Raw genomic sequence first — 126,907 nt, forward strand, 5'->3', positions numbered from 1 at the left:
TTCTGAATTTTGGATTTATTAATATTTTATTAACCATTTGGACAACCACTTCACTTTTTAGCTCATGTCTTTGTCAAATGTAATTTTAAAAAGTTAAAAACATGACTTTCATAGACATACAAAATGAACAGAGGTAAAAATTTTATTCGCCTCATTAATTAATGAAGGAAACATTAAGATGATAAAGCTGGTTTAAAAATATTTGAGGAGCCCTGGCTGGGTAGCTCAGTTGGTTAGAGTGTCTTCCCAAAACACTAAGGCTGCAGGTTCGATCTCTGGTCACGGCACATGCAAGAACTCAACCAATGAATGCATAAAGAAGTGGGACAACAAATCAGTGTTTCTCTCTCTGTGTCTCTCTCTCAAATCAATAAATTAAAAAATTAAAAATATTTGAGGAACTGAGGCTTGAGCATTAAGAACTATATACTTTATAAGCAGACAAAATGGTTTTCCCCACTTTTGCCAGATACATGTTTAACAAATATTGAAAGAATACATGTTTGCATTGTTGCCAAATTATGAGCCCACATGTCTCATTCTAGCTCAGCTGATTGGTTCCAGTTCTAACATCTGGAGCCATGCAAAGTAAGCTTAATCCAGTTTCCGTCTGACTGACCTTGGGAACAGTTCCCCAATCCTCCAGCAATCTTCTCTTTCAGATTCATTGGGAATGGCTTCAACATTTGTCATTTTCATGATTACCTTCCTGTGGACGTTTCTAGTTTGTCAGTGTGTCCAAGTGTGACTCCCAGGATCAAAATGATGCCACATTTATATTAGGCAGTCGTCTTGCTCAACCTGTTTTGCCAACTCTGTGTTAAATAACAAAGGAAGTTAAAGGAAAGTAAACATCCCACATCCCACATCCCTTTAATGGAGTGCCTTAGTCTCTTAAGCTTCCTGGAACATTTCAGAATTCTCAAGTGAGCTCAGGGGCACTCAGTCAAGAGACAGAAATCACACCAATTACTTGAAGGGAGGAGATTTAATATAAAGAACTGTTAGCAAGGTAGAGAGTTGTTTCCTGGGTAACTGAAAGGGTAAAGAGGAATGCTAAAGCATCATAGAGCAGTCACTGTAGGAAGCGGCCACTGTCCTGCTGGCCTGCCTCGAGTTCAATACTAAGACAGGGTGCAACCTGCAAGGATTTCTTTAGGGGAAATGCCTGTGTGAAAGGAAACCCAGAGGGAGGCAGGAGCCTGGGAGAGTTGTCAGGTATAACCTGGGTGAAGGAGAAAGGGATCATATTTGCTAAGGAAGTTTCTGCCAAGCCATAGGCAGGTCACTGAGCCAAAGGTGCAGGTCAGAAGAGCCCCTTGTCTCCCAGGTCTGCTCCACGGTCCTGGCAGGCTCAGTTGTCATGCAGAACTAGAGAAAAATACCCCTTTCCTTTTCCTCTGGCCCTTTCCAGGTTCCTGGCTGGGGCCCTGTAACAAAAGACAGATTCATAAGAAGCCATACAACTTATTTAATACGAATTTTACCTGACACAGAGGAAATGAAGCCCGGGAGATGGGATTAAACCTGAATGTTTCTATGCCAGGTTGGATGAAGAGTAGAAAGCTGTGTGTGTGTGGCGGGGGAATGTGACAGGACAAAGGGCATAAACTATGGGTGGCAAACTAGAGGACAATTTAGGAAAGCCTGTGCCTTCAAATTCCTCCCAGTGACTCTGCAGATGAAGATGCTCCTCCTCTCTGGGTGCAGGGAGGGCTCCTCTCGGGTCAGGGTCCCATGACCTGCCTCGGGAGGAGGTCAGAGAATTCTTCCTGCTGTTTCTCAAATCCCTTCAGCTTAAGGTATTCAACATGCCACGGTGCCATATCTGGGCTAGCGTGTCCCAGGCCCCATTACCATCAACCCTGACATTTGTACATTGGTCATCATGTTGAAATCATAGGGGGCAGGTAACTACTCCTTTCTCTGCATTTCATTAATTGGGTGTCATCTCCTGTCGTCTCCTACATTGTGCCAGTCATTAATGTTTTTACCTTCAACCCCAAACCAGATCCTTGATGTTCTGCTCTGAGTTTCTGCTCTGCCAGTGGCTCCCTGTGGGGCTCTGCCAATAGGGGGCGCTGACAGGGACTGGGGGCTGGAGGAAGGAGAAGAGACTTGTTTCTTCAGGGTTGTTTCCCCTCTGCTTCCCGGCCTCCCGCCTGCCTGCGGTCCTGCCCAGCAGCGCCCCTCGTTTCCCAAGCAGCGGTTCCTTCCCACGGCAGCAGTTGAATCTGCTTTGTGGTTTCCCCGCAGCTGTGGCAGGAGTTCCGTCCCCTCCCTGACGCTAGCAGCAGCTGGTGGGGACCCTTTCCTTAGAGGGGACCCTTTCCTTGTCTGAGTTCCAGCTTCTCAGGATGCTCTTCTAAGTTTTGAAGTTTCAGTAATTCCAACCTCTTGCCTTTGTTCCCCTCGCCCTGAGAATGCCCTTCACAGACCTTCAGCTATAGGGAGTATACTTAGGGTTGCTAGATTTCACAAGGAAAAATACAGGACGGATGCCAGTTAAATCTGAACAACAAATAACTTCTTAATGTAAGTATATTCTGTGCACTGTTTGGGATATACTAAGCAGTGCACAGAATATTAAAATTTTTATTCATTGTTTATTTGAAATTCAAATTGGATGTCCTATATTTTTATCTCCCTATGTTTTTTACAGAAAGATGCTGGCCACCAGCTCCCACCCATTGTTTCAGTTGGGTTATATTAACAGCCAGTGTGACTAGAGATGGCTGTGGCTTTGTGTTTTTTTTAAAATATATCTTTATTGATTTCAGAGAGAGAAAGAGAGATAGAAACTTCAATGATGAGAGAGTCATCATTGATCAGCTGCCTCCTGCAGGACCCTGACTGGGGATCGAGCCCCCAACCCGGGCATGTGCCCTGACCGGGAATAGAACCTCGATCTCCTGGATCCTAGGTGATGCTCAACTGCTGAGCCACACCCAGCAGGGCAGTGCCTTTGCTTTTGAAATTTCCTTCCTTGAATAAAACAAATGAGTTAGGGTCCCCAAGTGCAGGATGAAGACTGGCAGAGGGATAGGGAAGAATACACAGTCCTGTGTAATGTAGAAAATAACAATAAACCCCAAAGACTCCACTAAACCTTATCACCGAGAAAAACAGGTATCACTAACCCCAGGTTGCTGGTGGACTCCAGTCCCTTAGGAAATGGAAAACCTTACGAGGGGTCACAGAGCATTAAGGATATGTCCTGCTTCCACAGGCCCACAGTTTATAAAGCATTCTCCCAGAATGCTTTATTGTCTTATTTTGAGCCCTGTATGTAACCACACACGTGTAGTGGGGGAGCTGATGAGTGACCTCAATGCAGATTATAATGAGTAATCTTTGAAAGTTTTTGAGTGAAAAGGTGAGATAGTCAGATCTGTGCCTTAGAAGAGAATCTTGCCAGGGGCAAAAAATGAAGATTTATCAGTAATTCACTCAAGAGGTAATGAGGCCCTAAACTCAGCTCGTACCTTCGAGCTAACACCAATCCAAAAATGAAGCATTTTCTCCACGACAGAAAGGATTTCAGAGGAGATAAAGGGTGTGAGATATTTATTGAGTAAGAGGGGACTTGCATCTAGCTTTCCGTTTTCTTAACCCTTTTTGGCATTCCTGTTCCATTCGCTTCTATGTATCCACATGCAAATAACGCATATCAACCTTTCAAATGTGAACAGATAGAAAGAAAAGTAGAGATTCAGAACATTTTTGGGGGGAGATTTATGGGATCCAAATGAATGAGAATAAAATGTAAATAGCTGGGGGGGGGGGGAATTATCTGGTTGTACAATAATTGGTATTTTCATTTCAAGGGTTTCAAGATTAGAACAGTATCCTCTGCTAATTGCTTCCCGTATTAGTTATCTATTATCATATAACAAATTTCCCCAAAGCTTAGTAGCTTAAACAACAATAAACTTTTATCATCTCTGGCAGTGTCTGTGGACCAGGAAGTCTGGAGCAGCTTGAGGTCTCTCCTGAGGCTGCAGTGTCTGAAGGCTTGATGGGGCTGGAGGGTCCCCTTTCAGGGCTCACACATGTGACTTGGCTGTGGGGAAGGGCTCAGGTCTTCTCCACGTAAACCTCTCCCGAAGGGGCTCCAGTGTTCTCATGACCTGGAGGCTGGTTCCCTCAGCAAGTGATCCAAGAACATGAGAGCCAAGCTAAAGCAACCCTTTCTGATGACTGAGCCTTGGATGCCACATAGCATCACTTCTACTACATTCTGTCCATCAGAAAGAGTTCAAGTCCAGTCCCCATTCAAGGGGAGGGGAATTAGGTTCTGTCTTTGAAAAGGACGTGTGTTAAAGATTTTGTGAACACTTTTTATTTTATTTTTATTTTTTAAAATATATCTTTATTGATTTCAAAGAGAGGAAGGGAGAGGGAGAGAGAGAAAGAGAGAAACATCAATGATGAGAGAGTTGTCATTGATCGGCTGCCTCCTGCATACCCCCTGCTGGGGACTGAGCCTGCAACCAGGCATGTGCCCTGACGGGAATTGAACTGGGATCTCCTGGATCCTAGGTTAATGCTCAACTGCTGAGCCACGCCCGGCCTGGCTGTGAACACTTTAAACACAAACACACACATACATCTTTAACTTAAAGCAGGTTTTTGTGTTTGGTGCTCCAAGTAAAATTGCCAACTTATTGAACAGTTTCACAAAGGCGAGACCTGGGAATCAATGTCTCCAGTTCTTTGGCGAACAGCAGCCTGTTGATTTGCTCTGAGATGCCTAAGAGTTGTGTAGTCATAGATGAGAACAGCGTAAATTTAGAATCCAAAGAAGAAAAATACCCCAAACCACAGTGGTGTCATCATTTGAATTATTTTGTTTGAATTCCCATAAAAGGGGCAGTTTTTGAAATTCAAGCTTCAGTGTCAGAGGAAGGCAAAGCCCTAACTGGTTCCTATGAGTACAGGCTGTTAGTGATGGAATTTCGACCATTGGAGGCTTATTAGGAATCAGGAAGAATGCCCCTGCTTGGAGAACTGAGACATCATTACAGCCAAACGAGAAACATTTCTGCATTTATGTCTTAGTCTATTTGTCACCATCACAAAATATCAAACACTGGGTGGCTTATAAACAACAAACGTTTATTTCTCATGGTCCTGGAGGCTGGGAAATCTAAGATCGAGTCATCGGCAGATTCCCTGTCTGGTGAGAGTCTGCTTCCTAGACAGCTGTCTTCACTGTACCCTCACAAGGCAGAAGGGGCTGGGGGATCTCTCTGGGGTCCCTTTATAAGGGCACTAATCTCATTTATGAGAGTTCCACCCTCATGACCTAATCAACTCCCAAAGGCTCCACCTCCAAACGCTATCACCTTGGGGTTCAGCATTTCAACCTATGAATCTGGGGGACAGGAATTCAGTCCATGGCAATTTAGCCAAGTGAGACAAAGACTCCTCGGGATTTTGAGAATGCTGTGTGGGAGAAGTGTGAAAAACCGGTGCCCTGATGGCTCTGGGTGCTTTCCTCTTTAGTGACGTGTCTGTCAGCTGAACTTGGAGCCCTGACCTGTTTTGCTTGTTAGCATTTTCCCTTTGGAAGTTCTGCAACGGCAGCTATTAGAGCCGAAAGATAAGTAACCCTTATCTTCTGCCTCTTGGTTTGATTCTTGGCTTGTCAGAATTTCTTTGCATCTCCAGAAAACAAACCCCAGGGAGGAAGGCAAGTCTAGTTAAAAAGCAAAATAGTACTTCGCCTAGAGCAGCAATGTTAACAAGGGCTCTCTCAAACGGGTATTGCTTCCTTCCCTCAGGAGTAAGGGGAGACAAAATTCATGGCTATTGCTCTCTTAAGAGAAGGAAGAAAAATTGTGCACTGTGATTAGGGGGCTCAGGGAGACCTGGAGTCTTGGGAACCCTAAAAAGAAAACTGAAATGAATTTAGAGAGACTGAAAAGCTATTAAGGTCATCCAGCATTGGCCGGAAACTGAATGTCTACTCGTAAGACACGGGACTTGGTGGCAAAGGCACTGTGGTGTTTATTGTAAACTTGTAGGAGAGGCAAGCACCGGGGAAACTGACCACTAAGAGTTTAAGGCCTTATGAATATTAGGGGATCCCAGAGGTATTCTCTTCTTCTTGGCCTCTACACCTGAGTTTGTTCTAGAAGAATAAAGGCAGTATTGATCCAAGTCAAATCAATCTTCTGCTTCCCCAAATCAGACTGGTTTTTAACTTTACACCACCTCTGTGAGTGGTGTGATTCCCTTCTATGCTAATGAATCGCTCCTGAAGGGCTCCATACACAGCAAAGGCAAGAGAGAACTTCAAGGACCTAGTCATGAACTTTTTGCAGTTTCCTCTATGAAGAAACTGAGGTTTCATCCTGATCTAAACCAGTGGTCTTCCACTTGTCCCCAAGCCCTCAGGGATCTGCCTTCTGACTTTCAGGAAGTTTGGTTCCCTCCCTTCTCATCACGACCCTGCCCCTGCTGCTGTATTTTGATTGGATACCTCAAGAGAAAGTTTCAAGTCTGGGCCTCTAAGCAACACTTTAGAAAAGATAGTCTTACCTGTGCTCACTTCAGTGAAGAGAACCTTTCCTTCATTAGGTCCCTTCGCACTGGAAGTCTGACTGTCTTTTTAAAAGAGTAAGCAAACCGGTGTGGAAAGAAGAGGGAATTAAACCACCATAAGAAGTGTTAGCATTCAGAGTAACTGTGTCACAGTGTGGGGCAGTGACCACAGGCCTCAGGAGCCTTGCCTGACACACCTATATTACTGCTGAATCATGCATGATCTTGCGAAAGTCACTGAATTTTCTGGATCTTAGTTCCTCTCAAGGGAGAAACTTGGACCAATTACTCTGTCCAAGGTATGCTATAATTCTGAAATAGCATGCTTATATATCAACAGGCCTCAACGATTATTGACCATGTGATATCTGCCACTATCCTAAGGTCTAACAAATTATGTCCTATGCCTGGGTGTGACCCCTTGTAAAACCAGTGTGAAAATTCTTCCAAAATGTACTTGAGAAATAAGCAGGCAATTGGGAGGCAGCTGCATTGTGGTTGTTTGTCTAGCTCCACAATAAGACCACTCTTCAATTAGACCTAGTGCTTCACCCACTCTTCACTCCCTCAATGCTCCCTCACCCCAGATTCCTAATACCTCACCAGGGCCTAAAGTCACAGAGAGAACCATCAGTCTCTTTAGGGCCGTCCCAGGTAGCACCATTACCTCATAGATGGTGGGGTAGCAAGATCTCTTACATTTTAAAACTAAGAATCATTGGGTGGGAGAGGTAGGATTGTTTTTAGACTTAGTTAGTCCCTTTTGCTTCTCAAAATAAACATCTTTGTGCTCAGTTAAAAGCTTTCCAAGATGTTCACAAGAGAAGGGGAAATTCTTGCCAAAAACTTAGGCCCAGCCAGACAGGGATATTGAAATTTTGCTGCCTGTGGAAACACGTGGCCAGGCAGGGCTCTGGCATGAAAACAGTAATCTGTGCTTAAATGATTGCAGCGCAGAGCTCGGGTGGTTCAGGGCTGTGTTGAGGGTGCCCAGGCACTGTGGACGGGCTCCATTCTGTTTCTAGTTTTAGTTCACAGCACACTCTTGTCTATTTACAGAACTTACAACTCGGCAAACCTTGGTCCTTATGGTTGGAGGGGTAGAGAGAAACACTTCTCTCACTCTTTTCGCAGCTTTAGTTCTGCTTCCAATTCTTAGCAGTTGCAAAATGCTTCAGAAGATCGAGGCCCAAGAGCCCTGCCTGCAATTTTAGAGTTGTGACCTTGGGCAAGACATGTAACCATCTCTGAGCTGCAATGTTCTCGGGCATAAAATGGTCAACATGCCTGTTTTCCTTTCCTTTCAAGAATGTGGTGAAGGTCAAATAAAATAACACAGATGAAAACACTTTGCACATTAAAAGGCACTGTGTGAACACAGGGTATTTGTAATTATCAGATGTCTCCTCTTCTCTGCTCTTTCCTGTACCTCATCTGCTTCTGTGTCCTTTAAGCTGTCATGGTCTTTTTGTAGTCCAACATTCTCTTTGTGCTTAATACCCAGCCTATTAAACATGGCCTTGTTACCAAATGGGCCAACCTGCATCCACAGGTCTATCTGACTTTCCTTTTGGAGACCAATCTACATTGGTAGTAGAACCAGTTATTTAGTAGAACCTCATTTATTTTGCAGTCATGTGTGGAGCATTTAATATGAATGGGCAGGGCCAACCCTGAAGGAACACACCATAACATCTGAGCATCTAGGACCAGTCAAATGTATCGATCCGGTCTAGCTAAGCTGTGGCTGAATCTTCTCTCTCTGGCCTCTGCTCCTGGAAGTTCAGATATATCTAGACCATTTGAAGTGCAAGTTGAATTTTGACATCCCTCAATCCTGCTCTTCTGGAGAAAGCAGGTAACTTTATCCAAGTCTCTTTGAAGTTGTTTTGCACATCCCTTTGTGGACTGGCCCCATACCTCCCTCTCTTTTTCCCAATTCAATATTGAATTCAGTGTTGAGGTTCTGCCAGTGTGGGATTCCCTATTAGACAATGGGAACTGATTCTGCCTTAGACCCACATAACTTAACCATCAGGACTGAGCACTAAGACTACCTGTGGCAACATGACTTACTATCTGCTCTAAGAAATTCGCCCAGGAAGATAAACTTAAAGAGTACGAAAAATTTTCACTCTTTGCATCAAGAAATCCTCCCAAACCAATTTATTTCAACAATAAATTGCTCATCTGGGGAAATGATCCTGTTCTCAAGACAATAGATTACTTACCTGGGCAAATGATTCTCTTATCAAACGTTTACTTACCAGGACTTGCTGCAAGAGCCTCTCAGAGCTGTGTCCATCAATCCCAAACTACCGTTACTTTTCTCGGTCTTGACCTGATCCCCACTTTAGAAGACTCACACCCCTAACCCTAAACATTTCTGCCTCTGACCTTCCCTCTGAGATATTCCCAGGACTCTGTTGAGGTGTAGTCTCCCTCAGTGCAGCAGGTTTAACAAACTTAGCCATGCTTGATCAACAGATCATTCTGGTGGCTTCCTGGGGAGTTTGTAGTTGACAACTTCATGCATTAATCAGTAAAGCAAGAGAAACAGGAAAAACATTTTTAAAATTTAACATCTGCCATTTATTTATTTATTTATTTTTAAAGACCTCTGTAGTCATCCTCATGTGAAAACTCAGAATTTTGTTGGAACTCCTTATTTTTACTATACGATTTGAACTGGCTCTTTTTTTGAATTAAATAGGAGGTGGTACACCATAAGTCTTTTATTGATTGGACTTTCTAGAAGGCTCCATTCAGTCTCCAGTCCCTCCAAAGATCTTTTTGTCACTCTCTATTCTACCCATCGTATTTCCGTTTTATGTCCGAAAGTGATTAATTAGTTGTGTTCATGTGTAATTGGCTAATATTTGAGGAATTTAACTGAAAATCTTGAAAGGGCTGTATTAGAGCTACTTCATTGTTCATACCAAGCGAAGTGGCTTGTAGTCTGGCTCTCTTACCCAGTTAGAAACCCGGGAGTTTATAAAAAATGTTGCACGTGGGAATGAGCACTTGTGGCACTTGTTTAAATTCATGAAATAGCAGTCATTTTAGAGAGAGGCGCTTGGTGAGTCAGCAGCCAATCTTACAGCTCAGTTTGATCACTGCTGCTGCTAGCTTGTTCTGAGTTTATAAACTGAGAAAGTTGAGACTAGCATAGCAATCAGGACAGTTATCATGATCCATGATACCATGGATCCTGATATCGTGATACCATGGATCATATGTTTTCTAAACCTTTTAGGCTTTACAAGGGATTATTTAAATTCAATATCTGCCTTTTGTTGACTTCCCAAGGTAAATTCAGTCTTAATGTTTTCCCTCATGATGCCTTCTATTTTAGGCTTACTTCAGAAAATCTAAAGGTTGTAGTATTTGATATTTGACTATTTTGCATGCAGAAATTCCAGCATAGCCTCGTCTCCTGAGCAGGTAAACTGAGAAGACTAACATTTCTTGAATATTTGTGTGCCCAGCAGAGACCAAGATGCTTAATACATTATGTTGATTTAGACAACAATCATGTTTGGTGGGTAATAGCCTCCCTCTTTTAACGCTGGTGAAGCCAAAGCTCAGAATTAAAGTAGTTCATTAAAGACCTGTGAGTGAGTGGTAGAGTCAGGGTGTAATCTAGGTCTGCCTGATTCTAAAGCCAGATCTTGTTTTTACCTAACACAGTGTAACAGACTTAAGTTCTAACCATTTTCCAATTGCCTTTATCTTCCAATTTTATCATTAATAAGCATTAGTGAATGATACCATTTTCAAAGAATATCTAAGGATTTTTTAAAAGCAGAAAACCAAACTCAAATAATAACTTTATATATTGACTTGCTAATTGAGATCTAGAATCTTAATTAACAAATTGTTTTCTTAAAATGAAACTACAAACCAAACTCTAATTCATGAATTTGTTAAATTGTCTTCTCTATTTGAAAACATTACTCTCTGTTTCTGATATATACATATCCGTCTCAATATATTTTTAAGTATTTCACCTATGGACATATTCTGTATGTTCATTATTTATCTTACCAAAAAGTGACCTTTCTAATCTTGAAATTATAATTTGTGTCATATTACATTCCATGAAATGATGAAAGGACAAAACATTGTTCTTCAAAAATCCACTTGATTAAAGTTTCAGGAAACTGAAGAGATGAAGTATTGAGCTATTTTTCTTTTTTAAATGTTATTTAACAAGTTCTCCGAGTGATCATTCTCTTCTGCTTCTTATTTTCATCTTACACTTTTTCCCCTCTTGGTATGTTTTCTATCCCATTTTATTTTTATGGCTTCTTACTTGTAAGGACATTTGTCACATCCTGAAAATGCTGCTTGTACATCTCTGATCTGTTTCTGAGTAGGGTAATGTCACTGGCATTTTAATATTTCACAGCCGCAGTCGTCAGCGGACATTCCCTTACTTATTTTTCTTTCTACTTCTTTCTCTTTATGTTTCTTAAGCCTGAATAATGGAGCACCTAAAAGAAATGGAAAAGAAACTGATTTTTAAAAGGGATGACCATAGCTTTCAGGAAAACACCAAATATGTACCCTGACTGCCGCACAAGGAGCCGGGATCCTGGAGCGCAAAGGCCGTGGGAAGGACACAGGTCTTGGAAGAGAGGAGCCCGACGGGCCCGGCCGCTTGGGGGAGGTTCTCTGGAGTTGGAAAGCCCGGCGTCCTCGAAATGAGGAGGCCCTGTTGGGGTTCCCCACACAGGCCAACCAAGGCTCACCGATCACCTGTGCGTTTCCTTTCACCTTTCAGAGCGAGGCAGCAATCTCTCGGTTCTTCTTTGGTAGATTTCTTCTAGTGCGGCAAAAGGCCTGAGCTGATGACTCCCAGATATGCGTTTAAAATATTGTTCTGAGCGGGTAAAATAACGTAACTGCTGTCTTCAACTAGGTGTAGCATGAACGCAAGGAAGCCAGCATGCCTCTTCATTTACACGCTGGCATTCAGCCTTTCTTTAGCCTTCCCTCTGGGCTTCTTACCCTCTAAGCTCTCAGGGTCTCGGGAGCAAATGTGATAAGTGGCCTAAATGAAAGCCAGGCTCTTGATGAGAGAAATAATGAATCACCAAAGCCCTAAATTACCACTAATAATAGTACTTTGTGGAATTATTTTTTATTTCACAGCACTGTCAATATTATTCATTCAGTTGTTAACCAATGATTATTGAAAACCTACTGTGTGCCAGGAACTCTTGGGTGGTAGGGATGCAGGCTCCTACTCCATGTAGCTCATATTCCAGAACAGTGGGGGATGGGAAGGAGTCAGACAACAAACAAACAAACCACAAAGGAGCGGAGTATTTCCAGCTCGTAAAGACAATAAAACAGAGTTATATAAAGAGCAAGATCTGGACTGTGACTATGCTAGATTGGGTGGTCACATAATTTCTTAGACTTCGTGGAGTACTTTTAAACCTATCTGTCTTCCCTTCTCTGGGCAAATGCCCTTATGCAATGCACAACCTACACAAACGTAGGTGACATTCCTGTCCATGAAACTGGTAAACAGAGGAATCAGAAGGTGATCCTTTGTTTCTCTGACTGGGCAGAAGGAAGTCATCTAGGAGCACAGGCTTTCCTCAGGTGACTGGTGTCTCTTAGTTATGTAAGTTGAAACGAATCATGACCCACTTCCCGGGGGAGGATGTGGTGACAATGTAGGGGACCTGTCAAAGGCAGGTCTCACCCCTTGGTAAGCAGAGCTTTTTGCTGAAAAGGATAATCTTTCTTAGGGAGTTTCCCCAGGGAAGGGACTGACCTCTCATAACTGAAATTTAAAGTCAGAGAAACTTGTTCATGTGGAGGGTCCTAACTAAGGCTCAGGGTCAGAGAAAAGCAATTGCACACTTGGCATAAAATCTGCTTGAGGTATAAAAAGGTGGAACCAGAGAGTAATGAGGTAGAAGGGAGAAAGGAGGTCAGTGGTGTGGATCCATAAGGTGGTAGATCCTACATTATATCTGTTAAGATTAGGTTTGTATAAAAGCAAGAAAGACCCCTGATAGATAGCTTGTTTCTCTCATAAAGGAAGTTTGAAGGTGGATAGTCTGTGTCAGGGACCCAGGCTGCTTCTATCTTTTTGTTCCATATTAAACGCCTATTCCCGAAGTAACGTCATGGCTCCAGATTATATCCATCTTCTAGGTAGCACTTGGAAGGAAAGAGACAGAGGATGCCTGGCCTCCAGAAGATCCACTTGGCCTATCTGCGCACCTCTCCTTGGCCAGAATGCAGTTATGTGACCTATGTGCAAGGGAGGCTGAGAAATCTAGTCTGTTGGCCGAATGGCCATGTGCTCAGCTAAAATCATTTCTGCTTTTACAAAGAAGCAGAAAATGGATATTGGAAGGCTACCAGTAGTCTCCACCATGCCATCCAGACCCAGGGACAGGCAGTGTCAGTGCGTGAAAACTGGAAGAGTTGGTCATTAAGAGTTGTAATATTTGAGGGGCCAAGTCCTCCACTTACTAACCATGTGACCACAAGCAACTGACAGCTTCTTGTTTAGCCTTAGATTCTTTAGTATTGGGAGAAGGCAGATAATATCTAACGTACAGGATTCCCTCCTGATTAAGAAGTAATATTTATAAAAATAAAGTACCTGGCATGTGAGAAGCACTTATTAAATATGATTTTTCTTTCTTCTATCTGTTATAAACATTTTTCCTAATTCTGTCTACTGCAGCTCCCTTTTTAGTGGCTTTCTTTAAAAGAAGGTCTCAGGTCGAGGCTGTTTCTTGCCATGTCTTTCTATCCCCTTTTCCAATAATCCCAAACTATGTGCTTAGGTTGGTGCATACGCCTCACTAGTAGGGCTGGCTCAGACATGACCTGGACAAATGCCTGTTTTGGGGTGAGACAGCCAAAAGACTGGTCGATGGCAAGGTTGCCACGCAGTGATGGTTGCCACCTCTGAATATACAGGTTGCGTCCTGTGCGGAGCACCTGGCCCTGGGCTCCAGCAGGAGCTGGCAACTAGCCCTGTCTCCTTTTACATCAACTGGGAAGAAGGCGTTTCTTTTCTAACTGGTCTACTCTCAAGGGGCAATTCATCGGCCTGCGTGGACCCTAGTTTCTGAATCCCATGGAGAAATCTTTCGTGCTGGCTTCTGCCCTGAGGGCATTGTCTCCCTCACCCTGTCAGTACAGGCCTACATTTCAGCCATTGTCCTCTCTTCAGGGCCCTGGCCACCTGCCCACCCCACGTCCCGTGGAGGAGCACAGGACCGAGACTTGCTCATTCAGTGTGGCCCTTTCCCTGCTGCCTCCATCGCTTAGGAGTCATGAGTACACATCATGGTCACTTGGCTCCAACTCTTTTTCTCTTTGAGAAAGGAAAAGGCAAAATCTCTGTGGCTTAAAAGTAAAAGTGTCAAGATGGTGTTACAATTATAGCACCAAAGTCTGGAGAAATGTCTCAGACATGGAAAGCATGAATATATAGAAAGCTGGTTTTCTAAAATAGTTTTATGGCACTGATTTAAATGGTTTGGATTTTTTCCCCTTTTCTTTTTAGGTTTATTTAAAACTTTATTTTACTTTTTTCCCTCTTTTGATTGTAATCCGTCATCTAAAAGACAACTGGAGAGGCCTTTGGGAACAGTAGTTTTTAAATGATGATGAGATATCAAAGTGACTTCAAGAGGAAAAAAAAAAAAAAGAAACTACAAGTACTGTGCAATGACCCAGAAAGTAGCGGTATGCATGCAGGGAGGCTCAAGGCCATTGCTCATTGCTTAAAGGCTTGAAAACAACAAGGAAGAAAATTCCACAACCCCAAACAGCCGTATTAAAAACTGTCACCCAAAGTCTTTCTCCCCAGTGGAAAAATGTCAAGGATATTTCTAAGTTAATTGGACAGACGGTCGATAGTGACTGTCCCTTTTAGATGTGACAGTCGCCTTCCTTTGAAAGACTTTTGGGTTGCTGTCTCTGCATCAGTCTCTTCATGAAGATGTTTGAATTCAGCAAAAACGTGTGGCAAATCATATTTATTTCTAATATTTAATGATTTTAGAGCTAATTCTTTCGAGCTACCAGTGCTATTGGGTATTCTGCTCTAGATGCCTGTGATGTAAGGGTCACCTAACCTTGAGTCCTGCAACACCCTGGAAGTCCACCTGGCTGGGCACTTTGTCAGTGTCTGCAGCTTTATGAAGAACTTGTAACACTTTTCTGTCCTGTTCCACCATCTTCTCATTATATTAATGAATGCCACCCACAATGAAAGTAAGATTTTCTGAACTAGAGAGGAAAATAGAGTAAGATACTAATATCGCCAGCCATCTCTTTTGTCCGCATACCAGCACCTGCAGCATATACCATAGCATTTCCCATTCATATAAATATAGCCTCCAAAACTGCTCTCTTGTGTCCCACGCCTACATTGCAAAAAGATAAAAGTCAAAATTTTAGTTTAAAGTTCATTTTTTAAAAAGATTATGTAACCAACTTGTGAGAGCTGGTATTATAACCAGAGATAATTCAAGTACAAAAAAAAAGTCTAGTGACGGAATACTGGAAAAAGAACAGCAGACAGATACATGTAGGATGCAGACTCAGTGATAAATGACTCTTTGAGCAAAAGTGTCAGGCAGTTCACAAAGCAAGAAGCAAGCTGTAAACAGCACTAGGCAGAGGCCTGGCTTCATATGCACGTTACTGTTTGAAGAGCCTGCGGAGCATCAATCATTTCAGCTACAACACACAAATAATACACAACTTCTGTGGTAAAACCTAACTGAAAGGAAAACTGACGTATGTGTATAAACAGAAAGGTTCCAATGATGCCCCAAAATATACTAATTTGGGGTGGTGTGGCATTAAGTCCTAAAGGAAATATAATGGGCCACAGAAAGCATCTATTTATTCATTCACTTAGCAAAGATTTATCAGGCATCTACTAAGTACCAGACACTACTGTGTCCTGGGACTACAAAAATAAAGAAAATATGGCCTCTGCACCGTAAATCTCAGGTTTTATTAAAACAAATGTGGTCTATATATACTCAACAGACATGCATTCATATGTGCACCAGAAGATAGCACAAGAATTTCGTTGCAGCTCAATTTGTTATTCCCCTAACTGGAAACAGCCCAAATGTCCATCAACAGGAGAATGGATAAACTATGGGGTATTCATACAATGAACGCTGAATGAAAATAACAGCACCTGCAGCAATATGTGTGAATTTTACAATGTTGAGTGTAAGAAGGTAGATAAAGAAAAATCATATTGCATGATCCCATTTATGGAAAGCTGAAAACAGACAAAATTAAAATGAGGCAAAAGGTCACAGAATAGGGCTTCCAGCGGGGTGGAGGTAGCAACTGGTTGGTATACAAGGGAGGCTGCTGGGTAATGTTTTGTTTTCTGATTTGGGTGATGGGTACATACTTGTGACCGCTTTGTAAAAATTTCTTGATCTATACACTTATGTGCATTTCTATTGAAAAGTGTATTGAAAAATAAATGCCAGTTGTTTTAGGGCTATATCTCAATGTATGGTAGTTGTTGGTAGTGTTTTCATTCTGGAACCTATTCTTGGCCTCTTCATGACTTATCTCAGTTTTCCCATGATGGCCTCTGTGCAAAAGACAGTGAGTATTTGGAGATGTGCTATTGGAGATGTCATTTAAAACCTTTAAATAATTGCTGCTTTTCTTCCAGTTTTGATAAAAATTAGCCACATTTTGGTTTACTCAGAATTTAACGGCTACTCTTAGAATGTTTAGAATTTACTGTAAGAGCAAATTAGTATACAAAAATTTGGCTAATATTTTTTCAGTCAAGTTCAGGTTTCAAATAGTTATTTGATGTCTGCTTTCTTCATGTGAAAAATCTATGAAGAGGCCTTTGTCAGAATTTTAGATTCTGAGAGATATCTGGGTGGGGCCCAAGAAATTCACAATCCTGCGAACTACTATTTAGTTAAGTTTTTGCTTCCATGGGCAGAGGTCCTAGAAGAAACCAAAATTTGTCATTGAACAAGGTTAAATTCTCATATGGTGTTGGGGAGAGCACCATAATTCATATTGGCCCAGGGCTGAGACCTAGAGTTGACAAGTTTTGCTCACCTTAACTAGTAAAGCTTAGAATTTCCCCCAGTGCCTTTTCACCTAAGCCCATGCATGTGTTCTCAGAATGAAATGAACTTTCACTGGGTAATCTGGGGGTATAAGAACTCCTTTAGTTTTATCTATGTGTCTCAGCTTGGGGACTTGTGCAGTGTTTAATTTATAAATGGTATTTCATAAAGCACAGAATTCAAGAGCCAGAAAATACTGTTACGGAAGCAGGAAATAAACAGTCCTTCAACAACAGTGAATTATGACATAGAACAATACGACATGAGCCTAACCCTAAACCACGGCTCTATGTGTCCTGTAAGTGCTACTACATAATTTCCTTTAAAATAGAATGAACAGTTCTCAGCCTCTAAATCCCAAGGAGCAGGTAGACTGACATCAATATCGCACCCTCCCAAATGCACCAAAGCAGCCGTTAAAAACTGTTTAATTATGAAAATTTTCAAACATACACAAAAGTAGAGAGAAAAGAATAATGGGCCCTCATGTACTAATTACCTAGTTTCAACAAAAATTAATATCTGATCAATCTTCCTTCATCTGTCATCTGTCCCCTCCCCTCATACTTTCCTCCCTCCCTCCCCCCTCCCCCCTTCCTTCCTTTTTTTTTCTTTTCCTTCTTTCTGCTGAAAAGTTTTAAAGAAACTCTCAGACATGATGTCATTTCCCTTGTAAATACTTTAGTAAACATCTCTAACTAACAAGACATTCTTTTAAAACACAACCACCACGTTATTACCATACCCAACAGAATTATGAATGATTTCTTAGTATCTAACACCCAGGCCATCTTCAGGTCTTCCCAGCTATCCCAAAGGTGTATTTTCCAGTTGGTTGGTTTGAATTAGGATCCAAAAGTGGGCCACATAATGCATTTGTTCATGGTTGTCGTCTTTTTTACTCCACAAGAGCCTCGCTCCTCCCCATTTCCATCACTTTTTTCTTCCTATGCGTCAATCTGTCAGAGGAACTGGCTCATTTTCTTCTGCAAGACTTCCTCCATTCTGGATCTGGCTGGCTCTTTCTTTGTGGTTATTTAACTTGTTTCTCTATCCCCTATAAGTGGTAAACCTAGAGGTCGAATAAATTCAGGCTCAATTATTTTTTAGCAAGACAGCCATTTTAAGCCTTAATTTGCCCCAGTTTAGTATGCTCTTGGGCTCTGCATAATTTCCTTCTACATCTTTTTTTGGTTTTCAACTCCTGTTTTATATGGTATGAGTATACCTAGTTTTATTGCGCTTCACAGATGTTGCATTTTTTACAAACTGAAGGCAAGACCCTCCACCACCAAAAAGATTACGACTTGCTTTATTGCGATACACGCTTCACTGCAGTGTCTGGAACCCAACCCGCCACATCTCCGAGGTGTGCCCATACTTGATTCTCTTAGTGGTCACCCAACCACTGACGTAGCAGAGCGGAGACGGGAACCTGAACCTTTCCAGCCTCCTCCTGGGCCCTGTCCACACAGAAAGCCTCCGTAGGAGAGGAGCTCCCTGGTCTGTTTCTCACGTCCATCATGATCTTCGGAAATTAGGACCCTGCAGCAGTCTTAGAAGAAGTACAGGGTCTCATAAAAGCCACAGTGAAGGCAGTGTCCATGCTGAAAATGTTCTTTACCATCAGCGATTACTTCCGCAGTAGTGAACCAAACTGAGTGCTGGGCCAGAGGAAAGCCAGCTTCCAGTAACCGGCTATCATTCTTTTCATTTTCTCCTGCACAGTTTTTCAAATAAGCTCCTCATATTTTCATTGCAACTGTCTTCATTATTGTAGCTCTCCCTAAAATTGAATTATTTTGTTTTGCCTCAAGTCTCGCAAAATGTTGATAATCGTTGAAGTCTGATGATAAGTAATGGGGTTCGCTATAATAATCTCTCTTTTCAACTAAAATAAGAAAACTGGAGAATCATTATTTTTTTCTCCTCTCATCATGTCTAAATCAAGTGCCCAGCAGATAATGAAACCTCAAGTGAGGTTATTTGTCACGTTGACCCAGAGGTCTCAGAAGGTGTCTTTGACTAGACGACTCAAACAAGCTCAGGCCTTTTCTGGGGTGGGGAGGCCACTGCATTTGGTGCCGTCGTTACAATCGCAGTCAGTTATTGTGGTTTTAACCTGGCCCCCGTGGAAGCCTATCTGTTATCAAAAACTGCTGTATGCTTTATGTTCAGAGACACCAGTAACAGATGGGAGTCTGTGCCGTCCTAGGTCTGGGGGTCCCTGCATCGCCGAGGAGCGGGGAGGAAGGCCGCAAGGCACCTGCGTGAGCCTGGCACGATCTTACCCGAGTGAAGCAACAAAACTTGTCAGGCACATTTTTTTTACGTGAACTGGAAAGTAGCAATTTGCGTGCAATTATGAACCTTTAAAGGCAAATAAATGAGCATTAGAGAAGCGTTATAGCTTCTTTACTGAAGCTAAAGAGCCTAAGACCATTGTGGGAGGAAACCCTCCAACACCGTGCCCTAAGTGTAGCTGAATTTGGGTTCAGAGTAATTCAACGAGTGGAAAACGAAGGGTGGGCACTCAGGCGTTCCCCATCCAGAGGCCCTATTTCCCGGGCTCTGGGGTTTTCTTTTACATCTTTTGTTTGTGTGTTCAGTTGTAACTCCTATTTTATATAGTATTTTATCCTGTTAGTGGCCTCCCCAAAATCAAGTGGCTTTACACTGGGTGGACTTGGGGCAAACCTTGCCTTCTAGTGAATCTCATCAGGCCTTCTTAAACTGGCTTAGCTTCTGAATTTCTAATATTTAATTGCATAGGTTAAACCCCATTATAACTAGTGTGGTGGCATTTTTCAGTTAGTTTATTGTAATGGTATCATGAAACAATTAATGTGGAGCTAGGAGTCACAGTCCCATTTTAAAATAAGGGATTAAACACTAAGAGTTGCCCAGCCGGTGTGGCTCAGTGGTTGAGCCTCAACCTGGAATCCAACCGGTCAGGGCTCATGCGAGGTCGATCAATGACTCTCTCATCATTGATGCATCTATTTCTCTCTCCCTCTCCTTTCCTCTCTGAAATAAATAAAGATATGTTAAAGATAAATAAATAAATAAATAAATAAATAAATAAATAAATAAATAAAATAAACACCAAGAGTTTAGGTGCAGTTTTCTTACTGTGGTTGTTTATGTTTTTGAGGTGGAGAAAAAGTGAACAAGTTAAAGGAAAATGTCAAATTGCATGCTGGGTGAAAAATTCCAGAGTGCTAAGACAGCTCATCTCCTTTCTCTTTCCCACATGCAATATTAATAGCATCCAATCAGGGACTTGTACTGGTCAGAGTTAATCTTTCCTGGATGGAGATCATAGAAAACAATCATTGTCCAAGGTTACTTATTGTGACCAGAGCAGCAAAATGCTTCGTTCTGCTCAAAGACAGAGGTGTTCGATTACATAGGACCCTTATTAAAATTCTACCTGTGTTTGTTTTGGATTAGAAAGAACTACACTTTCCCAGCATTTTTACTTAAATGAACATAAGATTGCTGAAGTGAGATACTCAGGAATATGTTTTACATTGGACATGAGTTTCTGACACTGGCTTACCTCAAAAATGTATTTTATGGTGTTAAAATATTTATATTAGCGTTTGGAAGCATTTCAATAAATTCCTATAACTACTAATCAGCAGACGTTATCATGACTGTTCACGTTTATATTTCCCTCTGTTTTCACTCTCATCCAACGCTTCCAATTTGACTGTTGCTGGGCATGTTACGAAATGAGTTTAGTAAACCAAAAAATTTGGATTTCATTGGCTTAGATTCTAATTTTACACGTTTTATAGGGTGATTTTTTCCTTGTGCAAAACAGGGAAATTTGAGATGTAAAAACCAGTTCCCCTGAAGTGTATATAACCCGGGCCTTATGGCAGTTGAATGTTATGCTGCATGTTACTAGTATGTTTGTGCATATACACACATATATATGCATAAAATATGTCTAATGATATATTTGCCTTAGTAAAATCATCGCGACCTTTAAGAAAAGTATCAGATGGAGAATTTGGGGGATTCTTCGAGTCCTAGTGAACCTAAGCCTTGGTGAATAAAAATAATAGCATGAAGGTGCAGAGATTTGTTCTGTGATATCAGAGAACAGAGGCTGGGAAGGGAAAACAGCAAGGTGAATTCTGTTTGTTATTTCAATAAACCACAGATATTTAAGAATTAACTAAAACCTTCACAGTATTTACAGTTTCTGCAATGTATGTTTTATTATTTTGTTTGTTGTATCGAAAATTCTTAAAAAGAAAGGGACTCTTTACAGGAGAGAAATCAGGAGAAATAGAAACATTTATTGTTTGTCCTGCCTCAAAGGAGAAATTGTCAGAGGTAGGACAGATGCTTACAGCTGCAGAAAGAGGCCCTCTAGCCAGATCCCAAGGGGCTTTGAGAAGAACGACAGATATTAACCTGAGATGAAAAAGCAATGGAGAGAAGGGAGCAGGAGGCCTGGCCAGCAGAGGTCTAACTGCTTTCTCAGCAGGTCATGGATTTAGGAGGTGGCCCCAACCTGGCTGCACACTGGCACCACCTGGGAGCTCTTTCCACTTGTCCGAGCCAGGCTGGTATAACTAGGTTGAGGTGGGTCCAGGCCTGAACGTGTTAAACGCTCCCAGGTATTTCTGTGTGCTGGCGAGGTTTAGAACCACTGAGTTAAGGTTTTTCTCACCTAATGTGTTTATTTTTGCAAGTTCAGCATCCAAAGGCATTTCTTTCTGGTTTATAATGTGCAATTACTGAATCATGCTGTTATGTGAGTAATGATCCCTTAGTTCTGTGGGTCGGGGCCTAGCTAAGCTTAAAGTATAAAAAAACTAGAAAAAATATTAGCACACTAAAAATTTTTAAAGAAAAATAATATAAACCGTACTTTAAAAACAGCTAAATACAGTTAGAATTACTTTACCCCATTTTAAAATAATACTTAAAATAAGCTTTAAAGAAATAAATACCAGAAACAAAATGGAACCTTTATACTAATCCCTAGTTGTTACTGATTGCTGTTTTTCTTAACTTGGTTTATTTATAATCACACTACTTTATTATTATTATTTTTAATCCTCACCATAGAATATGTTTTTATTGATTTTAGAAAGAGGAAGAGAGAGAGGGCGGGGGGGGGGGGAGAGAAACATTGATGGGTTGCCTCCCGCACGCACCTCTATCCAGGATCAAACCTGCAGACCTAGGTATTTGCTCTGACCAGGACTCAGACCCGCTTCCTATAATCAGGCTACTTTAGAATGTTTCCTCCATTCTTTAAATTTTTATCTCAGAGATAGACCTCTTTATACTAGCTTTGTTTTAGATGACTGTTTTCATCCAAAGGAATTTTCTACTTTTGGGAAAGAAAAATCAGTTACTTGCTCATTTTTCCATACCTGTTTTATTTCCTTTTTTATATCTTATGTAGGCAAAAAATGTGATGGACTTTTTTTCACATTAACAGCTATAATGCAAATTTATTTCCGATCTGTCTGCCATGTAAAAGAATGAGTTTACTTGCTACAAAAATGTTACACTTTAAAGCAGTATTTGGTAAAAGAGATGGTGGAATTAGAAAATTACTGTTTGTTTGTTTTTTAAATATCTTTATTGATTTCAGAGAGAGGAAGGGAGAAGGAGAGAGAGAGAGATAGAGACATCAATGATGAGAGAGTCGTCATTGATCGGCTGCCTCCTGCAGGCCCCCAACTGGGAATGGAGCCCGCAATCCAGGCACGTGCCCTGACCAGGAATCGAACCGCAATCTCCTGGATCCCAGGTCGACACTCAACAGCTGAGCCACGCCCAGTCGGGCAGAAAATTACTGTTTTGTAACCGTAATAGAAATAATTGAGTCAGGCCAGATTCATCGATGGATGCTAAAACCATCGAGTTCAACTTTGACAGGATACTTATCCAGTCTTAAAGTACTTCCCCACAAATTCAATAATGAAGGGGAAAGAAGAGTGACCTCGCAGGGGAGAAAACTGGGGGACAGTACCTTGACCAAGGTAGAACAGGGAAGAAAGGGCAGAGTGGCGTCATGAGCCTCCTGATGTGATACACTGAGGAGGACACGTCACCCAGGTCGTGCTCCTGCCCGAAACCACAGCCTGAAGCTGATCACAGAAAAGCATCAGGCCAGCCTGACTGAGGGACATAGTGTAGCTGGCCTGCGCTCTGCAAAATCGTGCATGTCGTGAAAGGCTGAGGAACTGTTTCGGATTCAAAAGACATTAAAGAACACGACAGATAAATGCAGATCCTGGTTTGGATTCTGTATAGAAAAGATCATTATTTTTCTATACGCGACATTAAGGAGAAGCTTGTATATGCATCGTACAGTACCTACCTCATTGATGTTTAATTTCCCGAATTTGACCATTGCCCTGTAGCTGAGGAACACAAAGTCATTTTTATGAAATACATGCTAAAAATTATTTACAGGTAAAGAATCATGATGTCTGCCCTTTACTCTGTCACTGTTAATAGTTCATCAAAAGCAATAATAACATTAAAATAATGATACATATTGAGAGAGAGAGGCAAATTGTTAGAATTGATGAACCTAAATGACAGATTTAAAGAAGTTCATTGTACTGCATCTCTAAGTTTTGAGTATTTTTCAAAACCAAACATTTGAAAACCCATATAAACAGAATATTCAATAGCCTTGTGGAGCGTCAGACACAGCTTTGCAGAGGTCTGCCGGGTATTTTCTTTTTTACCGCACCTTTCCCTTCTGCCTACTTTTGGCCGCTTGAGCAGGTGTTTAATGACCTGTGAAGCGACAGTAAAGCTCTAGGAAAGCGGCTTCCTTCAAGGAAATCATTTAAAAATTGACAAATCCTTTTAGAGTCCCATAACCATCTCCTAATTTATTGGTCTAATACATTTCGGGTTTTGCGTAGTTAAGTTCTTCTATGTGTTTTTTAAATAGTAAAACATATATAAAATTTACCATTTTTAATGGCGTTTAGTACATTTTTCAGATTGTTGTACAACCATCACCACCAGCCACCTCCAGAGCTTTTTCATCTTTCCATACTGAAACTCTGAACTTTTAAATAATAACTCCCTTCGCCCCCTGTATACGTCTTTTTATATTCTGGATATTAACCTCTTATCAGATATGTGATTTGCAATATTATATCCCATTCGGTGAGTTGCCTTTTTATTAATGGATGCACAAAAGTTTTAAATTTTGATGAAGCCCAGTTTGGCCGTTTTTTCTTTTCTTTTGTTGCGTGTGCTTTTGGTGTCATATCCAAGAAATCGTTTTTCTTTTTCTTTTTAAAGTGACGAATAGACGTAGATTTTTTTTCTTTGAGTTTTAGAATAAGAATGATAATTCTAGTTATTTATAATTTCTGGAATGTGCAATCCATACATTTTGGCCTCAGCAGTGTGTAACTTCAAAACCAAGTTACATTTCCTTTTTGTGACTAAATTATCACAGATCCGTTTGCTGCAATGTAGTCCTTTTAAGTCTTCCCTCCGCTATTTCTGGAAATTTCTCAGGGGATTTCTTCGTGTGCTCTAGAATAAGTCGCTCATTTTTTGTTTTTGTTATGTTTTGGTTTTGTTTGTTTTCTGTTCAAGCCTCTTCCTTTCACCTGTGCTCCTAGTGGCCTGGTGAAATGTCCATTCTGCTGGGCACAGGTGTCCCAATGTGTATCTGCTGCTGAGATCTCCAGCTGCCCTCTGACTCAGAGACAGGAGGAGCCCTCGCCTCTCCTCCACCCTCGGCTGACCTGGTGCCTCGGGCTTCCCGGTGCAGATGCCTGTTTTGACTTGTCTGCACCCAGGTGGGCACCGAGTGTGGCCCTGCAGGGGCAGGAGGGGAACCCTGTGGGCCATCTGCTGTATTTCAGGGTGGGAACCTGGAGTACTGTTAAGGAAAAATTATTCTGACACTTATTAAAACAGTAAGGAAAACTTTATCCAGAACCCTTGCAATGGGTGTCAAGACTATGGCAATCAGGGAGAGAGATCAGGCTGAACTTGAGAACGGCAAGGGCAAGTGGAGATTTATAGCCAAGGATTGGAGTGTGGGGGAGGGGAGTCAGTGGATGAAAAATTACCAAGAGGAGACATCAAAGGTGGAGGGATTCTTGTTAAACTGACCTAACAGCATTCTTGCTGAAGGCTAGTCAGGGTGATCAGGTATCAAGAGTGGGGATGAGGAATTTTATCAGATTCAAAGGGTGGGGATTCTCTCTAGACCCAGTTAGCAGGATTCTTGCTACAACTGGGTTATGCGAGCCCAGCAGGGATCCATGTCGAGGCCAAGTCAACAAGAGGACTCAGAGGAACCTGTCTAAAGTCAGGAGAGTCTTTGTTGGTCCCTCCTGCTGTTCAAGGAAAGGAGACATTCTTCCTCCCTTTAGACGAGATAAGCCCATTTCCCATGGGTTGTCCTTTGTGCATTAAGGACTAGCTAAACCATCTGTTGAAACTCGGTGTTAGGGCAGCCAGCTGAGAAGATGTGTAGATGTTATGCTTGAAACATCCTCAGATAGTGGAGTGAGGGGAGCAGTGGCAAGCTGGTGGACTTTTTGGCTTGCAGTTTGAATGTCTCTGATGCCAGGGTAGACATCACTGTCACAGTTGGGGTTACCTCTTCCTGATGCAGAGCATGAAGAGGCAGGTGTTCCAGTCAACTTCCCGGCTGGCCCACCCAGCAGCAGCTCCAGGCACGGAGACCCCCCAACATCCAGCTTCAGCTTACAGGCGTCCTCAGATACAAGACAACCTAGAATCCCAATAAAGAGCTGGGCAGTCAGTCTTAGTTCTCAATGGCCCTAAGGCAGGAGGTGGCAGAAAAATGGGAAACATTAATTTGGGGAGCTGTCGCGAGACTATTGGAGGAAACTAGTATTGAAAACTTGATAAGCACTGACAAAATATACCAGAAAGCTGGATCCAGTCCAATTTACAGATAAATAACAAAACCTCAAAGACGGTAAATAGGGCCAGAATCTGATAACCCACAGAGGTGTGCTATGGTTTTCCTGTAATTTATGAAACACAAGTATTTCCTGAAGTTTATAAAACATGAAATTTCTCTCCATAGTCATCTTCCTTTTTGATTCTTGTTGACAAAGTAAATCTGGGCTTATTGGATTTGGCCTGATTATTTACATAAGTTGGTCTTTTTAAGTCTGTGTTGCTAGAATTTTTAATAATCTCAAATTAGATTTTTAAAAACCTTTTCAGGCTAGGAAGCCAAGCCAAGAACTTGTTACCAAACCCTACCTGCAATACCTATAGATTTGGGTGATTTCCTCCCTTCTGGAGGTCCCCAAAATATTCTAGGTTTCCTGGGACTGCCAGGAAGTGACTTTCCTTACTCACTGGTAAGACCAGGAACCCTGTAACTCAGGTATAGGCTTGTCTTCCTAAGAAGGCCTTGTAAGCAGTAGCTCCATAAAGTCTCTATGCATATCCTTGTCGAATATGGCATTCCAGTCAAAACATGTTATATAACTAATTTTTTCAATTATGTTTTGTTACAAGTAGAACAGATTCTTCTTATTGAACTTGTGCAAATAACTATTTTGCCATGGAAATAAATATAATCAATAAGAATTTCTTCATTCCAAAGGTATTATTAGGCAGGGAGAAAAAATAAGTGTTCAATTTCTGTTTATAAAAGTATGATCACTAAATTGTTGTGGGTTTGATTGCTTAAGAGAAAAGAGAAAAGGGTACATTATATCCAGAAAACAGACCATTAAAAAGTAGCAAAATTCCTTAATCAGATCATTCAGTCCCACGTAATTAATTCTTATTCAGCTTGATCTTGGGTTAGCAGTTTTGTGAATCGCTCAGCTTCTCAGCTAGAGTTCTGGAAATCCTTATCAGTTCAGCAGTATGGTCTCAAAGTTATTTAAGCAGTGCCCCCAAAAGCCTGTATCCCAGAGCGTCTGTCATATTCTTTTCCATGGATCTCTGAGACCATCTCTTCTTGTGCAAGACGAAGCACTCTGGCCTGGAGCTAGTTGACTGCAAACACTTTCAAGAAAGTATCAGAGTACAACAGTAACTGTGCGTGGATGGCAAAAGACTGAAAAGGGACATGCTTGAAGATCTGATGTGAGTTCATTTGGCCAGGGAATTTGGTTATTTCTGTGGCATACAACATTTAAAACAATAGCTGAAATTACGACTGATAACGTATCGGACATATCACGTTCAGCAAGGGGATCAACAAATTCCTATGAATTTCAGTTTCTGAAATTTTATATTAATGACACTTACAAATATAATCTAAGGAGGTTAGCACCCCTTCTTACTTGACAATTATTTTTAGGCCATTCAATATGCAAATAAGCCAAATTGTTTTTTAACATATCTCTTTTTACAAGGTGAAAGAACAAAACCTTTGAGAGAAATTTCAGTCCATTCAGGATCAAGATTTCATTTAGGATTTGATTTGGGGAAGGCAAAATTGTCAAGAATGTCAGAGGATTTACATACTTGATTAAGTAAGATCCTAGGTCACTGTGAAATAACATTGAGCTTCCTATTTAGCCAGTGACAATAAAATATCAAAAATAACTGTAGGAGATAACATGACTGTAAAAACCTTCGTTTTTTTTTTTTTTTACCATTTAAAGAGTGTTTTATTCCACTTAGTTCAAGTACAGCCTATTAAGTTGAGGGTTAGAGATAGACAAGAAAGAATGGGTTTCTCACATGTCTGTTAGAAAGCTTTTTTTTTTTTTTTTTTTTTTTTTAAATAAAGTGAAGACTTAGTCCTCTGAAATAATCAAGGGCATGATAAAGGGTAACATAGAGCATGTGAAATTATTCTGATAAGATACAAAATCTTGGTTTCCTGGAAGTATTATGCAAAAGGTAAAGAAAAACCTTTTACAGTCTCTTATCAAGACCAGACCAATATTCCAAGAACACTGTGATTTTTAACAGGGAGAAAATAAATTTCTAGCTTTGCATCAGTACTTTTGGTATCAAGGTTCTTTTTTTTTTTTCAATCTGAGCAAGCTTTGACCACACGAGACAGGGTTCCTTTTCCAAGATTCTTTTTCTACAAACCTACATTTTATATTCATTCAGTTTTGTCTTATACTTTTCCTTTTTCTCATTCTGGAGCAACTAGTCATTTAATTTAGGACAAAATTACTCTTTTACCATTAACAGAAGCACATCCTACATTTTTTGCACTCTTTTCATGCAAAGCTGTTTCTCTTCCCCTTTATTATTTGTAGTAGTTTTATTTATGTATATTTATAATTTTCAGCCATTAGTAACGTTTTTCTTCCAGAGAAAATTAGGAAGTAGACAATTGTGACTTGCCTGTCTCATACCATGGTTCTGTAACAGGCTAGCAGATTTTATAAATACACCATTGCGGGGCTTTCCAGAGAAACAGGACCGCTGGGATCTATAAGTATATATAAGGGAAGATTTATTATAGGAATCGCCTCGCTCAGTTATGGAGGCCAAGAAGTCCCCTAATCTGCCGTCTGCAAGCTGGAGAACCAGGAAAGGCAGTGATGTGATTCAATTCGAGTCTGAAGGCCTGAGAATCAGACGCCAGTGGTGTTAAGCCCGGGTCCGAGTCCAAAGCACAAGAACCAGGAACTCTGACATCCAAGGGCAGGAGAAGATGGATGTCTCAGCTCAAGTAGAGAGAGGGCCTTCGCTTCTCCTCCCCTCTTGGCTCTACTCAGGCCCTGGGTGGCGGATGCCCACCCACACTGGGCAGGGCCTCCTGCTTCCCTCCGTCTGCTGATTCAAGGGCTCATCTCCTCCAGGGACACCCTCCGTCACGGCAGGAACAGTGCTTACCGCTCCCTGCAGAGCCCTTAGCCCAGTCGAGCTGACACATAAAATGAAGCATCACGCCATGAAGCATCACGCCATCTCACAATCTTTGTAGGTACAGCGGTCCCTCGGTTTTCAAATGTGACCTTCTCCGGAGATCCTTCAAGTTCTGAAACGTTCGGAAACCGAGGGAGCCACAGCCGACCCACAGCTGGGCCTCAGGATCTTGTCCTCAGGGGAAGCCGTGGGGCATGTTCACTAACGAGGCGGGTTCGAAAACCGAAGCATTTCCTTCCTGGTTTACGGTGTTCGTAACCCGAAATGTTCCTCCACGGAGACGCTAGAAAACCGGGGCACCACTGTATATGCTTCCTCCTGGAACACCTTTTCAGTTTGACAAAAAGAACATGTTTATTAACAGACCCAAATACATTGAGCTTCTCTGTAACATGTAAAACTAAGGAGCAAAAGTATGTAAACTTACACTGATGCTTAGTGATGAATGCTTCAGTAGTTTATCTTACTTAGAAATGATCTGGATATTTAGCAAATATCTACTACTTAACTTAGCATAACTCTAAGATTGCAAGTTACCAAAAAGACTTTGGAAACGATTTCCAGGCAGACATACTGTATCATTAAACGAAGCTAGTTATCATCTCATATGCACCTTAGGCAAGTATCACAAAAGCAAAGCCGATAAAGATTAAATACATGGGATTTTGGGTCTACTCCTGTGTTTGATTTACATAAAGTAATGGTTAGGATGTCAACAAATTCATTTTTACTGCATCCTTACTTGTCCATTTGTTCTTAGGTTAAATTTATAATTTTTATAATCTTAAACATCTAGCAGAACAATATTACCTTGCTTGACTAGTGAACACAAGCAAAATAAAATTGTTTGCTTGCATTAGACTTAATGCTGAGGTTCTGAAGACGTAGTCTTTTCATCAAACCAGCAATACCAAACTAGCTTTATTCATCAAAGATTTCCTCAGTCTTGTGAACTTGAAAAACATTTGGGTTAGTTTTATGTAAGTGCTTAATTATCTCCAAGCCAATTTGTTCTTTTTCTACCCTTTCTTTTTTTTTCTCTAAGTCACTTTGAATAGAGCTCCTTTATGAGTTTTTGTAAATTAATTTGGTAATACCATTCAAAGGTAGAAAAATATCACATTTACATGACCTATATACATACTTAAACATACACAAATAGAGAGAGAGATACAAATAGAGTCCAAATAGCTTTCATTGTAAAATTTTAGCCATGAGTCTGATAAACACAGTAATATAAAACTACCAGTTTATGTGAAATAATTGGGGTTCGTCTTTACTCCACTTTATATTTCTATCTGAACTGTGTTTCTGTCAACTGGGAAACGTTGAAGTTGCCTACTTGATAGAGGAGACATCAAGAGTAGGGGGGTTCTTGTCAAAAAGACTAAACCAGATTCTTTCTGAAGGCAGGTCAGGGTGATCAGATATCAAGAGTGGGGAATTCTTTCTAAACTGAGTTGGTAGGACTCTTGCTACAATTGGGCACTGCAGCAAAAATGTGGGCCATGGTGGAGGCCCAGTCAAGAAAAGGATCAGAGGAGTCTGTCTAATATTTGGTCAAGGAGAGGGTCTTTATCAGTACCTGTGAGGATCTGGGCTCGCCCATGAGCACCCCCATGCCAGAGAGAGCATGCCATTAAATAGCAGATAAAAGCACCGTGAGAAGTAGAGAAAGACACCAAACAAAAGGAAAAAGCTTTGTATTTTAGTACGTTTAATGGCATTTTCTCTGCTTTTTGAACAAGGGGCTCTGCATTTTCATTTTGCACTGGGCCCACAGATTGCGTAACCAGTCCAGCCTACAGCCCAGGTAGCCTGAAAACGTGCTCATCTCTTCCCTTGGGATTCCAATTCTTCAGGCAGAAACTTGAGAAAAGTTTAGCCTGAAAACCCTTCTTGCCACAATCTGGTTTCCTGATCTCCCTGTGAACAAATGCTTGGACAAGGCCAACCACATGTCTCCCAAGAAAGAAAGAATTGTTCAGCATGGGGCGTTGGAAATTGAGATTATGGAGGAAAGTATTTTCTCTCTCTGGAGAGGCAAGGTTCTGCTGATAGTGTGAGCTAATCTAAGTGGCTAAGCAGAACATTAACATCAGTTTTTGCATTGGTGTAACTTGCTGGTTCAGGGTTTTCCTTGAGAGATGATGCTATGGTCTGAATGTTTGTGTACCCCAAAATTCATATGTTGAAATCCTAACCCACAAAGGTTATGCTATTAGGAAGTGGGGCCTTTGGAGGTGCTTAAATCATGAGAGTGGAGCCCTCAGGAATGGGATTAGTGCCTCATCAAAGAGGTTCCAGAGAAACCCCTAACCCCCCTACCCTGTGAGAACACAGAAGAAGACACCACCTGTGAGCCAGCCAGAGGGTCCTCACCAGAACGTGACCTTGTTGGTACCTTGATCTTGGACTCACTCGCAGCCTCCATAACTGAGAAATAAATTTCTACTGTTTATAAGCTGCCCAGTCTGTGCTTTTTAGTGATGGACTAACCTAGGTGGGGACTAACTGGCCTTACGTTTGTATTACTAAAAGATTTACCAAAATTGGTACTTCTTGAACAGAAATGAGGACTTGGTATAAGGACAAATTCTAGTCCCATCCCCACCCCTAAACTGCAGATTTCCAACTTCAATCACATAAAGATCCAGCCTCTACGAGTTCCTTGATAGCAAAAGTTTTTGCTGCTGTAACTGTACTAAGATTATTTTTTTCAAAAATTTATTGAGTGGTTTTTAGAGAGAGGAAGGAAGGGAGAGAGAGAGAGAGAGAGAGACATCAATGTGAGAAACATCCACCGGTTGCCTCCTGAACTCACCCCGACCGGGGGTCAAACCCACAACCTGGGTATGTGCCCTGACCGGGAAAAGAACCGCCACCTTTCCGTGCACGGGATGACACGCGACCACCTGAGCCATACCAGCCACGGCAGATTCTTTTACTCTATTCTCACCAGGCTTTATAGAGTGCACGTTGTTTGTGGACCGTGCTTTTCTGCCTCATGAACTTGCCCTTTAGCTGTCTGCTTCACTTTCTCATTTTGTAGAGCAGGACAAACTTCACAGGACAGGTGAGAACTGGTCAATTATTATGGAAAATAAACCTACCTCCTGATCTCTCCTTTCTATCTACATTTTAAATATTTATAAAACTACATCATTAGTCTCTGATTAAGTAAAACAGTAACAAATGGATTGAAAGCCTAGTGTTTTCGTTCTAAAAAATTACTGCTTTCTGAAAACTTCATCTGCACCAGACAGACAGTGTACGGAGTGATTATTCATATTACAATCTAATTCTCCCTTTTTCAGAATAGCTTCCAGAGAACTGCTCCTTGCCCCAAACTCATGCCTCATCTTTCCCTTTCTTTCTTCCCTACCAGATAGGCTCCCATTTTATCAGGTCTTACAGTCCGTTGAGGTAAACATTTGATTTGGGAATTTTTATGTCAGAGAATGACATTGTGCCTGACATTTCATTTAGTTTTTAAGATATCAAAGCCTTGACCTCAGAGCAGCAAATCGCTTCTTCTAGAGAGCTAATGCCAACAGCTGACTGGGGCTCTCTGCGGTGCACTGAGGAGTGTGTAAGGGCACATCTGAGTTCAGCAAAACAAGATCATGGCAGATTAGCGCTGTCCGCCCTGAGGGTGGGATGGGAGTGAAGGCGCGAGTGCCACATATTTTCTAACCCTCCTTAGCCCAAAGGGAGGGTAATATGACATTTTCAAAACACCGTGGTGGAAACAGCCTGTGGTAGGAACCAATAAAGGAAGATAGTTTAGATTTAGGAGGCCTTTTGATGTCTCTAAAATCTCACTTTGCCTACTCCTTGGCTTCTAAAAACCCTCATGGTTTTGCATTTTCTGGTTGGTCACCTTTTGATGATTTTTCTGATGTTATATATAAGTCATGATGGAAGGGATGATCAAACATCGTACATAAGGTGTAGTACAAATCTGTCAGATGAGACTTTTTAATTGAGCTAGTTATATATCTCTGTATATATCTCTGTAGCATTTTATAGGGGAGGGGAAAAAATAGAGATCAAGACAAGGGGTTGGACTTAACACATGATTTGAACATCCTAGACTCCTGAACCTGCTCGAGCTGGTGGTGGGTGACATGGTGAGAGTGGAAGGGAGAAGGGAAAGTCAGAAACCTATGATGACTGCGACTTTCATGAAGAAACAGGGAGAGGGAGGGTGTAAAAGTTTGGGCAAAATTAAGGTTGTGCTTTGTTCTGGACCCATCTCTGATTACTGATAATTAGCTTCAGGATATTTAAAATGAAGTTACATATGAATCTTCTCAAATATCTCCCCTTTCCATTTAGTTGTTACTTGACCCTATCACGATCGTGATGTTCATTTAACATGAGTTTTCCTGAAATCTGGCATGAATCCTCTTGATTTGGGGACCACATGAGTGCTCACCAGTTTTGGGGTAGCACAGTTGCAAAGCACAGAGCCTGCATTCTTCAACGGGTTTCTGCTGAAATTTAAAAATTTCAGAGGGATGGAGGAAGGGAAGGTTTACTTTTGTTCCAAGATGCCCCAGGAATACAAACATAGGTTAGGTTCTCTGTAAGCTACTTTTGAATTAAAATTGAGTTTTGAGAATTAAATTGGGCCAGACTAATTTTAGGAGACACCAAGGTTTCTGGGATTCTGAAACACTACTCGCCTTCAGAAGACTCAAATTAGGATACACCTGGAAGTTGACCCACTAACTAAGGAGAATTCTGACTATGATAATCGACCCTAAAATAGCCTTTCACTCTTTAGGCAACCTCAGCTTCCTCCACGACCAACACAGAAGCAAGCCAAGCAGTTACTGGATATCTAATTCAGTCTCTGAGCAAAATATGAGAGTGTACTTTGGGTTAAAGGGCATGGAATTCTCTTGGTCACAATGTGATGGCTCCCCATTTTATATTCTTTTTAAAAATATATATATATTTATTGAATTCAGAGAGAGAGGAAGGGAGAAGAGAGAGAGATAGAAACATCAATGATGAGAGTCATTGACCGGCTGCCTCCTGCACGCCCCTCCGGGGAATGGAGCCCTCAACCTGGGCATGTGCCCTGACCGAGAATCGAACCTCAATCTCCTGGATCAGAGGTCGATGCTCCACTGCTGAGCCACTCCTCATTTTATATTCTTTGAGTAGGGGAAACTCCAGAAGGAAACTCCTCAACACAAGTCACTTCCTTGATGGGCAGTGATGCTTGGAAATATCCTGTTGCTTTGAAGCTTGCTGAACTTCGTGTCAAAGTATTCGTGTGAAATACTGTGGCGAGGGTCCCCCGTGCAAAGATGACTCTAAACATTTTCATTTTCTTGTAAATAATTACTGTAGGGGGAAAAAGACCAGATAGAAAGAAAGAGCTTAGTGTTCTAAGTTCTTGTGCCCCATCCAAATCTGCTTTATAAAGTCTCTGTGGAAGGACCAGAAATATGATTTTAATGGCCTGGGTGGGTTCTTGCATTATCCGTGTACAAAGCCGTCGACTGAGAAAGCTTAGTGCTCTGAATCTCCCAATGTACTTTATACATTTATTTAGAGAAGAATAGTTTAGTTTTAATTATTTATGGTAATAGCTCTCAGTGCACTAGTAAACGTCCTTGGGTGCATATTTTGTAAAAGTAATGAAGTCTTTGTAATGTGAGCTTTCTCTTCAGCTACAAGCTGCCCTCTCTTTGCCGAAGAACCGGAGCAGAAGAGTGTGTCCGTGCTTGTGTGTATGAGTGTGTATAAATGACCAGGCTTGAGGTTTAGCAAGACCCTACTGAGCTTGATCGGGACTTTTGAGAATTATTCCTGGATACACTCATTACCCCATCCCCCAATCACCCTCCCTTCCAAACATAACATTAGCAACTTGACCAAAGGAAACCTCACCATGAAGAAGATGAGCAGCCAGTCAGAATATTTTTGTCATTGTTTTCTTTCACTGTTTTTCTTGTTGGTTCTGCCTCTGTAGCTACGATCTTGGGGTCTAGTAATAAAACACACTATAGATCTACTCTTTCTCTCTGGCCTGAGTTGTATATACTGCGGTTTACGGGTAGGTCTTGTTATGTCAAGGAACCTTCTCTCTTATTTGCTTCTTTCTTCTGTGTCTCTCCCTTTGTCTCCCCTCCCTGGGATTACTTCACCCCACTCCCCTTCTGGGAAACCTCCACACACCAAAACCAGAGAGAATGTGCAGAGGACAATGGGCCTGCATGTGTCATCCATTTAACTAACAATTTCAAGGGCTAAGATCTCCAAAATTACAGGTTCTGTTTTGTACTATTTCAGGAGCCCTCCACAGAGCCCAGTTAGGCGTCCAGCAAACTTTGATGATAATAATGGTCAATATTCGCATTACATTCGCTTATAAAGCAACCTCCTGGCACACTTTGACTTAACAGTTACAGCTTTGCTATTTGCAGATGACCCGAAAGGCGCTGGTGTGTTGAAGTTTGCACTAGGAATTTCCATTTCATAGGGGTTTTGTGAGAATTAAATGAGACGATGCCTTTAAAGTACTTTTCAGGAAAAAATCAGCCAAGCTTGAAAGCTGGTGGGTGAGAGTCACTTAGCTAATGGACAAACCTGGTCACATCTTAATTACTGATGTCAGAGACTTGGAGACTCAAGAGTCCCTTAATATTTTACTATAAAAGTGTTATTCCATTTAGCCTCACCATCACTCTTAGGCTTCAAGACAGACTGATTATTAAGAAAGCTGTATGGAGATTATTATGCTAAGTGTAATAAACCGGTCAGAGAAAGACAAATACCATATGATCTCACTTATATGTGGAATCTAATGAACAAAGTAAACTGGTGAACAAAATGGAAACAGAGACATGGTTACATGGAACAGACTGACGGCTCTCAGAGGGGAGTGGGAAGGGGGGACTGGATGAAAGAAGGTGAAGAGATTAGTCAAAAACATATATACGGTGTCCCTCCAAAATGTATACATACACTTTGAATAATTATAAATGCTTATTAAAATACATTTCATTTTCAAAATTGAGCTATCAGCTGTTAAAGTGTGTATACATTTTTGGGGACACCCTGTATACACAACAGATAAACACAGACAACAGTGAGGTGATGGCCAGAGGGAAAGGGGGGCAGGGGCTGGGTGGAGACGGGCCAAGTGTGGGGGGGAAATGGGGACATCTGTAATAGTGTCAACAATAAACATAAAGTTTTAAAAAGATAAATAAATATAAAAAGTAAAATTGATGGACAGCAGAGTGGATAGATGAGTAACTGTGATAAAGCCAAAACAGCAAAATATTACTGGTTAAATCTAGATGCTGGGCATGTGTGTTCACTAAAATTTCTTCAACTTTGCTATATTTTTGAGAAATTGAAAAAATTTTGAAACTGATCAAGCCTTTGGATCTAACTATGATTTTACAGGAAATATGCGAGACAGTAGAACATTAAAAACAAAACAAAACACTGTGAGGATGGAATCAGCAAAATTTAGACTGTGGGAAACTCAGTAGGTCAAAAAAACCAAGCTTCTTCAATTAAAAAAAAATTTACAGTATAAAACAAAGATAGCGATGGAAGGGAAAAAGAGAGAGAGAGAAGAGAGACTGCAAAAACTTATCAAACAATTGCAATGTAGGGATTTCATTTGGATACTGAGCCAAACAAAATACACTGCAAAAAGAAAAAATATATAAGACAAGTGAAGACAATTGGGCAAGTGAGAACACTGACCGGAGATTTGATAATGTTAGGAAATTATTGTTAATTTTTTTTAGGTGTAATGATAGTGGAATTATATATATATATATATATTAAAGAAAAAGACCCTTATTTTGTAGAGATATGTGAAATAAGTGAAATGATATACTGTCCAGGATTTCTTAAAAATAATCAGAGGTGGAACAAAACTGGCTATTTAGATGCACTGGGAGATCAGGCGTTAGATGCACTGGGAGGCTTATACCATTGTCTCGATTTGTATGTTTGAGAAATCCCATCTTTCCTCCCCGCCCCCCTATTAATGGAAACCACTAAAAAAAAAAAAAGAAATCAGTATAGGATGAGGGACTGACAGACAGGGCCCCGGAAGAAAAGCCAAAACAAAACAGGAGACGTCATCAATCTAACAGAAGTTAGGAAAGAGAGAAGAGGAAGGCCTTGCCCAAGTAGTGCACCCCTTACTGAGCCCGCAGACGCCTTTTTGCCCGCGTGGGGAAAGTGCCCTTTGGGCTGGGACGGGCCCTCGTCCTGGCCTGCCCCCCGCAAGCCCAGGAGCCTCTCTGGGCAAAGGTGCGCGTGGGCTCTCAGGCTATATTAAGAGCCGGGGCATCCTTTGACCGCTGGCAGCTTGGTGACAGCTGGCAGGGCCTGGAGGTGCAGTTTGCTGCCACAGGAGAAAGCAGAGCCAAGTGGATCACATGAGGAGGTAACCCGAGCCCTCCCCTCCAACCTGGTGAGCTAAATTTGAACTTGCCTGCCACCGACGTGGCTCTTCAGGGACAGCCTGGAGCTGGGTGACGGGACAGCCAGCCCCTCACACAGACACTATTGCAGCGGCGTCAAGTCCTTTCCAGACTTTTGAAATGGGATTTGGCAAGTTTCTAGCGAGAGAGGTTTTCAGCCTGTTTGAATGAAAATAAATGTCAAAAAAAGGGGCAACGGGGTTGGAGGGGCGAATGCCACAGAGATGGCTGCATGGTGGGGACTAGTTTCCGAGCATATGGGACCCTTGCAGAGGAAGAGAGCCTTCCTGCCCCTCAGACAGTGTGTGCGTGAAGCTCCTCGCTTCTTTCCAGGTTCATCCTTTCAGCTGCTTCTAGTTATCTTCCCATATGTTCTCTGGCTTCCCCCCCTTTGATTTCTTTTTCCGAAGCAGAACGTGCTTGTTTATTGCCACCTACTAAGCACCGCTTCTATCCCCAAATTTCTCCCTGCATGTGCCGCTCTCTCGTGGCATTTACTGTCGTTCCTGTCCCCGCTACTTGTCTGGGAAAACTTTAGAAACACACAAACCAACGAAAACCCTAAAGACCTCTCTCCCCTTCTTTTTCCTCTGCACACCTGACTCTCTCTGAAGCTCGGTGGCGGGTTCTGTTCGTGCTCCTGTCCCCTCTAGGGCCTGCGATGCCCACGAAAGGATTAGGTGGGGACCCAGAAGCCCCGAGAGTGCGGAGGGAATGCCTTCTGAGGTGGGGAAGCTTCCACGGTGACCGCCGCGCCCGGAGGCTGCTGTCCCTTTCTGCCTCCTGGGGCATTTAGGAGGGGCAGTGTCAGCATCTTCCTTCGTTTTGCTCATAAAAGCTCTTGGGACTCTCAAAGTCAGGTTGCCTTCTTTTCTTCCTAAACTTGATTGTCAATTCTGTTATCACCGTAAGTGGCGTCTGGTTGAAGATGAGAGGAAATAATTCAGAGAAACAAACAGAATGAAGGAAAAACAAACAATCAGACCTGTCTCACCCGCCGAAGTCCAACTTGCACTTTGATAAAGTCACAGCTGGCTCCTTCTGAGGGAAACTGAGGTACACCAGCCCAGGTACTGAAGAATCATTCTGATGATGATGGGAATCTAGAACTGATCTAAAAAGAGAAAACAATATGAAAGAAAGTTAGAAAAAAATTTTTAAGGAAAGTAAAAACATCCCAGATAGCAGGCCCACAAATTATTTATTTAGGTAGAAATAACTAAACTTGCTGCACCAACACTGTGCGAAGCACTTCATATACAGTCACTCATAATCTTCTTAACACGCTTACGGGGTAGGCGCCCTTACCAGCCCTATTCTGCAGCCGAGGAAACTGAGGCACAGAGAGGCTGAGCCTCTCACCCACGGCTGCGAGGCTAAGTGGCAGTCTTGGGATTTGAATCCAAGCAGCCTGGCTGCTTTGTTGTTCACGTAATTGATGGCATTATGTTCTTTTGTTTTTTGGGTTTTTAAAAAAATAGAATTTGTACTTGCTTTCATAAATAAGCAGTAAATGAAGTTTAGTTCCGCAATAGTTCAGTAGAGAGAAGAGTTTCAGGACATGGGTGACCTAAAACTTTTGTGTGGACCGGATCACACTCCAAATCTTCGTTCATGTCCGTGATTCCAATAAAGGCGTAGTGAAGAATGCTTACAAATCAGTCACAAAATCTTCAACGGTGGCAGTAGGGAACAGAAGAACATTGTTCAATGATACTTTTCTGACAAAATCTTTTATGTAAAAAATTCTAAGTAAAACCGTAACATAGAACAGAATTCAAAAAATTTTTTTTGAAAACATCAAGAAGAGAATCTCTTAAGGAACAATGATAAGAAATCAGAATATATGTACCTGATGAAAAAAAAGTGATTTAAAAAAATCAATATGTGAATTTTAATTTAGAGGAACTTTAACACAGAAATACATAGCTGTGATAAATGGGTTGCAGGTGAATTGTGAAGGAGACGAAAATTACCAATGCTGGTGGCAGCAAGGATAAAACTCAGACACATAAAGCAAGTTAGGAATTACCTATTGCTCAGAGAAGGAGTTTTCTGTGAAATGTAAGATTTTGACCATGGGCCAGAACAAGGGTGTTGAGTCTCAGTGTGAACTCCTGTCCATGTGAGGCTACTGAAAAGCTGCCTGTCTCGTGTTGTTTGCAGTGGGTTGCCTGTAACCTTTTTGTGTTTGGTAATGAATTTGCTGGGATAGCTAAGTGATCAGCAGTTCTTACTCTGCACAGGTCAATGCTCCCTCATTAAACTTTGGACGCAGATTTCCAAAGCAGGCTGGGACGTGGAAGAAGCTGACCAAGTTGGTGTTTCCAACATGCCTCATAGCAGGTGGTGTGGGAGAGTGAATTGAAACTGAACCTCATGGTTAAATATCTTTTAGACTCTAAAGTTTAGAAGATGATTCCAGGACATTGAGGGTGATTTCGACCCACCTCAGTAGCTGGTTCCTGGTTCCGCTTTATTCCCATCAGTGTGGCTTCTAGGCCCTGATAACAAACTTGGAACTTCTACCATGGCCATGTCCTTTCTTACTAATGCAGGGTTGAGTTAGTGGCATTAAGGTACAAAATTCTCTTGCTGTATTATAAGAGTGTGTGTGCATGCACCCCTGTTGTTTTTATTCCGTATCATAAATATTCAGGAAATTTTCTTTTCTGACCTATCCATGTTTTAAGTTTAATTTCTTTAATTTTTAAAAAGATAATTTACGTAACTCAAATTTTATTTTATTTTAAAATTTTATTTATTGATTTTTAGAGAGAGGAAGGGAGAGAGAGAAACATTAATTTTGTTGTTCCACTTATTTATTCATTCATTCGTTGCTTCTTATATGTGCCTTGACCGGAGATTGAACCGCAAACTTGGCGTCTCAGGACGACACTCTAACCAACTGAGCTACCCGGCCAGGGCCTGTAACTCAAATTTTAAAAAATATAAAATTATATACAGTAAGAAATCTTTCTTTTCTCTCTGGCCCCATTCCATCCAACCAGTTCCCATTCCTGCAAACAACCAGTATAATTAGATTTGTGTATCTTTCCAAAGATATTTTATATATATATACAAGAAAAAGTATATATAGATACACTCTTTTTTCCCCCTTTTCCACACACATGGCACTCTATTTTATACACTTTTTAGCTTACTCTTTTCAGGCAACAATAAATTTTGATATCTTCTAACACTTTCTGAACCCTGCTGCTTCTCCTCCGCTGTTCCTACTCTTCCGCTTCTCATCCCTAAAATGCATTTACTCTGCACTTTTGTATACTAGACACACATTAATTCATTCACTGATTAGTTTTTATTGTGTCAATCCTACTTGTTTTCCACTCAGTGTTGTCTGCTTATATGTAATCCCCCAAATTATGTAAGACACACGCATGTCTTTTCCGGTCCAGAATTTAGCATAGCACCAAGAATAATTATGAAATTAACAAACATATTATCCCAACTTTAACTTCTGACTTCTTTGCCACCCACTTAGCTTGTCAAAAGGTCACAGGAGCCAACTGAAGAACTCCCAGCAGCCAAAGCTGGAACAATTTAAGCAACTAAAGAATAAAGCAGTATTGGATTATAACCCAACATGTAAATATCCATGACTCTATACTAATATAAATGACTGAATAAGTTAATAAATGTGGAAAAGAGACAAATCTCATGCAGAATTCCAAATAATTTGTATAGATACTCCGCCCATAACGAGGGGAGCATAACTCCCCACTCCTTCAGTGTGGGCTGCTCGTGGTGACATCCTTCCAAAGAGGACAGTTGGGAAGGGCCGGGAGTAACTGGACAGTGCAGACAGCTGCCGACACTGCCGTGGCCGGCGGCCGAGGACAGCATCAGCCGTCGCTGTGTTCACAGTGCGTGTCCTTGAGACCACGTAATGAAGATGGCACCACATCCCAGTGATCTTACCAACACCCAGCAACCCCAGTCTAATCATGAGAAAAACATCAACAAATTCCACTAGAGGGGAATCCTCCAGGACACCTTACCAGCGCTCCTCAGAACTGCTAAGGCCCTCAAAAGCAAAGTCTGAGTAACTGTTAGAGCCAAGAAGACACGACCAAAATAGAATGTGATAGCCTGGAACCAGAAAAGGACATGAGATAAAAACTAAGGTTATTTAGGCTTGGCCGGTTTGACTCAGTGGCGAGAGCGTTGGCCTGGGGGCCGAAGGGGCGAGGGCCCAATTCTGGCCAAGGGCACGTACTTTGGTTGCAGGGTAGACCCCCGGCCCGGTCAGGGGTGGGTGCAGGAGGTAATCCAATCCATGTTTCTCCCACATCCATGTTTCTCTCTCTCCCCTTCCTCCCTCCCACTCTCTCTGAAAATCAATGGGGAAAAAAGTCCTCAAGTGAGGAGTAAAAACAAACAACAACGACAAAAAGCCCACTAAGGATATTTAAACATGGGTTCTAGGTACTAATAATGGATCATTAATTGTAACCATACTAAGGCAAAATGTCAAGAATAGGAGAAGCTGAGGAGAGCTGAAGTGGGGATGTTGTATGGGAAATCTCTGAACTATTTCTCAATTTTTCTGTAAGTCTAACACTGACCTTTAAAAAAGAGTCATGGAGTCAGTGGTCAATGGAATACCTTGTAAAAAGCTGCCTGATTTCTGCCCCCACCCTCCTCTATGTATAACAAAAACACTTTCCTTTCCTCCTTTCTAGCTGGGGAAGTATCTCGTTTGTTTTTATTTGTTTTAGTTTTTTGGTAAACACAGAAGAGATCTTCGCTCAGAGACACAGAAAGTGTTTTTCTCTCCCATTTCGGTTGAGCTTGCCAAAATTGAAGGCAGATGCCCTTGAGTGGGTAATAGAACTATGTAACGAGTTTGAACTTGAATAGCCTCCCAAAGCAGCTGGAAATGGCCAGCAGTGTCCATCGATGGCCAGTAGCTTCTAAACCTGAGAACCGTGGTGGACCCATTCCTTCACAATCCTCAAGGTCCAATCACGTGCAATTGGAATGATAGCTCTTAACCAGCCTGATGTAACGTAGGTGAGTCTAGTTTAGGGATCTCTGACAAATGTTCAGACAGAATTACCTGCTGGGGCTTTCATCTCCTGCTCCTAGCATGGTGTCTGGAACCCAGTAGGCACTTAAATGTTCATTAAACAAATGGTAATGTGCTCTTAGAGTTCAGTGCAGTGTTATAATATTTCACATATGTTTCTAATAAAGTAAAAGGCTGTATAGCCAGCTTGGCTAGCAAAATAATTATCACCCCTCCCCCAACTTTATTAAATATCTTTTGATTCATGAAATTTATATTTTATTAGTTCATCTATTACTTGTGAATCTCTGACTAACAGAACTGTGTTTTTTATTATGGGGAATATTGGACCAGATGTCACTTGAAAGGTATCTTTCCCTAAGTATGTATTAATGTGCTAGCTTGAACTCAAAACTGGCCTATCAGGAATGGTTAATGTTTTCCTCATGAGGAGCCTTGAAGCAGTTGAATGTTACAATTTTTGTGTGTATTTTTATTAGCTACAGAGCCTTGCCAATGCACTCATTTTAATCTGCAAGTCCTGTAATTATCACACAAAAAATACTGTGGCAAATTAACCCCACTTCTCTATTCAGGCTTAATAGGAAAGAGTTATTTTGAAAGCTCAATGGATTATAAATACTATTTTACAAAACACACCGCAACACACTTACACATTGAGATACAGCCCTAAATAGTTAAACAAGTTCGTTGGCATTAAATGGGCATATTTCCAGCCTTTACTTTTCCCTATTGACTTTGTTACATAAGATGTGTCTGACTGGGTGCTGGCCAAAGGCCTCCTGGAAGCCTGCAGCCGTGGTGGAGGGGGGTAGGGAGAGCCCCGTGTTTGTGGCGAGAATGGACATCATTGGAGATACGTGTGACTTGAACAATAGCTCCATTGGAATATCATTGAGAGAGTGATACTTGGTATTAATCAGGGGTTATGCAGTGAACCTGTGGCTTCCTAGTAACCATTAATTGCTTAGTATAAAACTTAGAAAGACCCATAATAGAGTAGCTACAAAGAAGCAGAAGCAGAACTGCAGTCTTGGATGCTGTGACCATTGAAGCTGGAACAATAGGGGTAGTTATGGCAGCTTATCTCTAAAATAAGTTCTTGCGGGAGTCAGTGAGTGGAGACCAAAAACAGACTTTTAGAGAACTAACTTCAAAAAAGATTTCTTTCTCCAGGCTGGCATGGCTCAGTGGTTGAGTGTCAGCCCATGAACCAGGACGTCAGAGTTCGATTCAGGTCAGGGCACATGCCCAGGTTGCAGGCTGGATCCCCCAGTAGGGGGCGTGCAGGAGGCAGCCGATCAATGACTCCCATCATTGATGTTTCTCTCTCTCTCTCCCTCTCCCTTCCTCTCTCTAAAATAAATTTAAAATATATATATATATATAAATTCTCACTATAGTAAGGGTCAAATTGTTCAATGTAAGTGACCAAGACCTCCCAGAGATTCTAGGTCCCTCCTAAACCATCACTGTCAACTGAGACATCTCTAGAGACCTGGTGCGCTCACTCTTTTCGCCCTCGGCCCCACTCATGGCCGAGGCTGGCCTTGAGGTTTTCCACTGGTCTGTCAGCCAGGCCTCCAGGACAGTGTCTGTAACCACAGAGCTCCCTGGACACTGCAGAACACGGGAAGGGCTCTTGTGTGAGCGAGCAGTGCAGCCCGAGTGTCTGCGGAGATCAAACCTGAAGAGAGAGTGAGATAAGGAGAGAGTTGAGTCATTAGTCGCCTCTTTTAACTAACTCTCTGAAGTTGGCCGGCTTCACACTGGACCTGGTGATTAATGGTAAAGAGATAGCTCTTGCAATTCAACTTCTGTAAGTAGAAGGAAACTTAAAGCTTCCCCTGAGCATTCACTTCCTCTTCAAATGCTTCACAACAAGTCTCCCACTGGCAGGCCAATGCCGGTTCTCGTCTTGCACGTGGGCCTGGCGGGGGAAGAGGGAGCGGGCCGGGCGGGCCCTACTGGACAGGGCCCTCGGTTCTCTGCCTTTTCACAGCAGTCTCCCAAAGGGGGAAACAGAGCCACATACTCATGGGACAAAATGGCAGTCCCGTGAAACCATTCTGGTCAGAAAGCACACACAAACGAAGAAAACTGCTTTGCAATTTTCTAAGACAGTCTGGAGTTTGCCAGAGAAATGCTTTTCGTTCGGTTATCCCCTGTAGAAAAGTACATATGCAAAAGTTAAGAAAAATCAATACTGAGAATAATTCTATTCCTGGCTTTGAAGATTTTCCTGATATGTAAGCAAGAGTCTTAATTCCGGAGCCTCAGTTACCCAGTTAACAAAAGACGATACCGTATGGATAAAGCGAGAGGCCCCACCACCCACTCAGCTGCTCAAACAGAAATCTAGGAGTCATGGTGATGCCTTTCTTCTCATATCCAAGCCATTAGTCTCATTAATTCATCCACTGTTCTCCATTCCCATGGCACCATTCGAGTCTAAATCACAATCGTGTCTCACCTGAACGATTGCAACAGCCTCCTAAACAGAACTCACTCTTGCTTCCCTGGAATCTACCTCTTGGCAGCTAGGGAGATATTTTAAAAATATTCGTGAGATCATGCCATTCATGAGACCATCTCATCTTCAGTGGCCCCCTTTCCAGGGCCATCCTACCTCCCAGCTTTATTTCCTACCGCATCCTGCCCTTATATCACTGGCCTGTGTAGGGCTCCCTAGTGAAGCCAGTCTCTCACCTGCCTCGGGGACTTTGCCTGTGTTTCCTCTGGCTGGAATGCTCACCTCCTTATGTCTGGTTATTTCCTGTCCTTGAAGGTCTTAGCATAACTGTCTTCTCCACAGACAGGATCCCTGACCAACCCCTCTTCCTCTCGTCAGTCTCCCTTTATTCATATCCCCTGTTTATGTTATTCTTGGGACTTATCTAAAATTGTCCTATCTATTTACTAATGTCTATGCCTATGCTGGTCTCTTCTTACCCACAACAAAGTCTAAGTCCCTCCAGGGCAGGAACCATGGGACATCGCTGTGTCTCCAACTCATAAAACAGTGCTTGGAACATAGTAGATACTCAGTGAATGTTTGTTAAACAAATGAAAGTAGAAAGCTCATCCAGTAGGTAATAGTTTAGGCTTTGTTCGCTTAAAATCACTGTTGCCTATTTCTCTTCATGGAAAAACCGTTCTCAGCTCTTAAGAAAACAGACACCTGCTGGATTTGCCCAAAGGCCATAGATGCCAACCCCTGATCTAGGCTGAGGAAGAGTGTATCTATGACTTAGTTACTTCTATTGTCTAGGTTTTGTTGGAGTTGTAGGTTATAGTAGATAGGTTGGATTACAGTGCCAGTTGTTACCTTCTTGACTGTGATTAGCAAACTTGTCCCACCCGCAGTTCCTGGAGAGGCAGCTCTATAAGCTGATCCTTCAGCTCCTCCAAATTCCCAGTCACGGCTGTACGAGAGCTGAACACTGCCCGAATCAGGTAATGTCTCTACGGAATTTAGAACTGGGCCACTACATAGAACCAGTTAGATGCTGACGGGTTCTTGACATAAAATACAGTTGACCCCTGAACAATGTGGAGGTTAGGGGCACTGACAACCTTGCAGTCGAAAATCTGCATATAACTTTTGACTCCCCCCAAATGTAGTTACAGTCATCCCTCGGTATCACTAGGGGATTGGTTCCAGGACCCTCTGCAAATACAAAAATCCGAGGAAGCTCAAGTTCTTTATATAAAATAGTGTAGATCAATGCCTACAGTTGTCCCTCTGCACCCATGGATTCCCAACCACAGGTCAAAAACACTATTTTTCGATCCACAGTTGGCGGAACCCACAGATGCTAAATCCGGGAATGTGGAGGGCCAACTATATATTTATTGAAAAAAATCTTCGTACAGAGACCTGTGTAGTTCAAACCCCTGTTGCTCAAGTCAATTGTAGTCGGGCAGATCTGTGACAAACCAAAGCAAATATAAGCTCATCTTTTCAGGGAATGGAGATGCCACAATAAAAAAGAGGTCAGTGCACTAAAGAAGTTTGAGAAACAGGAGACACACAGATAGAAGCATGGACCTGAAGCCCCAGGGTCCCCAGAGGAAAAGAATGGCCTTGGGTCCTGACCATCGTTCCATGTTCCCCAGGGTCTAAGTTGCCTTCGCTTATGTCCTTGGATATCTTTGAAGTGGTTTGCTGATCTCTTCTTAATTGACCTAATTTGAGAGAGTTTCTACTCTTGACCAGAGGAATGGATGTTTCAAGTTACCATCAAAACTGTCAGTCCATACACACATTTATGGATGTCTGTTATGTTTAAGACACCTGATAGATACGATGAGGGCAAGCAAATACATAATATAAGAAGTGGCTATTGCCCTCAGGGAGCGTAAATCTAGTTGAGGGATGAGACCGAGATACATGAAATGATAATTAACAGTGGAAGGCCATACACTGTAAGTACCACATGTGTCTCCAAGACTTTTTAAAAATCAATTTTAATGGTATTGAAAGCAAAATGGAAATAGATGCTGAGGAAATAATGGCTACTATTTCAAAAGAACTACACAATAGTGAGTTTTGACAAATGAAATTGCTTTTATCAGAATTACGCTTTTATGGAAGTATTTAAGGCACATTTTAGCAGAATTTCAGAACTGCTAACCGTGAGTCCAATCTATTCTGAAAGAGGTAATGACTATCCTCCGAGAATCTAAAAAGTGTTTGGTCTTAACCACAGAGGATAAATAAAGTCCCTGGCATGTCCAAAGCGAACTCTTGGGTATTTCATCAATATGGGCATCGCGTTACCAGTTGCTTTAAAAATGCACTGCCTGGTATTGTCTTCATGCTGACAAAACATTCACTTAGAAAAGAAATCTTTAGTGGCTTGTGTCTGATGTGAGCGGATACAGGGATTAATTTGTCCTGATTTGTAGAAACACCATCTTCTAGGCATCCTTCCTGTAAGATCTTCTCAATTGGAAGTGGAAATAAACTCTAAAGGCAACAAGCATACGAGGATTTTTTTTTTTTAAGTAAGTTTTTTTCAAAGCATTATTTTTAAAAAGGAAATAATGATGGGAGATCCGGAGTAAGAAAATTGGTTGCCTGTCATGCTAATGTAGAAATTCAGCGTATGTATCATCATCTGCTATTTAGCCCCTAAACGGCGTTTTTCTTCACCCACTGGGTATGTGTGTATTTGATATAAAACAGAGTATGAGTCAGTTATTTGTGTTCGTGTGCCAGGACTGTTAATGCTAATGCCTGTTAACTAAGCGGCAGTCCTCAGACAGGGGTGTGTATCCGAATCACCTGGAGGCTCATTGTAACACAGATTTTCTGGACACCACTCCCAGAGTTTCTGATGCAGTAGGTCTGGGGTGGGGCCTGAGAACCTGCATTTCTATCACGTTCCCAGGTGATACTGATGCTGCCGGTCGAGGGGCCACACTGAGAGCCACTGAACTAATAACCATTATAGTCACATAAGCTTCAGCCTATCACTGGCCTGGTATTAATGGCCATATCTAAGAGCAAAGAAGGGATTCCCAGAATATAATTAAGCCTTTGTTAGCTATTATGTTTATCCGAAGTGAAAGAGAAATATGGTATAAAAAAAGCACAAAAGGTGTATGAGACTAACAAAACAGGGGCTTCTTTTAGAAGGTGATTTGTAAGATTAAAATTAAGTGTTCCCAGTATGGGAATTAGGAAGAAACCACCAAGGCCTCCACTCCAGGGAGCACAGTTTGAAGGGGAGCGTGAGGCTGAGGCCAGAAAACACCATTATACATCCCAACGCATAAAGATAGTGTTGAGAAGCTAACTCATATTTTCTCTCAAGGACAAGCTGGTGTATGAAGAAAAAGTCCATGAACAGTCCAGGTCTTGGACACAGAAAAAGGAAAGCAAATGCTTCAGAAAATGAAACTCACTCCGGAAACAAATTATCTCAGCGTTAAATGATGAATATGTTTACAAAGCATTTTCTGAGCTCATGTGATAACCCCCAGCATTACTGTCAGATACTGTCCTGGGCTCGAGCAATTCAAAGAAAAGAGACGCCACCCAATTCTCAAAGCACTGAGTGTCTAGTGGGGAAACTGGGCAAACCAGTGGTCGTGGCACTTTGTGGCGACCCCTTTGATAAATGGCACTTTGGAAGCACAGAAGAGAGACAGGTAAATTACACTGTGGGCTCAGAGACAGCTTCCTGTAGAGCACGACCCCTGGGCTGAAACTTGAAGGACAAGTAGGAGTTAGCTAGCTTGAGGACGAGGGGATGGGGCATGACAGGTAGGACTTGGGAACAGGTGAGGAACCCCAGCCTAGTGGCTTATCTCTTCCAGGATCCCAACATCAGCAGAACAGGTCCGCATGGTTCTAGATGTCCCTGGCGAACCCTGACCCTTGGGGTCTGGGGACAGCACTTCCTTCTTTCATTCCTCCAGTCCTGGGACTTGCTGTTGGTGGTGACTTGCTACTGTCGCTAATCTCTGGTTCCCTCCTCATCTCGATTCACTTTTTAGCTCTTTCATTGTCTCTGTAACCAATTCACTGCGCCATATGTCCTCTGCTCCAAAGACCAAAACAAAACAAAACAAAACAAAACACAATACAGAACAAGTGGGGAGGCCTGGGAACAGCCAGTATCATATCTGATTGGAAACTGGAATTAACTGTGAATCACTGAGGTGAACAGAGAGGAACAGATACAACAGGAAAAGGAGGGTGTTAGTGCTAAACAGAAAGCAAAACCCTGGCCAGGCGTGGCTCAGCGGTTGAGCGTTGGCCTAGGATCTAGGAGATCGCGGTTCGATTCCCAGTCAGGGCACATGCCCGGGTTGTGGGCTCGGTCCCTAGTCGGGGGCCTGCAGGAGGCAGCCGATCAATGACTCTCTCATCATTGATGTTTCTCTCTCTCTCTCCCTCTCCCTTCCTCTCTCTGAGATCAATAAAGATATACTTTAAAAAAAGAAAGAAAACAACAGGAGCCGCTGAAGGATTAAGCCAGGATTTGATTATCCTGTGGTAAGATCCTGCTAGATCCTGGGAGCATTGTAGAGAATGGGTTTATCGGGGTTGACCCTGGATGGATTAGCAGTAGAAAAATCATTCAGGGAACGGTTTCAGTAACCTCAGTGAGGGGTAATGCTGGCATGGACTAGGAAGCATTCTCAAACATTTTGGCCTCAGGAGCCCTTTTTCACTCTTGAAAATTATTAAAGGCTCCGAGTGTCTGCCTTTGTACTAGAATCCACGTGCAGACACAGCCATGTGATAGGAAAGAGATTACCTGTTAATGCATATTTCTGTTTAGGAGCCTGCATAACTTTTCTCGAACATTCCTCAGCTGACTCTCTCCCAGGGCTTAAATTAATCACTGAAAGAGGGAGCAGGGGGAATGTTGTGCTGGATTTAAACCAATCATCATTCACTCTCTGAGGCCAGGATCGGAGCTGGGTCCAGCCTCGTCTGCAGCTTATAGAGACACTATCGTCAAGGAAGAAAGTGGAGAGGTCAGTGCTCTTAGGGAAGAAACTATAAAAGGCAACCCTAGGATTCATCAAAGTCTCATGTCTACGGGCGATTAACCAGAGTGGCAGGGAAGTAAGATGAGCTGCGACCTGAGGGCGGGACCCTAAGGCCCATGGACACTTAAGGAAAAGGCGGCTCTGAGAGCAGCTGAGCTGGGCAGGAGGGACAGCGGTTGAGAGCGTGCCCTCCAAGTTCGTTCTGGAGCTGGGTGCTACTAGCATTAGTAGTTCTGACCTTGAGAAAATCACTTAGGTTTTCTCATCTATAAAATGGGAGAACTGATTATACCCTTTGCATTGGTGCCGTTTAAGAGGGAAATTAGGTAGTAGAATATGTGTAGTTGGCATAGAACCCTTAATAAACAAGGACTACCGTGTTAGTAGAGTTACTATTCCATGAGGACTCGCTTCAGAGCTGGAAAGACAATCAGTGATAACAGGAGCCAGGAAAAAGAGAATTTTTAAAAACATCTCCAATGACAAATACCGTAAAAAAGTCAGATAAGATAAGGACCATCATGAAATGCCTAAGGGTTGTACTATTCACATTTTTAGTATCTACTATTGCCCTATATTAAACTAGCAGTCCACAAGGTTTTTTTCCTGTTTTTTTGTTTTTTTTTACACAAACTCCAGCCAAAGTAGGTCTCTTTCTTTCTGTCCCTGTGTGGCTGATGGCAGGATTTGTGCTGTATCTACCACATGGCCTCTAACCCTTGGTTTCAGCCCAGTGTTCCAGCCTCGCAGGTGGACTTGCATCTGTCTGGCGTGCTCACATGAGATGGCTCTTCCATGGTGAATGCCATCGATGTATTTGATGAGGGTCTCTTGTCTATTTTTGTATCCAGGCTTATTATACCAGTTACATGGTAAGAATATTTAAAGGAGGAGTGACTTTTCTCTAAGCTCCATTCAGTTTCCTCATCTGTAAGATGCTATAATTACATTTCGTCTCACTTAGAGTTGGGATAAACAAACGCCTGAACACGCCTAGTGCTGTGTCTGGCATAAAAGATGGTCCTAACTTTTCCCTTGTTTCCTCCTCTGTGCGTCTTTTTCTTTAAATTTTTTAAAAAAATATTGCTTTCACGTATCAGTGTGGTTATAAAGAGAAATGACATATAGGATAGAGCGATGTACTGAAATATCACTGCTTTAACTGAATCCCATGCTCTGAGTGGTGCCGGATCCCTAAAGTGAGGGTAAGAGCACACATGTACCTCCGGCTCCTTTTCTCGAGATCCACTGATCCCCACTCCTGCCTGCACCTCGCACCTCCTCCCCTCCGTCCCCTCTGGCTCCTCTAAGCAGATCACAGTCCCTTCACTGTGAGTGGGAATATATTCCTTGGGTATCTGCGGTGTCACAGCCCCAGATTAGGGCAGAAGACACTAAAAGCTGAAAACAGCCTCTCTGCCGGTGGGGCCCTACGGAGCTGGAGTACCCGGGTTTAACCCCCGCAGGCTGGAACCTCTTCTTGTTCCTATCGGGGGGCGGGGAACCTTTTTTCTGCCAAGGGCCGTTTGGATATTTATAACATCATTCAAGGGCCATACAAAATTATTAACTTAAAAATTAGCCTACTCTATTTGGTCAAGCATTTAATTAGCTCACCCCTAAGGTGATGGCTGGAACTGCTTCTCTTTGGCGAGGCCTTGGCAGGGCCAGGCCAACTGGTTTCGCCAGCCGCATACAGCCAGCCCGCCAGCCAGCCCTTCCCCACCCCTGCAAATCAACGATCTCATGCTAACACCCAGGGGAAAGAGAGTTAGAGGAACGCTTCTGGCTCTTGCCCTCTCTCTCGGGTACCAGGCACCTGTCACATGCGTATTCTTTCGTGCATTCAACAGATATTTCTTAAACCTTTATAACTGTGTGCCAGGCACGATGATAAATGCGGGGGATACTGCGGAGAACAAGGCAGTAAGGTCCCTGTTCCCCAGGGATTTACAGTCTAGGGGGGTGGAGTAGGGAGAACCAGGCAATAAACATACAGAAAAATGCACGAACAAGGCAATATGAGAAATAAGTGTGATATAGAGCATTTGAACAAGGGACGTGCTAGAGTGTGACTCCTTTAGGCTGGGTGGGCAGCAAGGGTCCCTCTGAGCAGGCGACATTTCAGCCGAGACCTTAATCACAAGAAAGCACTGGTCACACAAGAAAGCCAGGGTGTCTAGGTGACCGAGGGGGAGAGTGGTATGAGATAAGGTGGCAGAGTCGGGGGCCAGGGATGCCGGCAGGGGCTGGCAACCCCGGGGCCCGTTAGACCCTCCGGGGCAGCTCGGCTTGGTGCCCTCCCCCAGAGGTTCTGATTCCCTCGTTCTGCGGTGAGGCCCCGGCATCGAAGGTTCCCAGAGGGCTCCTGCGTCCAGCCAGGGCTGAGAACCAGTGATGCCTGGGTTTCACCAGCCGGGGCAGAGGGGTTGCTTTTCTCCTGAGCGGGTTGGGAAGTCACTAAAGGGTATTAAGCAGAGCAGTGATGAGATCTGAATAATTTATTTAAAAGATCCCTGTAGTTGCTCTGTGGAGAATGGATTGTGGTAGATCAAGACAGGAAGCAGGCTATTATTGTCTTTGTGTGGACGGAGGTATGCTTTCATTTCTCCCGGGTAAATACCTAGGAATGGGATTGCTGGAAACAACCCAAACATCTATCAAAAGGTGAACGGATAAACACATTGTGATATGTTCCTACAATAAAATACTACTCAGCAGTAAAAATAAAGAACTACTGGTAGGCACAATAACATGGACAAGTCTCAAAACCATTATGTTGAGCAAAACCCGCCAGACACAGAATAGTATATACTATGCTATTCCTTTGGAGGTTTAAGAAAAAAGGAAACCGCTATGGTGATAGCAACCAGAAGTGGCTGCTTCTAGGGTAGCAACTTACTGGAAGGGGGTTCCTAGGGAATTTATTAGGGTAGCGAACATGTCCTACCTCTTGATTACATGGGTGTACACGTTTACCAAAACTCACTAAATTGTACACCTAGGATCTATGCATTTCATTGCATGTGAATTTTGTCTCAATTAAAAAATGAAAGCAAGAAAGGACTGCCACACACATACCAGAATGGCTTTAAAAGCCAAACCGATTACTGGGCGCTGAACCACTGGACTCTCGTACATTACTGGTGGGAATGCAAACTGGAAAATATTTTGGCAGTTTCTTATAAAATTAAACAGGCACTTATCATAGGACTCAGTAAGCTCACTTCTAAGTGTTTACCCAAGAGAAATAAAATATGTCACACAAAGACCTGTACGTGAATGTTTACTGAGAGAGGCAAGGGGGGTTACAGTTGGGAGGCTCTCTGCGCTGTCCTAGCTGATGGGAATGGAGGTGAAGAGCAGTTAACAAATTCACAGCATGCTCCGGAGGTAGAGTTAAGGGAACCACATTGTTGGCTGTGTGAGAAGGAGAGAGAAATCAAGGATGACTCTCAGGTGTGGGCCCAGCGCCCGGATGGGTGGCGATGTCGTTTGCAGAACTGTGGGAGACAGGGAAGAGGGGGCTGGGGAGAGGAAAGTCGAGACTTCTTTCCTAACCCTGTTAAGTCTGAGCGTTTAGTAGACGTTGTGGACACTTTAGCCTCGCATTTCCAGAAAAGATGCTTCCAGCTTTTGTTGTCAAAACATAAGCTCTCAGGGCTGTGCTGCTGGGTGGCGGCAGACACAACTCCTTCAAGTTGTGATAGAGGAATCAGGAATAAGTTTATGACACACAGATTCAGATGTACTCCAACTTTCCCATATAATTGTGGACCAAACAGATAGAACAAATAGGAATATATTCAGGATGAGATGAAGCCATAAATAGTTCAATCCAAGCAAAATGGTGTAGTCACCTGAGTGGAAGTTTATAGGAGCTAGTAGGCTTGAAAATTAGACACTGATATGATTTAGATTCAGGGATGTGGGCTAATAGATCCATGCCTTACTAGTTTTCTATTAACATAACAAATTACCTCCAAATTTAGAGGCTTAAAATGACCATAAATGTTTATTATCTCACAGTTTTTGTAGATCAGGAATTTGGGAGCAGCTTAGTGATTTTTGTTTTCTTGTGTGGGAAGAAACTGTTTAGTTTTGAGTAGGGGCCTCTCAAAAGGTCAAACTGTTGGCCAGGGCTCCAGTTATCTGAAGGCTTGACAGAGACTAGAGAATGTGTTTCCCAGGTGGGTGAGTAATATACGTGGCAAGTTAATGCTGGCTGTTGGTCCGAGGACTCAGTCCCTTATCACACAGGCCTCTCCCCAGGGCTGCATGAGTAGCTGGCTTCCTCCAGAGCAAACCATCCAAGACAAGCAGGTAGCAGCAATGTCTTATGACCTGGCTTCAGCAGTGTCTCTCCATCATTTCCACAGAATCCTATTGGTTATGCAGGTCGGCCCTGTTCAGAATGGTGTACATCTACCCAGGAGGCTAGAATCACTGGGGGCCGTTTTGGAGGCTGGGAATGACCCCCTTTTAAGTTTTGGGGTTTATGACATATTAAGAGTATATACCTGTTCTGGTAATGGCATCATGGGCAAAATTGCCCTAGTATTTGTGGCTCCAGACCTCATATGAAACTTAACCAGCTTTGGAATATGATCAAAAGAATTTGAGATATAAAATTTTTTAGAATGATAAGCATGTTTTTAAACATTGAGAAGATTTACAGTTATATAGAGAAATGTTTAAGAAAATTAAACACATTATATTCATATTTTTGTGCAAAGGAATCTGTATATTTAGTATTTGTAACATTTATCATGTTTAAGAGAATATAACCTATTAGAATAACATAGCAAATGCATAATACTATTTAAAATGCCATTGTAATTGTAATGTAAATGTAATCTAAGTAATTGACTTACACTTGTGATTTTAAGTGGAAATCTTCCAAATGTAAATGTAATATTAAACATTTAAAAGAACTTAAAATTAACATATTAATAAGATTCACTGGATCTATATGAATTACTTAAGTACTTGGAAGGAATTTCTTTTTTGTCAGACAACTGAAGTACTTTTTAAAAATTGAATATACTCAATTACAAATGCAGTTAAAATATTTAAAATAGGTTAATTAAGTAAATTTGTAAATGTGACCAAACATTAATCAAAAGCCCCCTTAGAAGTGGTTGTTTAAATGTAGCTATATATCTACAAAACTATATATTGAATTTACAAGTTTATAGAAGACTCTCCTTGGGTTTTCATTTTGTAAAGTCAAATATTAATTTCAAAATCAAAGTAACTTCTGAACGAATTTTCTGTACACAAAAGTCACCCTCAAGGAAATAGATTCACTTGGGCCGCAGGTGGGGAAGGGGGTGAGAGAGATTTTGGGTGATGGGCCAGGAGGTGCCCAAATAAGCTTCAGCCTGACCCTTGCGCCAGCCTGATGGCTAAGCTGGTTCACAGGGATGAGCTCCTCCCTGCCAAGGCCAGAGGGTGGGGGAAGGGAAGCAGGGAGCCTTGGCTCGGACCGGGTTGTCTGTCCCTCACCCTGTCCCCCTTGTCCTCACTGTGCTCTGTCTATGTAATAAGCGCTGCTCTGGCCTTAATACCAACTCACAGCATGATTCTTGCTCTGTGCAAAGAAGCTGAGCCCATGGAATGATGGTCTTTCTTTATTAATTTGCTCTTGGATTGTGCAAGGGACTGCTGACTGACCTGGACTCACTGTGGCTGCATCAAGCAAAGTACAGCGAAAACCTACAGAGGGCCCTGGACATAAAAGCTGCAAATGCACCACGTTGCAGTAATATGACTTGTTGATATGAAAGGAAAATATAGCCAAACTTTTATGGCGTAGCAGAGCCTCACATTGAGTTTTTGGTAGTATACTGAAGATTTAAATTTACCTTAACTCATCTTATGTCTGAGCCCTCTACTCAGCTGAGTTGTGGGCAGGAGTGTGCTAAAATTTCTTAATAATTGTCTTTTTGTATGTTTAACTCCCAGTTCACTCTCTCTGCCTGGGATGGCATCAAGATGTGGGCAGGGAACCTCAGAAGTCCCTGAGTGCTGGTCCTTGATGCAGGATGGCAGGTGGCTCAGTGCTGCCATGTGCCCCCTGCCCCCCAATTTTACATATTGCTAATTTGATTTTTGAGAGGGAATTATATTTAACAAAAAATTACTCCCTGTTATGTGCAAAGTACCCTGTCAACAAGGAACTAACATCTTGGAGAGGGTGAAAAATGTGTTTGTAAGATTCTTCAACAGGAGCCAGGAGATGGCAAATGCGATGAAGGAGGTTCCCACAGAGCACCCCAGGAGCCTGGAGAAGGGTGGGGCCGATTTTGAATGGACAGGTCCAGGAAGGCTTTCAAGGAGCAGCCTGCTAGGGCAAGAGGGCATAGGAAGGAGAAAGATAGATGGTTTCTGCTTTTGCGGATTCATGGCCTAATGGCAGAGACTGGCATATTTTGTAGAAAAGGTGACACTTTAGCTAGACATGTTCGATTTCCACAGGCAGAGATAGACAATAAGAGAAAAAGCGATTTCCAGGAAAAAGAAAGCATGAAGACACGAATGTCCCAAGGGCACTAATGGTTCCTTTTCTCTTCCCCTTCTCAGTTCTACTTCGTCCATATGGTTTCTGTAAAAACCTTCCTCTTGGTACCATAGGATCATGTGGTCTCTAAGAATCATCTTCTGACCATATAATATCGGTTGGTGAATGTTGGTAGAATTCTGATCCAACAGGCCAACCAGTTTTTCCTTGGAAATTCTGAAACTGAAACTGGGAGGAAAAAAAAGTAGTTTCTCATTGGGTATCAGAGGGTAAACTTTGTAGCTGTTGATGACTATGACCTTGAGAAATGTAGAAAGAGAGAGGACGAGAGAGAAAAGAGGGAGAAAGAAGAGAAAGAAATGAAAAAGGTTCCCGGTCCCTTGAGCGAGGTTTTTATATAACATTATTCATATTCTTGGCCTTGGGTGCCAATTAAGTCTCTCAAGTCTAAAATTGCTTTTTCAAGAAATCTGCCCACCTTTCCGACCTGCAAGTTAACTAACCAGCCTGTTTTTTGTGTGTTTTTTTTTTGTTTTTCCTCCCAGAGGATTTGGCTCTGTTGGTTTCCTGCCAGCTCTTACGTTCGAATGGAAATAATTCTGTTTCTCTGTTTCTAGAACATAGAATTCATTACGCCTGGATTTTTGCCAACAATGCCCTTCTCATGTTTTTAAAACTGAGATGAATGTTACAGAGTAGAGTGGCCTAGTGGGCTGGACCCAGGATTAGAAGTCAGGTGGTGATGTATTAGATGTCAGTGTGGACGCTCCCTTCTGGGTGGTTGGGCTGCTGGGGGAATGGGACTCTGGGAGGGTGGGGAGGGCACCCAGGGTGAAACCTTGGGACTAGAGTGGAGAACTATGTCCAAGAGATTAGGTAAGATTTGGCTGATGTGACGCAAGATTTAGATTCTTTCCCTGCCCTCAGAGCCCTGGTGAGTGAGTATTTACCATAGAAAGGCCATTGGGTAGAAGGCAGAAAACCAGGTGACAGAATATTTACGGACTCTAGGAAGAACCACTCTATTTTTTTCTGTTTACAGTGCTCCTTTTCTCTTCCTACCCCTGCCTCCCTGCTCATCCTGTTGCTTCTACTAGTTCTGAAAAGACGTGCCCCCTGCACCGAAGCAGAAGCCTTAGGAATGTGTACACCAGCGCAGCCTTAGGGCCCGAGGAGTTTTTCATTCGCGTGGCTCTGTTGAATGGCATTAGGAAATTCCTTTACCTTTTAGGTTACTTTTTGGAATATGCTAGTGTTTACCTTTTCTTTTTCTCACCTAATTAGCTATATATTTTTAAAACTAAGCTTTTCATTTTGAGACAACTGTAGCTTCACATGCAGTTATAAGAAATAATACTGAAAAAGGGAGGAAAAAAGAAAAGAAAAACAAAAGAAATAATACTAAGAGAACCTGTGTACCCTTTACCCAGTTTCCCCCAATAGTAACATTTTGCAAAACTATTGTACAGTATCACTTTTTAAAATATTTTTATTGATTTTAGAGATGAGAGGAAGAGAGAGAGAGAGAAGCATCGATGTGAGAGAGAAACATTGATCTGTTGCCTCCCACCGCCACCGAGGATCGAACCCACAACCTGGGCATGTGTGCTGACTGGGAATCGAGCCGGTGACCTCTCGGTGCATGGGACAATGCTCAGCCAACTGAGCCACACCAGCCAGGGCATGTACAGTATCCCTGTATGATGTGTTCATGTACAAGATAAACATCGATGTTGACATAATCCACATACATCCATTTCCATCACCACAAGGATTCCTCATGCCGCCCTTCTGTAGTCACATACACTTCCCTCCTTCCCGACCCCCTCGTGATGCCTTGATAACCTCTAATCTGGTCTCCATTTCTATAATTTTGTTATTTCAAGGTGTCATATAATGGAAGGATGCAGCATATAACCTTTTGGCATTGGATTTTTTTTTTTACTTAGCTTAAATTCCTGGATATTCGTGTATGTATTAAGAGTTATTTCCTCCTTTCTTTTTTAAAAATTATTGATTGATTGATTGATTTGAGAGAGAGAGACAGAGACATCAGTTTGTTGTTCCACTTATTTCTACATTCATTGGTCGATTCTTGTATGTGCCCTGACCGGCGGTTGAACCCGCAACCTTGGTGTATCAGAACAACGCTCTAGCCAGCTGAGCTAGCCGGCCAGGGCTCTTTTTGGTTTTAATTGCTGAGTAACACTTTATGGTATGGATGTACTACAGTTTGTTTACTGTTCACTCATTGAAGGACATCTGGGTTGTTTCCAGTTTTCAGCTATTATGAGTAAAGCTGCTATGAACATTTGTGTACAGTCTTTTATGGGAACACAAGTTTTCATTTCTCTAGGATAAATGCCCAAGAGTGCAATTGCTGGTTCTTGTGGTAGTCGCGTGTTTAGTTTTATAAGAAACTGCCAAACTGTTTTCAAGAGTGGCTGGACCATTTTACATTCCCACCAGCAATGATGAGTGATCCGGTCCTCCACATCTTTGCCAACATTTGATGTTGCCACTGTTTTTCATTTCAACCATTCTGATAGGAGTGCAATGATATCTCACTGAGCTTTAAATCTGCAGTATTTTCCTGATGGCTAATGATGTTCAACATTTTTTTCATGCGCTTATTTAGCATCAGTGTATCCTCTTTGGGAAAAGTGTTGATGTTTTTCACCATTTTCTAAATGAATTGTTATAATTTTTTAAATTGCTGAGCTTTGTGTGTTCTCCGTATATTCTAGATACCAGTTCTTTTTTGGATATATGACTTACAAATATTCTTTCTCAGTCTATAGCTTGATTTTATACTCTCTTACCAGGATCTTTGGAGAGAAACGTCGATGTGAGAGAGACACATGGATTGGTTGCCTCCCGTATGTGCCTGACTAGGGCTGGGGAATTATGATCCCATTTAAAAAAAAAGAAGTGTATAGAGACACATACACAACCATATAAAAAAAACAGAAAAAACATACACCAAAATTTTAGTGGTGATTGTCTTTAATAGTGTTTTTGGTGACTTTAATTCTGATTTTGGCTTCTCTAAAACATAACATTCATTACTTTTAGCATAGAAAATAAAAATGATAGTTATAATCTGTTTTTTGGAGATTGTTTAATTACACAAATATAATATTCATCTATCACATTCAAAATATTTATTAACTGCTTACCAATTGTTAGGCCCAGCACTAGGAGCACAGTGGAGAACACCACAATTGACACAGTCCTTCAATCACAAATTCAAGACAGGGGCACAACAGCTTATGAAACAGAGAGAGAAGTGATAATAGTGATAGCACTGAGCGTTGTGGAAGCTTAGAGAAGGGTGGGGGTTTGAGAGGTAGGATAAGGCTATTCGGTAGAACTTAAGTGAGTTAGAACCAAAAGAAGGGATATACATAGGGACATAGGGGAGAATGACCTAAGCTAGGGATAAGCATTTTCAAAGGTTCTGAGGGGACACATCGCTGTAGAAATGTGAAAAGCCACGTGGCGGGGGAGGGGGGGAAATGAGGGGAGCTGGAAGGGTGGTGTTGGAAGGAGAGCTAGAAAAGTAGGAATTGGAAATGAAGGTCCTTATGGATTATATTGATGACATGTTCTATCCGTAAGAGTAAACAGGAAAAAAATGGCTATTAAGGGTTTTAAATGTGAAGGACATGATCATATTTTTGCTCTAAAGAGATCACACTGACTACTGAGTAGGGAATGAATTAGAGGGAGACAGGGAGACCAGATAGGCCAGTAGCTTAGGTCACTGTGATGATGACAATGGATGAGGAAGTGACTTGGTGATTGATTGGGTTGGACTGGTGGTGGTGGTAGAGAAGGTGTCAAGGAAAAGCAAGTGTCAAGGACAATGTTTTGGCTCCTGGGTTGGCAATTGTGTCTGGTGGTGCCACTAATTGAGATACGGAACAGATGGGGAGGCACAAAGTGGGAGGGAAATTGAGCTCAGCTTGGGACACACTGAGTTTGAGCTTCCTGTGGGAAATCCAATGGGGTGCTTAAGAAGCTGTTGGGTAGATTCAAGTCTAAAGTTTAGGTGTGACACCGGCCATATAGACAGACGTGTTGTGGGGGGGCAGTAATGAGAGTAGATGAGATCACCAAGAGAGATACGCAGAAGAAGAGAAGAGGGCTGAGGACAGACCCCTAAGGAAAACCAATATTTAGGAGACTGGAGGTGAAAAAGAAATTTGACTCAAACCTGGTCTGGGACAGAAATTTTGCGTGTGATGTAATTTACAACTCCTTCTGGGAAGCAATTAGCATTCCTGATAAAGTGCGTGAACAGTTTTCTGACAGACTTTAATAAGACTGAGAACTCCTTCTGGGAAGCTAGGGTTACCCATCCAGCTGATTGACTAGCCTAATAATCTTTAACCAGATGTTCTTTTTTTAAGTTCCATTCTAAACATGGTTGGTGAACCATTCTTTTTTTTTTTTCTCTTTATAAAATGTCTTAACCAAAATTACTCTTCCAGTTGATTTTTTTCCAAAAAGCTTCTTCTCAGGTGCTCAAAAATAACTTGTTTGAGGCCTTGTTTTAGCAAAAGAGAAAGAGAAACCTGCAAGAGAGTAAGAAAAGGCCAGACAGGTAGGAGAGAAAACCAACATTTAGGAGACTGGAGGTGTTGTGGACGCCAGGTGAGAGCAGGCCATGAGTGGGCAACCATGTCACCTGCCAGTGGGAGCTGAAGGACAACATGGGTGACAGATCGCCACTGGATTTAGCACTAAGAATGTCAGTGGTGATCTCGGCAAGAGCAGTCGTCAGTCAGACTGCGGTGGGCTCAAGAGTGAGTGTAGACCATTCTCTCAACAGGAGTGACTGCAAAGAGGAAGGGAGAGGAAGAGAGCTTTGAGTGGGTGTCTTTTCGGTGGGAAACGTAAGTATATTTAAATGTGTTTGGGGAGGACTCAGCAGCAAGAGAAGGAGGAGGTACCGACCTGAAAGAAGGGCTAATCCTGAGTTAGAGGCCAGCGAAAGCGAGTCAGGCTCGGCGTTCTGAGCCCCGTGGAAGGTCATCTCTCAGCTGCTGTGACAGGAAAGAAGGGGGAGGTGGGCCCGCGTGGAAGGCCAAAGCTGGCCTCTGTCACTCCTGACATGTAGGAGTTAGGAGCTCTGCTGAATGTGCTGCAGTGAGGGGCAGGATGGCAGACTGAGGACCACGGGGAAGTTCTGAGAAAGATCCTGAGCACAACGGGAGGCGGAACAGACCAGGGAAACGGTGATTTCAGGACATCCTGGAGGTGGTGCACCCAATACGTCTGTGATTTTCTCCAGCGGTGCTTAGACGTCTTGATTTAGGCATGAACAAGGCTAAAATATTTCAATTAATCTGGACTGTCCTCAGTGAAACCATGGAAGCTTCGCAGCTTCCTCTGCCCACCCTTTAAATACGCCTCCTTTGTTTACAGCCCTGGCTCTGCTTCCAACTCTAGACACTTCCGAGTGATCCTGTCCACCCCCATGGCCTCAGTTAATCTCTAAGCTGTAGCCCTCAAGTGGTGTCTCCTCCAGTGGAACTCACCAATATCCCCACTCCTTCATTTCTTTCCCTCTGAGAATGAATATAAGCTCTGGGAGGGCAGGGCTTTCCTTGTCTGGCTCACTCCTGCACCCCGGAGCTCTGAGCTCAGTGACTGCCTGTTGAGTCACTGAAGGAATCCACTCAGTTCTTTAAGACGGAGACCTGGAGTCACCTTTCCTTTTTTAATTTCTTTTTTATTGAATTTATTGGGCTGACATTGGCCAATAAAATTATACAGGTTTCAGGTGTACAGTTCTACAGTACATCATCTGCATATCGCACTGTGTGTTTACCACCTCAAGTCAAGTCTCCCATCACCATTTGTCCCCCTTTACCTTCTACCCCCCCTTCCCTCTGGCAATCCCCGTAACGTTGTGGAGTCACCTTGCGTTCCAACTTCTTTCTCACCTCTGGCATCCAATCCATTAAGTCTTGTCTATAACGAAATGTGCTTCAGGACAGGGGAAAAAAGTGAATTATCAAACAATTCTAACACGGAAACTGCTTTGCCTTCTTTACTTTGCTTCATTAACCCTGGAACTAGCCCATGGGGGCACCTCCCTCCTGCTTCCTCCTGCCACCCCCACCCTCCCCCAGCACCCACCCCTCTCAGCCTCAGAGTGTAGGGAGTCAAGTTTTTCATTTGCTAATGATTGGGGCTCAGGTTATAATGGGCCATTAAGGTGTTTTGTGGAAGAGAAGAGGAAAGTGGAGCTTTCCTGCGGAGGGAAAGGGAGTAGACACCCCAGGAAGTGAAGGAGGAGGGGCTGGGATGGGTCCCGGCTTGGGACGCCGGAGTCCGCCCTGACTGCCGCCTGGGCCCTGGGACCCGAGCCTCCGCTCTGCGGGTGCCGCATTGAAAGCTTCAACTGCTCACCTCTCAGCAGCCAATATGTCAAGTGACAAGGAGTTGGGGCAACGAAAGTGACTTTATTGAGAAAGCCAGCAAGCCCAGAAGATGGCAGGCTGCGTCCTAAATTACCCATCTTGAAGAAGAATACAGAATTCAGGCCTCTTTATGTCAGGAGAGGGAGAGGCAGGAGGGGCGTGAGATCAGGAGATGACTGATGACCCCGGACATCTGGACCTCAGCAAGGGTCCGAGGGGGCTGATGAAATTTCTTTGCTTTTGGTCAACAAATTCCAGTGGTCCCAGTCACAGGTTCCCGTAAGTCTTTTGATGAACAGTCATTATTTTTGCACATACCTTCCTTATCTCTCTGGAGAGGCAGTTTCCAGCAGGGAGGTTGTTGCAAGAATTCCCAGGCTACAGGTTAGATTCCTTTAGTGATTAGCATTTCTCGTGCTGGACTAAGCAGAAGTTGCTGAGGTGTTATGGGAACTGGGCAGGCTCAAGCCAGGTGGGGTCAGAAAGACTGATGATTTTATTCCATTACTGCCCAGCACAATGGCCTGTATTTAGTGGGAGCCTTCTTGAGGTGTCCCTAGCAGATCGGTGGTAGAAGGAGCTCTCACCCCTTCCGGAGCCGGTGTTGACCTGAGCAAGCTGGAGACCTCTGAAGGGCCCGCGCCTCCATCACAGGCTGTCTCCATCCATAGTGACTGCAGTCTAACCCCTATCTCTCACCTGGTCACTGCAGAAGCCTCCCATCTATCTACCTGTGTCTTACTCCCACCCATCCATTCTCCACATAGAAGCCAGAGTTTTTATAAAAAAAAACAAAAACAAAAAGCACCACACTTGGTCTCCTACTCCCTTTCTCACCTGGCTAATACCTATAATCCTCCAGGGTTCAGGTTAGGGTCACTTATTCTCAGAAGTCTTCTCTGACCACCCTCCTCCCACCCATCTCACACACACAAGATTAGGTCCATGTATTCGCTTCCTCCAAACCCTGTGGTTTATTGGACTCACTTGTCTATATTTTAACTGGCCTGTGGGCAGAGAATAGGTGTACTTGCTGGGGACTTGCCACCTTGTCTGGTGCCTGGCCCTGTGCTCCAGTGTGGTAAGATCTACATGAGTGGTTCTGAAATTTGAGTGTGGATCAGAATTACCTGGAGGGCTTGTTAAAACACGGACTGCTGATCCCCTTTCTGATTTGGTAGGTCTGGGTTGGGGCTGGAAATAATGCATCTCTGACATGTTCTCAGGTGCAGCTACTGGTGATCATATTTTGAGTTCCCACTGCTCTTCATTCAGTAAGAGGAGACTGGAGGGGTAGATTGCAGTGACTGTTCAGGTAAAAGGAAAGGTCGAATGAGCAGTATAAGCTTTGGAAGTCTCAGAGATAGTAAAATGAGAGACTTAAACCTGCTGTTAAAGACAGCAGGACTTTCCAGTGATTGGCAAGGTCCAGAGAGTAAGTATGAGAGTGTGGCCCGGCTGGGCGTGACTCAGCGGTTGAGCATCGACCTAGGATCCAGGAGATTGAGGTTTGATTCCCCGTCAGGGCACTGCCAGGGTTTCGGGCTTGATCCCCAGTCGGGGTGTGTGCAGGAGGCAGCTGATCAATGACTCTCTCATCACTAATGGTTCTATCTCTTTCTTCCCCTCTATCTGAAATCAATAAAGATATATTTTAAAAAGAAAAGTATGAGAGTGTGTGGCTGAAGCGGCCAATAGACGAAGGTATGGTGTGCAGGTGAAGACCTGAAAGTTAAAAAATAAAAATAAAAAAAATTGTATGATGATGAAATGAAAATCATGAAAGAGGTAAGTGAAAAGGAAGATTGTAAAATGGAATGTGTGACATCATTGCAATTTTATTTAAAATGCCTAGAAAAAAGACTGAACATTTTATGGCAATATTTATAACAGGTCAGTTTTATTACCTTCCTTCACTTTTCTGAAATTTCAAAATTCTCTCCATTACCATGTTTTATTTTCAAGATTAGGGAAAATCTTTTTCTATTTTTGAACCTCCTCAAATGTCAAATGTCTTGGACACTTCCATCTGGTTGAAATAAATGATCTCCTCTCCTGTCAGACTTGTTTCTCTTTGATATCTTAACTTGTGCTAAAAGTATGAAAATCAACAAAACTTAAGCAACCAAAATCAAAAGTAGACAAAAGAAGAAGAAGAAAGAAAGAACCTCAAGAAAAAAATAATTTGGCTGGTACCGACATCAACAAAAAAGTATCTCGGTTATTGGCCTTCCAATCATTCGTTACAACTGAATGTGGTAACCACCCACCTGGCTATATTCAGGACCTGTGACCTCATCGAGTGGTCAGACAGGGAGCTCTGGTCCTACTCTCTTACCCATGACCTCCTGTTTCTTCTCATGGGGTTCAGGCATGGGCTGAATATGGTTCCCAACCTGACTTTTCTTGTTCAGAGTATCCCACTATCATCTCCCTCCTTGAGTTAGATCCCTTCCCACCCAAATAATGTCATTCAAAAAAGTTAATAAAAAGTTACTCTTTCCTGTCATTTAGTTATTAAAATTACTGTTTTTAATTACTTGAAAACCTAAGCTCTCTTTATAACAGGGTTTATTTGGGGCATAAATTCAAAGTTCCAATCAAAGTACAAATAAACTTTTAGAACATAACCCATTTTATCCAGGAGAGTCCTTGTGCAGTAAAAAATTCTCTCTATGTCAGATAATGCATACCAACTGGCAATGGCATTTGTCAGTAAGAACTTCTTGCTCATTTCTCTAAAGGAATGAGATAGTACTTTAGCATATAAATCTTTACTTCAAATATAAACAATTCTGAATTTCTTGTCATGGCCTTATAATGATTTACTTACAAAGCAGACACAAAGGAAATGACTAAGTAGGTGTAATTATGAATGGCTTCACAATCAGAAGTATGAATATCCAAATTTTTATTCCATAAAAATCCATTATTATGGGAGAAAATAATTAAACTCTGTATGACTGCAGCAAACTGTAAGGAATATATAGAATTGTAATTATCACCAAGAATACTGATCAGATCAGAAAAGACTAGAATCTTACTATTTCAACTACACTGGCTACTTTGTAGCTATTTCCTTGAATATCCTTTCATCTCCTCAAATAAACTGTGAATTAACAGAACCATTCCAGAGACCAGGAAATGGTGATCCTCAGTGATTTGGTAGGGTGCGACAATAAGTGACAGATTGCAGCCAGAAACCGGTTTTCCCAATCATCAACTTAGCTTAGGGCCTCTTATTCTAGCACATAGTGTCTGTGCTTCCAGAAGGCAAACCATGCCATTGTCTTTCCCATTTTAGAAATAGGTTATATCAAAGTTTCCTTGGCGGTGTGATGGCAAAAGACACCTGTTATTTTAAAAAAATGTCAACAGCTAATGATTAATGACAGTTTTTTTGGTGTTTTTAATTTTTTTTTATTTTACATGTTCTTTCTCAGTTCAAGTTGTCCTTCATTTCTTCAAATAATCACTTTCCAAGTTAGGTAGAGAAACTGGGAGTTAGATTGGATCTTGTCTATCATCTCAGTGGGGAAACTAAGGCCCAAAGAGATTTGTCCAGGGTCTTCTGATCCAGGGTAATTTATAGCACAGGGCACTGCCTCAGCCGTCACTGTTCTGAAGAGCTGGCATAACTGAAAGGATGTTCCTGGGCCCATCGGTCCTGATGCCCAGTGTATCTGTGTGGGGCGTTTCTGTGCCATTTTACCTCTTTATTTTTCTCATCCATTTAGCCGCTTCTTTGATTTTGTTGCCTGAAGTTTGGGGAGTGGGGATGGTCAGAAAAAGACAAGTAAAAAGGCAAGCGGCAAGTGCGACAAAAAATATTTTTATGGGGAATGAGTGAAGTAAGTCTGGCTGGAATTGAGAAGATGCAATTTCCCATGGAGAGAAGGCCAAGAAAAGGATATTGGAGGGATGGCTGAGGGGATTGATAACCTACTGCTAGGGCCTCTGCTGCGCACTTTTATGGGGTTGTCTCATTCCTTATAACAACCCGTTAGGTAGGGGCTGTGAACCTCATTTTATTACTCATGAAGAAACTGAGGCTCAGAGTACTGTTATTTACCCCAGACACACCGATAGATAACAGGTAGAGCCAGGTCCAACGCAGGGTCTGTCTGGCTGTGGACCTGTGTACTTCACTTTTACAGTAGAGTATGTGTGAGGTGGACCCATGAAAAGAGCAATAACTGCAATGCAATGCTGACCATAGTAATAGTGGTAGCACAGTGCTTTACATCTGTGATCTCTGAACAGGGTTAAGCGAGCACACGGGGAGGGCCGATGTGGTGTCTTTGTACTCTTTGTGAGTGAAACAGGCTATGTCTTTACTTAAGATTTCCTTTGGCTTAATTTGTTTTCTGAAAAATAATGGAAAGGCTCAGTTAGTTTTGTTTTGCCGTGTTCATCGGATTTTATGTTCTTCGTGTGGGTGGATGGGTTGGTGTGTGACTGTATGAAGCCAAACTGGATATATCCAGAAGAATGCATCCAGTGCTTTTGGGTTTGATACTGAATTTTGTCATTAGTGATCACTGTTCCTATTTACTGATGGGAGTTTTAATCCCTACAGAGGTCTTTTTCCTTTTGAAACTGAGTATCATATACACCCTTATTTCTTTAGGGCGGGGGTCCATGAGAGAAATAGGTTAACCTTCCCACGAAAAAGCAATTTGTATTCAATGGAAAATCAATAACCGCTCCTAGTTATACAGAAATACCCCCCCACCCCCCAATGAATCTCTGATGACTAATTTTGTATTAGTCTGAAACTCCAGTTTTAGCATTAGTCTCGATTCTCATATTTGGAAGGTGCTGTCCAGTGGTGCGATACCGTGTAACAGAAAGGTGCTGTCAATTTGTAAATATAATCACGATCTTCTAGTGAATTAATGCGCATTTGCAACGATCAGCGTGATCCTTAGGTAAAGACGCGTTCCAGCTCCCAAACTGGGTTCTCTGTGTTTAAAAATGTCATTCTAATTCGAAACTCCGTAAACCTGTTACTACAAAAGAGCTATTTATTTTGCCGTTCAGTCTAAAAATAAAACCTTTCACCCAAATTTGACGCCTCAACAGCCACACGTTTCATCGACACACTTTTAATGCAATTTTGAAAGAACCCACGTCTAGGCGCTGGGATGTCAGACAAGAGTTGGAACCGGGACAGTTCTAAGGGGGTCATGTCAAAGCCCACGTCCCTGCTGGGCGACACCCCGAGCATTTCCAGGCTCGCCGGGGAGACGAAGGACGGGCCCCTGGGAGGCGGCCGCGGCCGCCGCAGGCCCGCGAAGAGTTAAAGAGGGACGGCGCCCCCCGCGCCGCGGGCTCCCCGCGCGCTCCCTCCGCCCTCCCGTCCCCACCCTCTCGTTTTGGCACGGGATTAAAGTGCTCCCCCCTGTGGCAGCAGTGACCCAGAAATGAGTTTGATTCACACAGTCCTTCCTCCATAACCAGCCCGACGCCCGTCCGAGAGGCCTCCCCGCGCGGGCGCCGGGTGTGTGCGCGCCGGCTGAACGCGAGGGCCCGCCCGGCTCCCCGCCCGCGCGCCCGCCGCGGCCCCAACTCCCGCGGCGCGGAGCCCGGCGCCTCGGCCGAAGCCTCCGCAGCAGGTACGCGCGCGGGCCGCGGGGGGCGGGGGGCGCGCCGCGCGTGTGTCCGCGCGTGTCCGCGTGTGGGTCCGGGTGCGCGTCCCGGGCCCGCGGCGGCGGCGGCGGCGGCGGCAGCGGCGGCGGCGGCGGCGGCGGCGGCGGCTGCAGGACGAGCCGAGAGGCTCAGCCATATTTGATGGTTTTGTTGCTTTGCTCGGGAGTTCTCGGGAGTAATTTAATGCCGAAGGTCGCTGCCTAGTGGAAATAATATAGTACGTCATTAATATGGCGCCAAAAGATTGGGCTCTCGATCTGTAGCGAGGAGGGCGGGCGGGCGGCCGCCGAGCGCAGCCTCACTATCCCACCAGTAACTTGGGCATTGCCGGGGCGGGGGCCCGAGGAGCAGGAGGAGAGGATGGTTTTTGGAGCCTGAGAATTGATTTATGTTGGATCAGTAAGTTTTATGATGATTATTTTTCCATTTTGGGGAGGTGGGGGGAGGAGAGCTGAAGACTTAGAGCTTTGCCTTCTTACGGATTTGCGAAGAACATGCGGTTTTTCAGGTGAAGCATCAATGAAACGCTTTCAGGATCAGAAGCCGAGTTGAGTTGGCCCAAAGTGCATGGAGCTGCATGAAAGTGGAAAGCATAGTAGCAACTTGGTAGACAGATGGCAATGGCAGAACGCAGGTTCGCATACATATATGAATCCAGAGTGTGTGTGACCGTGGAGGGAGGGGGACGACTATATTTGTCTAAATATAGGGGTGTGTGTGTGGTGTGTGTGTGTAGGTACATTGTGTAGGGTGGCCGCAGCCCCGGCTCTTGTCACCGCGTCACCACATGTCCAAAATATTCATTGCATCAATTCAAGGGCAGTGAGCAGGGGGTGGAGGGACAGCTTGGCAATTAGATTCTTCCAAATTGGGTTTCCAGTGATCAGACCTTTTACTTAACAGCGAGACTGCCTGTAAAGTGTAAAAACCCTTCATCGGTGAAATTAGGAAGGAGTTGCATTGGTGGAGCAAAGTACCGATTAACCATGAACTTAAAAACGGATTGCAAATTGCAACCTTTGGCACCATCTGCAAATTGTGGGGGTGGGGTCGCTCGGTCCTCGCGCTCCCAAGTGAACGTGCCGTATGGACCCTGGGACTGCAAGTTGCAAAGCCCTTCGGTGCACGTGTCCTGCGCCTGTGAGTGTGTTTGTGAGTTGGGGGCTGTTGTGCGGCGGCCAGCAGGCTTTCCGGGTTGTTGGCGCTGGCTTGCAAATTCGGGAGAGGGATGGAATGTGGAATGCTGACCGGGGAACCGAATCCTGTCGGAACGGTCCCATTTGCTGGAGAAATTCGATCCCTTCCACCTCCTTCCCGCTCCCCCCGCCCGCCTGCGGGCAGGAGGCGGGGCCGAGGACCCGGCTGCTGCTCAAAGTGGCGGAGCGCGGCGGCGGGAGGCAGGTGCACGGCACCCGCCGGTGGGGGTGCCTCAACTTCCGCGGGCGTTTAAATAGCAGCCTCTCTCTCCCCTCCCACCGGTAATAGGTGACCTGGCGGCCGCGGGCGGCGGGGGGAAGGGGACGGGGAAGACCCGGGAGCTCGCTTCCGCGGCACGTGGGCAGGTGCTGGGTGGCCCCGGGGCCAACTTTTGGAGCCCGCCTCTGGCTCGGTGTGGAAATGGGGGCGGGCGGCGGCCGAGGCGCTGCTTTCTCGGCCGCGGTCGCGGCGTCACCTAACGGTCCCAGGAACGCTGCGGGGGTCGGGGTGGGGTGTGTGTGTGTGTCTGTGTGTGTGTGGGGGGGGGCTTCGGGAACAGGGACGCCGGGCCCGCCGCGCCCGCGCCGCGGGAGTCCCGCACAAAGCCCGCGCCGCGGGGGCGACCGCCGCGCCCCCGCCCGGGAGCGGCCCGGAGCCCGCCGCCGTCCCCGCGCCGATTCCGGCGGGCGGCCGCAGGCGTTTGTTTGTTGGTTCCGCACCGCCTTCCCCGCCGGATGGCTTCCTGTGACAGAGGTGATCCACAGTTTCCAGAACTGTCTGGGGGCGGGCGCGGGCGCGGGAGCCGAGCCCGCTCGGGGCTGCTCGCCGCCGCTCCCGCCTCGCGGCCGTCCTCGCCGAGCGCCCGCCCCAGCCCGGAGGTGCCGCCCGGCAGGGACTCGGGGAGGGGGCCGGCGCGGCCGTTTCCAGCGGCGCAAGTGGCTTCTGGACGCGAGGGATCGTTTGATTTGCCACTGGGGCCGAGCGGATTGGTGCAGCGGCGGCGGCGGGGCGGGCGCAGGCGGTGGCGGGGGGCGGCCACTTTCGAATGGAGAGGGCGGCGGCGGGCACGTCGCTGCGGAGGGAGCGGCGCTGGGTTGCGCCACGAGAAGGTGTCATCACTGCACCGGGGCTCGTTCCGGCGAAGGTGTCGGGAGTTACTTTCCCCTCCTCCCGCGCTGTTGTTTCTGTCGCCTCGGGAGGAGCGCGGCGCGGGAGGGCGGGAGGCGGCTGCGCCGCGGCCCTGCGCGCACCCCGGCGGGCGGGCGCAGCGCCGGGAGCCCCCGTGCAGGGCGGCGGCCGCGCCCCGACCCCGGGTCGCCCCCCCCCCCCCGACGCCGCCTCCCCTCCCGCACCGGCCTCATCCCCACCCCAGGGCCCTCTGCGCGGCTGTCTTCTCCGCGGCTCCCCCTCTCGGGCGCGCGGGGGCGGCCGCAGCCCCGGGCCCCGGTGCATGCAGCGAGCAAACAAAAAAGCGGGCGATTTAAACGTGCCTTCGAAACCCGTTAGGAATGCGTCGTCACCCGCAGGCCGTTTCAAAGCAGCCTGGGCTTTCTAGTCACCGGGAGGCGGGCGCTGCCCCGCGCCTCTGCCGGGACGAGGGTCCGTCGCCCTCCCATCACCCCGGCCAACAGGCAATTCAGAATTTCTTTTTGTCGAGTGATCAGCTGCAGTTGAATGACTTAAGACAGCTACGTTTTCAGGAGCGCGGCAGAGAATCTGAGGTTTCCATTAATGGGAATGCTTGGGGGCTTCTTTCCCAAAGGTTTTTATGAGATGATCTATTTTTCCTTTTTAGAAAACCCGCTGTGAAAGGCTAGCTCTCTAGTTACTTGTAGCTCAAGGCTAACAAATGAACTAGTTTTAAAATTGAGAGGAAATTATTTCCCTGAAAGCTGATTTAGGTAGTGATCACCAGTGGTTAGAGATCACGATAGTAAGTTGCATTTTCATCAAAGCGCCTCTAATCGATATTTAATCGCTTCTAGGTGGAGAAAGGAAGCCTTCCGTGTAACCATACTTAACACTTTTGGTACGATAATTTGTTGCAGAGCAGGCGGCACGTTTTGGAGAGATGCACGGAATTATTCTTGTAAGGCGACACTTTCTAGCAAATAACTGCAGCCTAGAATTGTTACTGCCCTTTTAGCCCAAATATTTAAGTCTCGTGTAATGTCACTTTTAAAAAAGGTGACTTTTTGATTGCTTGGTATTTTGCTTTCTCCCTTAAATTTGTGTGTATTTCATATGTGTATGTGACCCAGCATTTTCATTTCCACACCTAGAACAAATACAGTTTTCAGCTATTTGTTAGGTTTCCCCATATCTCTTCATCAGAGGTAAAGGACGGGTGTTGCCAGACATGCAGTAGAACTTGACCTTGATTCCATCTTAAGATCATGCACTGCTTTCTAGTAAGAAAAGTTGTCTGCGTTGCCACAGAGACTTTTAACTTTGAAAAAACTAGAGAGATGTTCATGTAAAAGGACCTTCCTCCCCCCACCGTATTAGTTGCTCCTCTGTCACAGGTTTTCAGCCTGCAGAGGAGTGTTTCAGTTTTATATTAGTTGCCAAGGTTGAAAGAGTAGCTATAAAGGGAAAACTGAAAAATTATTAGTGTGCCTGAGAGAACAGAGAGGAAAAACTCTTTGGAGTTTAAGGAAATGTTACATTTTAAAACTGACTGTTGCTTAGCCCAGAGGCTTGGGGAGAGGGATTGACTGAAAAAACTTGGAGGACTTGGTGAGAATAAAAGCAGATCTCCTTATGTCTCACCTATATAGTAGGCACTTCATAAATACTGATTTTTGACTTTAAGGAGCCCTTGGTGGCTTGAAGTATTATTACAGAAGTGGTGTTACATGTACATTGTTGAAACTTAGAAAATACAGAGGAGCAAATAGAATAACACATTCCTACCACCCAGAGATCAACATTGTATTGCTTTCCAGATAATTGTCTCTGCATATGTGTGCACGTTTTAGTCGAAATGAAATCATACTATATATACAGTTCTGTAAGGAGTTTTGTTTTTCCTGTCAGCTAGCTTGGTAAGTTTTCATCTCATCTATCACTGGGACGTAGAATTCCTCAGCTGGTCCCCAAGTATGACAGCAGCTTTGTCTAAAACACATTCTAGTCAAGGATCATTTATTGCATCTGGTTATTTCCCATAAGTAGTCTTTAATCTACAGTAACTCTTTGACAGAACCTCTAACATTGAGGAGGCAAGCCTTTGGAACGGGTCATGATGGATGGGATCTTTCAAAAAGTTGGAAATCAAAATAGCATTTTATTGTAATTTGGAAGTCTTAGATTTGGAGGTTCTGCTTGAAAAATACTGCTGTAAAGAAATTTGCCTGATGCATTTATCCACGGACTTGTTGGGAAAAGAATGATCAGTTTTAGCACCGAGGTGGTTGGAACAGCAAATATCAAGTTGTCAAGCACTGACTGCACCCTGCGTCTGCAGGGTTGGCCGAGCCTCAGGAGGGGGATGCTTCGAGTCTGACAGTTCTGCTTCCTTCCTTCCTGTTGGCGCAGCTCTTCCCTCCTTCAGTATTATGGGCACCTGTTACACCATCACAGTTAATGGTCTGACAGAGTTTGCATTACAGGCTCAGTTTTCCCACAAGATTAATAAACTAGACATGCTCTGGAGGAAGACATGGCCTCTTAGCCAATGCTGTACCTTGCTTCTTATGTGGCTTGGCGTTAAAAAGTTTGGCGTGATTGTTCAAACACTGAGTGATATCAACGTTAAGCTTCTTTCCTCCTCTCCCTGCCCAAGCCTGTAAGTTGGAACGCTGGCACCGTATTCAACGATACCTTTAAAAGTTTTTTTTAAAAAATAAGGGCCTTTGCTTGGTTCACTTCTTACATGGTATCAGAAGCTCGGTAGGAACCTTAATTGGGAAAGTATTTTAATTCCCGAGGTGGTAAGTTGTTTCCTTGATGGTTCTGGTGTTCAGTCTATTTTCTCCATTTTCAAGATATTATAGCACTTTATGTGATCATCTTTTTAAAATCTCAACAGTCCATGTGCTTATTATTTTAGTCAAGTGATATTTCAGAAAGTTGGGAGTTACTTGAAAGCCTGTCGTCATTTACGTGGTGTAGCTATGCAAACTATTAATCTGGGATTGTGAGGGGGTCGATTTCGACCCTTTTTCCCGGTGGGCAGGCTCTGGTGGCTGACAGAAGTTAACTTGGCATTCCTAATAGATGCCCGAGAGGCCCTGGAGGGCCTTTTGACCTCCGAGTGAAAGTGGCAGCGTGTTTGTAAATTTAGCTAGAGTCGCGTGTCGTGGAGCAAGAGAAAATCTAGTCTGATATTGATCTTGACTTTGGCTGTGTTATTTTGGCCTTAATCTAGTCTAGACCTTGAATGATCACTAAGATGTCTTTCTCATCTGAGAGCAACAAAAATAAAGATGCCCAGACATGGTCGTTGGCGAAGGGATTGTGTGTTTCCATTCTGAACCCTCTGTTAACTCTAGACCAGTGGTACATGATGCACACTTAACAAATGTGCAGGGACCAAACTTCTGGTTACTCGACAGCCAGTCCAGCATTTACCTTTTAATTTTGGTTCTTCAGGTAGAGTCAAGACATACTGAGGTGATTGAGGACAATTGAAATAAGTTCATTTTTAAAGCCTTAGGTTCTATTGGACTTATTTGTTGAAAGAATTAAACCACAGCTTTCCATTGTTTTGAAAGCATTCCCAATTTGCAATAATATATTTTTAATACCGATCTTCTAATGTCTGCACAGGAGATTCTGTTAATTTGGAACTTCACTATAGTTTCTAAGACATTTTCTAAGCACTTACTATTATTTTTAAAAAATATATCTTTATTGATTTCAAAGAGAGGAAAAGAGAGGGAGAGGGACATAGAAACATCAATGATGAAAGAGTCGTTGGTCAGCTGCCTCTTGCACGCCCCACACCGGGGGATCGAGGCCACAACCCGGGCATGTGCCCTGACTGGGAAATTGAACTGCGATCTCCTGGGTCCTAGGTCAATGCTCAACCGCTGGGCCACGCTGGCCAGGCAGCACTTATTTTAAGTGAAGATTTCAGTGGTGAGGGTACAAGCTGAAGAATAAAACGAGCGTTTGTTTCCTTTACTCCTTACGCCCCCCTCCAGGGCAAGGAGCAGGGGCTGGCAAGGTTAACAAGTGCCTGGAGTGTGAGCTGTCTGGCTTGCTTTTGTTTAGCCCCAAGCACACTAAATATGATTTAAAATTTTTCTTGATTACCCATGGTCAGCTTTTTTTTTGTTTTTAAATGAACATCAGTTATTTCAGAGTTGAAATACGATGCAGTTAAGAAGTGTAGGCTGAGTGCTGGTGGCTCGTAACTTTTTAAAAAGTCAGATTGGGACCTGTGGGACCTCTCCCCCAGAAAAAGCCAGCAGCACCGGACTGTGCCTGTCATTTCACGGATTCGCTGGGTACTTTTCAGGGCATCTTTGGGTGCCAGTTTAGTGTTTAAATTTTGGTGACTTCTTTTTATGATTTCTGTCTGACCCTTTTATATCACTATTAACCATGGATTGTAGTTCACATGCCTGTCTAGAACAGTCATTTTTTCTGCTTATTGGTTATTGGCTTGAAAATCAGATAAGCTTGTCAGAAGTTTTTACACCTTAGTGTACACTGGCCCAAAGTAGGAGCCCCGAGGGGAGGGGATTTCCTTTGAGAAAAACTCTTGGTTTTCTAGACATGATCTTTATTTAAGCTGCTCAGAGCACCCTCCCCCCTTTCACTTCCCCTTGTGATTTCTGCCTGTTCTAGTTAAGGACTTCTTAAGGACAGTGTGTCTGAATGCTTAACTTTGGAAGCATTAAGGTGTTTGTCAGTTGCCCAAGACCTGGTAGTTGATTCACATTTCATTAAACATGCATAATGCTGGTTTCTAAACATCACACTGCCAGTCTCTTGATTTATAACAGGGATCAGTAAACTTCTTTTTGTGAAAGCCCAGGTAGTAAAGGCCAATATTTTAGGCTTGTGGGCCTGACAGTCTCTGTTGCAACTGTTCAGCCATAGTAGGTACAGAGGCTGCCAGTGGGCAAATGGTGAATGAATGAACATGGCTGTGTGCCAATAAAACTTTATTTACAGACAGTGAAATTTGAATTCTGTGTAATTTCCATGTGTCATGAAATGTGCTTTTGACTCCTCCCACCCCCACTCCAAACTGTTTAAATATGTGAAAACCGCTCGGCCGGGCATAGCTCAGCGGTTGAGCGTCGACCTAGGATCCAGGCGATCGGGGTTCGATTCCCGGTCAGGGCACATTGCCTGGGTTGCGGGCTCGATCAGTGACTCTCGTCATTGATGTTTCTCTCTCTCTCTCTCTCCCTTTCCTTCCCTCTCTCTGAAATCAATAAAGATATATTTAAAAATAAATAAATAAAATATGTGAAAACCATTCTTAGCTCAAGGACAGGACAGAAACAGCTTGGGCCTCTGATTGATAGTGAGGTGCACAGCCTGACCTGGTCACCAGATTGCCTCTGTTGGGGCTCAGTTTCATTTCTGGCAGGAACCTGAAATCAGAAGTTGAAATCAGACGTTTGATAAATATGGAAGGAGTTGGCTAGTCTGAGCTCAAGACTGTGGCTCGCAACCCTTTGGTTCCCAGATCCCTTTTGAGGATAGTGTATATAACACAGCGCCCCGGGTACCTAGGAAAGAAAGCACATCTAGGTAGTTGCACCCTCGGAGGGGGCCAGGCCAAGAAGCCCTGTGTAAGGGGATATGTTTTACAAACTGGCATCCTGCAGAGGGAGATAACCTCTCTCCAAGTAGCGTGTGTGGCACAAGGATCAGAAGTTAGCACCTGCTGCAGGGGACTCCCCGTGACTGTGTGCAGGAACTTCTGGCTGCACACTTCTCCGGCAGGCAGTGTGGGGTTTCCCCCTTTCACATCAGCCTGCCAGGAAACCATGTTTGCATCTCCAAGTTCACAGACTGTTGCTATTCACTGATTACATGTTAGCTGTCTGCTCTCTGACAACATGACAGGGCATGACCTTAATCTCCTAGATAGCTTCTTTCTCAATCCTAGTAGGCCTCCAGGAGGAGGAAGGCCAAGGTGCAGGCACCCGGGTGCCTACCCGCCTTGGGAACTGGTCTTTGGTTCGGTGACCGGCTTTGCCCTAGACCTACCTGTGCGTCTTGACTCGGGCTGCTTCTCCTCTCCAGAATTCAGTGCACTTGTCTTTAAAATCTGGAAAGGAAGATTTAGTTATCTCCAAAATGTTCTTTAGCCCCACAGTTTCTGAATGTATGGGCTTCTTTTGGGAAGATTTCCTGTAGACACAATCCATGGGGTAGACGCATCAGCTTTAAAAACTCAGAGAGACTATTTCCCAGACCTTGCTGCTAGGTTTGAGACCAGCTTGTGCTTCTGTTTCCGTGACCATAAGAACAAGACCTGTGCACTGTGATGAAATGTTTCTTTTCATTCGTAACTCAGACGGTGTGTAAATGCAGCTTTTGTTCAGTGTGCCATCTAGGTCTTGTAATAGGTACATTGGGAGTCTCATTTTTTTTAAACAGTACTTTAAATTTTTTGGTGACTTAACATTGTTAGTGGTAACTGATAGTTTCTGACAACCGGCTATAATCAAGGAACAAAGTTCCTCAAAACAGCTGCATTTCAATCTGTGCACAGTGTAATTGTCATTAGCTGGCTGAGTCTGGTTTCTGCAGAAGCTGCTTTGTATATCCTGTGTAAGAACATCTGGTTCAAGCATTTAAAAATCTTTAAAAATTCCCCTGTAGACACTTTGCATTTATTGACTTACTCTTCCAGGGGTAGGATGGGGGTTGTGGACGCCTTTTCTATCCTTACTTTTAACCTTGGTTCATTCAGAAACTATCTCCTCTGAACACTTGATTTTTTTTTTTTTTTTTTAAATATGTCTTTATTGATTTCAGAGAGAGGAAGGGAGAAGGGAGTGAGAGAGATAGAAACATCAGTGATGAGAGAGGCATTGATCTACTGCCTCCTGCACGCGTCCTACTGGGAATCTAACCCACAACCTGGGCATGTGCCCTGACCAGAACCGAACCAGGTGAATACTTAGTTTTTAAAAAGTGCTATTTTTCAGTGAACTTTTAGTTTGTAGGCGTGCATACTTGCGCTGTATAAATTGGACGTTGGTTCAGGGACCCCAAAGCAGAATGGAACACAGACTTCTGATTTCCGTGAATGCTTTAGAAAAGACTTTATTTTCATCTATTCTGAAGAAAATGGTCAAAAACGTGTGCAAGGAGGCAATAGGACTTGACCTCTCCTGTGACTGAGGGGTAGCACTGTGTGTGTTTAGGAGGATTCTGAAGTCAGGTCTGGGGTTGCGGAAGAGAATGACCTAATACGCATGGGCGGAGGAAATGGCGGTTGGTAGCCACCTCTGGAACATACCTTTTTTATTTTTTACTTTTATCCGCCCCCCCAAATAGTACTACTCTTGAAATGGATAAGAAGTTGAGTATTTATTTCTTCAAAGGTAGTTTACACCCTTGTTTTCCAGTCTGGGGTAGTTTTTCTATTCTTGCTACATAACATTTCTAGTGACTTGCCTCTGGCATTGGCGATTCTTATGTTTTGAAAACTTTCTGCTTTTGAACTAAATAATGAATGGCTGGTAATAGCATTTTACAGCCTTATCCTATTACCTTTCCAATTTTCTCCCTTCTGCACCCTTCCATCAGGTGTTCTTTTGAAGCAAGACAAGCCTTTGATGCCCATCTTGGGGAGGAGGTGGGACACACACTTTACTGATGGCTGTTCCTTTTAGGCTGGTGCCTTGCACGGGGCCAAGAAGCTATACCCCAGGGTCTTCTGTATATGGTGAGCAGGTAGGAAAGGCTTCGGATTTTAAATCTTTCCTATTACAAGTGTAGCACAGGATCATGATAAAAAAAATTTTTTAAAAATCAAGATCATAAAGAGAAGTAAAAGATTCCAATCCATTCTATCCAGAACACTTTGGTCATATTTCTCAGAGATTAAACACTATTAGCCTTTATGATCTTCCAGTAACTTTGCACGATTATGCAGGCAGATGGTGTACGTATTGTCTTCCCTCCTCCCTCTTATGTACAAATGGGTCTATATTGTATTTCAGGTCCCCCTGCCCCCCCAACCCCTGCAGTTTGCCTGTGTTTCTTTCTTACTATGTCTTCGGCATCTTTCTGTATCTGAGCGTATAAGTCTAACAGGAAGGAATTCTGAGTAGATGAAACTCTAGGGATAGGAGCTCCAGCTTGGAGGCCATGGGGACTGCCTTCATGGTTTGGGTGTGAATTCATTTACTTCCCTGTCAAGGGAAGTAGAAAAAACCAGCAAACATTCCAAATACAAGTGGTTGGAGTGTTTCGTAGCTGCTTATCAGTTGACTCTGATTGAGTCAGCACTTGCAGAGACTTGGGAGGGCCTTAAGATTGTTTTAGGGCTCATAAGCGGGGATTGGATTATTTATAAATTGGCAGACGGTGGTTGCTTGTGATTCATTTAAAACCACTCAAATTTATAAATTCCTTAAAGTCTTGAAAAAATGCTTTCATAGACTTTTAAAGTCTGAGTTTAAAAGTAATTTATAAAGAATTTACAGTATCCATAGCCAGTTTGGCTCAGTGGCTAGAACGTTGGCCCACGGACTGAAGGGTCCCGGGCTCAATTCCTGGCCCTGGTCTGGGTGCGTATGGGGGGCAACCATTTGGTGTGTCTCTCTCACATCGATGTTTCTCCCCCCCTCCCCCCCCCGAAAAGCAATGGAGGAAAGAATATCCCTAGGTGAGGATTAAAAAAAAAGAGTTTACAGTGAATTAATGTGTTATAGCACTTGGGCTTTATTAATAATGTTTATAGGAGTAAACTTTGTAAGAACTGACCAGATAATTGTAACTACAATCTTTGCTTTTTTGGGAGAGGTGGTTATTTATTGCTAATACAAACTCTTTTCAGCTGAATATTTTCAAGTGTGACACCTTTGCAAAGGCTTAGGATAGTAGCTTGGCAGCATTTTCTTTAAACAAGTTTTGATGTATGACATGAAGGACACATTTTTAAAAGTTCCATTGGGGAGTGGTGTTGAAATATTTAGACAAAGTTAATACTTTAACAGTTAAGGTCTAAATAGTTTGTCAGTTAAAGAAGATCTATGATTATTACTATTTTTTTAAAGTATGTTTATTGATTTCAGAGAAAGGAAGAGAGGGGGAGAGAGAGAAACATTGACATCCATTGGCTGTCTCCTGCACCCCCCCTACTGGAGATCGAGCCCACAACCAGGGGCATGTGCCCTGACCTGGAATTGAACCTAGGACCTCCCGGTTCATGGGACAACACTCAATGAACTGAGTCACACCAGTCGGGCTATGATTTCTTTTTTTTTTTTTTTTTTTTTTTTAACCAGATATAACCCTTTGATTAAAGTGAGAAATCTGCGTTTGAATTATAGTCACATTAGTATTTTTAGACTCTCTGGGAGCATGTGATTTAGATAATGTTGCCAATTTGAAAACTTCCTATCTAGGTAATTAATGTTTGCTTTAAAAACTGAGGTGAGGAACCAGCTGGATTTCCTTCACATTCACTTGGGGCCAGGAAATTACTATGAAGTGTAGGTCACTGTATTTGGGTACTTTGCTACATTGGGTTCTGTATACTCCATACAAGACAAGAAGGTGACCTATTACAAAAATGTAAATCTTTTTTCCATTGGGATGGGTACCCTATGATCAACAACTTAGGAATCAAATGATCAATTATATAGTGTTTAAAAATAGTACTCAAGCCTGGCTGGGCGTGGCTCAGAGGTTGGACATCGACCTAGGACCCAGGAGATCGTGGTTCAGTTTCCGGGTCAGGGCACATGCCTGGGTTTCGGGCTTGATCCCCAGTTCGGGGCATGCAGGAGGTGGCTGATCAATGATGACTCTCTCATCACTGATGTTTCTCTCCCCCTTGCTCTCTCTGAAATCAATAAAGATATATATATATATATATAAATATAAAAATAAAAATAGTATTCTAATTGTATGAACTTAGCAAACACAAATTAGTAGTTCATTACAAAACACTTTTTTTGTAAGACCCCTCAGTGCCTGAAAATACATTCTTTAACATTTTTATATTATACATTTTCTAAGTACATTTTAAAATATACTGCATTTAGGTATTAGATTAACTTTCACAAAGAATGGAAGGACACCAATACATTTAAAAATAATGTAGTGGAAGTTACTCCAGTTAAAGGTCATTTAGATATTACAGTGAAAGCTTCTCAAATTCTATAGGACCCAGTGAGCGTCGGACACAGTTCATGTACGGGATTCAGTCGTTCATCCAAAGGTCATTGTGATGCCCAGCACTGAGTTAGGGGATAATCCAGAGAAGGAAGTATGTACAGTGAGTGTTTTCTAGAACTTCTTGAGAGTGAAATAAATAAGAATGGGAACACAGTGTATAAAATTTATATTTTGAGGAAGAAACCAGCCTTTCTACATATGAGCCATAAGATAATTAAAATCACTAGGGTATAATTCTTATTACAGCTGTAGAGTTTATGGCCTGATAACTGGTCCCTGTTTCACCACAGAGAGTAGTTCTGGTAACCGTACAGTTCGTTTTCCTCAAATGGGTCCCTCTTTCCCGGAAAGAGCCTTGAATCTATATCCTCAGATTCTCAATCATCATATTCCTTTGTGAAAGCCCTTCTCTCCTCGTCCCTGAGGTCATTTCTCATTCTTTCTGAGTTAGAATCACATACCAGCCATGCCTCCTGGAGACCACACCCTGGTCGCTGAATTTGTTCGCTTGCAAATTCCCGAACCACCTTGGGGATGGGCTCCAGCAGCTAATGGCTGCTCTTAACTTAGTCCTTCCCACCCCCCCACAATTTCAGTCCAAGAAAACTTCAATTTCAAGGTTGTCAGGTGCCTTGCCCACGTCCCACCGTGCTCCATGAACGGTAATCCTGCAACCTTTATAGCAGTGGCCACACTGAAGCTGCTTGTCTAGTTATGTGCTTGCTATGTCTCCCTGTGGACCATCCGTATCCTGTTCGCCATGTTTCTGGCATCTAACTCCTTACAAGTTTAATTAGATTAATATATTAGCCGACCCACTACTGCATTTTAACAGACTGACAGAAGAGACTGAAGGAGAGTGATCTGCATGTAATGTAAATAGGGACTTGGGCTGGTGGGGGAGGCGCCTGCTTCCTGAGCAGGTGCTGCTCTGAGCTGCCACCCCACCTGCCCCGCTGTCTTGGCATGTCCCTCTCTACAGTGGGTAGGTGAACAGGAAAGGGCAGAGGAAAGGCTAAGAACAGAGGAGGAGGTGTCTCAAGGGCAGAGGCGGGGCTCCGTCAAGGTAGGTAAGCTGGCCACGTTGGGAGAGATTCTTGGGCAGAGCTGAAGGGCCAGGTGGCAGGAGACCTCTGTGTTCTGGCTGGACCTGTTTGCATTGTGGAACAGAGGGAGAGCTTGGCTTAGGGAATAGCTTGATGAGGTCACCTCAAAGGCAGGATTAGTTTGTTATAATAATTGGAAAGGGTAAGAAACTGGAGACATGGAGAATGGGAGGGTGGAGCGTCAAGCGATGTAGGCACAGGTGGCTGATGACAGACCTGTGGGGCAGTGCACTTGAAGGACGCATGCGTTACGAGTGGACAAGCCTGGGCAGTTGGGCACAGGGTAAGAAGGGATGTGTATTAGTAGAGAAATGAGCAAATAGTAAGGTTCTTAGTGTGAAGAGGCTGCTCAGAGTAATATGCTGGGTTAGGTACATGTTGCTAAATATATATGATAGTGCTTTGCCCAAAATGTGCTTCCTCTTCCAGTTCCCCACCTTTGTTCTCCCCGACTCTGCTCAGAATCCTTCCTGACTCCATCAGCCTCTGTTCCCACACAGCCTGGTGTTGACCACTGTCAGGCACTAACCATACTGAGCTCCTGTTGACATGTCTGTCTCCCAGCTACACCAGAAGCTGCACAAGGTCGGTCGAGGACGGTCACTTTCCTGTAGTGCCTCCTAACTGACTAGGTATTCACATGTTTGTGGGGTCTGTCTTCTTGCTGCTTGAGAGTAGCCCCTGTAACTGATTCCTGCTTACACTACTACCATCCGGATAATAAACAGCCATGGCCCTGAAAGAGGCAGCCAGGGTAGTGATGCGAGGGCCCCTCTGCTCTCTCACACTGGCTTTTATCCCACAGATGTTTGCAGCATCCAGCCACTGTATTGTGTTTCCTAAAGATAGTCCTTCGATTTCTCGATATAGTAAGTAACCCCGGGTGAGTGAGATAAAGCAGCCTGGTGTCAGGGTTTAAGTTCCTGGGAGCCACCGAGGAGGAAATTGCGCCAGGCACTCGCCCCAGTATCCTACTGGCCTCCCTGCAGAAGTACAGAGCAGTGTGTTCTCACTCCGTCGCTCAAGATCTTTCAGGGGAGATGAAAGTGGGATGCATTAGAAGGAAAGCACTATTTTCACTCTTCTTTACTTGCATTTTTCATTTAGTGAGTGACTGTTAAGTGCTTTCCCTGGTTTGAGAGTTGGGAGGAAGGCATCTCGATGGAAGAAGATTCTTCCTCCTTCACACTCTTCTTTTTAGGTACCTCTAATTCCCCCGAGTCAGTGATGATTTGTAATCAACCTTTATTTTCCTGTTTTGTAGCTGGGGAGTGTTTTGGGCCTTCTCAGCCTCCCGCTCTCCTCCCCGCAGCAGTTCTCACACCCTCTCGCTTGCTCAGGAGGTGGGACCTGCTTTCTTCCTGCTGTGTCCTGTGGCTTCACACTGTTACTTTAAGGAATTCCTCTTTTGGTAGCACTTTCTAGTGTTGTTGTTTTTTTTGTTTTTTTTTTGTTAACTTGCTTATGATGTAGGCTCTGGGAGCTGCAGCCCCCAGAATGAGTGCTCCCTTGCACTGCCTCCCGTTGGGTCCAGAGGGGAGCAGGGGTGTCTTCGCTGGGAGAATGGAGAAGAGGGTCCCCTGTGAGCAGTTCGTGTGCATGGTGACAGGTCCAGTGACAGGGCCCGAAGACTAGCATTTGCAGTGGGGAGTGGGCCACAGGTGTTTGTGGGCCGTGGACGTTTTTGGCTGCAGCGAGCCTGCCCCAGGCCGAGTCATAGGTAGCTGGGTGTTAGGGGAGCATGGCGCTCTGCAGAACCGGAGGGGGTTAGGACTGTGACCCTGCATGACTCAGATCAGGACTCATGTCCTGGCTCTGTAAATTCTTTTACTGCGTTTTGAAGAATCAATTGGCAAACAAATACTCACACACCTTAACTGGGTGAGTGTCTCAGAAAGAAAATATCAAATGTTGGAATTAGAGATTAGGGGCCTGAAATTTGCATTCCTCCCATAGACCTGTCTTGCAGGTGGGAACAGACCATCCTATGATGCATTTCTGCTTGTTTTCAGGTCCATTTAGAGAGGGGCTCTGGGTTTGTAGCTTGGGTTTTGTTCTAGCAGTGGCTCTCCATCCCTTCTCCACACTCCTGGACACACCACATTCTTATGCTGTGGTTCCCAGTGACCGGAGTGGGTACTTTTGACTAGAAAAGCCTCCCTTCCTCCCTGCAAATCGCTGATATGCAGTAAGATCAGGGCCCTGAAGGTATGCCAAGGTGATCAGTAATTGTAGTTTGGGAAACTGTCTTTGGATTTTGTTGGAGAGCTGCCCCGTGCAAATAATCCATGAGTCAGTCCATCTTTCTAAGTTTAGTGACTGGCCATTCAGGCTCCATGCACAACCCCTTTTTCTGAATGCAGCCTATCACTTACTTGGGCTGGAGGCCTGCTACCATGAGCGGCCTCAGAGGAGCTGACAAGCTGGGCTAAGTGTCTGTGCAGCTGATTTCTTAGTTTGCTGTGTGGGGTTGGACTCCTGGTACTCCTGGAAGGAGCTAGGGTGACCTGTTGTGAGACTGGATTTGGATTAGAAGTTCTCCTCACCCACAGTGTGACCTTTTGTGGCTTCAGTTTCCTAATGTGTAAAGGGAAGGGGTTGAACCAGAATCCTATGTTTGGTCCCTTCCTGTCCCAGCTGTGAATTGCTGGGGTTGGAGGTGGCTACGGGAGGCCTTTGCAGTCCCACAACTCCATTTGTCTTCTCTAGGATCTAGGTTCTTTGGCTTTCAGGACTATTTCAGTAAAAATTGCCAGAGAAGCATAATCATGTCCAGTGAAGTGTAAATATTCACACATTCAGGCACACCGCCCCTTCATAAAACAGGAACCTGTCTGTACAGGAAGCACCGTGCTCGTTGTCTGGGTTTTTCCTGCAGCGCTTGCCACCGTCAGCTGAAGAGACAGGCTCCTGGAGTAGTTGTGATAATGTCACAGGGATGAGAGGAGCCTGGCACCTCTGGGAGACCCACTGATATGTGACTGCCCTGCCCCTCCCCCTCGTTTTTGAACCTGTTCTGTTAATGATTGCACCTAATTATGTATCGTTGGGCTTTTCACTGTTTACCATTCAAATGCCCCTCAAAGCTGATTGTTTGCTTTTGTGTGCTGTAAATCCTGGCTGCTTTCTGAAGCACAACTTGATGATTGTGTATTATCATCCTGGGTTAAGTGCTGTCTCATTGCTTTGCAGGCTGCCTGCTGTTTCCCTGGGAGATCATGAAACGAGGTCGCCTTCCCAGCAGCAGTGAGGATTCTGACGACAATGGCAGTGAGTCCTGCTCTGTTGTTCTTGGAGCCCACTAGGGTTTGGGTCAGTGTAGAAACAGGATTTTTTTAATGTAATGCTTTAAACAGCCAAGGCCCTTCACCTATCGGGCAGGTCCCGCCTGTTGCGCAGGTCCTTGAGCTCTGAGGCCCGGAGAAGCACATTGGGTGATACTGCAAGTCTGTAGCCACGTGTCTTGGGTGAGGGGACTACACACAGGCATTCCTCAGGCTTCCTGTCTGTCACCCAAGGATGAAGAATCCAGTTCCACGAGTCATTGGTGTGTCTGTTTTTCCTAAACATCACTTACGGCATTTCGCAGTTGCTCTTTACGAGAAGGGAACTTCATCGAAACCAGTTAATTATTGAACTAGTTCGGCCCGGTACAAAGGGAGGTTAAGGACTGCCTGGTGTGACGTGAAAGTGCTCAGTACAGGTTTGCAGTAGGTGGCGAATCGGCGCTTTGCACTGGATTTCACCGTGACTGTATTCAGTACGGCTGCTGCCTGCGTCTCAGCTCGCTGGCATCCTCATGTTTTCACAGTGCAGCTGAGAATCAGAAGTGAGCTGGCTTCCAGGCAGTCAAAATAAATGTCACACAGCATCTGTGTATTGAGAGGCTAACAGACTACTCCGGGAGCACCCCTTAGATAACAAGGGAATTTTGTACCTAGCACAGTGCCTGAGCCTCCAGCCCATTAGCAGATGTATTACATTAGAGATGAAACGCCGGAAACCTAGAAAGAATGCTTGCTTTCCTGTGTGATGGCAAAGGTATTGGGCCACCTTTCAGGGAACTCTGTTAGGTATACATAAACTCCAGCTCTGATAGAATCTCGGGTCGTGGTAGAGGTGGATGTCCCTGGTGCCCTGTGCACACAGGTGGACCCAGGCACAGGTTCACAGGAGTGGAGGGTGGGGGAGCCTGGGGAGGAGATAGGCGTTAGGTGGGTACTGAACAATGACATAGTTTTTAGGCAAACAGGATTGTTTTGGTTTTCTGGTCTCCCAGTTTTCAGTAGATTAAAAGCTGCAAATTAGAAAGCAGTGCTTTGCTGCCTTGGGGGCCACACCGACACCGCAGAGAACATGGGAGGGAGGGGACCAGGAACATGCAAACAGAGCTCAAACACAGTGTTTGGTTAGTGCTGTGGTCCAGTGGGAAAGTAGAATTGGTAGCTGTGGGGGGGGTGTCGGTGTTTGGGGGTGTTATAAGGTAAGCTGTGACCAGATGGGGAAGCAGCTGAGGGATTGGGACTTTGGTGGCAGACAGTGGGGGTGCTGCTATTTGGTGTAGTGAGTACATGGGAGAGGGAAAGAAAGACCAGGAGTGGGGACTCCAGAGAGGGTTTTCCTTTTATTTCAGGGAGAACTAGTGAGGGTCTGTCTGTGCCCAGGTGCAGGTATTAAAACCACCTGCCCGCGCCTTCACGGTGCCTTCTGAGCTTCCTAGCACCTGTCACCTCGCGGCCCTCACTACCTGTCTACTCTAAAATGTGCTTAGGCTTTTTGCTCTGTGAGGCAAAAACATGCTTAGGCACTTTTCTCTGCCCTCTGTGGTGCCTGTCAGAGTGTCCTCAGGGACTCAGTAAACGCTTTCAGCTTGTGAAGCACAGAATTTAATCCTACAGCAATTTTAAAAAAATCTTGCTTTTTGGGTACAGAGTTAATCAGAAGGTGGTTTCATGAATGACCTCCGCACACTAACTGTGCCCAGTAGAAGGCTGAGCGCCTCGTTTCGGGTTTCGTGGGCATTGGGCAGCAGGTTGATGCCCACTGTGTTCTCATCACTGCCTCAATTTCTTTCCCAGGAGAGCCAGGTTCAAAAAGGTTCTGGAGTGTTCTCCCAGAATTAGAGCCTTCCCCTTTCTGGACTCGAGCTGCCCAGTAGGAAATGCTCTAATCTAGCGTAACTGAGGAAGAGAATGGTAAAATTTTATTTAATTTCAATTAATTAAAATTTAGAAAGCCACATGTGGCTAGTGGCTACCATTTTAGACAGTGTGGTTCTGGACTTGGGCCCCATCTGCTCCTTGGCTGTCCAGAGGCTCCCAGTAGCCCCAGAGGTCCTGTGTCAGCCAGCTCAGGCTGCCACAACAAGTACCACAAATTGGGGGGCTTAAACCTCAGATACTTACTTTCTCACTGCTCTAGAGGCTGGAAGTTCAAGATCAAGGGGTTGAACAGGTCCATTGTCTTTCTGAGGGCTCTCTCCTTGGCTCGCAGGTGGCCGCCTTCTTGCTGTGTCCTCCCATGGTTTTCTTTGTGAGTGCACCCCTGTGTCTGTGTGCCCCAGGGTTCTCGTCTTATGAGGACACCAGTGAGACTGGGTCAGAGTCCATCCATAAGACCTCATATAACTTAATCACCTCTTTCAAGGCTCTGTCTCCAAATACATCACATTCTGAGGCACTGGGGGTCTGGCTTCAACATGGGAATGTTGGGGGACACAATTCACCCCCTAGCAGCCACAGTAGACTAAACGCTTCACCTAAACAAGCACCCCACCCCATCCCTTCCCAAACTCTGGTTAAAAATGAAGGAGGAAGAGAGCGGCCAAAGTCCCCAGCAAAAGTGTGTTCATCACAGGCCACCTTTTTGGTGATGGGCTGTTTTCTTTCTCCTGATGTGCTCATGTCCATGCAGGGGGCAGAGGAGTCAGGTCAGTATTTATAGGGTACTGGGGGTTAACTAGAGAGACGACCAGGCTGGGTTCTCCCGTACCCTAGGCTAGATGGGGATGAGATGGTAGTTGCCAGTAGGTGGGGGCGGGGAATGGGCAGGCTGGCAGGCTGTCCTGTGTCAGGCAGCTGGTTTGGTGTAAAGCACGTGTTGAAGCCTCAAGGCCCAGCTGTCCGTCCAGGCCTCGTGTTGGGCAGGTATGATGGATGGTGGTAGCAGTGAGAACCCTGGAATGCCCAGCCTTATAGCATATGCACCTCTCACCCACGGAGCCACCCCTTTCCACCTTCTCTGAGGGCAACTACTTCACCGGCCCACATGCACTGATGCTGACCGTCCTTTTGTGGAGTGGGGTGCCTTCTGCTGCTGCATTCAGGTCCCCAGGACCGAGCCCTCCTGCAGCCAGTCTGGCTCCTTGGAAAGCCCTGCTTGCAAGAAAGGCTGGGTCTGCAGTGGCCACTCCCCAGCCTCTCCAGCCTGCAGCCCTGACAGAATTTTGGCAGCAGCTCCAGCCCAGTGCAGAGCGTGTCCAAGTGGAGGAGAGGGAGCTGCGGACGTCAGCCTGGGGCCGCAGCACCAGCCGCAGGCACGCCTCGCCCGCTGGCCTCGGGCTGGAGCCGCGTCCAGGGAACTGCAGCATGGTATTTACAGTGGGGGACAGACGGACATTTTCTGTGCCAGTGCGGGCCCTTCTCCAGCTGCGGTGTAGCTACCCAAGCCTCTCTCCAGGTGCCCTGGAGGGCCGGGTCTACACTTGGATGGAGTAGTGCTGGGGTGTTTGTAGGCTGCGTCTGTAATTGCTGGGCTCCTGGGGCCAGGTGGCCCAGCCAGTCTCTGAAGTTACACATTGTGCCAGGGTGTGGCCAGGGAAACAGGCCCTTCATTTCCTGCTTCCCTGCCCAGGATCCTTGGTCCTTGGGGGTTTCTGCAAATGTGCGAATGGGGTCCACCAGCTGTTTTCAGTATTTCCAAAACCTAAAAGATACTTCGTTTTGTCTGTAATAAAGCTGCAGAGGCTCATTAAGACATCAAGTGTTCTTGCTTTTGGCAGGAATTAAATATATTATTGGTTATATCAGGTCAATTAAAGCTCTGATCAGCATCCTTATATTTTTTTTCCTATAAAAATAAGACAAGAATTAAGTAATAGTAGGTAAAGAATACTGTTCATTTGGCAACTTTTTTCAACACATGGTGGCTTTGGCTAGGAGAAGGGAGCCAAATGTAAGTGGTGTTTTGGTTTTTTGGTTGTTTTTAAATGTGCCTCTGAGAGACCCAGAGGGAAATTGGTTCCTTTACTTTCCACAGAGAGGAAGTATGCTGAATACTTTAAAGTTTTTCCTAAGGTTGTACGGCAAGATTTCCTTTTCCTGCCTGACAGTCCTAGGTTTCAGGGCTGTGTTGATCTCCTTGTGGGAAGCCAGCCTGGGCATGGTTAGGGGTTCTGGAAGTAGGCACCTGGTGGGACCTCCCTGGTCTCCCAGTGTCCATACCTGTGCTGGCCAGGACACACTCCTGTCTAATCCAGTTCTGCAGCCTAGCCCAGCTCCACCTCCTGTCATAATGGGCAGAAAAGAGAGCCGAGTCAGATCCAGACCTACTAATTCTGCACCTGCTAATGCAGGTCGATGGCTGGCAAGCATGAAGTTATGTGGGGACTCTGTTTTTCTGGGCTCCCTCCAGCTTACAGACAACAGTGAAGAGACCGTCATTTTTAGTGGATGAAACATACTTTCTGCTTCTGTCTCACTGCATTTAATGGATTCCCATCCATTTTTTGATAACTTGTCATTTTCTAAGTTTGGCCCGCTGTGCTTGGTCACCTCCATGCACGTTTCGGTGGTTTCTCTTTTGCATAGAAGTTAACTCTGTCTCCGTTCCTCTTCTGCTTGACTGTAACTTTAACTTCCTCCTTTTCCGCGTGAGTTGCATCGGGCGACACACTGGGTAGTTGAATAGGAATCCTTGAAATGTGGGCGTTTGGCTGAAATACTGCAGAATATATACTGAACCCGTGTCTCCTCAAGGCACAGAGGTGGCCTTGCCCCTTTTTAAACCCAACTTGTGGTTTGACTGTGACATTGATGGGAAGGGCAACATCTTGGGCTCGGGAGCCACTGCCACAAAAAGATCCTGTGCAGGGACTAACCTCTGTGGCCTTTGGCCTTGGACCTCAGCAGGAGTGACTGTGAAACAGACGTGTGTGTCCGTTGGTGAAGGTCCCAGTGTAGTTAAGTATGTGGGGACAGTCCTGGGCCAGTTCTTCGAATGTACGTATTATGCTTCTGTATTGGAAGTTGGAAGGGAGTTGGGCCACGGAGCTGAGCTATGCTGGGGGAGGTGTAGGGTCAGCCCCTAATAGAAATGGCGGCTGTGTACCTGAGACTCGCCTTCTGTCATACCAGTTAAAGTGAGTAGCCAGTAACTACATTAACTCTGCTGACTTTCCGACGGGAGTTTCCATGGCTCTGCTTTGCTTGCACAGGGCTGGCTTCCCTTGAAGCAACACACGGGGCGCGTCTCAGGTCTGCACTGTCGGGCGATGCCATCCGGCCTCTGTTCTTACTGCTCGCAGGTCCTAAGCATCTTACTTTGTTAAGCTGGTTTAACACGATAGGAGACGTGCCTCTTGGTCCGTGGCAAGGTTCTTTTGTCCTTTGCATTTTGTGGTGGTGCAAACACCCAGACCACCATTCATTCTAATTTCTGAACCTTTCATGCGCTGCGCAACCTGGGAGGCTCAGCACACACAGGCTGCTACGTGTGGGAGGCGTGCGCAACACGTATTAGATTTACTCTTGAGGTTTCCCCTTATTTTAGATCTAGGGCAAGGCAGCGTGGCTATTTTTAATATTTTAAAGGAGCCTGTTCGAGCTATCTGCATAATAGGACTGGAAAGCAGGGTTCAGGAAGCTGGGGGCCCACAGGTTCTGTGGTCACCTGCCGCCTGTGAGCCTTTTGTAACTTTTTTTAAGTGGAAGGTGGGGATATTAAAACAAAACAAGACTTTTGTTTTCATTCCTCCTTTTCAGCATTTAATATAGAATTGCTGTTACTCTAACAGCATAAGGATATTTAAAGTTGCTTAAATTTGTCATTAGAGTGGACTTAGCTTTAGATACTCTTGTGTGTGATCAATAAAATAATTACAGACATCGTTACCAAATTAGAGTCCCTGGCTTCTCTCCTGAAAACAAAAAGGAGATAAAATGAAATTTTACTTGTCACATTCTTAATTTAGCCTGCCATTAAATGTCAGCACTCTGAAAACAAAACAGCACGCAGCCCCGGCGCAGCGCGATCTCAGCACATGGCTCCTCAGAACTAGCCAGTGGCAGGTGTTTGCTGCAGATAAGTCTCTGTCTACCAGCTCTTTCAGGGTTTGAAATTCTTTCATTTCTGGTTTCATAATTTTTTTCCACCCAACATCACATAGCATTTTTTTTCTTCTTTTTTCAGTTAAAAGGGGTGCAAGTTATTTTTGTTTGGCTCATCCTGGGAGCTTCTTGACCATCTGAGAATCATCCGGAGAGAGCATGGCTGAGGGAGGACTGGGGCGGGGATGTCAGGCTGCCTGCTCAAGTCTTTCGCTGTGGACTTCGTGGGCATATGTGGATGTCGGTGCATTCTGATCCTGAAGCAGTGGCCCCACCAGCCTGTCTTTAAATGTATCATAGCTTTATTTTCCTTGAGCTCAAGCATGTCTTCTAATAGGCAGAATAGGCTTATGTTCTTGGTGTGTGCTGCCTTCAGTTCTGGAGTCACAGGGATGGTTCCCACTGAGCACAGCTGTCCTGAACAACACCTCTACATTTTTGTCCACTTTTAAAAGCGTTTATTGAGGATCTGCTGTGTCAAGTAGATCAGGAGGAAGAGATCACCAGCAACAGATACCTGCTGCTCGACCTGTGGCTGGACATGGAGGGTTCCTCTGGTCCCCGTCTCACATTCCCACCTGGATGGACTGCGAAGTCTAGGCTCTATGCAAACCACACGTGTAAAGTAAAGCGCGGAGTGTTTTCTTTCTCTTTGTTGTTAGTGGATGATGGGAAATCACCAGGTATCTTCTGCCCATGTTAAAAGTGTATGTACTTTGATAAGCTCTGACATGTTTACAGCCACACAGTCATAAAACTCAAGGCAACTCTCCCCTCCCACCTGTCCCCTCAGCAGCGGATCCACCTTCTGTCGCTGTAGATCAGTGCATACTTTTCAGAGTTTTCTGTAAGTGGAGTAATACACTACAAACTGTTTGTCTGGCTTCCAGCCTCGTCTACACTGCCTGCCTCAGAAGTGGGGTAGTGTTCGGGTGTATGGATATATCACAGTTTGTGTATCCATTCTGCCTGTTGGCCCATGGGTGGGTAGTTTCTGGTTTTTGGCTTTTATAAGTAAGCTAAGAACATTTCTTATGTCAGTGATAATTTAAATTTAGCTCCCCCCTCCCGCCCTAGCCTCACTTTCTGTGAAGTGGGTTTAATAGGATTGATTTTACTTCTCTCCCTTCTTATGCATCATGTCCATTAGAAGGAAGAGGAACAGAGTGTTTCTGGGTGGACCAGTGTTTCTCTAGAGTAGTAATGCCATCGGATGCCAGATCTGCAGCCTCTTCGGCTCTCTGGTTTTAAAAGTAAGTGTGGTACAGAGACCCACTTCTCAAGGATGGAGAAGCAGCACAGGACCAGTTTCTAAGTGACCCTCACTGCTTTGGCTGTGTTCCGTGCCAGCAGAGCAGCAGGGCCCTGGGAACCTTGGAAACTACCCTGGAGGGATGCTGACGGATGCCCAAGAAAAGGCAAAAAGGTCCCCAACCCAGGAATGAGCAGGAGCATGGTTTCTGCTTGGCTCTGAAAGCGCCTGACTGTAAGGACCTTCCTCCCTCCACCCCGTGTGAGGTTTAAACTATAGCAATGGAAAGGTTTTTGTTAAACTTCTGAGTTCCTTGTCATAATAATCCTTCCATAGTAATTCAAAGGAAAGGGTCCTTTCTTTCTGCCCTGACCTTCCTTTGCCTCCTTGGATCCCTGGGCACCATCTGGAGTTGCTGACCAGTTCCCTGTTTCCTTTCTGCCGAGGTCTGGCCAGAGGGGCCTGCAGGACCCGAGGGTGAGAGAGGCCTGTCTGAAGGCATAAGCCACCCAGCACCTTCCTCTCCAGATTCCTAACTTGGCTCCTCTCTTTCCTTTTTCCAGTGATGACAGGATTTAGAACTTCTGTAAATTGAGTCCACCCCAGTGGCCCAGATTATTTCTTTCAATGTGAGACTGAAAATTCTGTTCAGTTGGAGTCTAAAGAGATACACTTGCTATTTTTTACAGAAGCATTTTCTAGATGCTTTGCTGAGTGTGGCCACAGGGGCCACCTGTGGGAAGTCTGACCCATTAACAGGCCTCAGAACTGGTGATCTTGGGTCCTGCCAGGGGGAAGCGTGACTGCCAATCCCCTTTAGTCTCCCTCATTGCAAATCCGATGATAGGCTTACATGCAGGCTCTCTCTCTTAGTGTCCTCAAGGTCTTATGGGTGCTTTGGTTCTGTGTTCCTTGTCTCTGGAATCTGTAGAGATAGAGCTTCCTGTTTGAGTGACAGCTAGAATGGCAGTTCCCTCAAATTTTGGCATTGGGGGGCTGTGTTAATTTCTGGGAAATGGTAGGTGTGTGTTCAGGGTGGAGGTGAGACCTACTGCAGGTAGCTGAGAGGGGAGCCGGTGGGGCACCTGCAAACAGGAGGCCACTGCCAGTGTACACAAGGTGACGGGCGGCCGTGGGAGTGGCGGCAGATGGACTGGGATGGGAGACTGGCTTTGGGCCAAAGTTGAGATAATAGGACTCAGCCTTTAATTGGACGTGTCCTGAGTGAGGAGGGGGTAGGATGACTTAGATTTCTGACTTCAGGTAGAAACAGTGATGCTTACCAGAGAAGTAGAAGGGGGAGAGCAGGTTTGGGTATAAGGTTGGACCCGGCTCTGTAGCACTCAGTTGGCGGCTCTGAAGAACTTTGGGGTTGATGTCTTTGTCTTAGGTGAACATGCACCCAGAGCTGGGGTGGCAGGTGAGTGTGGGGTGCACGTCTTACCGTCTCCTCCCCGAGCTGGGCAGGACCTGGGCCTGGGTGAGTGGAGAAGCCACAGTGTGGGGACACCAGGAGGCATCACCACCGAGGCTGCAGGATGGAGCCATGTTGCTGGGAGGGCTCAGGGCAGCAGCCAGTGTCCTCGGCCTGTCAGGCACGGCAGGTGACAGGTCTACAGAGCACGTCTGGAAGAAGGGCTCAGAAAAGAGCTGACTGGCATTCATCTTCTTGGGGAAAAAGCAGAGCAGGCAATGAATGTTGAAGTTTGTCTGGCCACAGCACCTGTCTCTGCTGTGGGCATAAGTGTCTCTCTCTTCTAGAGAATCTAAGATTTTATGCTTTGTGGAATCAAAGCCTTTTTTTTTTAAAGTTTTGAGGTTGGCCTTAGGATTTAGCATAAAGATGTTAGCGTTCTTAGTTTACTAAAAACTCAGTGAGATGTTATTCAGTTTATATTTAGCAATGGGAGACTTTGGCCCTCTTGACTTCAGACCTGCAGGTTTGTGGCCGAGGGCCTCTGCCCTCCTGCCTGCTGTGCCCGGGACCCCTTGAGGCCTGCCCTGGGTGGGCATTATGAGCATGTGAGCCCTGGGAGTGGAGGGGCTCTGAAAATCCATCGGCTCTGGCCCAGCATCACAGTTGTCTCATGGGTGGTGTGGAGGTGAGCCTGGCAGAGTTTGGTTCAAAAAACCTCTGTGACCACTGGTGATTTCTGCACTTTTAATGGTTCCTCTGTGGATATTTGTATCTTCAGGCCTGTCAACCACTTGGTCTCAGAATTCCCGGTCCCAGCACAGGAGAAGTTCCTGCTCCAGACATGAAGATCGGAAGCCTTCCGAGGTATTTCCTGAGTGCTGGCGTGACTGCATGTCAGTCACGTGTGTGTGAGAACATGGGCCGACATCCCCCTGAGGCTGATGCTGACGCCTGCCTGTGAAACTTGGGCAGGTCACTTAACCTTTCTGTGCCTCAGTTTCCAACTCTGTAAGATGGGAATAGCACCGGTGTCTACCTCAGGACTCTTGTGAGGATTAAGGGGTTAATATACAGCGGTCCATACATACAAAGCACTTAAAAAAGTGCTCAGTAAATGTTACCTCTTATTATTATTAATTATATTCTTCTGTTCCTTTTCTCTTCCCTCTTTGCTGGCTCCCAACAACTTTTCCTCTGGCCAGGATGCCAGTGGGTTCGGCTGCTGCCAGCCTTGTTAGTTTTAGCCATAAATTGGTGGCTTACTTGGCAACAACATGTAATTCTGGGAGTTTTGTTTTGGTGATTATGCTTAAGGTCTTTCCTTCTCCTCCAGTTTGCTTTTCATCTTTTTTTTTTTTTAATATGTCTTTATTGATTTCAGAAAGAGGAAAGGAGAGGGAGAAAGAGAGATAGAAATATCAGTGATGGGAGAGTCATTGATCGGCTGCCTCCTGCACGCCCCCTACTGGGGATCGAGCCCGCAACCCGGGCATGTGCCCTGACCGGGAATCGAACCTCGATCTCCTGGATCCTAGGTCGATGCTCAACTGCTGAGCCACGCCCGGCTGAGCTATCCCCGTTCTCAAGTGAGCAGATTATAGGAAGAAGAGTCTTTGGCTCTGCCCCTTGGTTTTGGGCTACCTCTTGGCGGGTTGACCTCACAGACTGCCTCACCTGCGGCCTCACCCTTGGCCTCACCCACAGCACTTCTGTTTCTCCAACCGAAATGGGGTGTGCAGGGCGCTGTGTTGAGTGTAGGAGAGAGTCACCCTCCAAGAGGAAGTACGCATACTTCAGAATTATAGAAACCTTCCCAGGAGACCCCTAAACATCAGATTGCATGTTCCCAGGAAGGTGGCCATTCTACTGCCCTGGCTCATTTCCAGCTCTGTCCCAGGGAACCTGCCTGGCCTGCTTCCCTTTTGGTGGCCCTGGAGCGGCCAGATCTGCTGTTCTTTCTTCTCTAATTCCCCATGCTGCCTCTAAGACCCCTGCTACCTTCCTGATGTTCACATGATGCTCCAGTGATCTCTGGGCAGAAATGCAGGGGATGGGGGACATCAGTGCCCCGGGGCACCTGGACCCCTAGCACCAGCAGCTAGGAGGGCTGAGCGGTGAGGATGGCGCTGGCTTGGCCCTAACCCATGTTTTGTTCCAGATTTTTTCTAAAATTTCTCTGAGTTCAGCTCTGAGTGCAAAGGCCTTTATATTTAAAGTGCCAGTGTTGAACTCTGCTAGGGGCTCGGTGCTTGTGTCCATTTGGGGGCACCTGTTTCGGTCCTTGAGTATCCCTGCCCGAGTCTTTGAGTAAAGGAAAGGTGGGCTTCCTTTTCTCATTGTGTTGCTTCAGTTTGTTTTTACTTCTTTGGAAAACTCCTGATTTTTTTCACTTATAAGACTTAGTTGGAATGTGTTTTTGAGTCAGATTTTCTTCCTAAAGATATCGCCGGCACTTGCTCTGGGAAGCAGTGCTGTGAGGAAGCTGGTCTTTCTGTGCTTTTGTGGGGTGCGCGAGGCTCTCGCGTTCCTGGGGCTTTGGGAGTGAGGAGCGGCAGGCATGTAGGGGAAAGCTCAGACTCTGTTCTGGGGAAGTGTATTAAAGTGATCACCAGCCTGAAAAGCCACCAGGAAAAACAAATATGGACCCATTAGCCGGCGTAGAATGTGAACTGTGCCCACAGCACAAGAAAGAACTCCCTGTCCTTCTCTGGAAGAGCGAGCCCAGCATTGTGACTTGTGTAAACAGAGAGCGTGGCCTACAGATGCAGGCTGCTCCCTGCCAAGTGCAGCTCTGGGCCCGCGCTGGTGCCAGGGTCAGGCCTCCTGTCGCCCGGAGACAGGCGTGGATGAGGAGGTGGTGCCGGCTCCTGCCCGGGTCGGAGCAGGTGTGCAGGGCGCCTTTGCTGTGTCCCCTAGGGGCCCCCGACACAGGAGTGAGGGGCTGTCTTGGCCGAGGGTACTTCTGAGTCCTGTGGGTCTGTTTTGCCTGTCTTACTTCTCTCCTCCTCTTGCCCTCCTCTCCTTTCTGTATGAGTAGCACCTCCTCCTAGAAGTTCTGCAGGGACCGGTGTGTAGCGTGCATGTGCTGCCAGGCCCATTCTCGGGCTGGACTCATGGGGCTGTCACTGCTGTGTGTCCCAGTCTGCACTTTGCCTGGCACGGTCCAGCTGGGACTTGACCTCCCAGACACCTGGTCACAGGCCCTGGTGCCAGGGGCAGGGCTGGGTAGCTGAGTGCAGAAGAGGTCCTGCTGGTTCTGGGTTTGGGTTGAAGTTGCTGCGTGGTCAATGGAGCTTTGTTTCTTAAATATCCACCAGAAGTAGGCCCTGGGTTGGAATACCTCCTGCAGGGATCTCCCCGCCCATGGTTTCGGTGGGTACTTGGTGAACTGAGAGCTCGGTGAAGCTGCTTGGCTGCTGCTGCTGTAGCCGCTGTGTGGACAGGCGTGCGAGTCGGAGAGTCCAGGGCGTGGCAGCTCAGGGTTTCCTGTCACAGGCCAGACTGGTTCTCTGTTGATCCAGTGACCTTGTTACATTGCGGCTCCATGGTTACCCTGCAGCTGCCAGCCCTCTGAGTAAGAAGGCAAATATCAAATGTCAGTGACCCTGTGTCTCCCTTTCCAGGTGTTCAGGACAGACCTGATCACAGCCATGAAGCTGCACGACTCCTACCAGCTGAACCCAGATGAGTACTACGTGTTGGCAGATCCCTGGAGACAGGAGTGGGAGAAGGGCGTCCAGGTGCCAGTGAGCCCTGGGACCATCCCTCAGCCAGTGGCCAGGTAGACATGCCCCAAGAAGAGCAGCTCTGCCTCCCCCGCCCACAGGGCCTGTCTGCCCCAACAGCCAGGTGCCGAGAAGACCATTGTGTCCTCAGCACTGAGGCCCCCAGTGGACCTAGAAACACACTCCAGGTCCACAGGGTGTGACTTGAAGGACTGGCTGGGGGGATTTGGATGTCTGCACTCCCCACTATCCCTCTTCCTGCACTTGCACCCCACCCCCACCCCCAGGTCATGTTCATGCAGCCCTGCAGCTCTGCTGGGGAGGAGTGTCTGGCCTTGTTGGGCACCAGTTGGAGTGGCTTCTTGAGTCCCACGGTGGCCATTCCACCTTTGGAAGAGGACAGGTGTGAGGGGAGGCCAGGTTAGGTGTGTGGATGGGAGCTCAAGGGGAGGAATGTGTCAGATGAGTTCTCCTGGGGATGGACTTTAACCAGTTCTTCTTGTGGGGCTTTGTCTGGATTTACTTACAATCCACTTTTCCCCCCTGAGGGTTGGGCCGTCAGTGACTGAGCTCAGCAGGAAGCTCTGTCCAGCTCCACTGACCTGGGGCTCCTCACGGGGAGAGTAGTTACTGCCCTGTGCTCAGCAAGCACCGGGCTTCTCTGCTGTGGGGTCTTCACCCTCCACTGCCCGCGTGGATGGAGCCCACCTCTCGCCCCTCACCCACTCTGTGTCTCTTCAGGCACTTGGGATGATCGAGTTTGATCGTTGCTCTTTGGGTTCTCTGTGACAAATGCCCACATAGATTTGTAGGTTTAAAGACTGGTCAGGTGGCCTCTGTAGGGCTAATCCTGGCCTGTGGGTGGAGTTCGTTGCTGGGCTCTCAGGACAAATAATGTGTTTGCCACAGGTGCCCGCCTGGGGCAGGGCACCCGCTTGGCAATTCCAAGCCAGGAAATTTTCACTGATTTGTTCATTTCATTTGGGAGCCCAGCACAAAAGCGTAAGTGTGAACATAGCTTATGGACGTTTTCAGCGGGAAGCCTGCTTAGCCCATCTCAGTGTCCTGTCAATAAAATCACTCTGGAAAGGACGAGTGTAATGATGATACTTGGACACAGTCCTTGGATAACTTGTTGATTTTCCCTCACACTGCTGAGCAGAGATGTGGGGGGCTCCGTGGATGTGGGGGGCCCTGTACTCCCAGCTGGGATGGTCTGACCACCTCAAGTGCTGTCACAGCCTTAGAGGGGGCACAGTGGACGACGTTTCTCCACGTGTTAGGTTGGGGCAGAGGGGTACGTAAATAGGAGAGGGAACTGGGTCTTTGTCCTGGGACGCTGAGTGTATGTTGGGAGAGTCCCTGGCTGGGCTCAGACTCTGATTCTTGGGTTGCTTCATGGTGGCTGAGCCCTGGTTTGACTTATGGTCAGCGAGAGGGGTGGGTTTCTCCCCTGGGTTCCCCAGCATCAGCTGTGTCTGCTCTTGCTCCTCAACACTCGAGAACCCCGTGCTTGGCCTCCGGCAGGGTGGGCGGTTCTGGCCGGAGGAAGGTGATTTAATGTGCCACCCTGGACACTTCAGCAGTCACAGCAACTGCTGTTGTGGGTGGTGGCAGGGCCTGGGGTGTCCCGGGAAGCCAAGTGGAAGAAGAAGCTGGTTTTGAAGACTTCTGCAGTGTTTCCACTTGTGTGTCTTTCCCTTTTGGGTGCTTTAAGGACATCTCCTTATTTTATTAGCAGTGACGTTAGGGTTTTCAGCCTATTAGCCTGGGGATGACCTGGGTTTTGGGTGGAGCTGGAGACTCCCTCGCGGCCTTTGGACAGACTGGCTTTTCTGTGGCAGAAAGGATGACCTGGCTGCCTCGTTTTTCTCATTAACTAGGGTTGTGTCAGAAGAGAAATCCCTCATGTTCATCAGGCCCAAGAAATACATCGTCTCCTCGGGCTCCGAGCCTCCAGAGCTGGGCTACGTGGACATCCGCACGCTGGCTGACAGTGTGTGCCGTTATGACCTCAACGACATGGATGCTGCGTGGCTGGAGCTGACCAACGAGGAGTTCAAGGAGATGGGTGAGGGCCCGGGTGCTACTGTCGTGTGACTGGTGGTGGTTAGAGGAGTATTGGGCCCAGAGGTGAGTGGCAGAAGCTCCCAGTGCAGCCAGCTCTGTCGTGCCCTGTCAGTCTTGGATCCGTGGACTGTTTTTGTGGACAGCTGTCAGCTGTGGTGGGCGGGTTGAGATGGACTCAGGGACCGTGGACTGATGAGGGATGTTCCTGCCAGCTGTGGAAGTGGGATTCTTGCCCCTGCCCTGATCTTATTTACCTCAAGGGGACTGAACCTGATGAAGTGACTGTCCCTGGACCACAGAGGAGTCTGGCATTTCTTTTCCTGTAGTTCAGATCGCTGCCCCCTCAGTGTGGGCCGGTTTCCCACCACGGGGTCCTTCCCATCCAGGCTCCCTTCCCGACACAGCACTGGGCTTCACGCCGTGATTCCTTGTCATCAGGCCCTGCTCCCCTCAGATCTCTGTCTTTCCTGGAGCCCCAACCAGCCGAGTGTTCTCTTTTCCACGAGGTACCCATTTTCTGTGTGAGGAGGGTGGAGCTTCTGCGCCGCATTCACTGTACCTCCGGGGTGGAGACCAGGGTGGCACATGGTTTCACCTCCATGCACTTCTGATTGCTGAAGGTCTCTTGAAGTGTCGTGATGAGCAGGACCGTGAGGTCTAGTCTGGGCACCATGTGAGAGACGGAGGATTAATGAGCGTGTGTTCCAGTGGTCCAGGATGGGAGTGACGGCTCAGGCTGCCTGTTCGCAGTCTGGCACGTAATGTCTCTACAAGAGCCTGGTTATGTTTCATGTCACTCCGTGAGCCCAGCACAGCGCCTGGCGCGTGCTAGGTGCGTATTGCTGCACTGCCCAGCTGCCACCAGCCTGCCGCGAGGGAGCCAGAGTGTGACTCAGCCAGAAAGGTGGTCTATGGATAGAAAACAGGACCGTCCTCATGGTCCTTGCTTTTGGGTGTTCGTGGCCGGAATGTTAGCAAGCTTTTCAGAGCTCTCTCGGAAGTGAATGCTGTTCCATTCACTACATGGTCTACTTCATAGGTGTGCTGTGTGAAGGCAGAAGGTACAGCCAGAGACTCTGGCACCTTTTGGGTGGTTTAGTGATGAGTCCTGGGCTAACTCCTCCGGTCAAAAGGCAGTGCCCAGGACTTACGTGGTTGTATGACTTATACTGAACACATGCCTTTATTGGTCTTTTTAATGGTAAAAATTGACTACAGGGCATAGGATTGTCTTTTCAAAGCCAGTGGTGTTTTCAGAGCTGGTAGCGGGAATTGGAATGAAGGCACCTGTCCACGCAGAGGCTGTCTCACAGTTAAATAGGGTTTGTGATGGTAAGTGGCTCCTTTGAATGCGTGTTTACGGCTTATCACACTGTCAGCTCTATTGTGTTCTCATATTTTTAAAAAAACCTGGGAAGTGTTAATTTGATGGTTTTAAACTCGACGATAATGCACAAAAGTAGCTGTTGGCTCTAATGACATTTCTGTTGTTTCTCGCTGCTTCAGTTCTGTCTGAATAGTTTTCGCAACCTATTTTTTCCTTCCTGCGTATTTTCATTGTGGGAAGTTTGGACTACATCCACACATGGAAGAAAATAGAAGTCTCACCCCTCCGCTGGCTATAACCACGGGAACCGCTGGACATGTATTTTTGGTCCTTCTTGCCTAAAGAATGCAGTTTATTTGATTCACAATGAGCTGTCTCCTTGGCTTCAGACAGTCCCTGTGTTTTGGCCTCTCGTGTGTCTGATTAACTGTGCTTCTCAACGTGGTAGTTTGGAGGGCGAGGAGGGATGGACCAGGTGAAAGCATCCAGTGTTCACAGTGGAATCTGTTGTCAGGGCACCGTTACAGGCAGCAAGTGAGGAAAGTTGTCAGACACCCGGATCCTAACACGAGGTCAGGGCTTCGAGGTCACCTCCTCGACTGTTTATGTATAATATCGTGATGAAATGACAGCTGAACGGCGGGTGCATTTAACATCCTTGATCCCTTTTGGGGTTTATCTTGTGTGTTTTACTTACCACACAGCACCCCCTGTGGGAGGGTCCGGGACGCTCAGGATGGATTTCATCATATTATTTGTTCTCTTTATATATACGTAAACAAACTGGTACTGCCTGGTAACGTCTGTTAATATGCGTTTATTGAAATGGGTCCTGTGGCCTCTCCCCCAGGAATGCCTGAGCTGGACGAATATACCATGGAGAGGGTGCTGGAGGAGTTCGAGCAGCGATGCAACGACAACATGAATCATGCCATAGAGACGGAAGAGGGCCTGGGCATTGAGTACGACGAAGACGTCGTGTGTGACGTCTGCCAGTCGCCGGATGGTGAGGACGGCAACGAGATGGTGTTCTGTGACAAATGCAACATCTGCGTGCACCAGGTACGTGGGGAGCGAGGCCCAGAAAGAAGCCACTGGGCCTGAGCCTGTCTGCTCCCAGAGGCCGGGGTCTCCCTTCGCATGGGGCCCATTCTCCCTCTGTCCCGAGTGAGTTAAGAAGTGGCCCCTGTGGACAGCATCTTCTGTCCCTTATCTTGCAGTGTTTGAAGTATGTCTTCCTACGTTTACAACCAGAAGCATAGAATAGAACCCTTGGTGGGACTCTCTCTCCTTCACATGTTTTCATTCCTGCCCACAGAAGTCAGGTTTACTTAAAAAGAACATCGGAGCCCCTCTGCCCGGCTCCAGCCCCTGAGTTCAGGTATTAAGAACACTGAAAAACCTTGAAAAGGTGGTTAGTTGGCTGGATTGGTTTCCTCGGACTGCCATAACTAAGTGCCACAAGATGGGTGGCTTAGAAGAACAGAAGCTTGTCTTGCAATTCTGGAGGCTGGAAGTCTGAAAGCAAGGTGTGGGTGGGGTCGGGTGCAGGTCCAGGTCAGGAGCCACGCCCCCTCCACCCCGAGGATCCTTCCCTGCCTCTCCCAGCATCCGGTGGTTTGCTGACAGTCGTTGGTGCTCCTGGACTTGCAGATGCCCAGCTCTGTCTCTGCCTTCGTCACACAGTGTCCTCCTGTGGGTGTCTTCACACCTGATGTCGTCTTACAGGGACGCCCATCCTATAGGATTCGGGGCCCACCCTACCCCAGTATGACCTTATCTTAACTGATTACATCTGCAGTGAACCCTGCTTCCAGATGTCACATTCCGGGGTACTGGGGTTAGGATTTTAACACCTCTTTTTGGGATACAGTTTAACAAGTAACATTTCCTAACCTGTTAGTGTATAAACTGAGCTGTTGAGAAGAGAAAGGAGCTCCCTTTTCTGGAAATTGATTTCCTGTCCTCCCTGATGTCAGTAGGTTTGGGTGGTTGCTCCCTACCTCCCATGAAAAGTAAATCCTTTGATTTCAGTAAGGATGGACACTGGGTAATTTAAAAAGGTTGGGACAATCTCAGTCTTTCTTACCTCTTTATTTATTTAGTAATTATTATTTTTAAAATGTTTTATTGATTTCAGAGAGGAAGGGAGAGGGAGAGAGAGATGGAAACATCAATGAGAGAGCCATTGATCAGCTGCCTCCTGCATGCCCCCCCATTGGGGATCGAGTCCACAACCCGCAACCTGACCTTGAATCAGACTGTGACCTCCAGGTTCATAGGTCGATGCTTAACCACTGAGCCATGCTGGTTGGGCTATTTATTTTTAATGCAATAATGATGTAACTCGGATTTCAGTGGGGATGCACGTTAACATACTCTCTCAGGATTTAAAAGGCTACCCTGAGGTACTTTCTTTGAATTCACCTGTTGATGCTGAGACGTAAAACTAACTTAGACCTGTGTGGAGGTTGCTTGGCGACCTTTTTGGGAAAAGAGTCAAGTTTGCTCTGGGACGTTCTTGGATTATCGTTTTCTTTACGATGTGCCTGCCTCTGGGTCTCCCTCTGCCTGAAGACCTCTCTAGCCATGGTCCTGTCCCAGCTCATCCTGAGAGAGTGAGACACACACAGCCTCTCGATTCAGTCGTTCGAGCCCGTCTCACAGCCCTGGGCTTTCAGATAGTCCGGGAAGCTTCCTCGGGATGACTGAGAATCCTTGTAGTCGTTTTTGACAAGATCGTGAGCATCATGATGACCATTGTTGCTTTTTGTTGCTGGTGCTGTTAACTTGGATAACGTTTCAGGGTTTTTTTCCTATTTTACATATTTTTCCCCTGAGAAAAAGTTTGTTTGGAAAAAAAAAAGGTTCTGCTGGGAAGCTCTCAAATCCCCTGTTTTATAAACGAGTTAACTGATATCAGGGGGCTGCTTGGGGCCCCTGTGGATGAGTGGCAGTTAGAGCTGGAACTTGGGGTCTCTGGGCCCCCAGCCACCCCCTGCCTGGTCTTGTTCCTTCTGCCACAACCACGTTGTCTCTGCTTAACTTTCCTTGTGGTTTTTTTTTTTTTTTTTTTTTTTTAATGAGATGTTCTTCATGGCTTGATTTAAAGGCATGTTTTATTTAATCTTTTAATTTTGTTTAGACTTGCTTTTCCAGTAAAAAAAAAAAAAAAAATTGTCTTTTCAAATGTGACTTTCTCTAGAATGCCTGATAGAAACCCTTTAGTGTTTGAAACCTTAATAGTGTCATTTAGCTCTATTTAAAGTGTTTTCCCCGTCAGTCTGTGTTGACAGTGGCTCATTCATGGCCCTGACGTCGCGGCCCGAGCTCGTCTGTCACGTGCCCCCTCCGCGCTCATCCCTGCGGTTTCCCTTTGCGTCCTGCACTCGCAGACTGCACCGGGCTGTGTTTTCCTGTCTGGAGAGCTGGAGCCCTGTTACTGTGTCTCGACTTCCTGACTTGTAGTTCATCTGAGGACAGCGTTTTGCAGTTTGGTGTTTTTAGAAGGCTCTGAACCTGCGCCTGGTGCCATCATGGCTTTGTTTCTTCACTTATTTAACACTTGCCTTTTCTTTCTTTGAACCACCTTAGTGACTTTGGGTGTAAAAGCCTTGATTTCTGCAGTTTTGGCGTCTTGTGCAGAGTGGGCTCTGCTTTAAGTATCAATGAAAAAGACCAAATCCTCTTTATTTAGAGAGTCTCATCTTTCTGGGCTTGGCGGATTCACTTAGGAGAGCGTTGGGATCCGGTTCGTAGCGTTTGAGCCGGGGAACGAGGGTGCTCCTGAGCTGGGGTTTCATTGCCATCTCATTTATAGCTTCGGGAGACTCTCAGGCGCTCTGTGGAGTTTTCTGTTTGAATCCCACCCACATGGGGTAACGGGGAGGAGCAGCTTCCTGTCCTCAGCGCTGAGCAGGGCTTTGAGGATTCACGGCTCAGTATTTAGAGTTGGGCTGGCGACGGGTGTCATAGCCACACAGCAGAGCAGACTCTTTGAAAACCTTTCTGTCCTCAGGGAATGTTCAGAACCACCCTGTGGTGAGCACGTGTGTATTGTACCCACAGATGTCAAACACCTCCCGGTTGCCCCGGTGAGGCCATGCCACCTGGCGTTTTCTGATGGGAGAGGGTCCCGGCCAGGTGGGCACGGGAGCGCCTCTGTTTTGCTGCTTGCTCTGTTAAAATCCTTCCGGGTGTTAAAAAATTAACAGATATAATGGGAAAAAAATGAATCATTTTTCTTTCTCTCTTTTTCCTTGGGGCTGCTGTGGCTTCACAGGCCTGCTACGGGATCCTGAAGGTCCCTGAGGGCAGCTGGCTGTGCCGCACGTGTGCCCTGGGGGTGCAGCCCAAGTGTTTGCTGTGCCCCAAGAAAGGCGGAGCCATGAAGCCCACCCGCAGCGGGACCAAGTGGGTGCATGTCAGCTGTGCGCTGTGGATCCCCGAGGTAGGTGTGGCCTTACAGCTCTGCTCTGGAGGGTCCTGGCTCTGAGCTGGGGCGGGGGCGGGGAGCCGTTCACAAACGGGCCACACTGCAGCTGAGGAGCAAAAACACCTTTTAAGTGCTACCCGTGTGCCCCCCTTAACCCGAATCTCCAGCTCACCTTCCTCATGTCGGGGGTGTAGACTTGGGGAAATGTTGACTGAAGCAGCAGTGAGTTGGATGGTGTTCAGACTTCGATTCGGACGCCCCTCACAGCCGCGTCCTAGAGGATAAGGCCATGCCTGGTGCGCGGTACACGGGACACCGCCGTAGTTAAGGAGCCAGCCACTGCTCTGGGTCACATTTCTGTGATTTTTATTGGAATTCTCCCTTAGCCTCCACCTTTTTAATTTCAGGTCTGGTCTAATTTATTTCCAGTCCCAGACCTTGACTAATTTAATTTGCATGGCTCACTGTGAGAATGTCATTTGCGATTCAGATTTCAGCGTTTTTTGGTGTGTGATTTTTGGTGCATTTTCTTCCTGAGGAAAATGATCTGTGGAGGATTTGGGTTGTGGCTTCATGCCTCTGGTCCTGGTAGCACCGGGTCGTGTGGTTTGCTATTAACAGGGACTCGGTTCAGTGATCCAGGCCCCGTGCTGAGGAGCTTGTGGGTCTTGGTAGTTTTCCACTTTGCAGTAACCTTTGCAATTTGAAGAAGATGGTTTTCTTCAGTGAGACGGACGTTAAAGTCAGCTTACGTTGACCTGCTTCCCTTTCAGTCCTGACCACTTCATGTGGGCCAGAGCTGTGTCAGACTCAGGTGAGAGGTGAACTCTCGCTCATCCGAGTGTTTGATAAACGGGGATGTCTGCGTCACGTGACTCCCTAGACCCCTGGAGGAGGAGGGAATGGACCTGGGAACTGGGCCTCACATTATTGGCATTTCCAGATAGTCATGACTCCTGTCCCCTGAGCTGTCCTGATGCTTTAAAGTAGGGGTTTGCCTGTCCTAGGAGGTCGAGTGTCCCTTGCCACTGTCCAGTGGGAGGGCGTGGGGAAGTTTCTGCCACCCGTGTTCAGCCTTTGTCTATCTGATGGCCTTGGCCACGCTCTTTTGCTGTTTCTTGGACCTCCAGGTGAGCATCGGCAGCCCCGAGAAGATGGAGCCCATCACGAAGGTGTCCCACATCCCCAGCAGTCGGTGGGCGCTGGTGTGCAGCCTTTGCAATGAGAAGTTCGGGGCCTCCATACAGGTAAGGCCGCGTCCTAGTGACTTCATTTCCTTCCCTGTGTTGCGGGGAGCAGGATGCGGGGAGCTCTGTGAACTCCCTGGGGATTTGGAGGTGAGACTAGAACCCAAGAAGCAGCGCGAGGGCCTCACAGCTCTTATGGGGCGGCTGGGAACGGTCTGAGGGTTTTGTGGGTGCATTATGTCCTGTGTAAGCAGAACCCCGGCTTCGCCATCACAGGGCCACCTGGGCTCCGCCTGAGCTGCGAGGACGGTCTGTTTGGTCGCGCCCTCTGCTCTCAGCCTGGCAGGCGCTCCGGGGCAGAGCCAGTCTTGGCCACCCTCTTACCTGTTTATGAGCCGAGTAGCAGACCTGCCTCCAGCTGCCCCTGACACGGCTGGTTTCCCAGGTGTGCACGTGGGTGTCCTGCCTCAGGTGAAGTGTGAGACAGCGGCCTGGCGTACTGATGTGTTTGCATCTGTACTGAACAGGCTCCTCAGAGCATCAGCCGGCTGGAGGGACACCATGAGGTGCTGCCCTGAGCGCAGTCTGGCTGGCTGTGTGTGTGTGTGTGTGTGTGTGTGCACTATAGCTTGTATGTAAACTTTGCCTGCTTCTTTGTCTGCACCCAGACAAGTGTAAAAAAACTTTGGGTAGATAGAATTAAGGAGATTACACAAGGCATGCTGTCTTTTTTTCATGTTGCCTAAAACGAAGTTAATTTCTGGACCTCACATTATTGGCATCTCCAGATAATCATGACTCAAGAAGCCTAAAGTGCTGTCCTCCATGGCCTGCAAATGCTGCGTGTGCATTCGCCCTAAGGTCAGGTACCAGCTTAGGGCCAGGGGTTCCTCCTTGCTCTCCCCCTCGGTCAAACTGCCAGTCATGGGTTTTAAAAAATGACCTCATTTGGCAAAACTTGTTTGTATTTGGCTGATAAATATTTTTTTTTGTTAAGGTACCCACTGACTGGTGGGTTTGAAAATTTTCATTATGTGTGCCAAGTAGTTCTGCTCTCCTTTGATACCACTTCCACTGGTGTTCAAGCATCCAGAATGTAACAGAAATACTCAGAGGGTGAGGCATGAGACAGCTGGTGGGATTTGGCTGTGGACCTTGAAAATAGTGCAGATTTTTGTATGTGAATAGAATCTGCTTAAAACTAAAACATAACAAAAGCCTCTGGCCTGAGAGAATGCAGGGGAAATTTTTCAAAAGCCTCAAAACCCCCCCACAAAGGGCATTAGAGTTGTGTACATGTGTGTGGACGTGTGTGTGTGTGTGTGTGTGTGTGTGTGTGTGCACGTACCCCTCTGAACGCCTGCAGAAACAAGCTGTGGCAAACCCAGGAAAATGGAAATTGTTTCCTTCCCAGTTACCTGACTTTGTCCCTGGGAGGGCAGAGTGCCTGCCCTTCCCCCAGAACCCCTGTCCTGGTCCATGGCTGAGGTTTACAGGGGGTGGGCGCACGGGATCTCTGTTTCTCTTTTGAAGAGAGACGATGAGATGACTTTTTTGTGGCCGTTGACCTCTTTTTCCCAGAACATTAATTTGAAGGAGAAGAAGCCAAAGGAGGCTGGTGATTTTTCATATCTGCACAGAATGGACTGATTTTATTAAAGAATTCCTCCCCGAAATGTCTGCAGCTGTGGAGGCTCTGGTTTACGTTTCCGTAACATCTGTTTGCTGAGTCAACCTGAATTGGAAAACCCAAAGGAAGGCCATTTGGCGTCTTTATAAAGCCCTGTGTAAATATTCCGCTGCAGCCCATTCCTCCTGGAAGCCAGAGTGCCTGGGTTTAGTGTAGTTCAAGCCAAACACTGACCGGGCCTCAGGCATCTGCTCCCACTCCTGCTCCCCTCAGGGCGGCACACTAACGGGGGCAGCGGAGTGCTCTGTCCTCATGGCGGCGGCCAGGTGTGCATGTGTCTGCTCTGCCACTCACGCTGATTTCACAGATTCCTTAGAATTGAAGTTGTTTATAGGTAAAATGACAGATTTCTGTTAGTTCATGTGTTTTATGTTGGTGATGAGGAAATGGTGAAGGAAGCTGGGTTTTCCGTACTTGTGGGTAAGAGACTATAATAATGGTAGAAGTCCTGACCGGCAGAGTCACGGCCTGTTAAACACTGAAGCGACTGGGGGAAAGCCCCAACTCCAGCCTCTGCCCTTCATGGTTATGGATTTGGGTTGTTGAATGAGTTTAATTAAGCTTTTCAGCTGGCCCGGGGCACTGGGTTCTGCTTCCCTGCAGCCCTGGTGAGCCCCGGGTCACTTGGCCTTACACAGTACAGTGTTGCTTTTAAGGGACTGGCTTCAGTCACCACTAGGAACCTCTTCCAGGGCTTTACCCAGTGAGATCAGATGGGAGAAGTTGATCAGTTTCCTCCTGCCAGGCCACTGGCCCGCCCTTTGTGTCCGAGGCACCAGGTTGTGGTTCCGACAAGGCAATGAGGAGGCTGCTCCTCAGGGAGGGAGGCACAGCCCCCAAGGCTGGCCTCCAGGTGACCTGACCCAGGGGATTGGGCCCCTCTTGGTTTTCTGCCACTGAAGTGAGTCCCAGGGGCCCATGGGAGCAGCCAGCGCCGCCAGGCAGGGTGCACGCGGTCTCAGTGCCAACCTCCACTGCCCCGGAAGCACCCGGCGAGGCTTCCTCGGGCACCGAGACCTGTTCCCACCCCCTGGGCTGGGTTCTCCTTGTCTCCTGCTCTTTTTACTCTCGGGGAGTTTTTATTCACCCTCCCATCTTGAGCAGCGGCCTCGGAGGGAATGCCCCACTGCTTTCCCACTTGTCCTGGGACTCTGCTGGCCAGGGGTGAGAGTGAGGATTCAGGTTCCTGGAAAAACTCCGACTAGTTGTCATTCTACCCGAGGGGATTCCTGTCATCCCAGCCTTTTACATAAACACTCAGGAGCTCAGATCTAAAGAAAAAGCAGATTACTGCTTCCGAGTGTCCTTTGCACATTGAGCACATGTTCTTTTGCGTATAGTGTAGGTGCCAGACCACCTCAGGCTACGGGCTGCAGGTGCTTGTCTGAGAGTTAGGTTTGGTCTATGAAACCTTCACCTGAAGTTTCCTTAACTCCCAGGCCTTCCCTTATTTCTTTTTTTTAAAATATATATTTTTTTAATTTAAGAGAGAGGGAGAGGGAGATAGAAACATCAGTCATGAGAGAAAGTCATTGATCGGCTGCCTCCTGCACGCCCCCTACTGGGGATCGAGCCCACAACCCGGGCATGTGCCCTGACTGGGAACTGAACCCTGACCTCATGGGTCATAGGTCAATGCTCAACCACTGGGCCAGGCTCACCGGGCTATGCCTTCCCTTGTTTAAAACATGACTGGGTTAGTGAGCCAAGGCTAGTCCGGGTGAGGCTCTGACACGGCCCCCGCCTGCGGGGCAGCTCTGCGCGCGGGTCCGGGGTGCCTGGTGCTGAGGGGCTCCAGCCGCTGCCCCGTGTAACCGTCTCTCCTCTTGTCTCGTGTGTCCTCCCCAGTGCTCCGTGAAGAACTGCCGCACGGCCTTCCACGTGACCTGCGCTTTTGACCGGGGCCTGGAGATGAAGACCATCCTGGCTGAGAACGACGAGGTCAAGTTCAAGTCCTACTGCCCGAAGCACAGCTCCCACAGGAAAGCCGAGGAGAGCCTCGGGGAGGGGGCCGCTCAGGAGAACGGGGCCCCCGAGCGCTCTCCCCGGGACCCGCTGGAGCCCTTCGCCAGCCTCGAGCAGAAGCAGGAGGAGGCCCACCGGGGGAGCGTCCGGAAGCAGAAGCTGCAGCAGCTGGAGGACGAGTTCTACACCTTCGTCAACCTGCTGGACGTGGCCAGGGCCCTGCGGCTGCCCGAGGAGGTGGTGGACTTCCTGTACCAGTACTGGAAGCTGAAGAGGAAGGTCAACTTCAACAAGCCCCTGATCACCCCAAAGAGGGACGAAGAGGACAATCTCGCGAAGCGGGAGCAGGATGTCTTGTTTAGGAGGCTGCAGCTGTTCACGCACCTGCGGCAGGACCTGGAGAGGGTAATGATTGACACTGACACCTGGTAGTGACTAGAGAAGAGGACCGCAGAGGCCGCCGCTGGCCCAGAGCCGGCGCGGTGGCACTCGCTGCCGGACCTGTACATACCGCAGCGTGGGGGTGTCGGTTCAGTGCCCGTGGGCTGGGAAACTCACAGACGTGCAAGCCTGCCAGAGCGGGGGCTTCTCCGGGACTGGCTTTTAGACATTTCCCACTAGTCCTTCCTGTCCTGCAAGATCAGGTGGGGTGCGTCCCCCTCCATTCTAGAGCTAGAGGGATCTGAGCCCCAGGAAAATGACCAAGGGATCGGTCCAGAATTGTTTACAAACGGTTAGGAAGCTAGAATGGATTGACTAATGGCGGGGCGGGCCGAGATGGGGACACTGACCCGGTGCTGGTGGTGGGCTCACTGAGGAGAGCGGAGCCCTGCCTCTGCCCTCGTTTCCTGGCTGATCCCCGGGTGTCGCCCGTGTGGTCACGGAGCAGGGCAGGCTGTCGGTGCTGGCGTGTGTGCGAGCTCTTCCACACACGCGTGTCTGTCACAGAGGTCCTCCTGGCAGTGAGGTGCTAGGTCAGCCCTGAGGCTGTGTGTAGGTATCACGTGTGCGTGTGTCGTGTCCCCGTGTGTCTGGTGTTGCGGGGTGTGGGGGTGGGGGTGGGGGTGTCCCATCCCCCAGCACATGGTGTGTCACTGCGGGTGGCTGGGCTGGCGGCCGGGCTGCCTGGAGCCGCTCGCCGCTTCCTTGGGCCGCTGCTCTGTGCCTCCCCCACCCCGCGACCTTCTCACTTCTTACCTGGAGTCCCGGGTGCACTTCTCTCCTGCCACAGGTATAATTAGGAGTGGGCTGTCTTCCCCCAGGGCCTCCTGCTCCCTGTAGGTGGTTTCTGACTGAGGCTTGCTAATTGGGGATGCGTCTTAGAGCACCTTCTGCGGCAGCTCCCCGACTGATTAAATTCATTAGCACACAGGAGCTGGAGCAGCCCGCACGGTGCGGCACCCGAGTGGCCTGGAACAGTAACGCACCTCCCCCAGCACCTAGCGGGAACTGACTCACCTGCCTGGGAGAGACTGACTCAGATGATTGAAAGGAGAGTGTAGGCAAAGCAAAGGGCGAAGTGAGGCATTGAACCAAACTATCCACATCTCACAGAGACCTGCGCGGCCCTGAGAGAGGTGGCATGGACGTGAGATCCTTAGACACCCTGTTAGCACACGACCCAGCGCCAGCCTGTGGTGACACCCTTTCCAGGAGCAGGTTAGCACCGGGACGCAGGCGAGGCGGGCGGGGAGGAGGGCTGAGGCTGTGCTCCCTCGCCCCCCCTGGTGGTGAGTGTGAAGAAGACCTTGCCCCCGAGCACACGTGCGTGTGGCAGTTTTTGTTGAGAGAGGAGAAGGGTTCTGAAGGATGAACGGATCCTGGCGAGGAGCCATTATATGACGACGGCTGAACGTGGGGTGCACGAGGCGGGGAGTCAGATAGTCCTCAGGAGGGAGGGCGAGAAGGCTAATGTTTGGACTGTGTTTGTCTCACAATCACCACAAAATAAAAGTGTAGAAAATGCTTGTGGTGTACTAACTCTTTTCTGTGCTTAAGTTACTCAGATTAACACGCACCTATAATTAAATTCTAAACATTTTTTGGAGTCATCACTGTTGCTTTTTAAGTAGAATGATGCCAATTATGTATGGGAAACAGGGAATAAATCAGGATTTCTGTGTGTGTGTGTGTGGCATTACTTACATTTACTTTAATAAAGAGCCTGAGAGATTCTAGGGTATTTAGTGTCAGTTTAAAATGGGCTTATTATTATACTGAAAAATATGTTTTCCAAAATTTGCCATGAGGCCTGCGATGGCGGGGGCTCTGGAAGATTAAATCTTTGCCACGCGCCCGAGAGCCGCACAGTTCTTTGTAATTATAAACCAGAAGTGCATCAGGCCAACGGCTGTTCAGGGCAGGGGTGGAAGAACACGCATAAACCCATGCTCTCTTTGTTCTGCCTAAACGACACAGAACGTCACAGCAGGTACACAGAATCAGTTACTGCATGGGACCATAAGGCCTGATGGCAGTCCCAACTGACAGATGAGCAGCCGTCGTTAGAAATGTAAACAGTTGATGAATGATCACGGTAACTGCTCTTTCCCGCAAAGACACACCTAGGGGCATTGCACACCTGGGACCAGTTCTGGACCAGGAAGTTAGGTGACAGGGATGGATTTCAAGAGGGGCTGGGAACCCACACCTTTAAGAAGACTCGATTGCCGATGAGTGGTGGTTGGTCACGTCAAGTCCCCAGGCACTTCATCTGTGGGATTCATCCCCCTAAGTGTCTGCTGAGAGATGCAGCAAACGGTTAGGCAGCTGAGTGCCTGCTCAGATAGACATGCTGCTTCAGTGAGGCGTCCAGAGGGGCCCGGTCCTTCGGGGCCTGTCCTACGCAATGCCCGGTGGCACAGCCACCTGTGAAAATGTGGTGCAGCTATCGCTGTTAAAAGGCACGTTAAACTTTAGTGTGGCAAGCGGTGCTCAGGATTCAGGAAAACCCCTGGAAGCACTCGGATTCCTGAGGGCAGTGGTTCTGAGTGTGGTCCCCAACCACCAGCAGCATCACCTGGAAACTTAATGGGATTGCAAGTTTTTGGGCCCTACCTCGGACTCCAGAAATTCTGGGATTGGGGGCCAGCATTCTGTGTTGTAGGGAAACACTGCTTTAAAAAATATATTGATTGATTGATTTTAGAGAGCAAGAGAGACAAAAACATTCCTTTGTTCCACTTATTTATGCATTTATTGGTTGATTCTTGTGTGTGCCCTGACTCGGGATAGAACCCGCAATCTTGGCAAACCATCGGGACGATGCTCTAACCAACTGAGCTACCCGGCCAGGGCTGGGAAATACTGCAATTGCTGAGAGCCTGACTCAGGTTTCACCTGGTGTGAGTGCACCCATGAGCTGGTGTTTGGGGTACCTCCTCGCTGGCTTTTGGGAGGAGATGAAGTGGGAGGGCGCTGGGTCAGGGGTACAGGCAGGGCCTGTGTTCAGGACAGAGCCTCTGTTCAGCTCCACATGGGGCTGCGGTGCACCTTGACCCGTGAAGCGTGTTTGTGCCCAGGGTACAGTGTAGGGTGCTCACTATTCTAACTGGTCAGCCAGGCCTGGCCCTTAAGAGGCTGAAGCGTTCCAACTGGAAGTGAACCCCTGGCCTTTGCTTTTTGGGGTTATAGTTGGATGTTTCTCATCAGAGATCAAGGGGAATAGAAGTGAGGATTTCCCAACTAGCAGTCAGGTGGACACCTTACCTGGAAGTGGCTGAAGCCACCGAAATTAAATTTGAATAATATACAGAGTTAGATCTTTGGCTTCCCTGTTCTCCATTTCTGGCGATAGTTTCAAGTAAGAAATGTAAGCATCTCTGCCGTATATCCAGCTTGAATAGGACAGACCTGTCTACCTGTCGACTCCTAGAGTCAGAATTTGTTGCAATTCCTATTTCCGGAGGTCAGGTTCCTCCTGTTTGTTTTCCACAAGTTTATAATCTGTGATACCTGCCTAGGTCTTGCCTCTTCCTCTTTTTGAGCTTCCACTCTAACCTGCCCTGGGTGGGACAATGCTTATGAAAGAGAATAGCCTGTTAGCCGCCTCTGTCCCCATGGATCAGGATTTTAATAAAGGACACCTACTTCCTCGCCTGCGGGCCTGAGGCTGTGAGAGGAGGAACAGGCATCAAAATGAGGGGCCAATGGCATCAAAATATTTACTCAGAGACAGAGAGCGTGACTTACTTCTCGGGTCTTTAATTCTAAGATACGTATTCTTTTTTAATTGAGGACGAGAAGTGTTAGGAAGATGCTAAATAAAGCACACATGGATGTAACGGAGCCAGCCGTCCTCTCGCCTTGAACCCAGCTGGAATCCTTGGGGCTCAGAACGGACTGAAGCCGTGAGGGGTGGTGCCTGCTGGAGCCAGGGTGCAGTCTTGTGTGTATGGCCTGCCCCCTCCTCACTGCCAGAGGGAAGGTCCAGGACCTTCAGACCTCTCCTGGTTCTAGGTCTGCAGCCAGGGAGGGGGTTGCCAAGCATAGGAAACTGGTTTTTAGCGGAGTAGTCGAGCCTCTGACGTGGGAGCTGATGGGGAACGCGAGTCGCTTTCCGCTGCCACCGCCGGGCTGATTCGGGGCGTCTTGTCCACATTCTACTGTAGGAGGCTGAGCTGCGTATCTGCTCTTTTGCGTTTTGACATCTGTGTGTTCAGGCCCATAGAATCCAGTGAGGCTTACTAATGGGTTTTAGGACTGAAGGATTTAAGGGGGTTTATTGATGAATTCTTTACATTTTGTCTCTGTATTGGCAGATCCCAGGTGGCTTTAGAAATGGAACAAGTCTGTGTTGATCAGTTAGCGTTGAACATGGGCACCTGATCCTGGGGGCCGAACGTCAGGTCCAGAGTGGAACTGTGAGCACGTGGGCCTTTTCAGTTCCTTACAAATGAATCAGGAGGAGGGCAGCCTCTGTCTCAGGTGGTGACTCAGGGAGCTGGACTTGACGTTGACAGCGAGTCCACAGCAAAGTGAGGACGTTCCCTGGATGTCCCGTTCTATCCAAATGTCAGCTGCCTGTGAGCTCCAGGGGCTCAGTGTCCAGCTGACTGAGACCTTTACTTGGATTCTTGGTGACCACTGGGTCTTCTGGTGGGCCCTGTGCAGGGACAATATTTGGGGGGCAGGGGGCTCCTCTTCTATGGCCCTTGACCTATGTGTACCTAGCTCCCTCTGCAGAAGGAGCACTGATGGGGGCTTCCAGACTTCTCTCTTAAAGCCTTTCACCTACAGTTTATGGCTTTCTCTTTGCTGGGATGAATCTAAGGCTGGGCCTCTGTGGGATTCTGTAGGTGCTCCTCCCATCTCTAACGCGGCCGTGTTGCTGCCCACATTGAGGGGTATGTGTGGAATCCTTGTTAGCAGCCCAAAGGAGATTAGAGATTGGATAACATGTTTAAAGTATATCTTGGTTTTTGATGTCACTTGAGGCCCTAGTAGGACCATTTTCTCTCAGGTAAAGAAAACAAAATCCCGAAGTACTGTGACGATGCATTGCTTACTGAGAATCTTTATTCTCTACATTCTAGGTTCGGAACCTCACTTACATGGTGACCCGCAGGGAAAAGATTAAGCGATCTGTGTGCAAAGTCCAGGAGCAGATATTCAATCTTTACACTAAGCTCTTGGAGCAAGAAAGAGTTTCAGGTATGCATCCAGCCCTCGCAGGTCAAAGGGCAGGGCAGGGGGTTGTAAGCCTTAACGCTCTGCCGAGGAAAGCAAGGATAGCTTCTTCCGTTTTTCTTTTATCCTACAGAATAATCTAAGAAGCACAGGCTTTCATATTTAAAGAGAATCTTTGAGCATTTGAGGCGTCGCCATATAGGGGAAAGGGCTAAGAATTTGGCCTCAAATGCGGGTCGAATCCTTTACCCTCTACTTCCAGGCCACACGCAAGCAAGTCTCAGGTTCGCCAGGTCGCCCCATTTCCTCACATGTCACTTGAGGATGGTATCTCCAGCTGCTGCTCGGGAACTGTTGGGAGGCTCAAATCAAAGAGTAACTTCTCTGTTGCAAAGCACTTGATAAATGTAAGGTATTGTGGGGATACCTACGTGGCCTGGCATCTGCCTGTAGCCTGTGGTCATATATCTCAAGACTGTACTTGAGGCACATGTCTGCGTTTAGGTAACATTCGCAGTGGTCTTTTTTGGTGTAGGTGGGATTTGAATCTTCCGGAGATTCAGAACCCTGTATTTAGTATTCAGCGCCTTCTGCTTTCCATTGCTCTAGGCTAAGCGAAGAGAAAGAGACAAAACACGGCAGTGGCTTGGAGATCTGATACACAGTGGGGCACGCTGTGTCCGTGGGAGAGGTTGGGTTGAAGTTGCCTGTCAGCACGAACACTCTGTGCTCCCAACGCCGGAAAGCAGGGGTTAGAAGGATTTCAGAGAAGGAGACGTACTGAGTGCGGGTGAGGCAGAATCACGGATCGGGCACAGGCAGGCGTCAGGTGAGCTGGTCTGCGCCCGTCCGCCCTCTCTAGCAGCGGCGTCTGAAGCGCCTGCATTGTGCTGAGTCGTGGCCGACCGGCTGTAGGTTATTTTGACACGTGGGGACAGCAAGGAAGCTGCTACACCCTATTATATTGATAACCCAAATGCTGGTTTACCCAAAACTAAGCAGATATATGGGACTGGAGGCACAGCAGGTCCTCAGATGGGCATAATTTTGTTCAAGGTGGTTTCTTTGTAACACTGAGGAGATGCCACAGGAACTAAACCCTTGTTTACGTCACTTGGCCTCCGGTCAATGGTTTCACGTGTGTCCTTTCACACGCAGCCCAAGAACCTGTGGACGTGAGGTGCGGACTTGCTGTAGGTCGGTCAGCGGAACAAAGAGAAAAAAGCCTAGGGTGTATTAAATGACATTCTCAAAGTAATTCATAGTTTTAATGCCACTAATTTATTAATAATATTATCGTAGATTTTTTTTTTCTCAAGAGGAAATATTTTCCGTATTGTATCAAGCTAGTATCATTTGCTAGAATTTAGTTATCAAACTTTTAAAATAAATTTTTCTAGGTGGTGTCATGAGTAAAAGCAGTTCAATTCAGGTTCTTTCAAGTGAACTTCTGTCTCTTCACTGATTTTTTGGACGTATTTTAACCTTGCGTCTGAGAGGAAGGTGGGCAGATCTCCAGCCGGCAGCCTGCAGGGGAGCTGGGCGGCAGGGCGAGTGCAGGCCGGGCCGGGGGCTGATGCTGGCTGCTTTCTGTGACTCCCGCGAAGCTCTTAGGTAATGAGAGATTACCGAGAAAGAGGAGCTCTAAAGAGCTTTGCCTCTGATTTCACGGAGTAGTTTTTCATGGATGTTGCAGGCAGCTCTGCGTTTCCCGCTGAGGTTTTTCCTTGGGTGAGTGACTGAGACGCTGAGCTGGGGTATTTGTGTAACAGCTGCAGTGCATCCCTCCACTCAGAAGTCCTTCTGCTCCTGCAGAAAAGGAAAACCAGTAGGCCCTCCCCTGTGAGATGTGGACCACGCCAGGTGGGATGGGCTGAGCGCAGCGAGACGGTCCCTGTGGGAGCCACGGCCTGTACACGACACACCCCAGAGGGCGCATTGTCTCTCCTTTTCCAGTGTTAGCCTCTCAGTTGGGTTCTTACTCACGCCAGCCCATCTCCTGCCCTGTCAGACAGAAGATTCCAAGTGAAGCAGCGTGCACACCCATGACTTACTTGTGCCATTCAGGGCCATGGTTTAGGCTCTGCGGTGACTCAGGATGGGTGGGGCTGTTCTGCTGGATGAGTGTCCCCAGTGGAGAGGCCCCCCTGTAGAAGGTCACGCGTCGGAGACTCTTCAGAGACACGGATCCCAGGCCAAGTGGATAGACTCTGAGTCAGAAAGCGTCTCTCTCTCTCTCTCTCAGCTTTGTTTCCTCACCATAGGCGAGAAAAGGAACCACAGTGTGGTGTGAAGCCGACCCTAAGGATTGATCCTTGAGGAAGCAGGCACTTCTAAACCAGGTTATAGGACACCTGCCCCTCAGGTGGTGACAGTGCTGTTTAGAGTCGCTAGCTCTGTTCCATCCCATGCTTGGTCCCTGTCTGCTTCTCTCCGGGGTTCCGGATCCCTGGGGCTCTGAGGCAGAGCCTGTTTTTCTTGGTGGTTCACAGTCCACAGGAGACAGGAACCTGAACTTGCCCTGAGGCCCTGGCAGAAACGTGGCCCTTCTGATGAACTCCGGGTGTTGGGAGTTCACCGGGCGTTGGCTAATAAGATTTCACGAAGAGTGAGCTTTCACTGAGTAATGAGAAATTTAGTGCTTACTGTGATTTGCATGAAAAATGCTTGAAAAACACCAATTTAACTTATCCTCATGTTGGGTGACGTTTTAGTTTAAGTCCACAAATGGGTTTTACATCTAATAGTAAACATTTTTCCCCCCACGTTTCCTGTGTGTCTGGAATGATTTGAAACTCCTTCCCTTACCCGTTTCACAGTCACACGGCCATCCTCCTCGCAGCCCTGCGAGGGTTCACACGCTTCACGGGAAGAGTGTAGAGCTGCGCTCTTGCCCTTGTCTCGCTGGGAGGCCGGTGACCGGAGCCAGGTGGGTGGTGGAGGCCGGGCCCGGTCACCGCCCGAATCTGCATGGATTCCCCTTTGAAAATCAGATCAGCTGTTGTGTGGAAGGAAAATATATTCCTTGAAAAGAGGCTGTTTCATGAAAAATTCTGTGAACTTCGGCTCTTTTTGAAAATGTAGCACATTAAGTTGTACGCAGATCGAGTGCAGATTCTCAAGGCAGGTAATACCTTTCCTCTAAAAATCAACTTTTCACTAGCTGGGCGGCTGTGAGTTACACCGAGGGAAGTTTGCGTTCACAGGGCCCCGCCGAGGGCCTGTGGTCGTCTGGTTTGGGTTTGCTTCTGCAGTAACTTGTCTTCTCTGTGCCTCATGTCGCAGGTGTGCCTTCTCCGTCCGGCTCCTCCTCCTCCCTGGAAAGCATGCTTTTGTTCAACAGCCCGTCCGTGGGCCCCGACGCCCCCAAGATCGAGGATTTGAAGTGGCATTCTGCCTTCTTCAGGAAGCAGATGGGCACCTCCCTGGTTCACTCCCTGAAGAAGCCCCATAAGCGAGCCCTGCTGCAGGGCAGCGCCGGGCGGGACGGCGAGACCCTGCTCAGGGAGGGCGTGGGGGTCCCCGAGAGCTTTCTGAGTTTTGAAAAGACCTTTGCAGAAGCTCGTCTCCTGTCAGCGCCACAGAAAAACGGTGTGATGACGCCGGATCCCGGGAGCCGGAGGGACCATCGTTTCCATTGTGACCTCGGTAAGGGGGATGGGAAGGACAGACCCTTTAAACAGAGTCACAAGCCGCTCAGGTCCACGGACGTGTCCCAGCGGCACCTGGACAGCACGAGAGCCGCGGGCTCCCCTGCAGTGGGGCAGCCCGCGCCCGGTGGGAGGAGGGAGGCGGCGCCCAAGTGCAACGGCTCCCTGCCCCGGGTGAACTGTAACCAGACCGCAGTCAAAGTGCCTACGACCCCTGCCAGCCCAGTGAAGAACTGGGGCGGGTTCCGGATTCCAAAGAAGGGGGAGCGGCAGCAGCAGGCCGAGGCCCACGGGGGCGCCTGCCACCAGCACGCAGGCTACCCCTACTTGGGCCTCGGCCGCGTCCCGGCCAAGGACAGGGCCAAGAGCAAGTTGAAATCCGACACTGAGAACGACGGGTACTCCCCCGACGTGGAGATGAGCGACTCCGAGAGCGAGGCCTCGGAAAAGAAATGCATCCACGCCGGCGGCACCATCGGCAGGAGGACAGACATCATCAGGAGGAGCATTCTGGCTTCCTGATGAACCGGAGCTGGCGCGGGGCCCGGCGGGCTCGGCGCCGAGCCGCTGGACGGGGGCCCCGCGCGGGGGACGAGCGGCAGCCCAGCTCTCCTGAGCCACACAAACACAGTTACTTGCAATTCAGATTGATTTTTTTTTTTCCCAGAGTCATTTACAAATCGTGAGAAGTGTGTGTGATTCGCAACTTGTTAAGGAAACACAGGAGTAGGTTGTAACCGTACGACACAGCACTGCTGAGACTAGGAGCTGAATTAAACACTAAGAGTGAAGTCATTTTTAAAGAGGGCGTGGCTTACAGAAGCCCCGTGGGTTTTCCTGCTCGCTGCCTTCTTCCCAAAGCACAAACTCTTGGTTACCTGACTGTACGGAACGGAACGCTCCTTGAAACCCTCACGTACCATCTCATAGCCCATAACACTTACTTCCCGGGACTGTGGTAGCTCTGAAATCACGCTCACACGTTGGCCCGCAGGCTGTTTTTGTTGCATCGCAGCAAGTAGGCCGCAGCTCCGAAGCTTCAGGGACTCTGTAGGGAATTGATGTGTAAACATACCAGGTGGGGAGGAGAGAAGTTATAAAAGGTCATCATCCCGGGAAGATCTGAAGGGACAGGGCGGAGCTGCTGCAGCTGGAATTTAGGGTGCATGTCGCTCCGTCCCCCCTGCCTGAAGCCCTGGAATGTGCCTATAGCAGGGCTGGTGTAGGGCGAGGCCATCAGCAGGTTCTGTCTGTGAGGAAGGGCAGCTGGGGTCTCGTGTTCACCAGTCCTCTTGACATTCCTCTTCCCTAACCGCTGCCTGGTGGGCCAGCTTGGGACGACTTCCCTGGCCACTGGCAATACCTGGCCGGCCGGCCTCCAACAATACAATGGTCGTTCAGGCGATGAGCTTGCAGGCTCTGGGGACTCACACTTCCCAGAGCCAGTTACCAGGGACTATGTCAGGGAGTCCGGGCTTCCTACCAGAACAGATTCCTTAACAAGGAAAAAAGGGAAAGAAAGAAAGGAGAAAAAAAAAAGCGCGAAATAGGCTATATTTTAAAAACAATAGAAAGGCAATAAGTTGCGATAACCTCTCACCATCGACCAAGTTTCTACAGGAAAGAGATGTAAGTGTAGTAGGTTTTTCTGGAGTCGGTTCTAGGCTCTGATTCGTAACTTGGACTTTCTAACTGCAAATGGCAATAACTCATAAGTTATCAGCAATAAATTCAGCATTAAATTTGAGTACAATGTTCTGTTTTCGCACTCACCGCAGTGCATATGTATTAAGACAGTGGATAGTGTTAAGGTCCTGTTAATTTTCTTTGGAATTCAATGTAGTTGTGCATCGAGAAAAGGAAAGTTTAAATAGCGACGAGATTCAGAATCATGGGCACTTGGAACAGGCCCAGCTTCCCCTAAATTACCCCCTTCCTTTGTTAGTGTTGGTGTTCAAATTCCTGATTCATTTATACACCTGTTTCCATGTGGCAGGGACATTCTGATACTCAGTGAATAATGCTTTGAGTTCTGTGGTTAACTTTCAAGTCTTCCAGAGGATTGTCAACAACAAAAAAAGGCTTATTGAATTCCATCTTGCTATGCAAGTTTTATCAGATGATCAAATAGTAGATCGGATGCATCCCCATTGTATGTATGACATTTTCAAACTAAGTCTTAAACTTTTTGGATACATTGTAGTAGCTAATTCAGGGGAGGGGAAAGGATGACCCAGGTTTAGATGGACTATTTTTGAGCTATGGGGCTCATTTTGAAAGACTGTTGTCCAGATAAGTTGTTGCTACAGATAGTAGGAGTTTCTTATGAATCCAAGTTGTATATTCACTCATAGACTAATTTAAAAGTCAGACTTTTTTGCATAGGAGCAAAAACCTTTTGCTGAGTACAGAAGAAGGTGGACTCTATCTAGTTATCTTTTGACTACAGTGACAGCTCTGGGTGAGAGTAGAGTATGTGGATTTGTCAAGCCATAGAAAGAAAACCTAAATTCTAGCAAGCGTATGACCTCCACCATTTTAAGAGGTACCAGATTCATTTGCACTATTAGGAATGCTAGTTTTGTGCAAAAATAATGCCTTACCTGTTTCCCCCCCACATTTAGGTTGAAAAGCTTTCAAACGTTCCAAGTTATGCTGAACCAAAAAAATCAAAAACAACATAAAACAAAAAAACAAAAAAAAACCCCACAGGGAAACAAAACACACAAAAATAAAAAGCCCACACTTTTTATTTCCGCTTTGAAATGCAAATGGCTAGAGCACGGTTTCTCCCACAGTGTAATGATAGCTTTGTAGGTCAGTGTCCTGTCCTGCTGGGAGCTCTGTATGAGGCCACCACCAGCAGCAACCCACCCACCTACCCACTTGCACTCTTAGTGTGGTACCATTTGCTCTTTTTTTTTTTTTTTTTTTTTTAAGCTTTATCTTTCCTTGTGCAACCCTGACCAAGAAATATCTTTATGATCAATGTATTACGTCAAAATGTAGGCTAGTTAAACTTTTGTAAAGTTGCCTGGAATGTCATTTGTTAGGTTATAAACACAAAATCTAAATGAAGGGTTCTATGTGTTGTGTACAAATCTTAATTATTTTGAAATGGACAAACTTGTCATTACATTTGTAACCTTGTACAGAGGATTTTTCACTATGTGCCTAGCTTGGTGTCCATTCAGCTAAAATTGAAAAAAAAAAAAGGTGCATGAAGAGTTAAAAATCAGAAATTAAACAAAGTATATGTAGAGATGACTATTTTATATGACATGGCCCAATCCTGTATTTATTTCTACCCCCTTTTGGAAAGTATTTATAAAACTAGTTGAGGACAGCTGTATTTTTTTTGTTGAACTATTTAGTAGAATTTGTGCCTTTTTGTCTGTATGTGAATAAATGCTGTACATTTTGCAGTACATTTTCCGTGTCTTTTGAAATCTGCTTTTGCTAAATGTGTAAAGATATACACGACTCAGTCCTGAATCTCAGCGTGTGGCGATTGTGTCCCGGTTTAGATGACAAATGCAGGCTGCAGGGAACAGGGCAAGAGGTGGACGCGCTCACCCTTCTCGGCTGCTCTCTGCTCAGCTCTGATGTGGAGGCACTGATAGGTGACCAGGGTTTGATTTTTGACTTCCCCACCTGGATGGAGCTCTTTCCGGAACACAATTTTAGATCTGAAAACAACCAGTTGTCGAAGCAACTTAAGACTTTAGGGTCAGAGAGCCTGGTCAGATGACCTTGGCCAAATCACCTAACCTTTATAAGCCTCAGTTTTCCCTTCTGTGAAAAGAGGGTAACATCCTCCTGCGTTACTGGGGTTTCTGTGCTACGTCAGGCAAGTTCATACAGTATCATCAGGCTGGAAAGGCAATGAGTAGATGGTAGGCTATTTTTATGAATAGGAGCAAGACATTTCTCCAACATATTGTCGACTGATGAGCATTCTGAGGCAAAAAAGATGCTGTCCCTGAATGACAGGAAGGTTGTTTTATAATAAGCCTTGAGAGCACAGTTTTATTACACATTCTTAGATATCTGCATTCTACAAAGACACGTCCGCGGTCACATCGGGCCGGGCCTCGGCCCCAGTTGGTTTCCAGCTTGGTGCTCTCCCTGCCTGAAGCAGATTCAGTCGCCACGCAGACATTCCCATCCGTGACATGCAGCTGCTTTGTGTTGGGGACAGACGGCAAAACCCACGTGGGCTGTGCATTGTCACCTAGATGGGATGAGCACGACCACAACACGGTAGCACTACTGCCCTCATTTACAATTTTTGTAATAATTTGGCCAGTGGGTTTTTGTTTTTAACATGAATTGTTACACATTTGGCTAAAAGCTTGATTATTTCTCCTTTCCTCCTTAGTGACTCTTTACTTCCGTGTTGCTTGCTCTGAGTAAGGCCCTAGAGAGAAATAACTGGGATTCTTCCTACAAGGTCTTAAAGTTGAATGAGCACAATAGCTCCCTGGGGAAATTAAGTCCCCAGGAGCCACAGGAAGGGCTCAGCGGTGGCAGCTCTGCAATGTGTGACGGGGAACGCGGCCCCAGGGACTCGTGGGGGAGAGCGGTCCCACCTTGGAAACGTTAGCCATCTGCGGGGAACTCGGCGGCTCACCTCCAGGTTGCCGCCTTCACGAGGATTCCTCAGGCTCCCGGCCGCGTCCGATGAGGCGCTGCAGTCGGGAGGGGAGCAGAGCGACTGCCTGCCTATGGAGAAGGGGTAGGAGCTTCAGCTGCTCTCTGCCCGGCCCAGCTGACGGCCGCTTCCCGCGCCTCTCCTGGAGGAGCAGTGCGCAGGTGCAGAGCTCAGAGCTCGCCCTCTTTCTGCACCTGCCTCAGAGGAAGGGACCGAGCCTGGGACCTGGGAGCGCTGGGCGATCCTCTCCTCAAGTCCCACAGGCGAATCGTGGGCTAGGTCTGGGGACCGCACTTAGGATCTCCTCAGTGGTTTTCACTTCTCTTCATCCCTCTACCTCTTGCCATGTAGCTCAAGCCTGGTCACTTCTTGCCTGGGTTACGGCAGCTGCCTCGTTTCCTTGACTCGAGTTTTGCTGAAATTAATCCCTCCTCCCCCTCAGCTATAGCCTTGCCAACGCCATCTCCATAGTGATAACTTCTGCAATCAAAATCTGATTTTGTCATTCTGCCCGTGGCCTTCGGGGGGAATCTCCAGCCCCCTGCAGATAATGGCAAAGGGCTTTCAAAGGGCAGGCACTGGTCTATTTTACGTATATGACTTTGTTTAATTCTCACGACCTGAGAGATACGGTATTATCTAATTGGCAGATGAGGAAACCGAGGCACAGAAGTCAAGTTAACTGTGCAAGGTCAGTAGGTGGTAGAGCTGGGAGTCAACCCTCTGGGCTCTACTGCCTCTCAGAATATAAAAATAGTTCCCATAAAGTAGCTCATGTGTTCTTGAGTGTACTGAGGATTATACGTGTGAACTTTAGGTTAATGAATTTCTATAAAGTAAAGCTAATAATCGTAGGCTTAAAACCCGATGTTAATGGACTGGTTGAATGACTCTGAATAGCACAGGGAGTTCATTTTATTTATTCATGTTTCTTCACTGTGTCTCCCTGAGGAAGAAGAGATAGGATTCCCCCTTCTTTCCTTTGTACACAAATATGCAGCTTGGGGCAGCCAACAGTTTTCTCATTTCTCCGGTGTGAGAACTGTAACTACCCCAGGACCGGAGAACATTAGCAACAATTCAGGCATCCGCTTACTCAGCAAATAGGACTATTCCGTAGCTGCGCAGGCTGCCAAGCCAACTCTCAGACGATCCAAGGAAGACTGAACAAACTTTCAACATTTTACTATAAATTCTGCCCTTTAACCATAGTTTTATCAATTTTTCCAAAATAACAAATCTGTGACCTTTCTTACATTTTGTAAAAAATAACTACCTTCAGTTTACTTTAAAATGTATATGGACATACAGGTATGTGCACAGAGGAAGCAGGCACTTGATACCCGTGTTACACGTTAAGTCTGTCCTCACCAGCCTGGAAAACTTATAAAAATGTGTGGCTTTTGTGGCCGTAGCAGGTTTATATAATTTTTTTCTCCTTCCTGTTCATTTTCTGTCTCCTAAAACAGTTCACAGAATAACTGACACTGTCCAAGTACAGTGGTAACTCAGTTTTCTAACGTCTCTGTGAACGAACATTTCGGTTTAGGAACGCCGTAAACCCGGGAGGAAATGCTTCGGTTTTTGAACCCGCCTTGGAAGTCGAACATGCCCCATGGCTGAGGGCAAGGTCCTGAGGCCCAGCTGTGGGCTGTGGACCCCTCAGTTTTCCAATGTTTCAGAACTCGGACGGTCTCCGGAACAGAGTACATTAGAAAACCAAGGCACCACTGTACATGAAGCCAAGCTGACCAGCTTGAGAAGTATCAAAACTTCCGCTACAGTTTAACATTACAAATCATTAGCTAACGAACTTTTCTGAAAGATAACCACACGAGCTCAGTTCTGTTGCTTAACTCTTGAAATTCAACAGAGGCCAGAAAGGCCTAGCTGTTGTCTGCATATTAAAACGTAAAGAGTAGGTGCCTATGGCCAAAGTTTGGAGAAAGTGCTCATGTTGAAAGATTTTTGCTCTGAAGAGGTGAAGCTGGGTAGTTGGATTTTCTTTTTGAAAAAGGATAGTACTTACAGACCATTTGTCTAGAATGTTGGCTTCTGAAGTGCTTTCTCCCACAGCCTCATTTCTTGTCAGATGGAATCCTAACATCTCTAATCGAAAGTTTTAAAAATACATTCTACATCCTATAAGCACGAATATAAAAATTACTCTTATCACATGGAAATCAGTCTGTGCATGACATGGAAAGGAATTACTCAAATGAAAAATTCGCTAAGAAATGGAACTAAGCGAAGTCCCCTCCACTCGTCATCTAGCCGCCATATGGAAGGACTGGGCTCCTCGCTGCAGCCCCACCAGGGCCGCTGCCCCTCCCGCTCACCAGGCAGGGCGAGGCCCTCGCTCCTCAGCTTCAGCAAGTCCAGCTTTCCAGCTTCCATCCCTGCCGCTGCTGCTCTTCTAACACGCCTCTTCCTGAGCTCATTCAACAAATGGAGACATTTCCTAAGGTCCTGTCCTTAATGACTCCTTTTCAGTTTTTGAACAAATAGTTATTGAATTTTCCCCATGTGCCAAGAACTCTGCTGAGTGCTAAGCTTACAGAGACATGAGTCCTTCTCTCAGAGAGCTTGCAGTCTGTTGGGGTGGAGATGACATTAAAGAAAAAAACTCAGAGTTAATGACAAATTTTGACAAGTGCTGCGAAGAAAAATCATAGCACACTCTTAAGAGCAATACAACAGGGGCCCTAACCTAGCCTGAGGCAGTGATGTCTCAGCAGTCACCTGAAGAATGTGCGGAGGTGGGGGGGTGGGG

At 45.9% G+C, this 126,907-nt stretch overlaps 1 protein-coding gene across 4 annotated transcripts; it reads left to right on the forward strand.

Moving 5' to 3' along the window:
- Positions 1-68,060: 68,060 nt before the first annotated feature.
- Positions 68,061-120,874, forward strand: JADE1 (jade family PHD finger 1). 4 transcript variants are annotated; one of them, XM_087816480.1, is made up of 11 exons: positions 68,061-68,140; positions 85,001-85,078; positions 94,582-94,667; positions 97,427-97,584; positions 99,412-99,599; positions 101,776-101,987; positions 105,208-105,375; positions 106,491-106,607; positions 110,086-110,607; positions 115,737-115,854; positions 119,116-120,874. In XM_087816480.1, exons 2-11 carry the CDS (start codon positions 85,027-85,029, stop codon positions 120,000-120,002), a joined length of 2,508 nt encoding a protein of 835 aa, XP_087672606.1. In that variant the 5' UTR covers positions 68,061-68,140; positions 85,001-85,026; the 3' UTR covers positions 120,003-120,874. The 4 variants fall into 4 exon arrangements, with proteins under 4 accessions (XP_087672606.1, XP_016058822.2, XP_016058823.2 ...); XM_016203336.2 differs by lacking the exon at positions 68,061-68,140 and adding an exon at positions 68,525-68,573; XM_016203337.2 differs by lacking the exon at positions 68,061-68,140 and adding an exon at positions 69,552-69,652.
- The last annotated feature ends 6,033 nt before the right edge of the window (positions 120,875-126,907 follow it).

Source organism: Miniopterus natalensis, chromosome 4, assembly GCF_054644295.1.
Source record: "Miniopterus natalensis isolate mMinNat1 chromosome 4, mMinNat1.hap1, whole genome shotgun sequence".
In the NCBI taxonomy this organism is placed as follows: domain Eukaryota; kingdom Metazoa; phylum Chordata; class Mammalia; order Chiroptera; family Miniopteridae; genus Miniopterus; species Miniopterus natalensis.

Bases quoted from the DNA above. Each gene is read 5' to 3' on its own strand.
- JADE1 (XM_087816480.1), top strand. From the start codon at position 85,027: ATGAAACGAGGTCGCCTTCCCAGCAGCAGTGAGGATTCTGACGACAAT. The intron at 101,988-105,207 runs GTACGTGGGGAG...GTGGCTTCACAG, and splicing joins GCAACATCTGCGTGCACCAG to GCCTGCTACGGGATCCTGAA. The intron at 115,855-119,115 runs GTATGCATCCAG...CTCATGTCGCAG, and splicing joins GGAGCAAGAAAGAGTTTCAG to GTGTGCCTTCTCCGTCCGGC.